Consider the following 130,673-nt stretch of genomic DNA (forward strand, 5'->3'; position numbering starts at 1 on the left):
GATAAAGCACCGGCCCTGGAGTCAGGAGTACCTGGGTTCAAATCCGGTTTCAGACACTTAATAATTACCTAGCTGTGTGGTCTTGGGCAAGCCACTTAACCCCATTTGCTTTGCAAAAATAAAAGTTCTTGGTGGGGAGCACTAGGGTGGTACAGTGGTTAGAGGACTGGCCCTGGAATCAGAAGGACCTGAGTGCAAATTTTTTTTGCAATAGTCTGCTAGTTGGTCTACCTACCACAAAACTCTTTCACTCTGGTCTAACCTCCATTCAGCTACAAAAGTGATTTTTCTAGAGCATAGACAGATCTGACCAATTTATCCATCCTCATAATCATTACTAACTAAAATCCCACCTTTAATAAGAAGTCTTTTTCAATCTCTTAATTTTAGGGACTTCACTAATTATTTCCTATTGATCCTGGGCATAACTTATTTGTACATATTTGCTTTTCGACTTCTTTATTAAATTGAGAATTCCTCATGAGCAGGGACTATCTTCTACCTTTAGAAAAACATCTCGAATTCTAAGACAATTCTGATGCACACTCCAAGTTACAACGCACACCAAGTCCAGCCAAATTGGTTGCTGAATTCTTCCCCATACCAGACATTTCAGCTTTCATTTCTGTACATTTATACTTGTTTTATCTTGTCAAAACTAAATTATTTGGGCTAAAATAAAACAATAGAAATTTGGGTTAAAAATGAAGTTTATTTTCTAAGATTTACCATAAAACTTTGGGTAGTAGTCATCATTAGAAAAGGCTACCAAGAGCTAAGTTTGTGAGGCATATTTATACAGAAAGGACAAAGAACCATGAAACTGAGTTAGGCAACCAATGAGATTTCATAAAGATGCCCAAGTTATACATTGTGACCCTCTCATAAGTTATAATATTTGCTTCAAATTTCTACTGATAAGAATCCCTCTTAGCCGGAGAAGAAATATTTGCAAACAAACAGGATTTTCCCTCTGCTCTTATCTTGTGATTTGTTTGTTGTCCCAAATAAAATGATTTATTGATGCTATTACAAGGTGGACAGATAATATTGACCCAGGAAGAGTCAGCATTCATGGAGAAGGGCAGGCCTCCCATGGCAAATTGATATTTGTACAACATTCAGATTTATAACTCTTAGAGATTGAAAAATAAGTTTTTAATCAGAAATATAAGATTTAGAAACTTAACTTTCCCCACATCATACCTGGAATGAACTTTCTCATCCCACCTGCCTAGTGGAAATCCAATTTTCCTGCAAAGTTAAGCTGAAGTACTGACGCCTTTCCTTCTCCCCTCATCTATTAGTGTTGTTTCCTCCCTGATAATATCTTTGTATTTTGTCATACACACACACACACACACACACACACACACACACACACACACACACACATATATTATGTGTATATATATGTGTGTGTGTGTGTGTGTGTATATATATATATATATATATATATATATATATATATTTATTTATTTATTTTCATGTCTTCCTTAACTAGATTAAAACTCCTTTAAGGCAGGGGCTGTTCCTGAAATCTGGAAGACTTGAATTCAAATCCTGCCTCAGACACTTCCCTGGAAAAATCATTTAAACTCTTTGCTTCAGTTTCTTCAACTATAAAATAGCCCCTACCTCCCAGGGCTATTGTGGGGATAAATGAGATCATTTTTGTTAAACCCTTAGCATGGTGCCTGCACAGAGTTAATGCTATGCCAATGTTTATTCCCTTCTGCTTCCTTTTTTCTTTTCTAATGTCCTGAGCACCTAGCACAAAAATTAGCAGAGGCAGAAGATCAAGAATTTTAGTTTAACTACTGACCAAAGGCTTTAGTTTGTTTTTTTTTTTTTTGCAAGGCAATGGGGTTAAGTGGCTTGCCCAAGGTCACACAGCTAGGTAATTAAGTGTCTGAGACTGGATTTGAACCCAGGTCCTCCTGACTCCAGGGCTGGTGCTCTATCCACTGAGCCACCTAGCTGCCCCTGACCAAAGGCTTTAATCACTCCTCTATGGTGCTGAAGTTTTAGTTTTCCCTCCAGATTATGACATTCCCCAACTGGTCCTTTACAACACTGCAGTGTTCTATTTGCCAAACTAGATCAATCTTGTCAAAGATCTCTTTTAGAGTCATGCCAATCAGTGTAAATGCCAATTTATTCATTGGGCACTGAGTCAAATTTACAAGAATGGGAGTCATTCCCTAACTGATACGTGGTCAAGGGATATGAATGGGAAGTTTTCAGAGAATAGAATGAAAACTATCCATAGTTTTATGAAGAAAAATGCTCCAAATCACTTATAATTAGGGAAAATAAATTAAAACAACTCTGAAGTGTTACCTCACTCCTATGAGATTGAGAAAAAAGGAAAATTTTATTGTCATTCTGTTATATCCAATTCTTTGTTTGGGGTTCTTGGCAAAGATACTGGAAGACTTTGTCATTTCCCTCTCTAGCTCATTTTCCAGAAGAGGAAACTGAGCCAAACAGGGTAAAATGACTTGCCCAAAGTCATACTACACACTGTTCCTGCCTGAGGCCAGATATGAACTCAAGTGCTCCTAACTCCAAGCCTAGTGCTCTATCCACTGCACTACCAGCTGCCCTGTTCTAATTATAATAACCACCAGAAACTGTAGAAAGGTTACCTCAAACTTAGGGATCTTCTAAGATGATAGAGGAGAAGGAATCTGAGCAGCCTCACTACTACACAATTAACTCTCAACAATCAGAAGACGTAGCCCCCCAAGAGAGGCGGCTCGGATGCTGACCCTTGGTGAGGAGCCGCCAATCCCAGGAGAAAGGGAACTCTTTGACTAGCTTCAGGCAAGAAGCAGAGCCCAAGCACAGTCCTGATCCTGGCCACTGATAAAGAGGTAGCTGAGGGGGGGGGCGGAGCCAAGATGGAGACATGAAGGGATCCAGTCTTAGGAGCTCTCTGATAAAAACTCATAAACTAAGGATTCTAACTAAACCTTCGAGAGACAGAACCCACAAAGGGAACCAGTGAGGCAGTTCTCCTACTCAAGGTAACCTGGAAAAGAGCAGAGAGGCTCCGCTCCCCGGGGTCGGAGAGGCGGCCGGCCAGAGGGGTGGCCCACCAGAGCGAAAGAACTTCAGCCTCCAGGAGGCAGCCCCAGGGCACTGGGAGCCGTGGCTCACAGCAGCGAGGGAGTCTCCTGAGCTGCACCCCGGGGAGCACCAGGCACAAAGTGGGGGAACAGCGGGGACCTCTGCCAGAGCGAGCACTTGGAGCCCAGCCCTCAGGGCACACAGCAAGCAGTGGTCTTTCCCCAGCCCTGATCCAGGAAACAGAAGCAGGTGGAGCCAGTAAGCAGGAGGCCCCAGAGCATGAGCCCACTGAGCTGAGGGAGGGGAGTGAAGAGAGACTGCAGAGCTCTATCCTCTGCCCCTGGAACAGGACTCTGGGGCTCTGACCACATTCAGATCCTGCTCGCAGTCTAGGCCCCCCCATAGAACAGCAGGGCCCCCCCCACCTCAGCCCCATGGCAGAGGGGGGCGCTTATGGTCATTCACAGACCAGGAGGGAGGACAGAGCCTCACACGCTGAGACCCTTGTGGGAGTGTCCCAAAAGCTCAAGAAGCACCCCAAAAAACAGGCTTAGGCTGGGAAAATGAACAAGCAAAGAAATAAGAGGAAGACCATTGAGAAATATTTTGCAAATGAGCCCAAGAAGGATCAAAATACTCAGTCTGAAGATGAGGAAGCACAAGCTCCTGCATCTAAAGACTCCAAGAAAAACAGAAATTGGGCTCAGGCTATGGTAGAGCTCAAAAAAGACTTTGAAAATCAAGTGAGGGAGTTGGAAGAAGAAATGGGAAAAGAAAGGAGAGAGATGCAGGAAAAACATGAAAATGAAGTCAGCAGCCTAGTCAAGGAAATCCAAAAAAATGCTGAAGAAAATAGCATGCTAAAATGGATAAAACAGTTCAAAAAGTTATTGAGGAGAAGAATGCTTTAAAAAGCAAAATTGGCCAGATGGAAAAAGAGATAAGAAAACTCTCTGAGGAGAACAAATCCTTCAGACAAAGAATAGAATTCAGGGAGATTGATGAATTTACCAGAAATCAGGAATCAATACTTCAAAAGCAAAAAAAATGAAAAATTAGAAGAAAATGTGAAATATCTCATTGAAAAAACAACTAATATGGAAAACAGACTTAGGAAAGATAATTTGACAATTATTGGAATACCTGAAAGTCATGATCAGGAAAAGAGCCTTGACATCATTTTCAAAGAATTACTACAGAAAAATTGCCCTGATATTCTAGAAGCAGAGGGCAAAATAGAAATGGAGAGAATCCACCGATCCCCCCCGAGAAAGAGATCCCAAAAAAACAACCCCTAGGAATATTATAGCCAAGTTCCAGAACTCCCAAGTCAAAGAGAAAATATTACAAGCAGCCAAAAGGACACAGTTCAAATATCGTGGAGTTGCAGTCAGGATCACACAGGACTTAGCAGCAACTACATTGGAAGCTCATAGGGCTTGGAATACAATATACCGGAAGGCAAAAGAGCTTAGAATGCAGCCAGGAATGAACTACCCAGCAAGGCTGAATGTCCTCTTCCAGGGAAAAAGATGGACTTTCAATGAACCAGGGGAATTTCAAAGGGTCCTTTTGGAATGGCCAGAGCTTAACAGAAGGTTTGATCTTTAGATACAGGACTCAGGTGAAGCATGGAGACTGGAGGAGAGGGGGTGAAATATGAGGGACTTAATGAGGATGAACTGCATGTATTCCTGCATAGAAAAATGATACTGATAATATTCATATGAACCATCTCAGTTAATAGAGCAGGTAGAGGGAGCTTTTATAGTTGAAGCACAGGAGAAACCTGAATTCGAAGATAAAATATGGTGTAAAATGGAGTCAATAGGAAAAAAAGGGAAATGGAAAGGGAGAAAGAAAAAGGAGAGGGGGAATAGTCCAAGATATTTCACATAATAAGATTTTTTATTACAATGAGCTATTGCAATGATATGGAAGGGGGGAGGCAAGGGGGAATGAAGGAACCTTTGCTCTCATCAGAGATGGCTAGGAGAGGAAATAGCAAATATACTCAATGGGTTATAGACAACTGGAGTAAGAAGGAGGGGGGAGCAGGGGGAAGGGGTGGGGATGTGAATAAAGGAGGAGAGGATGGACCATGGGGGGAGAGTGGTCAGATATAACACATTTTCTTTTTTACTTCTTGCAAGGGGCTGGGATTGGAAGGCCTGCCCAGGACCATAGGGCCAGGTGGATTCTGGGCCTAAGGGGGCTCAGGGCTTCTTGGCCCCAGGACTGTCTGCTGCGCCACTCAGCGACCCTACAGCAGAGTCAGAGTGAAAAGAGAGAGAAAATATAGTACATGGTAGTGGAGAAATAAGAAAGGAGGGAGTTGCGATCAGCAATGGCAACGTTGGAAAAATATGGAAGTAACTTTTGTGATGGACTTATCATAAAGAATGTGATCCACTCACGACAGAGTTGATGGTGTTGGAACAAAGACTGAAGCACATTTTTTGTTATTATTATTTTGGGGAGGGTGCAGGGCAAGTGGGGCTGGGTGGCCTGCCTGGGGCCATATAGCAGAACGATCTTTGGATGTCTGGGGCTGGATTCAGACCCAGGTGCTCCTGGCTCAAGGTCCAATGCTCTGTCTGCCACCCAGCCACCCCTACTATTATTACTATTTTATTTTATTTTATTTTGGGTCTTTTTTCTTTCTTCTTTTTGGTTTTTGCAGGGCAGTGGGGATCGGGTGGCTTGCATGTCACACGGCTGGGTGATTATTGGGTTTACGAGGCTGGATATGGACTCGGGTGCTCGTGGCTCCAGGGCTGGTGCTTCGTCCATTGCGCCACCTGGCCATACCTACAATTATTACTATTATTTTTTTTTATTTTAATTTTTTTCTCTCCCCTTTACTTTTTCACCCAAGCAAGTCTATCTATATTCATGGGGGGAGGAGTATTTTGTTTACTTGTAAACAAGTATATTTTATTAATGTAAAAAAACATTTGTATGAAATGAGAATAAAAAATAAATTTTAAAAAAAACTCTAAAAAAAAGAGGCAGCTGAGACTCAAAAACAAGTTACAAAGTCCCAGCACAATTACTTTGATCCCCAAGAATGAGCAAACAAAAAACATTTTGTGATGCTAGGTATAACCAAGACATAAATGCAAAAGAGAACAATCAGAGAAAAACACAACATGCCCACAAAATCAATTAGAATTTCTAGAAGAAATTATGCAAGAGGTAAAAAAAAAGTTTAAAAATTACATAAATGAAATGAGAGCAGTAGAAGGAAAAACTAGAAAAGGAATGAGCGTTATGGAGACGAGAATTGATGGCTTAGCAAAAGATCTACAATATCTTATAACAAGCAAAAAGAAGTTAATGACTCCATCACAAGATATATTAAAACAAAACAAAAAGATTGAAAAAAATTAAAGAAAAGGTATGATACTTCATTAAAGAAAATTGATCTGGAAAAACAATTCAAGGAGAGATACTTTTAGAATCATTGGACTGGGTGGCTAGGTGGTGCAGTGGATAGAGCACCAGCCCTGGAGTCAGGAGGATCTGAGTTCAAATCCAACCTCAGACACTTAATAATTACCTAGATGTGTGGCCTTGGGCAAGTCACTTCCCCATTGCCTTGCAAAAATCTAAAAACAAAACAAAAAGAATCATTGGACTACTTGAAAACCAGATCCAAAAGAGTGTATAAATATGTATCTATATTTGTATATACATATATGCATACACATAATTATATATATATATATATATTATATTTGTATGTATGTGTGTATGTGAGTTGTGAAGCAGAAAACACCATATTAACTATTCCTCAGCCCTTTCGGAAACTACACTGGCTTTCAGGAAGATGACCATCTTCCAGGTGAAGGATCAGCCTATTATGGAGGGCTCTGGCAAGAATCTTGCCAGTGGTGACGTCAGGAGAAATACCCTGTGATTGTCACAGGACAATGTATTATTCCTTTTCCCTTTATAGAGACAGATGATGGAGCATCCTTGAATTTTTGGGGGATAACCTCTTCATGCTTTATAACATGGAAAATCTCAGTCAGTTTTGGGATGAGCAATGGATCCCCCATCTTGCAGATCTCAGCTGGAAAAGAATCAGCACCAGGTGCTTTGCCACATGAAAGAAACCTCATGGCACAAAACCTCTTCTTCAGTTGGAACCTCAGCTAGGGACTGACTGGCTTCAACTTGAGGTGAATGGCTCCTGCATTGATTGGTGATGATCTCTCCAGAACACTTATGGAAGTATCAAGACCTTCTCTCTGGGATCATGTATCTATCATATATGTATACAAACACAAATATATGTATATAATATTTCAAGAAATCATGAAAGAAAATTGACAAGACAGGTGAGCAAAATTAGAAATAAAAAGATTCACTAATCATTTCCTGAAAGAAATCTCAAAAAGAAACAGAAGCTAAAGTAAAAAAAAAAACACAGAACTAACATTCATGATTTCAACAAAGAATAGCAAAATAGACAATTTAAAAAGATAAAAAGAGAAATACAGTTTGCTGAAAGATAGCACAGACAATGCTATTTCAACAGTTAACATACTGGAACCAAATGGTATCTTAATACTTAAAGGAAAACTTAAATGAATTACAGGAGGTCAGCTAGGTGGAGCAGTGGATAGAGCACGGGCCCTGGAGTCAGGAGGACCTGAGTTCAAATTCAACCTCAGACACTTAATTACTTAGCTGTGTGACCTTGGGCAAGTCACTTAATCCATTGCCTTAAATAAATAAAAAAAAAGAACTGGTGGAGCAAAGAACAAATCATAGAAATGATAGAGTAATTCCATTAAAGATAATAATAACAGGGAGACAACATACCAAAATTTGGGCGAGAGAAAGAACATAACAATGAATTTGGGAATGTCAACACATTTTAAATCAACAAATTTTTAAAAATCAAACACCAAAATAGAAATCTAAACAAATTTTAAAAAGTCAAACACCAAAATAGAAAACTCAAAAATCAAGAGGCACATTTAACAAAACTGAAAGAAGAAAACTACTAAGTTCATAAACAAAACTAGGAACTCATTAAAAACCAATAAATCAGCTATTAGGTAATTTGACTAAAAAGAAGAGAGAGAAAAAACTTAAATACCAATATACAAAATGAAAAAATTCACAAAAATAAAGAAATAGTATTTTTTCCAAGTTATATGACAATAAAACTGATAACTTAAATGAAATAGATGAATATTTATTTCAAAAATGAAATATTCAGATTGGTATAACAAGAAATAGAGATTTAAACAAACTGAACAAACCATGAACTCTCTGAGAAAAATCCACAGGACCAGGATGATCAACAAGTTATTTCTATCAAACATTTAAAGTACAATGAATTCCAATATCAAACCAATTGTTTGCAAAAATATCAAAGGAAAGAATCCCATCAAATTCCTTCTATAATTCAAATATAGTCTTGACATCTAACACAAAGTGAGTCAAAATAGAAAAAGGAAATAATAGGCCATTATCCCTAATGAATATTGATGTAAAAATTTTAAATATTATCAAAGAAGCTAAACTACCATATAACAAAAATTTTGCACTATAACCAAGTTGGCTTTATATCAGGAATGCAGAACTGGTTTAATATTAAGAAAACCTTAAATGTAACTACCATATTAATTATCAGAACATTATATCAATGGACATAGAACATATTTTGGACAAAATACAGAATCCATTTCAGTTTAAAACACAAGAAAACAGGAATAAAATGACCTTTATTCAACATAATACATAGTATATACCTAAAACAAAAAGCCAGAATTACATAAAAATGGGATAAACTTTAATCCTTTCCAATAAGATCATAGAAGAAGCAAAGCTATGTACTCTCTCCACTCCTTTTTAATATAGAAATACTAGCTTATTACAATAAGAAAAGAATAAGAAATTGAAGGAATAATCATAGGCAAATAAAAATAATATTGTCAACTTTTTATCAAAGAAATGAATATGTATAGAGAGTGAATTTTAAAAAATTGAAATAATAATTTCACTAGAGTTGCAGGAAAGATAAAAAAGACAAATTCCATTCAATATAATTACAGAATGCATGAATTATTTGGACATCTACCGACTAAAATATACATTGAAACTATAATGATACAACTATAAAACAATCTTTATGGAATTCAAGACAGAGAGAAGTAATAGGAGAAATATTCCAAAATTGCTCATGGGTAAGCTAAGTCAACAGAATAATAATTTGAACACTACTTATATTATTCTACATAATATCGACCAATCAAATTATCAAGAAATTACTTTACTGAACTAGAAAAAATAATTATGAACTTTTCTGAAGAAAAAAACATCAAACTTCTCAAGGAAAATGTTTGAAAAAGACATGGGAAGAAAAACAGCTTAGAAATCGAACTTCAAAACTAGACTACAAAGTAAGAATCATCAGAACAATTTGGTACTTGTTTAAAAAAAAAGCCAATCAGTGGAACAGATTAGGTATACAGTATAGAGAAGCAAATGATGTTAGAAGCCTAGTGTTTGATAAATCCAAGGACCCAGCTACTAAGGTAAGGATTCTCTATTTGAAAAAAAGAAGTTCCAAAAACTGTTAGTAGTCTGACAGAAATTCTAATTGGCTAATATCATATATTGTATATCAATATTAAGTTCCAAATGGATAAATGACATGGATATAAAAGAACACATCATTTACAAACTAGAGGAACAAGGAAGAGAGTATCTTTCAGATCTGTGGATTTGTTTTGTTTTGTTTTTTTTTACAAATATCTCATTTGATCCTCACAACAACATTTTGAGATTTATAATATAATTATCCCCATTTTATAGTTGAAGAAAGCAAGGCAGGGAGCAGCTAGGTGGTGCAGTGGATAGAGCACCGGCCCAGGAGTCAGGAGTACCTGAGTTCAAATCCCACCTCAGACACTTAATAATTACCTAGCTGTGTGGCCTTGGGCAAGTCACTTAACCCCATTGCCTTGCAAAAACCTTAAAAAAAAAAGAAAGCAAGGCAAACAGAAGAATCACACAGCTAGTAAGTACCTGAATCCATATTTGAACCCAGGTTTTCCTGACTCCAGGCCCAGCATTATGGTACAATTACATTACTAGCTGCCTCAGGAGTCAGGGGACAGGGGATAGGATAATAGGAGATAAAATGGATAACTGTGATTTTAGAACTTTTAAAAGATTTTGCACAAAGAAATCCAATGAGTCAAGATTAGAAGAGAAATAGTTAACCGGAGAAAAATACTCTTTACAGAGTAAAATATTACTCTTTAAGAGTCTCATTTCCAACATATATGAGAATTTATTTATAGAATAAAAGCCATTCCCCAATTGATAAATGGTCAAAGGATAAGAATGAGTAAATAGTTCTCAAGGAATGAAATTTAGGTTTGTTTTTTTTTTGTTGTTGTTGTTTTTTGCAAGGCAATGGGGTGAAGTGGCTTGCCCAAGGCCACACAGCTAGGTCATTATTAAGTGTCTGAGACTGAATTTGAACCCAGATACTCTTGACTCCAGGGCCGGTGCTTTATCCACTATGCCACCTAGCCACCTCAAGAAATGAAATTTAAACTATATCTAATCATATTTTTTGAATGCTCCAAACCACTAATGATTAGGCAAATACAAATCAAAACCAATCTGAAGTTCTACCTCACACTCATAAAATCAGCAAAACTCACCAAAAAAGGAAAGTGACAAATTTTGGAGGGGCAATGTAAAAACAGAGACATTGATTCATAGCTGAATTGGCACAGTCAATCTGGGAAGCAATTTGGAACTGTATCCCCCAAACTTATTAAAGTGTAGATGAGTTTTGAACCAGGAATATCACTATTTGTTTTATTCACCCAAAGAAATCATAGACAGGAAAAAAAGGCCCATGTGGGCAAAAATATAACAGCTCTTTCTGTAGTGACAAATAACTGAAAATTAAGGGGGCTATGCACCAACTATGGAATAGCTCAACAAATTGACAAATGAATATAGTGAAATATTACAATTATAAGAAATGAAAAAAGATGGCTTCAAAGAAACCTGGGAAGACTTTTATACAATGATAGAATGAAGTGAGTAGAATTGGGAGAATAATTTATACAGTAACATCAATATTGTAAAAATGAAAGATTCTTGGAAATTGAGTGAATGTCTATTAATTGGGGAATGGCTGAACAAATTGTGGTATATGTGTATTAGGGAACACTATTGTTCTATTAGAAACCAGGTCACGGGGATTGGAATTCAGAAATGCCTGGAAGGATTTGCATGAACTGATGCTTAGTGAGATGGGCAGAACCAAAAAAGCATTATACACCCTAACAGCAACATGGAGGTGATGATCAACCTTAATGGACTTGCTCATTATGTCAGTGCAACAATCAGGGATAATTTTGGAATATCTGTGATGGAGAATGCCATCTGTATTCAGAGAAAGAATTGTGGAGTTTGACAAAGACAAAAACTATTAGTTTTAATTTAAAAAAAAAACATTATTGTGTTATGTAATCTTGCTATTTCTTATATTTTTTTCTTAATGATATTATTTCTCTCTCAACATATTCAGTTTTGATCAATGTATAGCATGGAAACAATGTAAAGACTGACAAATTGCCTTCTGTGGGTTGTGGGGGGAGGAAGTGAGATAGGGGGGAAAATTGTAAAATTCAACTACAAAAAAAATTATATTAAATAAATTTAAAATTTTAAAACTTAAGAACTCTGATTAATACAATGATCAACAATTTTCAGATAATCAATAATGGATAATGCTGTCTATTCATGACAGATAGTGGACTATATGCAGAATGACAGATTTTGGGACATAATGATTTGACTGATTTACTTACAAATTGTTTACTTACTTTTACTTATTTATTTACAAATTGTTTGTTTTGTTGGGTTGTTTTTTTCCAGTGGCAGGAGAGGGTCAAATTGGGAGGGAAAACATAAATGCTTGCTAATCAAAAAAAAAAATAAGACAGATATAGTTCAATGTTATTCAAGACATGGAAGAAATTGTGCAACACACCATTGTAGGTTGCAAAAATTTGTTGTTCAGTCAGATAGCCATGTCTGACTCTTTGTAACCCCATGGAAATTTTTTCCATGGAGTTTTCTTGGCAAAGATTCTGGAGTGGTTTGCCAATTCATTCTCCAGTGTGTCGTCATTTTACAGATGAGGAACTGAGGCAAACGGGATAAGTAAAATAAATACCTAGAAAGACATTTTCAGGTGACTAATATATATCAGGAGTTCAATGTCCCTCTTAAACTAAAGGTGATAGCCACCCATACTTAAAAGCCACAAACTATGCAGAATGAATGTTTTATGGTTTTGAAGTTTTTAATATATAGAAGCCTAGCAGAAAAAAAAATTAAAACCATGTGGGAACAGTACATAATATCCCTGTCATCTGCTCAGCTACCAGAGTCAACCTGAAGATGCTTTCAGGGAGACTATGAAAAGAGGAACTTATATGAATTACACTATAGGGGTAGTAGGAAATAAACTTGAAAATTGAGTGGGAAAATGATCTATTTCCTCTTCATCAGAAACTTCCTAACAGAAGAAAATGACCATTTTGAGACTATTGAGAACCTGTTGGACATTGAGAAAGCAGGGACTAGAAACAGACTACAGGTGAATGTTTCTGGTAGATAATAGTCCTCATGATGTCCTACCCTCTGCTGTCAGAGATTCCCTTTGAGTAAAATCCATTTTGCACTCACAGTCTGGGGTTGTTAGTCATTCTCCTTCAAAGCTTCAAGTGCTAAAGACTAAATGATTCCCTTCAGACCAGAAGATAAGTGACCCTTTGGTAAAGAACTCTGGTCTCATCATTACACCCATTCTAGAATTTTTTTTTCCTTTTTGCTACAGCAGTACTGGGATGCCTCTCAAACAATGAGCATGCAAAAAGTTATTTTTATTGCACTAGTTCCCTTACTAAATGAGAGGACATGAACAAGAATAATTACCTTGTTAAGTCTTTTTTTTTTAAAAAAAACCCAAAATCATCATGAAGGACTGCAAATCTTTATTGAGAGTACCCGAACAAATAAAACATGATAACGCCAAAGTAACAAAGTACTGTTCTGTGGGGTGTAAATTGAAACAGGATTAAAAGGAATGAAATATATGTGTGTGTGTGTGTGTATGTATAAAATATGTGTGTATTTAAGTGAATATATATTTAATAGAAATGTTTTAGATATATTTAAATATATAAAAATATATATTTAAGTGAATACTACAATACTGTGATGGGGAGAGGGGAGTTCAAAGAGGACAGGCAACTCTGCCTCACTTAAATCCAATCTAATTCAATGAAAAAATCACTCCTAGATGTCACTGGTCCTCTTTAAAAATGAAGGATAAACAATTATATACCAGATGCTGTTCTGGATGTTACAAATAGTATCTCATTTCAGATTGAAGATTTAAGGATTATATTAGGAGATAAAGTCGGGCACCAACAAGAGCAGTAATCCAAAAGAGGAACTCTGAGACATTCATGTAAAGCAAAAACAACATGCTTTTTATCATGGTAGTAAAGAAATAAAGTTATGCCGGGAAGTCTCTCCCCTGCCATCCCCCCAGTCCCTCGGCCATAAACATTTCAAGCAGTAGACGCATATTGAGTTGTATCTTATCACAGGATTTGGTGGAGGTTGAAGAGATTCCACCCCACGTGGATTAATGGGGAATTTTCCACTTCCAGAGTTTCTTGAAAACCCTCTACTAAACTGGAGAGATCAGTTTGTTATGAAGGAAACTAATGAAAATAAAATTGCATCCCGTTTCTCACCACCTAGATGCTCTCTGCCTGGATGCTCCATTTCTTGGATTTCTTCGTGAAGTAATCTTGATAAACCATGTTACCCCCATCCCCTTTTATCTATCAGCCCTTGGCTCTGCGATCTACCAGAGTGAGGTCAACAGCCCCTCACGGAGGGCCTGGCACCCAGCAGGTGTTTTAATAAATAATTGGAAGCTGCAGCTTCTCTGAACAGGTATTATAAAACTGTCATCGCTGCACATCCAGATGAAGAGAGCCTGTGATTGAATCTGATTTTTCACTGGGTCACATTGGATCAGTTGGGTCCTGCCCTTCCCCAGAATTTACTCCCAGGGATTGGAAACCTCCTTAATTCAACCTGTGATGCCACTTATGCTTGTACTAGGGAAAGTCAGAAGACCTTCGAAATAAGTGTCCCTTGATATCGGCACTCCAAACAAGACAAAGTTCATTAGAAACTCCACCCTTAACAATCTCCCTGAGCTAATAATGGTGTAATGGGTGCTAGGCTTTACAACTACAGCCCACACAGCTTAGCAATGTATCTTCAAAATACCAAGGCTGGCAGAACAAGAAATAAAAGCTTTGCTTGGGTGGTCTTAGTTTTAGGACTCAAAACAACTTGGAGCTGAACTCCATACCAACTTTTAGCAAGTTCTTTAAATCTTCAACACAATTTGAGGTACCAGCTCTGCCTGGGTAGGCAGCTATTTGAAGCCCTCCAGTTTCCTCACTTGGGGAAGTCAAAGTCCTACCAACTAATCTAGCTGTATTTTAATTCAACTAGCAAATGCTTTAACTTTTGTAATTTTTTTTCAGTAACTGTTGTTACCAGGCTGTTTTTTAAACTCTCTCTTGCCAAGATTGGGGAGTGGCTTACAAGGCTTCCTCATTTTTGCACCATGGGGTCCCTGAAGGGAACATTAGATTCATAATCCCGTTTCTGATACTAACTACTCTGACTTTAATTCAAATCCTTTCTTTGCTCAAATACAAAATAAGTCTGAACTACATTAGCCACTTAACTGTTAAATAAATGGTCTGGTCTTATTACAACTTTTAACTCTTCTCCTACCCAGATATGGGTATGTGATGCCTTCTTTCTACCTCTCGAAGTTTTAAAGTACTATCTATAACACCCCAACTTCCAGTCCTTTTCTTCATCTTCTTAGCTTTCTTTTTGAACATCCAAATTCAGAGAACTTATTTGACAGAGTATAATATCCCTCCGAATAATTTTTTTCCATATCAGATCATTAGCATTGGATCATTTTTCAGCACCATTGCAATTAAGACTATCCAACTGTCCATTTCTTCCCCTGCAAAAAAAAAAAAAAACCAAATATGGGTATCTAACCTTTTAGCTCTTCTGGGCTGCATTGTCCAACAAAAACTTGTCAAGGGTGAATATAGAATTTCATATCCCTACAATGTAACCAATATTACCAATGAATAAAATAATAAAATGTAATAATGCCATGTGAATGGGGTTTGAAGGTGGCATGTGTGCCCCAGGCTGCAGGTTTAACACACATGCCCTAAAGGGATGCTTACAAATGATCAACTGTTAAGATTTCTTCATTCTCCATTCATAGAAACAAGCATAATCTTGATTTTTTTTTATGCAAACTGCTTTTCTCTACATAATCAGTATCTTACCCTGACTTTCTCATTGATGAGTACTCTTGTTTAAAGGTAACTACTTAGTATGTGGGCTCTTAACCATTTGCAATAATTTATTTGATTCAAAGTGGCTATCAGGCTGCATGAGTAAAAGCAGGTTTTCACTCTTTAATCACACTTTTTGATTTATTATCATTCCCTGGGAGACAGATTTTTTTTTAACTTCAAGACTAATTATCCAGGGCAATTGGTTCTTCTGGTAAAGCTCAAGACTTTAGTTTTGTTCCTTTGGCTTTGCTAATTCTTGTAGTACCATTGACTTCTTATACACCAGCAGTTCCCTCTAATTTTATTTTCTTGGCAAAACAATGGTGTTAAGTAGGTAATCATTAAGTGTCTGAGGTTTGAACTCAGGTCCCCGACTCCATGGTCAGTGCTCTATTCGCTTTGCCACCTAGTGCCCTTTTTTTTTATCACTGTTTTACCAAGATTTTACAGCTATCTAAAAAACCCCAAAGCTCTAGTTTTTAGCTCTTCTTTCAATTCTAATATTAAGTCCTCCAATAATTCTGGAGTTTCCATTCTTTTGTTAGTGACTGCAAGAATATTTTCTTCTGAAGATTTCTCCCACAATTATATCAGCCCAGAGTATTTCTTCATTTTATTAGCAGTTTTGCATAATCATCATTAAGTCAGTCTCTGCTGCAATTTGTTTTCCTTTTTTTAAAAGAAGTTTCCGAACTTCATAAATGCACCATTTTGGGGTGGATATTTAGCTGCTTGGACATAGGGAGTAAGAAGGCTTTCACATTGGCTATTATGCCACAATTTCCTGAAGAACCAGTTTTCAATCAAATTCAGAGCATCGTTGGCTGAACCAGGTTATCACAAGAAAAAGACATGGTTCAAAACAAAGTAATTTTACTTAAAATAGCAATAATAAAGAAGTTCGCAAAGGACATTAATAGCTTTCACTGAACACAATCAACACAGAGCTCCTACTGAATCCTGGTATCTCTTTTCTTGGGATACAGGACCTTTATTTTTCTGGGTTTCTCCCATTTTACACAAAACCTGAAAAGTCCAAAATAAAAAGGGGAAAGAGTACCTTCTATTCTCTAGGTGTTCTTACCCTAGGTTCTATATACTTAAACAAAAATTAAGGGTCTATGTTCTTAAAAAAAATTTTATAATTATTTCAAAAAATAATGCATTTACTTTGTAATACCTGGCATTTAACATTAAAAAATATCATTCGGAGGCTAACTATAGGTTTCACCAGGCTGCCAATATAATCCATGATATAAAAAAAAGATTACCTGCTCTAGGATAAAGCTGGTTGTCATCCAACTAAGCACTCTATAGTGGTGAGATAGCAACTCCACACAGCTGATATTCAAAGTTATTAAAGGTTTTCCAACTCAGGACATAACTTGTATGCAGGCAGTTTGAGTCCAACTTTATATCTTTTCCTGTGTATCTTTTTTCCAAAGAGGTTTCTTTTTTTTCCCTTAAGGTTTTGTTTTGCAAGGCAAATGGGGTTAAGTGGCTTGCCCAAGGCCACACAGCTAGGTAATTATTAGTGTCTGAGACCGGATTTGAACCCAGGTACTCCTGACTCCAAGGCTGGTGCTTCATCCACTATGCCACCTAGCTGCCCCTCCAAAGATGTTTCTTAAGAAGATCCCAAGTTGTTCCACTTACTTTACATCATTTCATAATTTTAATCCAATACAATTCATCCCTTAGTGTTTTTTTCTCTATCTCAATCCAGGATTTAAATATTTCAAGTTTAAATAATATAACAGAAATTAACATAATCTGTTCATTAAAGAGTTCTTTGCAGGCACTCAAGACCAGAACAGTGCACTAGAAATATGGGAGAAAGGGACAAATGTAGTGTCATTATTTATATTCTGCTATTTGAGTCTAGAAATAATATCCTGATTTTGTGCAAATCTTCCAAACCTCTTTCCTTTTAATCATGTTTTTAATATTGAGTAAAATTTAGTTTTGGCGTTCATACACTATTTCTCCATATTAACTAAAAGGGTACGACAATCAAATTGATAATCAACAAGATGATCAAGCAAGGGAAATCACTGAATCTTCAAAAGTCCTGCCTCCAGTCTGCCACTGTCTCATGCCCTCCTGGAATAATTCAAGACCTGATGTGCCATTCAGAACCATGACTGCAGTTTCATTCATTGATGACCACTTCAGTATGAAACCTGCTCAGAGCCTCCCTTTATTAGTCATATTTCTCTTTAATAGAGCATTTGAAAGATTATGTTCACTTAAACATTCTAACAGATTGTTCTTGAAAAGTTATAAAAATATTAAGCTTATTTACTGAACATATAGTTAAGACACATTTTGATTCACAACAAAGTATGCAAATCATGGTTCATGAAACAGAGAATTGGTTCACTGAATAACTACTTTTTATGAGAAACTTAGTTTTAATAATAACTTCCAATAGTAAGCAATACTGATAGAATACCAGAGATAACTAGTTGTTGCCATTTGAAATTCCTAAAATAGCATAAGGCTGAATAATAAAAATACTTTCTTGGGTTCCAGCTGGATGACTTTTGCTGAAGAGAGCTTTAGAATTCCTGTTTAGACAGGAAAAGGAGTGTCTGTTCTCAGCTAACAGAAACATGGCCACACATGGGGAAATAAACCTTTATAACTTCTGAATCTACAGTTCCAATTGACTTGACTTTCTGGAAATTTTCTTTCAGCAAAAGTAATCAACTCTCTTCCCTCTTCATATGTAGAGTTAGAAGTATTTCTAGGTATTTTGCATTTGGTAGTAGCTTGGTAAAGACAAAAGAATAAATCCTAAACTAAATTAATTCTTAATACATTGACTCAAACATACATTTAAACTAAAAATTCAGATGCATGTGTCACAACACAACACACACAGAATAGGTTTAATGCAGAATCATATAAGTACCCACAACAATCATTTCCCAGGAGGCAGATACCCAGGTGTCTCTTAGAAAAATATCCTTAATACTTGTTTTGTTAATAGAATGTTCCGGCTAGTTTTTTCAAATCTGCATCAAAATTCCAGTATCTGTGAAACTTAAGTTTTAAAGTGATTAGGAGTCAACCAGATTCTTTTTGAAAGAGCCATATATCCATGGGGGAAGATCTTTGGATTGTTGAAGTTCAGCTATCATTTCCTGTTACCAAAGAAAAAAATGCTATTCTAGATTCTCTCCAATCATTCTTAACATAAGACATTTCTCCAGGGAAAGTTCATGGCGCTGAACTCCCTACAAGTCCAATTTCACGGGCATCTATTTTTCAATGGAAAAAAAAAGGATAAAAGCTTTTTAAAACCCATGTTGCTATTATCTGCCATATCGCTTGCTGTTCTAACCCTCTCATTGGTTCTGAGTCCCTGAGAGATACTCTTTCATTACATGATTCTATAGCTGGAGTGAAAATAAGGACTTTGGCTGCTAGAATCCAGTTTTCAAGCAAATAATTCAGTCAATTTTTCAGACATACCGTGTAGTAGATTCTTGCTTAGGCATTCAATAAATGCTTGTTGAACACCTACCACATGCTAGATTTTTGTGCTAGGTAACAGAGGCCCACCCTCTCCAACTCCTGCAAAAAAAATAAAATAAAAAAACAAAACAATCCTTGTCCTCAGGTATTGTATGTTCTATTGGTATAAGATAGACTATGATTCCTAAGTTCTCTTAACACTATGTTTTTTGATTCAGTTAAATTCTCTGAGGTCTCTTGAAGTACTTGCTATTGCTGATAAAGATCCCACAGATTACACCTTCACTTGATGTCTCTAAAGCATGAATTTTCTGAAGGTACAAAAAGGAAGGAGCTGTTCACTAGAGGTTTCCCATATTTGTTTCATACATAGTTATTCTTTAATATGACATTTCTTATGATTCCTAAATGAAGAGCTGTGACTGAAGGTTTTCCCACATTCGTTACATTCTAAAGGTTTCTCTCCAGTATGAATTCTCTTATGTTCAGTAAGACTTGTTGGATAACTGAAGGCTTTCCCACATTCATTACATTCAAAAGGCTTCTCTCCAGTATGAATTCTCTTATGTAGAGTAAGTTGCCTCTTCTCTCTGAAGGCTTTCCCACACTGATTGCAATCAAAGGGTTTCTCTCCAGTATGAAGCCTTTGATGTGTTCTAAGGTTTGAGCTATTGCTAAAGGCTTTTCCACATTCATTACATTTAAAGGGCTTCTCTCCTGTATGAAGTCTCCAATGCATCATAAGATTGGAGCTGTTACTGAAGGCTTTCCCACATTCTTTACATTCAAAAGGCTTTTCTTCTGTATGGATTCTCTTATGAGCTGTGAGACCTATCCTGTGGCGGAAGGCTTTTCCACACACATTACATTCAAGAGGCTTCTCTCCGGTATGAATTCTCTTGTGTTCAGTAAGACTTGCTATGTAGCTAAAGGCTTTTCCACACTCATGACATTCAAAGGGTTTTTCTCCTGTATGAATTCTCATATGTTCATTAAGTCTTCCTCGCTCTATAAAGGCTTTCCCACATTCACTACATGCAAATGGTTTTTCTCCAGTGTGAATCCTTTGATGCTTCATAAGTGAGGAGCTTCGAATAAAGGATTTCCCACATTCACTACATTCAAACTTTTTCTCTCCAGTATGAATTCTCCAATGAAGCTTCAAGGATGATCGGCTACTGAAGGCTTTCTTACATTCATTACATTCAAAGGACTTCTCTCCAGTATGTGTTAACTGATGTGTCCTAAGTGTTGAGCTTTGGCTGAAGGCTTTTCCACATTCACTACATTCAAAAGGTTTCTCTCCTGTATGGATTCTCTGATGCTCAGTAAGACTAGTAGTATAGCTAAAGGCCTTTCCACATTCATTACACTCAAAAGGTTTCTCTCCAGTATGAATTCTCATATGTTCTGTAAGTCTCCCTCGCTCTATGAAGGCTTTCCCACACTCAGTACAGGAAAAAGGTTTCTCTCCAGTATGAGTTCTCTGATGCTTTCTTAGTGTTGAACTTGCACTGAAGCATTTCCCACACTCATTGCATTTGTATCGTTTTTCTCCAGTATGAAGTCTCCGATGATATCTAAGGGATGAACTGTGGCTGAAGGCTTTTCCACATTCATTGCATTCAAAAGGTTTCTCTCCAGTATGAATTCTTTTATGTTCTGTAAGTCTTACTTTCTCTATGAAAGCTTTTCCACACTCATTGCACACATAGGGTTTCTCACCTGTATGAATTTTTTGGTGGCCTTTAAGTGATGTGCTTCTACTGAAAGATTTCCCACATTCGTTACATTCATGTCGGTTTTCTCCAGTATGAAATCTACAATGATCTCTAAGGGATGAGATGTAGCTAAAAGTCTTCCCACATTCTTTACACTGAAAGGGCTTCTCACCTGTGTGAATTCTTTTATGTGCAGTAAGTTTTCCACTCTCTATGAAGGCTTTTCCACACAGATTACACACAAAGGGTTTCTCCCCAGTATGAATTATCTGATGTCTCCTAAGTGCTGAGCTCTGCCTGAAGGTTTTTCCACATTCTTTACATTCAAAAGGTTTCTCTCCTGTGTGAATTCTCTTATGTTCAGTAAGACTTATTGAGTATCTGAAAGCTTTTCCACACTCATGACAAGCAAAGGGTTTCTCTCCAGTATGAATTCTCTTATGGACATTCAGTTTTGCCCTCTGAATGAAGGCTTTCCCACACTCACTGCACACAAAGGGTCTCTCTCCAGTATGAAGTCTCAGATGTCCTTTAAGTGATGACCTGGTGCTAAAGGCTTTCCCACACTCACTACATTCACATGTTTTTTTCCCAGTAAGTTTTCTATGATATTGAATAAGATCTGAATGGTAACGAAAGGATTTCCTGTATTTATTGGACTTAGAAAGTTTTTTGCCAGAGATTTTCTGACACTTGAGAATGCTCGAATACTGTTTGGAGGTCTTTGCACTTCCTCCATACCCACGGAGCCTTTTTCCTGGGGCAGCTCTCTGCTGTGGAACAGGTAATGAACCTGAACTGAAACTTTTTCCAACTATATTGTTTTCATGGGTAACTGTCATTTTCTTTGTCTTTCTTTGCTGATTACCCTTCTGTCTCTGAAACTTGACATCACAATCCCAGTCATCTCCCAATGTGGCATTATAAGATCTATCCTTTGTGATTATTTCTTTGGATGCTTCTCCCAGAGAAACAGCATACTTCAGAACTGATTCCGTGGTTTTACACCTAGTATTCTGAATAAGAGAATCTAAAGAAAACAACAATAAAAAAAGTTACTGAAGTCTTTTCCACATTCTTTACATTGAAATGACTTATGTACAGAAAGACCTAGTCTGTGATAGAAGGTTCTTCCACTAACATTACATTCAAGGACTTCCTGCTCCTGAAAGGCAAACCAAAATTGCTTTCCATGAAGGAAAAAGAACACTGATATTCAAACTACTGAACAAATATCATTATAAGATAAATAAGGTTCAACCAGCTACCTTCTTTAAACAAAGATTAATTCTACAAAGCTAAATGAATGTCATTCACCTATTCTTTTCCTCTTGTTTTGTCATTTTTCCTAATCATATATGACATTCACAGTCTTTCATCTCCTTAGAATTGCTATTGGAGATTGGCCATAAAAACAAAAAAAATAAATTTTCAGAAAGTGGGGGGAAAAGGTTGATCTACAGATTATGGACTGGCAAACCTGGTGCCAATTTCTCATAAAATCCTATTCTTGGGGTGGGTAGGTGGCACAGTGGATAGAGCACCAGCCCTGGAGTCAGGAGTACGTGAGTTCAAATATGGCCTCAGACAATAATTGCTATGTGGCCTTGGCCAAGCCACTTAACCCCATTTGCCTTGCAAAAAAACCTTTAAAAAAATCCTATTCTTAAACAGACGAATGGTTTTGTGGATACTGATAAGTAAAATGGTGTCCACTATGAACTCAGCAAAAGTTCAATAAAAAGCAAGATTGCCAAAAAACCCAAATCTCTCATTTCCCTTTAGAAACAAAATTTTATATTGATTAAGAGAAAGCAGATACTTTGGGCTTTTAGATTTTGGCAACATTTTCATCTAAGTCTTTCAAGATATCACTGTGGCAATGTGGACAAAATGGAAATCTGTCTGTCAACCTATGATCCAACAAAGTTACTGAGGACAATGTTATAAGTTGATCAAAAGACGTAGCATCCGGGCAGCTAGGTGGCCCAGTGGATAGAGCACTGGCCCTGGAGTCAGGAGTACCTGAGTTCAAATCCAGACTCATACACTTAATAATTAATTACCTAGCTGTGTGGCTTTGGGCAAGCCACTTAACCCCATTTGCCTTGCAAGGTAAAAAAACCTAAAAAAAAAAGACAGGGCATCCAACTCACACTAAGTAACAATCTCACGTACACTGTACAGTCACACTTCACTGCAAGTTATGAAGTCAGTTCTGGCCATCACCCAGGGAGGGGAATGCTAATCAGCTGGAATGGGTAAAGAGGAATTTACCAGAATGGTGAAGAACTAGAAATAGTATCACCAGGGGAAGGGTAAATGAACTAGGAATGTATAGTCAGGAGAACAGAAGACTCAGGCAAGAGCATGGCTACAGGAAAGGCTCTCACGAGGATTAAATATTGTCTATTTTGATAAAGGACAAACCAAAACCAAAGTCATAGGCAGGAAGAATTTTATTTTCACATAAGGGAAGTCCATCATAATAATAAATGTTGTGCAAGATGGAATCTCAGGTGCTAAAAATTTGGTATCTTTTCTCTATTTAAGTTTCCAAATAGAAGTTGGATATCTACATGGCAGAAGTTAGACTGAAGTCTTGCTTTAAATGAAAATTTGAAGTAGATGATTTCCAAGACCCTTTCTTACTGAGATTCCAATCCTTCACAATTATGGAAGAGACAGATAGGTAGAGTAGTAGTAGATACATGGCCCTGGAGTCAGGAAGGCCTGAGTTCAAATTTGACTTCAAATACTTACTAGCTATGGGATCCCAAGAAAGTTCCTTAATCTATCTATCCCAGTTTCCTTAACTGTAAAATGGGGTTTTTATCCCTGGGGTAACTGTGAGGATCAAATGAGATTATATAATTTGTAAAGCACTCAGCATAGTGTCTGGCACAGTAAGAGGCATTTAATGAATATATTCCCATCCCTCCCTTTTTTCCATCATTGAAGCATATCTGAAGATTAGGAAAGAAACATAAAAATGGCGGCATATTAGATTAGTACTGAATTTGAGATTGGAAGCTCTAGATTTAAGTCCTAATTCTGATACTTATGAGCAATGTGACTGTCGAAAAGAATTTAATAATTTTAGCAATTTTTTTGTAGTAGCAAATGGATAGAAACAAAGAATAACCATCAATTGGGGGATGGCTGAACAACTTTGGGACATGAATGAAATGGATTCTTTTTACATTAAATATATCTCACTTTTTAAAATAAAATGTCTGTTCTTGGGGGAAGCTAGGTGGTGCAGTGGATAGAGCACTGGCCCTGGAGTCAGGAGTACCTGAGTTCAAATCTGGTCTCAGACACTTAATAATTGCCTAGCTGTGTGGCCTTGGGCAAGCCACTTAACTCCATTGCCTTGCAAAAACCTAAAAAAAAAATTTTTTTAATGTCTGTTCTTACCCCACCAAAATGTCATAGACTAAACAGAACAGAAAAACATGACTGCATATGAAATAGCAAGTCCCTACTACACACACCTTACACACAGTAACTTTAACATGCTATTTTCAAAGCTATCTTGCTTGTCTAGGCTTCTTTCTGAATTTCTGATGTTCATTTGTGTATTTTTCTCTTAAATACTACAATGACTTCCTTTTTTTTGCTTAAGAATTATTGTGCAGAAAGAAACAATGGCTTTGAAAAATTTAAGAACACTTGGGGAGGACTTCAAGAAAGTGCAGACATGAGTAGAATCAGAGAACAAACTACAAAATGATCACCAAAATGTAAAATAGAAAACAACACTGCAAGATATATCAGAGAAAATACAAGAACATAAGACCAAGAGTCACTCTCCAGTATATATAGAATTGAACTGAACTTAGCATTCAAGAAAAGGAAATCATCAGAGGGACAATGAAGGATATAGTGAAAGAGGTAAAATCACAAAGGATAATGACTTCATTTTAGGGGACCTGGTATGAAATAAGAAGTTACAGAGATATCAAGAAAATAATTTACTGAAATAAAAAATTAAGGCATGTCAGAGATCTCATGCATTTCTTGGGTGGAGAGAGGGTATTTATTCACTCACCTAGACAAGTGCTTCTGGGTACTTCTCCCTCTGGCATCCATGGCACTTCACCTTTCTCCAGCTGGGAGATGACATCTGGTTGAGAACCCAAAAGCCCTATTCACAAAGAAATAAATGGGAAAAAATGATGAGGCCAGAGAAATATTTCATATTTCAATTTCACAACTTTTTCTCCTTAAGTAAAAGTAGTCTGTACATTGGAAGAGTTAAGAGTGGAGGTAAGACCTCTATAGAATACTATATATTGCAGTTAAGGAAATATTGGGGGGGGGGGGAAATGGAAGAGGCCACAGGGGCTGGGGTACAATTTGATTTAGATTCACAAAGAAAATTGGTTCATTTGACTTACTTGTTAAGTTAATGGGAATCTTTTACATCGTAAGATATCTACCTTGTTTGGGATTTTAACAGGAGAAATAAGACCTAGAGCAAACTAGAGAATGGGGAAAATGTTGCCTTGGGGTATACACTATGGAGACGCAAGTTTTCTAGTCTTCTTTTTTAAAAAATCTTCACTAGGCAATAGTCTACCTACCAAAGCAAAACCCAGGAACTATATGAACACAATTATAAAACACTTTTTTGTTGTGTTTTTGCAAGGCAATGGGGTTAAGTGCCTTGCCCAAGGTCACACAGCTAGTTAAATTTTTAAGTGTCTGAAGCCAAATTTGAACTCAAGTCCTCCTGACTCCAGGGTCAGTGCTCTATCCACTGTGCCACCTAGCTGTCCCATTATAAAATATTCTTCACACAAATAAACTCAGATCTCAACAATTGGAAAAATATCAATTGCTCATGGGTAGGCTGAGCCAACATATTAAAAATGTCAATTGTACCTAAGATAATCACTTATTCAGTACTATACTACTCAAACTATGAACAAACTATTTGAAAGAGCTAGAAAATATAACAACAAATAAGAACAAAAGGTCAAGGATATCAAGGGAATTAGTCTATATCTATCTATCTATCTATCTATCTATCTATCTATCTATCTATCTATCTATCTATCTATCAAAGCTGGTCTAGAAATACCAGACCTCAAACTATGTTATATAGCAATAATCATCAAAATTGGTACTAGCCAAGAAACAGAGGAGTGGATCAGTGGGATAGATTAGGTACCCAAGACACAGAATTACCACAGGAACCTAGCATTTGATAAACCCAGACACTTCAGCTTTTGGGTTAAGATTTCACTATTTGTCAAAAACTGCTGGAAAAACTAGAAAACAATAGGTATAGGTAGACAAACACCTCACACCATGTGCAAGATAAGGTTAAAATGGGTGTGTGATTTAGACATAAAGAGTGATGCCATAAGCAAATTAGAAGGGCAAGGAATAGTTTACCTGTCAGATCTATGGGGAGAAGAATTCATGACCATACAAAAGATAACAATATAATATATAAAATATAATCATTTAGATTATATTAAATTTTGTATTTATTTCTGTACAAAAAAAAAAACCTCAACACAATCAAGATCTGAAGGAATACAGAAAGTGGGAAACAATCTTTAAGTCAAGTATATTTCTCAAATATACAGAAAACTGAGTTGAATTCATAAGAATACAAACCATTCCCCCTAATCGATAAAGGATAGAAACAGACAGCTTTCAGATAAAGAAATCAAAGCTACCTATAGATATATGAAGTGCTCTATATCAATTTTGATGAGAGAAATACAAATTAAACAACTGACTGTATCACCTTGCACCTATCAAATCAGTTATGATAAAAAAAAGAAAAGGATAGATGTTGGGAGAGGATGTGAGAAAATCAGGACACTAATGCACAATTGGTAGAGCTATGAATTATCTGAAACTACGTCCAAAGAGCAATAAAATTGTGCAAAGCCTTTGATTCAGCAATAACACTACTGAGTCTGCATCTAAAAGAGATCATAAAAAAGGGGAGAGATGCACATTACAACAATATTTATAATGACCCTTTTCATGGTAGCAAAATATTAGAAATTGTGAAGGAAGCTATCAATTGAGGAATGGTTGGGTAGTAGTTTTCCATTTGTAATGGAATACTATTGTACAATAAAAAAATGATAAACAGGCAGATTTCAGAAAAAAACTGGGAAAATTTGCATGAACTGATGCAAAGTGAAATGAGCAGAACCAGGAAAAAAGATGTAAACAGTATCACTAGTATTGTGTAATGATCAATTATGGAAGACCCATCTCTCCTCAGTCACACAACAATCCAAGACAAGTTCAAAGGACTTAAGGAAAATGATAGCCACATCCAGATAAAGAACAGAATGGAGATCAAAGCATATTTTTCCAATTATTGCATTTTTAACTCATTTTTTCCCCTTTGATCTGTTTGTTCTTCTACAAAGATTAATATGTAAATATGTTTTGCATGATAGCTCATGTATACAGATGTATAAACTATATCAAATTGTCTACCATTTTCAGAAGAGGTGAATGGAGGGAGAAAAAAACAGAATTCAAAATCTTGTTAAAAATGAATACCAAGGGGCAGCTAGGTGGCACAGTGGATAGAGCACTAGCCTTGGAGTCAGGAGTACCTGAGTTCAAATTTGGCCTCAGACACTTAATTTCCTAGCTGTGTGACCTTGAGCAAAGCCACTTAACTCCACTGCCTTGCAAAAAAAAAAAAAAAAATGAATGCTAAGAGGCAGCTAGGTGGCACCATAGACTCCACCAGCTCTGGAGTCAGGAGGACCTGAGTTCAAACTTGACCTCAGACACTTAATAATTACCTAGCTATGTGACCTTGGGCAAGTCATTTAACTCCATTTCTTGTTAAAAATTTTTATTGATATGTAACTGGGAAAAAGCAATAAAAATAAAAGATAAAAATCTTCACTAGGGAAGAAAACAGAAATGACCTAAAGAATCCAAGCAGCTTCCTCTTTGACATGGGTTTTTTTAATTTGGGTTTTGCAAGGCAATGGGGTTAGGTGACTTGCCCAAGGTCACTCAGCTAGGTAACTATTAAGTGTTTGAGGCTGGATTTGAACTCAGGTCCTCCTGACTCCAGGGCCAATGCTCTATCCATTGTACTACCTCACTGCCCCTGTCATGGGCTCTTAAATCACCCTGAAATCCAAACTAGAACTCAGTTGACTGATTCAGACATTCTACAGCCTATGCACAGACACCCCAGGGACAGATTCCCTGGGGAACACTTTCTCACCCAGGAAGACCAGATTCTTGTAGTTCTCCAGCATCACATCCCTGTACATGTCTCTTTGAGAAGGGTTCAGGTGCCTCCACTCCTCCTTGGTGAAATCCACAGCCACATCCTTGAAGGTCAATGATTTCTGAAACACAAACATTTCTACTCATCCAGGGACAATCGTATCATAGGGACCACAGCAGAGACATGAAACTGGCAGCTGTGCACAATGAGTGATTGAGCAGGCACAAAGAGAACCCTTCATGTCCACTACTGACTGGAGCCTCTCCCCAGAGCCAAGGTCTCACTTCAGATGATGCCCTCCATCACGCAGACTATTCTATGTAACTGCCCCAATTCATCCCTACCAATTGGCTTCCAAGCTTTCTTCCTCAATTCCCCCAAAATGGCACATTCACACCTCTATCTATGTAATTGGGCATGCGTCACTGACAACAATGATCACATCACACATAACTAATTTCCAAGACACTACATCAGAGCAATCCCTCTTCACAATGTTCCACAAGCTTTGGGTAAAATGAGAAAGTAGAGAATAAGCTCCATTAAAGTGTGGGGGGTAGAGGGCAGATTCCCCCCTTCTTTAGCCAGTAAAGGGTTCTCTCTCTCCCAAATCACTGGTTTTCTCAGTCAAGGTCCCCGGGCCAAAGTGCAGATAATGCACCTCAGCAGTAACAAGAATATAAAGAAAAGGATTCCCATGACAAGCAACAGAAGCACAGGGCATGACTGGGCTACCATGATTATTTTTTTTAAAGAATAATTCTAAATGAACAAATTTCAGGGAAGCATAAAATTGAGGAGCTTAAAAAGGACCCCAAAGCCATGGAGTTTATAAAGAAAGGTCCCACCCGGAACACACACACAGCCGGGGTCCTCTAGCCTGGGGGAAGGTTTACCCTGAGGGAAGATCCTTCCCATCTTCAAGCAGTCCATTCCACTGTTGGACGGCTTGTTGTCAGAAACAGGGCAGAGAGCGCCAGGTCTGGAGTCAGAAAGGTTCAAAACCAGCCTCAGAAGAGTCCTAGCTGGGTAAGCCTGGGCAAGTCATTTACCTCTTTGCCTTAGTTTCCTCATCCATAAAATGAGCTGGAGAAGGAAATGGAGAACCATTCAGTGTCTTTGCCAAGAAGACCCCAAGTAGGATCACAAAGAGTAGGAAACAACTGAAAAATGACTAAACAACAAAAATTGTTAAGTCCTCAAACTAAAATTGTCTTTTTTTTTTTGTCTTTCATTCACTGATCCTAGTTCTTTCTCTGGGTCCAAACAGAGGAAGTCGAATCAATGTGATAGTTGTGGAAGCTATTTGAAGTCCACTGTCACCTCCATCCAACCCCCAACACACACACACACACACACACACACACACACACACACACACACACAAGCATACATGCATATGTACACACACATGCACACATCTTCCTTTCTCCTGGCTAACTACCCATCCTCAGCTCCTTCAGCCCATTATCATGGAACCTGAACTCAAGCCTTTCACCACTGGTGGGCTCTCAAGCATATTGACCACTCCTGCAATCTATTTACAGTTAGACAAAATCACATTTGGACAAATATACTGAAAGTAGTAGAAGAATGGGGCTTGGCCCCATCTTAAACTACTACACAAAGCAGTAATCACCAAAAACTACCTGGCATGGGCAAAGCATCAAAAAGCCCATCAGTTCATCAGTTCTACAAACTTGAGAAGCAGAAGGCTCTGCAATGATGACTGGGAGAAGGCACTTTGTGCTCAGAAGACCAGCTAGGAAACTCAGCTAGCAGAGTAAGAACTCACCATTAAAAAACCCTCTGGGAAAAGTGGACAGCAGCCTGGAAGACATGGGGTGGGAGCAACACGGCACACCACAGAGTAACAGCAGTGCCTCTGATAGTGCTTGCTATGGGCCAGGTAAGTGCTAATGCACTACAAATTATAATCTTATTCGACCCTCAGAAGGACCCTGAGAAGCAGGTGCTGTCATTAGCCTCACTTTAGAGAGGAGGTGATGCCCCAAGGTAAACTCCACAAGTCAATAATTTAGACTGCAGGGTGGCATTGTGAACAAATCTGATAGAAGACTAAGGAAAAATTACCTGTAGGATGTATGGATAAGGGAAGAGTTTGTGACCAAAGACTAGAGATGATCACGGAAAGATAAAATGGGCTGATTTTGATCCCATAAAATTAAAAAGGGTTTTGTATTAACAAATCCAATACAATTAAAATTAGAAGAGAAACAGGTAAATGGGGGGGGGGGGGATCCTTTGAATTATTCTCTGATAAGGGTCTCCTTTCCAAGATACATTGATAAAAGCCATTCCCCAATGGATAAAATGGTCAAAGGCAGTTTTCAGAGGAAGAAATCCAAACAATAAACAGGCATGTGAAATAATGCTCTGAATAATTACTAGTTAGAGAAACGGAAATTAAAATGACTCTGAGATTTCTACCTCATACACATCAGATTGGCAGGTTGACAAAAAAGGAAAAATAACAAATGCCAAAGGAGTTGGGGGGAAACAGCTCATCAACATACTGTTGGTGGAACAGTAAGTGGACCATTCATTCCAGAAAGCAATTTGGAACTCTGACTCAAAAATTAGTAAAATGTCCATGCCCTTTGAGCCAACAATACCACTACTAAGTCTTTACCTCAAAGAGATAAAAAGAAATAAAAATACTTATTGCACCTCTTTTCATAACAGAAAAAGAACTCAGAACTCAGGGGAAATGCCCAACAACTGACAACTAAACAAATTATACTATAGGAATGTGGTGGCTATTTTGTGCTGTGGTGGCAGTAGAGACACCTGGGAAAATTTATGTGAACTGATGCAAAAATGAAGTAAGCAGAATCATAAGACCAATGTCTACGAGAACTAATGTAAAAACAAGCTCTCGGTCAGGCAGTCTCTGCTACCCGGCAGGATTCTTGAGCGTTCTGTGGAAGGCACCTGTTTCAGCAATGGCATGGAGCCCACCACAGTTCAGCATGCCCGTGGGGGATCAGGGCCCTACTCTGAGGTACTTCCTGTGTCTGTTACTTTGCAAACAGCATTCTTGCTCACCAGCAGGATGGACCAGAGCCTGAATGCCTTCCCAGCTCCGGGATCCTGTGAGGACCCAGCAAGGGAACATTGCAGAGCCTGGGATCTGCTTGAGCTCTTGGAGGCTGGATTCCCTTTGAATAACAACTCTATTAATGTCAAGTCCACCATCAGAACCACCCTAGCTTTCTGGGGCTCCAATTCGGGGTTGAGTCATGACAGAGTCAAGGACAAGAGAAACAAGATGAGATGAGACAGGTGTCAGTGAAGAGACCCCGACTCACCCGGGGTCTGGCTGGCAGGAGCAGCGAAGCCATCCTCTCTCCTCCGGCGCTGTGCTCAAGGAAAGCCCACGTGTGGAGGACACCAAGCTGGGAGATAAAGGAGAAGTCACCAAAAGCAGTCTGCTCTGCAGGCTCCATATTCTCCAGGATAGAATTCCCTCCAGACTATTGGGGTGTCAACACTCCCAAGGGAGTTGAGACAACCCTCCTCACACACTCCCATCCTCAGACCAGTGTTCTCTGGCCCCTGAGTCACAGCAGCTGCCAAGGGACCAGACTTAAAGCTGGGAACCTGGAATGGCTGAGTTTATCTTCCTGCCTCAGCCCATGTCTCCTTGTCTGCATCCCCCCTTTACAGCACACACATCTCCAAGCGTCCCCCCTCCACTTGCCGGCACCTTCAGAGAAGACCCTCACATGGTTAGCCTCTATTTTGGAGTGGTGTTGGTGTGAGGGGGACAGGCCTGAAGCTGTGACCTTAGGACCCAGAGAACTGGAGAGGAGGCAAGGGAATTGCCCCTGGCTATCAGCTAAAAGAGCAGCCCTGGGAAAAGAGAAGCTGAGCCACTTGTCCAGAGTAACCAATGCAGGAGACATCAGACGTGGGACTTGACTGGGCTACTATGGTACAATGGAAAGCCTTCTGGGCCTGGGGTTGGCAAGAGAGGCTCTTAATCTGCCTGCCTCAGTTTCCCCATCTGTAAAATGGGAATAATAGTGGCAACTTCTCAGGAATGTTATGAGGATCAAATGAAATAAATTTTTTAAATCTTTTGAAAATACTGAAGTTATGTATATGTTACCTACTGTTATCATCATTACTGAATTTTCAGATCCTCCTGACTGTCCAAGGCTAGAGCCTCTAGGGTTATTGCACTTCACAGATATTGCATTTTTTTTTTTTGCAAGGCAGTGGGGTTAGTGACTCACTCAAGGCCACAAGGCTAGATAATAATTAAGTGTCTGATTTGAACTCAGGCTGGATTTGAACTCAGGTTGTCCTGACTCCAGGGCTGGCGCTCCATCCACTGCACCACCTTGCTGTCCCCAGAAATTGCATTTTTACACAGACTGAAGATTTATGGCCACCATTTATGGTCAAGCAAGTCTATCGGTGCCATCTGTCCAACTGTATGTGCTCACACTGTATCTGTGTCATAGTTGGGTAATTCCTGTACAGTTTCAAAATAAATTATCATTATGATATTTGTAATGTTGACCTGGGATCAATAACCTTTGATGATCCTCTTGGGGTTGTCTTGCAGCACCACAAACTATGCCCATATAAGGCTTCAAGCTAAATTAATGTTACATGTTCTGCTTGTTCCCCCAACTGACTGTTCTCCTATCTCTTTATCTCTTTCCCTGTTCCCTGAATTACTGCTGGTTGATTGGGGGTAGCAACAGTTGAAAAGTTGGGGTGTCTGTGGAAATTTTTTTTTTAGCTTTTGCAAGGCAATGGGGTTAGGTGACTTGCCCAAGGCCACACAGCTAGGTAATTGTTAAGTGTCTGAGGCCAGATTTAAACTCGGGCACTCCTGACTCTGGGGCCGGTGCTCTATCCACTGCACCACCTAGCCACCCCTGGCAATTTCTTAATAAGACAGAGAGGAAGGTTGCCACATGGATTGACTCTATTGGTCAGCCTAATTTCAATACTGTCATGGCTCAGAGAACAGAAAAAGAGAAGAGGGAACGGCTAGTTGGTTGGCAGCCAGAACACACAGACTGTTTATTGATTAAGTTCAACGCTTTGGATGGCCATGGTTCATTGGCACCCCAAAATAAGGACAATAAGTAACATCAAAGACCCCTCATCACAGATTGCCATCACAGATATAATCATTATGAGTTCAAAATATTATAAGAATTACCCAAATGTAGGAGCAGCCAGGTGGTGCAGTGGATAGAGCACGGGCCCCAGAGTCTGGGAGATCTGAGTTCAAATTCAGCCTCAGACACTTAATAATTACCCAGCTGTGTGGCCTTGGGCAAGTCACTTAACCCCCATTATCTTGCAAAAACTAAAAAATAGAAAAAAGAATTATACAAATGTGAGAGACAACCCTGAGCAAATGCTTTGGCAAAATGGTGCCAACAGACTGAATCAACTCAAGGCTGCCACAAATCTTCGACTTGTTTTTCAAACATGTGATAAAGACAGGTACGTTAAAATGAGGCCGGCCTGTCTGGCTTCGGGCACCTCTTTCACCAGTGTCAGCGCTGTCATCAGGATGGGTGCTCCCGAGCTCTCTGCCACCACAGGTGAGGGGCAGCTGGGACCACGTCCCCCCAGAACCTGGAGGATGAACTCTACCCTCCTCTCCTCTCCCACCTGGATCCCCCTGCCCACAGCTCGTGCTGGCCTCACACCTCCAGCCCTTCCCCAGCTCTCGGGCCCTCCCAGTGGGAGCCAGCGCTCCCCAGCCCTTCCTGCCCCGCGCCTCATATCTGGCTTGGGCAGACCGCTGGGCCCGTGGCTGGGAGTCAGGGCAGAGGGGGCACTTATTGGCTGCCAGGCCCCGGGCGAGCCCCTTCGCCCCGGATGCCTCAGTTTCCCCCTCTGTAAAGGAAGCCAGAGAAGGAAACGACAAACCGCTCCAGCATCTTTGTCAAGAGAACTCCAAAGGGCCAGAGAGTCTGAGAGACTGGAAAATGACAGAGCGGCCCGGAGGGCAGCGTCCGGCCGGGGTGAGGATGGCAGGTCTGGCAGGCCCCAGGGACAGATGGCGAGCAAGGTGGCATCCTACAGCCAGGTGGGCGTCTGCCATCCCCCTCGAGGGCAGCCGCGGCTTCTGTGCCCCCTCGGGGCCCGGCTGGCCCACCTCCCTGGGCAGGGCCGGCCCCGGGCCTCAGCTGTCCGACACCGGCGCAGTCTGGCCCAGGCCCGGGGGCTCTCGGGGCAGCTCTGGGGGGGACCTGGGCATTCAACGCAAATGGGGGGGCTCGGCACAAAAGATGGGGAGGAAGGAAAGGGGAAACTGAGGAAGAGACCACAAAGGCTGGGCAGAACTCCTGGGGTGGGCTTGCCATTTCCTCATGTGACGAATGTGGAAACTGAGGCACAGGCACACAGCGCTTCCCGCCGCCGCTGCCCAGGTACAGCTCACCTGTCCCCTCCCCCACACGGAGCCCCCCCCACCACGGAAGGCGGAGCCGAGCATTAGCAGAGCCCCGCCCCGCGGAGGAGGCCCCGCCCCGCGGAGGAGGCCCCGCCCCGCGGAGGAGGCCCCGCCCCGCGGAGGAGGCCCCGCCCCGCGGAGGAGGCCCCGCCCCGCGGACGCCGCGGGCGCGCGCACGTAGAGGCCGGCGGCGTCCGGCTGCGGCTGCAGGAACGCGCGTCTGCGGGCTCCGGCGCGGCCGCGGGTCGAGGTCCCGCCCCCGGGCCCCCCCGGAACGCAGGCCTGCGCCTCACGGAGCCCCCTCGCCCCCCAGTCCACGCATCTACGCACACGCAAAACACCGCGGGCCCGGCCCCAGCCGAGGCCGCGTGTCCGCGCCTGCGCACTGACCCGCTCACGCGTTCGCTCCTTCCGAGCCACCGCACGCACGGGGCCCGGCCGAGCCGCGACTTCACGGCGCCCCCGAACTGCGCCCGGCCCCGAAGCGCTCTGTCCGCACTGGGCTGCTTGGCGCCGAGGGGCGCGGACGGCGCCGGCACGTTCCCGGGGACTCTGGGAAACGGAGTCTAGTGGCTGCGGTGGCTTCTGGGAAATGTAGTCCTCGGCCTCTCTCCGCGCAGGCGCCTGGGCCAAGAATTACCATGGGGGGGATGTACTTCATGGCATCCGGTTCGCTGCCCACCTTTCCCCAAACCACAACCCATCCCAGGCGGCTCAGAGTCGCTTTTCCTTCCCTCTCAGCGTCTCAGGAGTAAAATTCCTGGCCCAGGTTGTGATTGTGCATTGAGTAAATCTGGCAACGAGCATTTATGAAGCGCCTACTACATGCAGACACTGTTCGAAGGGCTGCATGGGTCTCTGTGTGGGCAGGGTGACTTGGGCAGAGCCCTCAGCAGCCCCTAGGCCCTAGTGTGCCCATAGTCATAGGCCTGCCCTGGGTCCCCCTTGTGGGCAGCGAGGGAACCCAGCCTGGGGACCCTGTTTGGGAGCCCAAGAGTTGAAAGATCTGGGGGGGGGGGGGGGCGGGCAAAGACCATCCCCTCCATCCCCAAGCTCAGAGCCCAGGGAAGCTCCCAGGAGAGGAGGGCAGCAGCCAAAACACTCAGTTAAATTTGATAGGCAATTATTAAGTGCCTTCTGTATACAGGTTAGGATACTAGTAGGCACTAGGTGAGATACACTCTAAGATGGGGATAGGATAGACTAAAATATCTGTAGTGTGCTTCCTGCGTGTTTGAAAGAGATCTGCAAACTAATAGGGAAGGTGGCACGTCCATAGACACACGCATGACGCAGCTGTTCCTGACAGAGGCAATAAGCCAGGCCTCATGAAGAAAATGGCACCAGAGTTGGCCTTTAAAAATTTTGTGGGGCAGCTAGGTGGTGCAGTGGATGGAGCACCAACCCTGGAGTCAGGAGGACCTGAGTTCACATCTGACCTCAGACACTTCATAATGACCTAGCTGTGTGGCCTCGGGCAAGCCACGTAACCCCATTGCCTTGCAAAAGCATAAAAAAAAAAAGAAAAAAATTTGTGGAAGAAGTAGCTCCTTCTACTTCATGTGGACTTCCAAATAAATCTACTGCCACAAGGCAATGAGGAAATTTTTATTGTATTGTTTGAACCTTAGCTTAGCATAACTGAGAGACCAGTTTTGTTGCTTAGAGATCAGATTTGTTTAATGTTTACTTAACTCAGGACTGCAGATTATGGTGATCCAGATCCAAAAACTGATGTAAGGAATTTTCTTCCCCAAATACTTCTCAAGCAATCCATCTGTCCTATATGATTTGCCCTATTGGCAAATCAGTTTTTGTTTCTTAGTTTGAAGTCTATACATAACATATATATATATATATATAGGTATAATATATATATTATATATATATATATTATATATATCAACTGAGATTGGGGAGAGCAGCTCCCCTTTGTGCTGGACAATTTAATAAAACTTCTTTAAAAACATTTTCAGTTTGAGTCAGCAGAAGTTATAGCAGTAAAAACCTAGGTTTTAAAAGAATTAAGTCCATGTTTAGGATTCAGAAAAATAACCCTGACCCCAAACTAGAATTTCCAATAAATTTTTATAGGGAAAATCAAACAGAAATAAATTCTTTTACATATTACAATCTCAAAATTCTTTTTACATTGTAAAAGTTAAGAAGACAGTCATTGTCCCATGCTTCCTTCATTGTCATAAAACTTGAACAGACTCAAACAGAATCATAACTTCTTATGTCCCCTAAGGAAACAAATATAGTTAAACTCCATAGGCAAACTACATCTAGAGGGTTCACAATGGGCTGATTGAAGGGGGAAGATGTGCATGTTAGCTGGTTGTTCAATCATGTCTTACTCTTTGTGAGTCCATTTAGTGTTTTCTTGGTAAAAGCATTGTAACGGCTTGCCATTCCTTCCTTCAGCTCATTTTGCAGATAAGGAAACCGAGGCAAACATGGTTAAGTGATTTGCCCAAGGTCACATTCAGATTTTAACTCAGAAAAGGAGTCTTCCTGACTCCAAGCCCAACACTCTAGCCCCTATACCACCTAGCTTTCCACACCTGTACAGCCAGAATCCTTCCACAAATAGCTAAATCCCTTTGGTAAACTCAATCTCCTCTTATCTGAGTAATGTCAAAAAGTCTTCCTTAATTCTGTTATTCCATGATCTAGGTTTTAGCTAAGTGAGATTAACATTAACAAGAAACAAATATCGATGAGAAACGGCATAATAAAATGTAATAAAAGGAAAATGAAAGATTGCCATCACAAAAAAAAGGTTAGAAATTCAAATGGGAGGAAAGAGAATTGTTTTACAGATCATAAGTCTAAAACTGAAAGGGACCCGATGGTTATGTGGTTTAACTTCTTTGTTTTACAGAAAAGGAAATTGAGACCTATTGAGGTGAAGTAATTTGGCCAGCAATGGCAGGAGCTGAAGCCAGTCCCTCTGAGTTCTCTTTCCTACTCTATCACATCTCCACTAATTGTCTAGTCCTGCTACTAAGTGGTAAACACCAAAGACTTGGAGGGAACCTACATCTTATTATAACCCAGCACTGAAATGACAAACCACAGGTAAACAAAAAGTGTTAGAAAATAATAAGGATCCCCAATATGGAAATAATCAGTATATAAACAGGCAGTTCGCAAAGGAAGGAATCCAAGCTACTTACCATCATATAAAAAATGTTTCAGATCACTAATAAAAAAAGAAATTTCAATAAAGCAGCTCTAAAAATATGCCCCATGCCAGTCATAGTAACAACGATAATTAAAAAAGAGAGAGGAGGATAATTGGAAGGGTTGTCCAAGGAGAGTCACAAATTGAATTGCTACTGAGCTGGGAAGTGATCTTACCATCTTGGAAATTAATTTGAATCATACCCAAAAAGTCCCTAAATTGAACTGATCCTTGGTTCCAGTGCTACCACTAAGAGCCCTATGGCCCAAAGAGCTTAAAAGTAGGAGGGTTGTCACAGTAAAAAACTAGAAACAAAGTGAGTGCCCTTTATTTGGGAAATGAATGAAGAATAACATTATTTATTAAGCAGATTAAATGCTTTCAAATAGCGGATACAAATAGGAAAAGCAAGCAGTACCATTAAGAAAATGTTGACAGGGAGGCTAGATGTTGCAGTGGATAGAGCACCAGCCCTGGAGTCAGGAGTACCTGAGTTCAAATGCGGCCTAGACACTTAATAATCACCCAGCTGTGTGGCCTTGGGCAAGTCACTTAACCCCATTGCCTTGAAAAAAATCTAAAAAAAAAGAAAGAAAAAAAGAAAAGAAAATGTTGACTAGAAATATAGGGGCCAAGTGTATTGATCGTGTCCAAAAGATTCAAGGTAAATTGATTATGAGAATTAAAGGAGATAATTGTAAAGGGTTTTTTTTTTAACACAGTGCCTCATAGTAAGAGTTATATAAAAGTCAATGATTGTTCATTATTATTGTTGTTAATGAGTCATTTCAATCATTTCCAAATCTTTGAAACCATTTGGAGTTTCTTGGCAAAGATCCGAGAGTAGTTTGGTATCTCCTTCTCAGCTCATTTTACAGATGAGGAAACAGAAGCAAACAGAATTGTGACTTGCCCAGAGACACGCAGCCAGGACATGTCTGAGGAGAGATTTGAACTCTTCCTGACTGCAGGTCTAGTCCTTTAGTCATTGTACCACCTAGCTGACACAATAATTATTATTACATTCCAATTCCAAAGAATCTTTATACTTTTGTGGCTTTTTACTTTTGATTTTACTTTGCTAAACTATCACTTTTTAAATCACCTTACTTATTAAGTAAATCACAAGGTGATTAATAAGTAAAGTGTATGCTCAGTTGCTTATCACCTCTCACCTGGACTATTGCAATACATAGTCTCCTAATTGGTGTCCCTGCCTCGTTTCACCTCACTCCAGTCCATCATCTTATTTGAAGCCAGGTTGTAAAGGTCATAGTTGGGTGAAGGTCAAACAGAGGAGTTGATATTTGATACCAGAGGCCATGGGGAGTCCATTTACTGAACTGGGGCAGGAGGGATGACATAGTCAGATCTATACTTTAGAAAATTACCTTGGCAGTGGTAGAAGCTGGAATGGAAAGGAGTAAAACTGGAAGCAGTGAGACCAATCGGAGGCTCTGGAACTCACTGAAGTGATGAGGGCCTGACCAAGAATGATGGCTGTGGGAGGAAAGGAGGAGAGAGAAAAAAAGAAACATGGCAATAGAAATGATTAGACTAGGAAAATGTTGGGGCACTTGAGGTGAAGGAGGACCCCAAAACTGCAAATCCAGGTGACTGATGGGTGAGAGTGGAGCCCTCAACTGAAATAGAAAATTTGGAAAGAGGGCTGGATTTGGGGGGAAAAATAATGAATTCTATTTTGGACATGTTGAGTTTGAAAGACTCCAGATTTTCCAGGTCAAAATGTCCAAAGGCCAGTAGGTAAAACATAGTAACTAGAGCTAAAAATCTAGGGCTTAGATATGTAGACCCGGGCATCTATGTATAGAGATGATGTTAAACCCCTAAGAGATGATGTTGCCAGATGTGAAAGGATGGAAAAGAAAGGAGGACTTGGCCACGACCTTGGGGCCACCTGGTTTAGGGGGATCTAGCAAAGGAGACCAAAAGAGAATGGTCAATCAGGAGGGGGAGAACCAAGGGAGAGCGATGTCATGAACATTCAGAAAGGAGAGCACATTCAAGGGTTATCAACAGTGGGTAAAATCTTACAGTGAGCCTCCTGGCTGGTTAATTAGTTCCACAGCAACCTGTTATTCTCTGTGGATGGCAGAAAAAGGGACAGATCAGGTGAGTAACTCTAGTAGCAGTATTTTAGGTACCCTTTGTACCTAGCCCATTCTACTGTCCCAAAAGGGGAATCTTGATGCCCAAAAACAGAAATGAAAAGAGATTGCTTATGGGACTGTTCACCAATGTTAAGCTTCTAGAGGCAAGAACTCCAAGGTCTTTTTTTCATAGAATCTCCAAGCTCAGCCATCTATTATGATGGGTGTAGAAGCTGGAATCTCAACAACCATCTAGTTCAACCCATTCCTGAATGGAATTCCCCTTGTAACATACTCACAAAAGTGGTCATTTATCCTTTGCTTAAAAACCTCCAATGAGGGGAAACCCATCACTCCTGAGTGAACTCATTCTGCTTTTGGACACGTACTAATAGTTTGGGGATTTTTCCACACTTTAAGACTAAATTTACCACCTCACTCACTTCACCCATGTTTGTCCTCTAACCTCATCCAGAACCCCAGTAAGACCTTCCTATATCCATCTTCACTCATCACTCCTTTGTTTTATATGTCCCTTAAAAAAAGTTTGCTTATTTGTTTCAAGGAAATTAAAAAGATACAATTTTAATGTAATCAATCTGAAATTTCAGGAGGAAGTAAAATATTATTCATCCTTTCTCTGGATTTGCAGTGCAGAATTTGTTGTGAAGGAAATAATGGATTTTAGCCACCTCCTCCCTGAGCCCCTTGCAATTTAATCCCATGCAATCAGCATTGGAATAAAAGAATTTTTCTGTATGTCTTATGACCACTATTTCCTCAAGGCAGTCACATAACTAGCTGAAGTTTGTAGAATTTGGTTGATATCAAATTTTTGCTCTGGTGATTAACTGGTGATAAGATTTCTGACTCAGTTTCATTACCTGTCTTGATTTAAATTGAGCATATCAAGTAATTAGGTATAGCTCCTGTGTTAACTTGGCAAATTCAAAGTTTATTCCCTGTGTTAACTAGTTTATTATTTTACCTACTGTAGATCTTCTTCTTACATCTTTCCTTTTATATGTAAATCTTTACCTTCTTCCTTGAGGGATTATGCCATTGAATCTTCCTGTCTTCTAACTAAAACCTAAAAAGGTTGTTGAAATTGCCATTTGTATACTGTAGCGCTATCTATAATCAACCTGGTTATTAAAGTATGCTTGTGTGTTGATAAGTGTCTCTGGACAAATTCTTGGGATAGTCATTATGGTAGTACTGAATCATCTCCTACTCCCTGCAATATGTTTATGTGGAAGCATATTTAAGACAAAAATTGATAAACTACCTTTTTTGGCTTTCTGGAAATATTACTCCTTCATCCTGAAACTCTTTCCATACTCTTCCCTTTAAGAAAATGGAAAGAACAACTAATGCCATCCTTTGAAATGAAAGAAGGAAGATAACCAAACAATTCTTGCCTTAATAAGTTCATTGCCTCCATATCTACCAAAGGCCCCTTTCATATTCAAGGTTAAGACAGACATCACAAGAAATTCTGTGGTCTTTAAAGACAAATCAGTAGTCCAAGAAAGAACTTCTGCCTTGTTACTGTATTTTCAACATTTTATGATCTTTTCCTTGCTCAAGATTCCTCCAAAATCATCTTGAGGAGTCATTTTTGGAGAGCACAGGGAATGTGTCAGTGTGGATAACTCTCTAACCAGTTACAAATGATATGTTAGTGTTACAATGAATAGAATGTTTTTTTCCATTCACTACCATAATATTTTAGAGAATGACTCTAGGGGTTATTACAAATGAATCCAAATACTGTTCATTCAAAAATTTAGCAGCAAATGGTCAGTTGAGTGTATTAGGGACTGCTGGCACCTTGCAGGTATGATTTCACAATGCAAAACTGCACTATATACAGCTTAGCCTGTGTCACATTCCTTTCCTGGGCTTTCCAGGCCACTTATTTGCCCTCGTTGCCATGTAGATGGAGGACAGAAAAAAGGAAAAAGGAAATCTTTCAATAAGGGTTAGCAAGATCTGGGACCAACAAGGAGAGGCTGGACATCACTTCTCTGCCTTGAATTTTTAGTGCATTGGCAAACAAAACATTACTACTAATTGGCTGGCAGATGAAATATTGGTAAGATATACTATGGGCAGGGAAAATTGCATACATTCCCATGAGAAAGTATGTTGTTTCTAGGGAAAACAATGAAGACCACCTGTTTACCTTACCAAACATCCCCAGAATGGTCTAATCACAATATGGTCCCAAGGCCCACTATCTATACCTTTTTCAATCTCATAACGTTGCACATTGCTCAACACATCACCCTTTTGTTTTTCATCTTTCTTCTACCCTCAATTCTATCCTCTCTTCCTAATTCAGTTGAAACATGACAAAATAGTTAACCATACTCAACTTGGGGGAAAATATTGTCTAATTCTTCCTTTGTGTCCATAAGTGATAAAAATTGCTTTACAACAGAAAAAATGCAAAGTGTAGAACCAATTCTTCAACATTGGTGCCCTTCAATAGTTTTTCTATGGGTCAGAAGAATGGTTGGATAGGGATAATGGTCCTCCTCTGCCTCTTATATTAGTTTTCCAGTTCTGGTAAGAGAGGAATGAATATTGCTGCTTTCAAGAAAGTTTACAATTATCCAAGTTTTGTTTCTAGCACTTTTGAGCTTCCTTTTTCCCTCCCTTACCCACCATGAGTAGTTTGGAAAAGAGACTGCAAACCTGGAGGGAAGACATGACACTGTATTGATGAGGGACTTAAATTATCTGCACTTCTGAAGGAGCCCTCCACAAAAAAATATAATAATCTTTTATTTATCTTTGAGTTCATCTTTTCAAAAGAAAAGGAGGCATCCATCAATAAGGGGAAATGGTCCCTCTAAGAATCACGAGAGAGGACTGGAAAGCTGGACATAGTCTGCCATGTATCTAAGATATTCAAAGAGTGACTTTTAAATGGTTCAGAGAAAACATAGGTAGATTTCTCAAGGACTACAGGGGAAGTTGGCTCAGGAGGTGGGAAAGCATCCAAGAATGAAATTCTGAAGACATAAAGCTAAATACAAGTATTATTTGATAAGGGAAAGATTGTCTAAAAGAGATTAATACAGAGATTTTTTTTTTTAGATAGTGGAGCAATTAAAAAAAAGTAAGGGGAAAACAGTTATCTAAATTCATCAATTTAGAAATGCTGCTCAATCCTCTCTAAGTTGAGAGAAATAATAATGTTTAATATGAAATTAAAGTTCAAAGTAAATAAGAAAAGAACTAGTCAGAAAGCACCAAGACTTGACTTCAAGTCCCCAATCCCAAATGATATACTCCTCAGAGTAATAAGGGTCCAGTGGATGTGACTGCAGACTCACTGTCAGTGAATTCTGAAAGACACTAGGAGACAGAAAGCTTGCCACAGGACGGGACAATGCAAATCCTGCAAAAACAAAAATTAAACTAAACAAGAATAATTATGATTCTCTGATGTTGTATGATTCTACAATATAAAAGAATTCTTTCAGCATCCTGGCATAGTGAGTCTCTGCCTGTTCTAACTTTGAGTTTCAATTCGCTAGAAGTCATTTTGTTTGGTTCTTTCCAATTACAAGATTATTTTCTTTTTTAGGGAAAAAATACAAAATAAAGACTTAAGCAATTTTACCTTTTCTTCTATGGCCACCCATTTGTCCTGAATAAGAGTCCTTTCTCTTTTTTAGCTCATCTGTTATTGGCACTAGTTTGTAGACAAACTAATGATACATACTGGAGAAAGAAATAGTCACACTATTAGATCTCTATGTAGATGAACATACAAATTCAATTCTCTGCAAAAAAGAAAAAAGCTTTCAAAACACCAAGATCAAGCCATTCTGACCAATAGCAGTATTTGTGACACTCTCTTTAACAGGACTTTGCCGTACTTTGATTTTCATCCTTCATAACTGTTCTAGTTTCCTTTTGTCTACATTCAAAATATGGGTGATAACGTCCACATTTATCTCAGTAAAAGGGTGTCTACTCATAGGTGCAGATTTGTTGCCAATAGCCTGTGAATTATTTGGTAAATAAATCAGCGGACAGTAAGTTTCTCACTGTTTGGCCCAATATGCTTCATACATTTGCTTGTAGACTAAAAAAATCATTACTTTGTTATAAACTTAATATTAAAATAAAAATCAACTAGATTTACTTTGCAATTCTCTACATGTAAATAAATGCCATAACTTTCCAGTCACTCGCCCCTAATTTTTTTTTTAGATTTTTGCAAGGCAAATGGGGTAAAGTGGCTTGCCCAAGGCCACACAGCCTTGCAAAAACCTAAAAAAAAAAATCACAGAAGTCTTTACATCTTTTTTTATCACCTTACCCTCGCTGAATATCAATAATTAATAAAAAACAAACAATATTTTTAGAGATGTGAGGGAACAAATCTATTCATAAACTTGGAGTGTTATGTATCTTTTAGACAAGCATTCTGGTCATCTGATCTAAGTAACACAAGACTGTAATATCTTCCAATTTAGAAATTCAATTATAGGGCAAATATTTGAAAGGAATAGTTAAACTGAGGAGGGATAGAGTTGAAAGACAAAGAATGAAGATTCACATGTTTAAAGAATATTAGAAAACAAACCAGAAAACAATAGCATATTAGATAAATTCTGGAATTTTGATGTTTTAGTATTTAACAGATGACAAGTTTGAATAAAACCTACTTGCTCCAGAAGCAAAACATTAAATAATTGGTAGAACTCAAGTAAATTTTCACTCATTTAAAGGAAAAACTTGCAATTAAAAAAAAAAGAGGGATGTTTGGCCTAAACTGTAGGTTATCACTTACAGGAGATTTTCAAAATTAAGACTACATGACCATTTTTCAGGTATAATGGAGGGGCAGTCTTAAATGAGATGGGCTTGGTCTGGAGGTTTTGTCCAACTCTGAAATTCTGTAAATTCTCTAAAAGATGAGATGCTTTTGAAGATATTCCCATATTCATTACACATATGGTAGCTCTCCAACATGAAATTACTTTTGTTTCATAAGGCAGTCGTTGTTAAAGTATTTTCCATAATCATTTGACTGATATTATTTTTATGTAGTAAGCTTCTTATGCTTCCTGAGGGAGGAGTTATGACTGAAGGTTTCCATATTTATTACCTGGTCTATATGAATTCTCTTATGTTCAATCAAGACATTATTATTAGATAGGCAAAGACTCTACCATATTCATTTCATTGAACAGTTTTCTCACCAATATGAATTTTCTTATGTAATTTTTATCTTCTCTTTGAAGACTTTCCCACACTCTTTGCAAAAGGTTTTTTGACAGCATGAAGTCTTGCATGTTTCCCAAGGTTTGAGCTACTGCTGAAGGCTTTTCCACATTCATTACATTCAAAGGGGATTTTCTCCTGTATGACATCTCCAATGCAATATAAAGTTTGATCTATTACTGAAAGTTTTCCCACATTTATCACATTCAAAAGGCTTTTCTTTTGTATGAGTTCTCTTATGAGCAGTAAGACCTTTTCTCTGCCTAAAGGTTTTTCCACATTCATCACAATCAAATGGTTTCTCTCCAGTATGAATTCACATATGTTCAAAAAAGCATAGCTAGATCTTTCCACATTCATTACATTCAAAGGGTTTTTCTCCAGTATGGATTCTCTGATGAGCCATAAGATTTCCTTCATTTAGGAAGGCTTTTCCACACTCATTGCACATGAGGGGTCCTTCTCCTGTATGATTCTCTGATGTTTCCTAAATGATAAGCTTTTACTGAAAGCCTTCCCACATTCATTACATGTATCTTTCTCTCCAGGATGATGTTTCCAGTGAACCCTAAGGGATGAGCTGCTGCTGAAGGTCTTCCCACATTCATGACATTTGCATTGTTTTTCTCCAGTATGAAGTTTCCAGGGATGCCTAAGAGAGGAATTGTGGCTGAAAGGATTCAGTAACTGTGGGATAAAGGGGATCTAAGACATTGATAAGTTGAGAGGATAAAAGCGCCACTACCAGAAAGGAAGAAAGTGGGAATATAAATTTGTGGGCATTGCAGGAAAAATGGCAACTTAAGCTTGGGAAATAGTGAATTTGGAATGGATGCAATCTACCATGTATGTATGAATTATAAATATTGCACTGAAGAAACGTTAAAACTGAAAGTATAATCAAAGGTTTTGAGGATGGGAAACATGTCTAAAGAGATAGAACAAAAAGAACTAAAAGATTTAGAATCATTAGAAAGGACAGTCATGAGTTAGTGGATAAGGATTTGAGACCCAAAGGAGCCAAGTAAAATAACCCATGAAAAAGTTTGATCCATAAATCTCAGTCAAGGAGGAAGTGGATTCATAGGTTTCTCGAATCCAAAAGCTATATTGACAAATGCTGATGAAAGCAAAGCTTTGTGAAAAAATAAACAAGAAACTTTGAATTTCTTCAAAAAGGAAAGAGAAAATATGGAGTGGTGGAAAAGTCTCAAGAATTTTTAAATTTTTAAATTTTAAATTTTAAATTTTTTAAAAATGGGCTTTCATTTCTGCCACTTATGATCCAAGAGACATCAGAACTGGGCAAAGACCTTTCATTGTTATCTTAAAAATAAAGTCTGGACTCCTGGATTTGAAAGCAGAAGGAAGCTAACTTGTGAAGAGGGAGCAGAATTCTGTAGGAGAGGCTCTTAACAAATAGTTGCTGAATTAAGGATTCAAGATAAGAGGCAAAAGATTATGCCAACAGGCACAAAAGGATAGGATTTGCAATACAAGTTAAAGGCTAACCTCAGAACCCCCAAATTCCAGATCCAAGAAGGGATCAACTATCCAGACACAAAAAGCCCCTTTCCTTCTTGCTCCAGAAATGGCCCTCTGGTTTTTGTCTAAGATTCTCCAGAGACAGACTGCGCAGTTCCTGAACAATTCTCATTATTAGGAAATTGTCCTTGCCAGCAAGCCTGAACTTTCTTCTTTTCACCTTTCCCCTATTGCCATCAGTTCATCACCACCCTTTGAACAGAACATCTTTTAAAATAATTGAAGATAACTATGTTCCCTGTGTCTTATTCTGGTGAAGTGTGCATACTCCCTTCAGTTGATTCTAGTAAAGTACAAACGCATAGATCCTCATTAAAATATATTTTTTAAAGACAAAAGTGAAAAATAAAGCGAGAAATAGCAAAAAGTGAGAAAAGAGGGCGTATCATGAAGCATTCTCCACCCTCTTCCACAGACCTGGGAGAGACCCTGCCAAGACCGTTCCATGGCCAGTGTCCAAGGTACCAGACCTGCACTGGAGAGCTGCACCACACAAGGAAACCTGTCTGCCTGGCTGTCACTAACTCACCTGGGCAAGGGCCTCTTGGAATGTCTCCCTCAGGTAGCCAATGGACCTCACCTCTCTGCAATCTGGAGAGCACATCTTCTTGGAAAACCAGAAGTCCTATTCAAAGAAAAAGAAATGGCAAAAAGAAACTTCTTGGAATTCCATCCAGGACATTTGTTCTTCAGAGAGAAGGAGTTATCTCAAGTCAGTGTGGCTACAAAGAACACCTGAAGCATATTTCCAATTGTATTTCCAAGAAGGAAATGGGCAGGAAAGAGAGGACAGAATTGATTTGGGATCTGAAAAAAAAATTAGTTCCCTTGACAAGAAACTTCTGGTTTCTTTACTGGGGCTTTTGAGGGAAAAGTTTTGAGCATGGAGAAATGGAGATTGGAGGAGCAAGGGCCAGTCCAGTCCAGAAAAGCTGCAGCTTTCCAGTTTGAGAAGCAGAGAATTCCCTTTGGAAGGGAGCAGAAACGTCTGATCTCTTCATCTTATGTGACTGAGGAATCTCTCTCTATTGTATGTATTCTTGTCCATCCCTGGAAAACATTCCAAAAATACCCACAAAGGTCAGATCCCTGGTCTCAGGGAGACCAGGTTTTGATAGTTCTCCAGCATCACATCCCTATCCAGATCTCTCTGAGCTGGGCTCAACTGCCTCCACTGGTCGGGGGGTGAGGTCCACTGCCACATCCTTGAATGACACCAACTGCTGCAAGAAGAAACACCTGCCGATAACTCCGTCCTTCATCATGAGGCACACAGACAGTTGGGTAGCATAGACAAACTTTTGAGAAGTCTACATCAAATGCTCATTGAGCCTGAACAAATGAATGAATGAATGAATGAAAAAGCATTTGTAAGTGCCTACTGTGGGCCAAACACTATGCCAAGGAAAGGGATAGAAACAGGAAAGGCCAGGTGGTCTCTACTCTTGAGAAGATAATCCAGTCCTCAGGAAAGACAACAACTGGCAGGCCTGGGAGTGCTAGGGGAGTAGCAGTGGGGGGGGTCCAGGGTCCAGAGACCCTTGAGTTGCTGAAGAAGAAGAGGGTGCTAGGAGACTGTAAGCATAGAGGCAGGACTCACAGTAAGGCCTAGAGGTCTGTAGAGGGCAAGACCAGGGCAGACAGTAAATTCTGGGGGTCTTCCATCTCATTGGAAGGGAGGGATTGACTTCATTTCATTCTTTGTTTTTTTAGGTTTTTTTGCAAGGCAGTGAGGTTAAGTGACTTTCCCAAGGCCACACAGCTAGGTCATTAAGTGTCTGAGACTGGATTTGAACCCAGGTACTCCTGACTCTAGGGCTGGTGCTCTATCCACTGTGCCACCTAACTGCCCCTAAAGGATACTATTATTCCAAAACAAACAGGAAAAAAAAAAGACAGCTTCAGAGAAACCTGAAGAGATTTGATGCTTAACTAGCAAGTCAACAAGCTGCCCCCAAGGCTGCCTGGGCCTCGGAGCAGGAAGACCTGAGTTCAGATCCCATCATAGACCTTACCAGCAGCTGTGTGACTTTGGGTAAGTCATTGAACCTCTGCTTGCCTCAGTTTCTGCATCTGTATAGTGGGGATAATACTCACCCTTCCCTCCAAGGGGTATAAGGATCAAATGCCACAATCTCACCCGCTTGGCACAGTGCTAGCTCTCTTATTTTTAAGTTATCATCCATAGGATAATGTTACTCTACTAACTAATTATTATCATCATAACCAGCAAGCATTTTTCAGTGCCTCTGATGTGTTCGCTAAGCATGGGAGACACAAAGAAAGGTAAAAACCCATTAGTCCCTGCTCTCCGAGAACTCACAAATGACATACCCACAAAATCTGGACCGCAGATGGGAGCTCATCAGAGGAGGGGTACCAGCCCTAACAGGGCAGGAAAGGCTTCTGGTAGAATGTGGGTCTAGAAAAGAAAGAGAGAGAGAGAGAGAGAGAGAGAGAGAGAGAGAGAGAGAGAGAGAGAGAGAGAGAGAGAGAGAGAGAGAGAGAGTTCTAAGCTTGGGGGACAGCCTGGGGAACCACCGGGAGGCAGGAGATGGAAGGCAGCATCTTAGACAAGACACAAGAAGCAAAAGTCAAGGGGAAAGGTCTTAAGGGACCAGGGCAGAAAACGCCTTAAAAGTCAGAGGATTTGGGATTTGCTACTGGAGGGGACAGGGAATCACTGAGGCTGATAGGATAGGGAGTGTCACGGCCAGACCTGAGTTGATAGTGGGCCAGAATGGGGAGAGACACAAATTAAGGAGGGTGGCCAGCAGGTCAGGGCAACAGTGGTGAGGTGACCAGCGCCTGGACCAGGGGGTGATGGTGTCAGAGGAGAGGAGAGGAGCAAGTCAAAATGACAAGAGCTGCCTCTTCCTCCTCCTCTTGGCTCCTGGAGAAGAAGGGCAGAGTCTTGGAAAAGCAGAGCTGGGGGACAAAGAAGGAATCATTCAGCATCATCATGCTTTGCAGCATTCGCTCACCGGGGTACAGTTCCCCCACTGCTGCTCCCTAGGGAGCAGAGATTCTTAAGCTTTTAGAGATGAGAGGGAGATCATGGGGAGAGGAGGAAGCAGGAGAGAGAGAGGGGAGAGACAGAGAGAGAATGGGAGGAAGACAGAGATAGAGAAGGAGGGGGAGAGAGAGAGACAGAGAGAGGGGAAGATGGAGACGAACAGACACAGGGGAGGGAAGGAGGGGGAGAGACAGAGAAAGAGAAGGAGGACTATTATACCTCTAAGGTCTCTTTCCTCTCTAGATCGATGATTGTATGATACTATTTTCATGTAATAAAGTGATCAAGGGGAATGAACACACACACACACACCCTTTCCCTGCTCAACCTCACAGGTGTATGAGGAATCAATCTGAAGCTATTTTAGAGTAAAAGCAGCTTTGTCATCCCATAGATTCATAGTCTTTGAGCTGTTCTAAAAAACACAATTAGGGTAAAGACTAGAGTTCAGTCTGGACTCAGTTATTAAGGAGCTTTAAGCCATTTGGTTTCCTACTTCCCTCAGGGTCTAAATTTACCCCTGAAGTTACCCTGGCATCACCAGAATCAGGTTCTGTTCCTTCCCTTCGGCTTGGGTCCTGATCCCAAGGAAAGGTAGGTAGATCATCTTCTTGGATCCTTTTCAGTACCCTGGAGTCTAAAAGCAAGGTCCTCTGGTCCTTAGGGTCTCTACCAAAGGGGGCATTTATCACACAATTCAACCCATTGGAATGATAGGGGAAATAGTTCAAGGACCCCTGCCTATATGAATTTAGGTGTTTCTTTAAACCATCAGGTACTTTTTTAAAATTGTTTTTTTAATTGATATTTTCTTTTCTTTTTCCTTTTTTTTTTTCATTTTTGCAAGGCAATGGGGTTAAGTGACTTGCCCAAGGCCACACAGCTAGGTCATTATTAAGTGTCTGTCTGAGGCCTGATTTGAACTCAGGTGCTCCTGACTCCAGGGCCGGTGCTCTATCCACTGCGCCACCTAGCCGCCCCACCCCTTATTTTTCCAATTACATGTTATGAAAGCTTTTCAACATTCATCCACTTGCACATGGATATTTTAAGTTCCATAATTTCCTTCCACCCCTCCTTCCCACCACCCTCCCCTCACATCAGGTACTTCTTAAAACAAACCTGAGTACGGACAGGAGATGAGGACAAGATTGGCACACCAGTGCAAATGTCAGTAAGAAAAGTCTCAGGTGAGCTCCCTACACACACAGAGATGAAACTGGACTAGCGCCATAGGTTATGGCACGTGGACCAGACACCTCACTAAACGCTGGGGAGAGGGAGAGGCAAAAAAGGCCTTCCCTTGAGTTCTGCCCTGGCTTGGCAGCTAATAGCAGCAGAGCTTTAGGGGCAGCAGATGTGTGTTATACGGTGTCACCTCATGCAACTGCTGTCCAGGCTTCTGCTCGTGAACCTGTCTATGCTTCCTGGGGAGGTGGATCCTCAGACAACAGACAGACCAGGCCTTTTGGGGAAATCTTTCCAGCTAGAGACGAGGTCACCTCCACCCCCATTGAGATGGGGGAGAAGGTTTCAGAAGGGGGAATGCACAGAGAACTCAGAAGCAAACAGCTCCGCGCTCAAGACCTGCCCTCGACACCCATCATCACTCACCACAGCTTCCCAGGGCTGGCGGCCAGATTCAGGCCCAGATCTCTACGGTCTCCCACTCTACATAGCTGCCTCTGGGTCTATGTTTGTATGCCAGGCCTTCAGTACTTGGAGGATGACCCCCAACTTGGGCAGCATGACTGCCCCTCCCGAGCTCACGGATCACAACCCCTCTGTGACTTTGGTGGAGGCATGCGGTGCCCAAAACAGTCATTACCCGTGCCCTGGTGGGCAGCTTCAGGGTCATCATTGCCAAGGTTGGCCAGGCGGGTGCTCCGAGCCATCTGGCCACAGGTCAGGACTAGCTGGATAGCATACACCGAAGGGCCTCAAGAGGGGCATCAGAGAAGAGTGTCCTAGCCTGCACGAGGCGGGCGTGACCTGGCACGGCGGGCCGGCCTGGGCATCAGATCGTGTTGGAGCCCTGTACAAGTATAATACAAGGGGGCTCTGTGTGTGTGTGGGGGGCCTCTGAGCCTCATTACTTAGGCACCTGCATACACCTGGGAGGGTCTCCTAGCTGGAAGCGGTCCCCCCCAATCAAACCCAGTCTGAACCCTCTGCCCAGCCTGTCCCAAAAGTCTCAGTTCAGTTTTGGGGTAAAATTTCATTTATTTAAGGCAATGGGGTGAAGTGACTTGCCCAAGGCCACACAGCTAGGCCATTAGTAAGGGTCTGAGGTCGCATTTGAACTCAGGTCCTGCCGGCTCCAGGGCCGGGGCTCTGCACCCCTTAGTCCGCGTGGATGGGGGTGGGCGGGGCGGAGGCGCGGCGGGGGCGGGGCTCCGCGTCAGGCCCCGCCCCCTCCCACGCCCAGCCAAGGCCGGGGGCGGGGCTGCGGCTCCCGCGGGGCCCGGCCCCGCGACGCGCGTTCTGCGCAGACTCGCCCTGCGCCCCCCTTCCGCCCCGCGCACCAGAGGCCCCAGCGCCCGCGGCGCCCTCGACGTCACGGCTCTAGAGTCCGGGCCAGGAGCGTGGAACTACGACTCCCAGAAGCTCTGTGGTCTGGTGGGCCCTCGCGAGGCCATCTGGGAAATGAAGTCCGGTCACCAGAGAAAGACGATTCTTGGAGCATTCTGGGAACTGTAGTCCAGAGGTCTCCGGCTGCCCAAGCTCTCAGAAGTCTGTAACCCGACAGTCAGGCTGACAGTTTGTAGTCAATCCACCAGCATCCCATTTGTTTTTAATATTGACTGGTTTTTCTGTAGTGCCCCACCTTCTGCGACCCCTTTGGGGGTTTTCTTTGCAAAGATAACCAAAAATGTGTCAGAGATCTAACCACCAGTCCACTTCACCAAAAAAATGCCACACTGAGCTTTAGGGACAAATGCTCACCAAATTGTGAGAATCCCCCCCCCCAAAAGGTAAAACTCCCAAAAGAACTTCAAAGAAAAACAAGAGTTTAAAACTAAAGCAATTTGAATGGAAAAGTAACAAACTCCCCTTCAGACAAGACACTCCATTGTGTCAGGCTCAAAATCTGTCCCTTCTTGTGGTGGGGTCCGGAGGAAAAGGCTATCCCATTTCCAAGTCAAAACTGTCTAAACACACAGCTGTCAACTTAAAACACTGGTTCAGAAGAGACTTGGATTTTAAAAATGACAGACCTCTTTTCTCCCAAGGAGAACAGCCAACTCCAGACCTGTTTTACTACTTGTTTTGCAGATCTCTTTCCTTCCAAGTCAGTATGTCTGAGTTCAAATAGAGGCCTGGCCCTCCTCAAAATTCCCATCCATCCGAGTCTACAACTATTATTGTTGAACCATAATTTTCTTTTTTTTCTTTTCTTTTCTTTTCTTTTTTTTTTTTTTTTAGGATTTTGCAAGGCAAATGGGGTTAAGTGGCTTGCCCAAGGCCACATAGCTAGGTAATTATTAAGTGTCTGAGGCCGAATTTGAACTCAGGTACTCCTGACTCTAGGTGCTTTTTCCACTGTGCCACCTAGCTGCCCCACATGAACCATAATTTTCTTAGGCTAAAAGTGAAATAACAAAATAATTAATTTTATCCATGAAATTTGATTCTCTAGGATCTTATTGAACCCCTGTGTAAATGGTCTTATTAAAGGTACCAATCCTAATACAAAATTGAGGGGGTATTTTATTCAGAAATGACAAAGAATCATAAAACTGAGTTAGGTGACTAATGAGATTTCATATAGATGACATAGTTGTACTTTATTATTCTCTCATAAGTTAAAATATTTGCTTCAAATTCCTCTTGATAAGGATCCCCATAGGCTGGAGAGGGAATATTTACAAACAACCATAGGATTTCTTCTCCTCAATCAAGACATCTCCTATCTTATGACCTGATGACCCAGGTAAAGGAATTTATTGGAGCTATTACAGAACTGACCCAGTGGTATTGACACAGAACAAGTCAACATTCAGGTGTAGGAGAAGACAGGCTTGACCTGGCAAGTTGGCATTTTACTTACAGAGACAACATTCAGATTTATAACTATTAGAAATGATGTAGAGAATTATGAATGTGGTAGAAAAAAATCTGTAATCTTTTCATCTGTTAAAAACTGGGAAACTTGTTAAGGGTGTAGAAAATCCTTTGAGCTTGAGATAGAAATTGACTCCTATTGTTTCATTGTTTAATGCAAAATTTGTAGCAGTCTCCTCATTTCCAATCCTCAGTCTTCAACCCTCTACCTGGTTTCCATCATATAAGGGGGGAGGGATTTTCCCTTTTGTCTGCAGTGCCCAGATAAGGGGCAAGGCTATAAAATCTGAGCTGGAACTCTCTCTCTCTCTCTCTCTCTCTCTCTCTCTCTCTCTCTCTCTCACCCGGTCAGCTCTCTGTCTTTCCTTATCTCCCTCTCACTATCTCAGTCTCTGTCTCTGTCTATCAAGCAACTGAGCCTAGCCTTTTGTTATTCACCTATCCTCAAGAGCTTGTTGACCTTTCTTTTTTTTAAATTTAATATTTATTCTCATTTTGTACAATGGTTTTTAATACAATAATAAAATATTCTTGTTTGAGAGTAAACAAAGTACCCCTCCCCCCAAAAAATATAGACTCACTTGAGCGATACAGTAAAGGGGAGAGTAAAAAATTAAAATTAAAATTAAAAAAATAATAGTAATAATTGTAGGTATGGCCAAGTGATGCAGTAGACGGACACCAGCCCTGGAGCCAGAAGCACCCAAGCCCATATCCAGCCCCATACACCCAACAATTACCCAGCTGTGTGACATGCAAGCCACCCCAACCCCACTGCCCTGCATAAACCAAAAAAAGAAAAAAAAAGACCTAAAATAAAATAGTAATAATAGTAGGGGTGGCTGGGTGGTGGACAGAGCATTGGCCCTTGAGTCAGGAGCACTCGGGTCCAAATCAGGCCTCAAACACCCAGCGCTCACCCTGCTTTGCAGCCCCAGGCAGGCCACCCAGCCCCATTTGCCCTGCACCCCCCCCAAATAAAAATAAAAAATGTGCTTCAGTCTTTGTTCCAACACCACCAACTCTGTCATGGGTGGAACACATTCTTTATGATAAGTCCATCGCAAAAGTTACTTCCATATTTTTCCACCGTTGCCATTGCTGATCGCAACTCCCTCCTTTCATATTTCTCCACTACCATGAACTATATTTTCTCTCTCCTTTCACTCTGACTCTGCTGTAGGGTAGCTGAGTGGCACAGCAGACAGACCTCTGGCCCTGGGGCCAAGAGGCCCTGAGCCCCCATACCACCCCTTAGGCCCAGCATCCACCTGGCCCTGTGGTCCCGGACAGGCCATCCAATCCCAGCCCTTTGCAAGAAATAAAAAAAGAAAATGTGTTATATCTGACCACTCTCCCCCCATGGTCCATCCTCTCCTCCATCACTCACATCCCCACCCCTTCCCCCTGTCCCCTGCCCTCTGCTTGTTGACCTTCCAGGAGAAGTTTTTAACCTGTTCATGTTGTGATATTTCATAGTAAAAATCCTGAGAAGTTTTAACATCTCAGAGAAAGCATGCAAATAAATTTGTCTTTCATTGTTCTCCTCAAATTCCTATGTTTATGTGGTTCCCTCACATCCCATTGACATCAGTTAGAAACTGAGAAACCAATTTTTAAACTTGGAAATATAGCATAAGACTTAGATATCTCCTAGTCTTAAAATCAAGGTTAATGGATATATAATACAACAGTATAACAATATAATAAAGGAATGAGTAACTATTTACAATGTATGCAATGAGTAACTATTTACAATTATGAGAAAGATAACATCCAGCAATTTCTACCCATCTCTGCTCTTGCTGATTCAATTTTGTAAATAATTCAACTTTTCAGCTCCTTCAGAATAGCAGCCAAAAGATCTCTCCAGAATTCCTTTCATGTTTTTTCACTATGTAAAAGTTAAATTCAGTTGGCAGCAAAGTTCTCTTGGGTCTTGCTGTATCCCATTTCATCTCTCTGTAGCTATCAAAGTTAATAGTACAAGTCTCTCAAGAGTTTAGTGTCAGGACTTCTGGAGCCAAGATGATGGCGTGAAGCTAACAAGCTCCCAGAACCTTTTCCTACCAAAGATACATGAAGCCTCTATTCTGACACTAACACTACAGGTCCCACCAAGAAAAAGAGAAGATTCAAAGAAGTTTTCAACTGCAGACATCGTGAAGGATCTTTATTGAGGGTCTGTCTCTTTGGGGGAAAGGGGGAAGAAAAGTCCAGGAAGAGGGATAATAGGGAAAGTCAGCAAGAACTTTTAGCTACAGTGCAATCCAGGTCTCAATAGCTCAATAATAACAGAGGTCCCAGGAGCTGGATAGCAAGCCAGCAGGGAGGATCCCAACCCTAAACAAAGTCTGAACCCAGAAACACCAGGATAGAAGACAGGACAGGGTCAAGTCAGAATCTAGACATGGGGGGGGGGGGATCTCTGCAAAGGCAAGGCCTGACTGCATAAGGCAACATCTTGGCCAATAACAAACCAGGGATCAGACCACAGCCCCAGCAAAATAAAAACTTTTGATCTAGACTCCATAAATCCCAGAAGCAGAACTACAACCACAAAGATGGGCAAAAAAGCTAAAAAAGCACTCACTATAGAAAAATACTTCACAGATAAAGATGACAGCAATGCCATGTCTGAAGAAGAAAGCTATGAAACATCACTTACAGGAGAAGTATCAAAATAGAATACAAAAGCTCATTAGAGGGCTTAAAAAAGAATGAAAAAACCACAGAAGAGAGGAAGAAGAAAAATGGAAAAAAAGAAATGAAAGCCATGTAGGAAAATTGTGAAAAGTTGACCAGAGAATTCAACACCTTTAAAAAAGGAAACACAAAAAGAAATCGAAGAAAATAAAATCCTATAAACTAGAATTGAACAGTTAGGAAACAATGAATCTACAAGACTATAAGATTTCATCAAACAAAATGAAGACTGAAAAAGTGGAAGAAAATGTAAAGTATCTTTTGGGGAAAAAGAATGACCTGGAAAACAGATGCAGGAGAGACGATCTATGAATCACTGGACAACTAGAAAGCCCAGACCAATAGAAGAACCTGGAAAACATGCAGGAAATTATAAGGGAAAACTCCCCCAATCTACTAGAACAAGATAACAATATGTCAGTTGAAAGAATCCACAGAACCCCTCCAGAAAAAAGATCCCAGGATAAAAACTCCAAAGGCAGTAATAGTCAAATTCCAGAACCCTCAAATAAAGAGAAAATATTGCAAACAGCAAAAATAAAACAATTTAAATAAAAAGGAAACACAATCAGACTAATATAGGACCTATCAGCCTCAACACTGAAGGATCAGAAGAACTGGAATAACATATTTTGGCGAGCTAAGGATTTGATATTACAACCCAGAATGAACTACCCTGCAAAATTCGGCATATATTGTCAGGGAAAAAGTTGGATGTTCAACGAAATATAGGACTTCCAGAATTTGCTTACCCAAAGACCAGAACTGAACAGAGAATTCAATCGCCAAATACACCGAAGAGTTACACAAAAAAGGTAAATAAATGAAAAAGGGAACTGAAAAAACAAAACTGCTTTAAACAAATGTTGGTCCCTAAAAGGGAAGATATAACAATTTTACCTCATTAGAACTTTACTTCTCTAAGGATAATTAGAGGGTAGAATATAATTGAAGAGAATGAACCTAAGGGATATTGGTCTTGTCTCTTAATTGAAGAGGTCCAGGATCATATCATTATGATTGAGATGAAAAGCCCTGAGGAAACAAAAAAGCAGGAGGGTTAACTTCAATTTAAGCATCTCATTACACTCCCACTGGCTTTAATCACAAGGTGCAAAGCACCTTGTCTAATGAGGGCATCATAAAATGCAAACACCTGAGACAGTGTCTCTATTACTTTACAAATCATTTGTGAAATTCTCAGTGAGACCTCAGAGCCTCCCAGCACTTAGAGATCTTCAAGATACTTTCAGTTAATTAGATCAGGATGCTTCACTTAACAAGAGATTAAGTACCCTGGGTAGGTGGGTAGGTAGGGGGTAAAATGGGAGAGACAAAGGGCCTTGGCTCACTTAACAAGGTATTAAGTACCTTAAGTGGGAGGTGGAGAGGTAAAGTGGGAAAGAAAATAGGTGGGGAGGGGGGAGGAGGAAGGGTATTTAATAGATTTAGCCCAGTGAGGGAATAAAATATATTCCCACTTAGGTTTAAAAATCTAACAATCTGCAGGGAAGGGGGGGCCTGGGAAAGGGGAAGATAGAAAAGAAGGGACTGATTAAAGGGAAGAGAAAGTATAAATGAAAATAAACTGAAATTTAAATTTGAAAAGATAAATCAAAGGGGAAAGGTAGCAAAATTTTGGTGAAGAGGAATAAGAGAAAAGGAAAGAGATAAATATAAATGGAGAAAGATAGCATAGAGGGAAATACAGAATTAATAATCTTAACTGTAAATGTGAATGTGATGAACTATCCCATAAAACAGAAGTAGATAGCAGAATGGATTAAAAACCAGAATCCTACAACATGTTGTTTACAAGAAACACATTTGAAGCAGAAAGATACACACAGGGTAAAGGTAAAAGGTTGGAGCAAAATATCTTATGCCTCAGCTGAAGTAAAAAAAAAAAATTCTGGGGTAGGGATTCTAATTCAGAAAAGGAAAAGCAAAAATCAACCTCATTTAAAGGGATATGGAAGGAAACTACATCTTCTTAAAAGACACCATTGGAAATGAAGCTATATCATTACTAAACATGTATGTACCTAGTGGGAGAGCTTCCAAATTTTTACAAGAAAAGTTGAGTGAATTACAAGGAGAAATAGATAGCAAAACTTTAATAATGGGGGACCTCAACCTCCCTCTCTCAGAACTAGATAAATCTAACAAAATAAACAAGAAGTAAGAAGGTGGATGAAATCTTAGAAAACAGATATGCTAGACCTCTGAAGAAAATTTAATGGGGACAGAAAAGAATATACCATTTCCTCTGCAGTACATGGTACCTTTACCAAAATTGACCATGTATTAGGGTACTTAAAATCAAATGTAGAAAGGCAGAAATAATAAATATGCACTACTCAGTTAAATGCAATAAAAATTACATGTCATAAAGGGTCAGGAAAAGACAAACCAAGAACTAATTGGAAATTAAATAACTTTATCTTAAATAATGGGTGGATCAAACAGCAAATAATAGAAATAATAACTATATCCAAGAAAATGATAATAATGAGACATCATACTAAAATGTATGTGATGCAGCCAAGGCAGTTTTGAGGGGAAACTTTATATCTCTAACTGCCCATGTGAATAAAATAGAGAAAGAGGAGATCAATGAATCGGATATGCAACTAAAACAGCTAGAAAAAGGACAAATTAAAGATCTCTAATTAAATAGCAAACTAGAAATTCTGAAAAGCAAGGGAGAGATTAATAAAAATAGAAAGCAAAAAACTCATTCATTTCATAAATAAATCTAAGAGCTGGTTTTATGAAAAAGCCAATAAAATAGACAAACCTCTGGTTAATCTGATTTAAAAAAAGAGAAAGAAGATAACCAAATAACCAGTATCAAAAATGCAAGGGTATATTAACCACCAATGAAGAGGAAATTAAAGAGATAATTCTGAGCTACTTTGCCAAACTATATGCCAATAAATTAGAAAACTTGAGTGAAATAGATGCATAATTACAAAAATACAAACTGCCCAGATTAACAGAAATAACTCCATTTCAGAAAAAGAACTCCCTAAGAAAAAGTCTCCAGATCCAGATGGATTTATAAGTGAATTCTACCAAATATTTAAGGAACAATTAATTCCTATTCTACATAAACTTTTTTTTTAAAAAATAGGAGAGTAGGGAGTTCTACCAAACTCCTTTTATGATACCAACATGGTGCTGATAACTAAACTAGGAAAAACCAAAATAGACAAAGAAAGTTATAGACCAATCTCCCTAATGAATATTGATGCAAAAAATCCAAATAAAATTTTAGCAATGAGACTATAACAAGTTATTACTAAGTTAACACACCATGATCAAGTTGGATTTATATTAGGCAGGCAGGGATGGTTCAACATTAGGAAAACACTCACATAATTAATCATATCAATAGTAAAACCAACAGAAACCATATGATTATCTCAGTAGATGCTGAAAAAAATCTTTGACAAAATACAACATCCATTCCTATTAAAATAATTAGAAAGTATAGGAATAAATGGAGTTTTTCTTGAAATAATAAATAGTATCTATCTAAAACCATCAACAAATATTATATTTAATGGGAATAAACTCAGAGTATTTCCAATAAATTCAGGGGTGAAACAAGGAGCTCACTATCACCATTACTATTCAATATAGTATTAGAAATGCTAGCAATAGTTATTAGAGAAGAAAAAGAAATTGAAGGAATCAGAACAGGCAGCAAATATGAAGCAAAACTTTCACTCTTTTCAGATGATATGATGGTACACCTAGAGAACCCAAGAAAAATCATCTAAAAAACTCCTTGAAACAAATTCACATAAATCATCAGCATATATGTGTATGTGTATACATATATATATATATATATATATGTATACACAAAACCCAAGAACAAGAGATAGAAAGAGAAATTCCATTTAAAATAACTAGATAACATTAAATACTTGGGAATCTACCTCTGAAGATAAATCCAGAAATTGTATAAACACAATTATAAAACTCTCCTCACCCAAATAAAGTCAGTTCTAAATAATTGGAAAAATTTCAATTGCTCATGGTTGGTTGGAGCTAATTATAATAAAAATGACAATTCTACCTAAATTAAATTACTTATTTAATACCATACCAATCAAACTACCAAATGAATACTTTATTGAGCTAGAAAAAATGGTAACAAAATCCATGTGGAATAACAAAAGGGCAGAAATAGCAAGGGAACTGATGAAAAAAAATGTAAAGGAAGGTGGCCTAGCTGTACCAGATCTAAAACTATACTATAAAGCAGCGGTCATCAAAACTGCCTGGTACTGGCTAAAAAAATAGAGTAATGGATCAGTGGATTTGGATAGGTTCAAAAGAAAACTCAGTAAATGACTACAGAAATCTACGATTGGACAAACCCAAAGACATCAGCCTCTGGGGTAAGAACTCATTATATGGCAAAAATTGTTGAGAAAACTGAAAAATAGTATGGCAAAAATTAGGCATAGATCCACATCTCACACCCTGTACCAAAATAAGATCAAAATGGATACAGGATTTAGACATAAAGAGTGATACCATAGATAAATTAATAAGCCAAAAAATAGTCTATCTGATCTATGGAAAAGGGATAAATTTGTGACCAAACAAGAATTAGAGCACATTATAAACTGCAAAGTGAATGATTTTGACTCTATTAAATTAAAAAAGTTTTGGACTAATAAAATCAATGCTATCAAAATTAGAAGAAAAGCAGAAAGTTGTGAAACAATTTTCACAACCAGGAGTTCTTATAAAAGTCTCATTTCTAAAATATATAGAGAATTGCATAAAATTTATAAGGTCACAAGTCATTCCTGAATTGATAAATGGTCAAAGGATATGAACATACAGTTTTCAAATGAAGAAATTAAAGCCATATAAAAGCATATGGAAAAATGCTCCAAAATCACTATTGATTAGAGAAATGCAAATTAAAACAACAATGAAGTATCATCTCACACTTATTACATTAGCCCAGATGAGAAAAAGAGAAGATGATCAGTGTTGGAGAGATTGTGGGAAGATTGGGACATTGATGCATTGCTGGTGGAGTTGTGAATGGATCCAACCTTTCTAGAGAGCAATATGGAACTATGCCCAAAGAACAATAAAACTGTTCATACCCTTTGACCCAGCAATTCTAATTCTAGGATTATCCAGAAGAAATTGTAAAAAAAAAAAAAATGGAAAAAGTCCTACATGTTCCAAAATATTTAGAGCAGGCCTTTTTGGAGTGGACAAGAATTGGAAATTGAGGGGATGCCCATCAATTGGGAACAGCTAAACAAATTATGGTACATGAATACTATGAAATGTCATTGTTCTATAAGAAACAATAAATGGTTGGACTTTAGAGAAGCATGGAATGACTAATGGGATTTGATGCTGAGCAAAGGGAGTAGAGCCAAGAGAACAATGAACATATCAACAGCATATCAGATTACTCACTGGCATGGGGAAAGGGGAAGTAAGGAAGGGAGGTAGAAAATGTGGAACTCAAAAACTTACAAAAAAATGAATGTTGAAAATTAACTTTGCATGAAATTGGAAAAAATAAACTAACATTTAAATAAATAAATAAATATATACTTGTTTCCTCCTTGCCTTCCTTCTGAATCAGAGGGAGAAATGAGGAGTACTGCATTAAGCAAGCATTGATTGACGAAAGTTTTCCTATCTTGAGGGCAGGAGAGGTAGAAGAGCAGGAGAGGAGAGGAGAGAAGAGATGAAGAGGCCTGTCATAGCAGCCCTTCTCTGCCATCACCTCTGAATCTAAATAACTTCAATCACAGGGGTGACCATGGCTGGGTAGCCAAGAATTTCACTGAGGGCAACTGAAAGAGGTAGCAAGATCTCATGGGAATCAGTTTGAATACTGCTCCTGCTGCCACCACATCAGATGGGCTAAATTATATAAGATCATTGAAAGCCCTGTCCTTTTTTGCTGTTATCTGTCAATGATGAGGGGAGCTTTCCTATGTTTGTGTATGTGTGTGTGTATGTGTGTGTGCACATGTATGAGAGAGTGTGTGTGTGTGTATGAGAGAAAGACAGAGAGACAAACAGACCAACAGAAAGACAGACTTTCTCAGGTTATCCAACTTATAAGTATGTAGGGGTGAATTTGTTCTCTGGTATTTCTAGCTCCAGTCCAAGTGTTGTCTTATTCACTACAACACTTATAGAGAAAACAAGAATTTTAAACATCAGATATTTTTATTGAAAGCATATTATTAAACTGCTTCAAAACAAATATAAAACTGAATCCAAACCATTCATGAATCTCACTGCTAATGATATTATAAAATAATAATTGTCCTTCAGTTTTCAAAGGCCACATCGATCAAATTAATCATGACATGATTTGTACATTATATTTATTATAGAGAGAGATATGTTGTACAAAGATATCCTTCTCACTTGCCTTTTTCAGAACCTATCACCCTATGTTCTCATTTGATAGGAAACAGGTATTATGGTGATGGTCTGGATACCGTGTGAGTCCTTTGCCTTGAGTATGATTTCTCCTCCCATATCAGTTAGCCACCTCAGTGTTCTAGCAAAGTCTCAGGATGTGATGTCTGTCAACAAAACTGTGACACATGGTATATGAGGCACCAAGATGGTTGAGAAGAATGACAGGCAGGCAAATTCTGCTGGGAACCACAGGCTCAGCCTGCTGGGAACCACAAAAGAAGCTTGGCTAGTAAGAAGTTGGATTTAGTCCCCTCAGATGAAGTTGTCTTAATGGACCCTAGGAGTCAGGTTCAATAAAACCTTTGCCCTTAGGAGTCAAACCTAAAAGGTGGGATAATAATTTTTCATTTTCTTTTTTTTTTCAATTTTCAATTTTTCAATTTTTCAATTTTATGCCTGGAGCATTTGACTAGCTTAAGCCTGCTACTTGTTAATATTAACTTCACTTAACTAAAACCTGACTCATGGGATGAGAGTATTAAGGAAATCCCTGAGACTCTTAGTGGGTCCACAAAATCAAAATTATTTTCATAATAATACTATGACATGATTTGCCTATTAAAACATTCCTCCCCTTTTCAACTACATATCTGTGTGAGGCCAGATTTTCTTCATAAACTTCAACCAAAATAACATATAACAACTAATTGAAATAGATGAGAATCTAACTGGGGTCCATTAGGAAAAAGAGTTGAACATGGAGTCTGGAAGGTTTGAGTTTAAATTTGGTCTCAAGACACTTACTAGCTATATGACCCTAAGCAATTCACTTAACTGCTGTCTGCCTTAGTTTCCTCAACTATAAAGTGAGGATAATGAACATAACAACAGCATCGACCTCTCAGGATTGTTGTGAGGATCAATGAGAAAATATTTATAATGTGGTTAGCAGAATGCACTTAATTAATACTTGTTTCCTTCTTTCCTTCCAAGTGATACATTAAAGAGATTTGAAAAAAAACCTATGTAAAATATGTTCTTCTCAGTAATTTTTTTTGTTTTGGAAAATAAGTAATTTTCCATTAAAAATGTTGTGTTAGTGTGCAATATGTTTACTGCTCTTTCTAATGAATTAATGATTTTAATTTCTAATATAACAAACTGATAAATATTCATGTAAACTCTTTGGGATCCAAAAATTTTAAATGTAAAGAACTGTGACCCCTCCCCCCAAAGCTGGACTGTTGCTCTAAGTCACTTTCTGATTTCTTCTTTAGCTGAGATGTCTGATAATCACCTTTATCTGTGTAGTTTTTATCAAGTTTTTATTTAGTTTGCTTCACATACCTCCAAAATGTTCTGAATATCAAAGATTTTCAGTAGAACATTGCTTCAGGGGGCGGCTAGGTGGCGTAGTGGATAAAGCACTGGCCTTGGAGTCAGGAGTACCTGGGTTCAAATCCGGCCTCAGACACTTAATAATTACCTAGCTGTGTGGCCTTGGGCAAACCACTTAACCCCATCTGCCTTGCAAAAACCTAAAACAAAAAACAAAATAAAATAAAAACAGAACATTGCTTCAGCTCTTGATAAATGTGGGTCTAATTCTGTTATTTATTTTGTAATGCTGGGCAACTGCAACCTTAGAACTAAATGGTAATTTTCTGCACCATTTCTAAACTTGTAGCAGGAGAGGGGAGTTTCCACATGGGAGAGGAGAGGGATGGCAGAGAAAGTCCAGAGAGTCAAAAATGCAGACTGGGGAGGAATGAAGACAGGGAGAAAATGGAAGTACTGGGAATAACCAGACAATCAGAAGCTACCGGGTGGAAGGGCAGAGGATACTTTCAGTGTGGAAAGTATAGGGGCAATATAAACTTACTTTACTATAGCAGACAAAATCTGTAGAGCCAAAAGTGTACCCTGGAGTAGAATGAAGACATGTTGGGCTGCATGTACTCCTTAAAAAAATGGAGGTTCTAAGATCTTTTAGATATATTCAAAATGTATGTATGTGAACATACATATAGTATGTATTTCTGTATAAATTTATACATGTATAAATAGTGTGTGTGCATATGTGGATATATATATAATATTTACATATACATATTTTTGGAGAGATAATTGGATGTGACAGCTTGTTTTGCAACTTGTAATGGGTTTGTTCTTTGTTTTTTCTTCTTTCTCAATGTGGAAGACAGGGAAATGGGAGGGAGAGAATTCAGAGTAAAATTAAATAAATTTATTTTAAAAAAGAAAACAGACATGGGGGAAAAAAAGAGTTACTTGAAAACTGAGTTTTCCAGGATTGAATTCTAGTAAATACAAGTCAAATAATGTATTCTGCAATATAGTATTTGCAGAATGCACCTTTTGCTCATATCATTCTTGTGGTTCTGACTATGTTTGCTTTTTTGGGTTGGACCTTTCCTTTTTCTACTAACATTATTAACAGGCTATCCACTTGGCATCATATATTTGGATGAAGATTATCTGCTGTTCTGAATAGCATTGCTGAATATGAAAAATACTATTTCAGCACTCAGGGCAGATCCCATAGTGCCACATCAGCTTTTTTCAAGTATTCTTGATACATAATTTGGGGGTTTTGCTTTTGTTTTTGCTTTCAGAGACTTTACAAGTTTAAAGGCATGGCCTATGAAAGCTTCCACTAAATTACAATTACTGTGTAGCTTTATTGCCTGCCAATCTATTAGTCATTTTGTAGATTACCCAGAATCCACTGATTCTTTCCTGAGAAGGATCCTGCATGGAGAAGATTCCTGAAATTAGTCTATGATATTTTTGTGATATAGGAAATCTATGCTACATATATGTGTAATATCTCTGATTTAAGCATGGTTCTAAGTTATCTACTGGTAATCTTTATCCTTTCAAAAAATTTACACATTTTAAAAATTAACTGTTCAGAGGGTTAAGAGATCAGTTTTCAGACACTTTTCTCTATCTTCACTCTCAAGAAATTTTGAATGATCAATCAATTCTAGTAATTCTCATGGAATTGATTATTTTCTCGCAGAAGAAAGTGGGCAACAGTGTCTCATGCAGCTGATAGGTCAAAAAGAGTGATTGAGAGAAGGCAGTCAGAAGGTGACTACATCACTGGAAACTTTGGAGAGAATTTTTTAGGTTAAGTGTTGAAGCTGGAAGTCAGATTCTAAAGGGCTGAGGAGAGGAAATGGAGGCAAAATATATAAACTGTGAAAGGGAAAGTTTTTGTTTATTTTTCAGAACAGGAGGGCATATTTGAAGTCAGCAAGGAAGAAGCCATTAGAAAAGGAGAAATTCAGGATTAGAGAGTAGACAACCCTGCTGTAGAACACTGAAAAGGAGGTCAGTGTGAAGGGGCGTTTGACTTTTTGCAAGAAAAGCCACCTCATTATCAACATTTTTCCTTTGATGAGGGAACTCTGGATTTTGACCATGATATCATGAGGATTTTTTCCCTTTTCATATTTCTTTCATGAGGAAAGCAGTGATTATATCTTAAACCTATCCTCTGGCTCCTTTAGAGCCCTATGGAAGCTATGGGCAGGTGTCACCCAAGGAATACAAAGTGAATATCAGGTTATACATATGGGCAAGAACAGTTCAGGCTTGGGACTGACTAAGAGGTATAGGAGCACACAAATCAAAGCCAACCTAACCCTGCTGTTCCTTCTTTCCCCCTTCATATTTATTGATATCTTTTTAATTTAACTAACCTTCCTTTCCTAATACATTCTTCCCAAGAGAATCATTCCTTGTTCAAGAGAGAAATTGGTTCAACTAAACTAGCCTGCTTACCTATCATCAATGGAAGCTAAGATAAGGAATATCCCCCTTCTTTGTGAAGACTGCGGTAGTATGCCATTATAGTTAGCCTGGTTCCAACTAGGCCCTAGTTGTCACCCTCTTGTAGCCCCTAGGAACACTCTGAAGCACTCTTTTCCCCTTTCCAGCTCTGAAATCACAAGTAAATCAAGAGTTGCCATTGTGACTGGAAGAACTGTGTCAGTCTCTGCAGTCTCCCCTCACTATCCCTTACCTGCACTGTCCTGTCCAAGTCTCCCCACTGGACTCGGGTGGCCTGAGGCTGACCACTTGGCACAACCCTGCCTCTTTTAAATTCAATTCACTCGCAAGTCAAGATATTCCCTTCCTGAAGTCATTGGTCCTCCTTGAGAATGAAGGACAAACAGTGATCCCTGCGATTCCGCAAGTTAAAACACTTGCTGTCTCTCCCCATTAGAACGTAACCTCTTTGAGGGCAGGAATTGTCTTGCTCAGCATCCCCACGGATTAATTACAACCTTTACAGTCTCCAAGATTGAGGTTTTTGTCTTTCCTTCCCAAAGACCGGGACAAGAACATGAACTGGATTCTGAGGGAGGGGGTGCTCTGCCGTCCCCGGCCTCACTTTCTCTCCCAGGGACATCTGGGTCCAGTGGCCAGATATGAATCAGGAGGACTGGAGTCGGCCCTGGATGCCAGGCAGTCAAGGGTGAACCCAACTCCAAGGTCAGTGATCTAAACACTGAACCACCCGGCTGCCCTTCTCCAAGATGATATATCACACAGAAGATGTAGCCATGGTTTTAAAGCTTCTATCCCTAGAATTGAGTATTTAAAAGTTTTTTTTTTTGCAAGGCAATTGGGGTTAAGCGCCGTGCCCAAAGTCACACAGGGATTTGAACTCAGATCCTGAGCCACTTAGTTGCCCCTGTTAAAAAGCTTTTTCATCCATTCCAGTAAATTGAGGCCCCTGTCTGTGAAAAAGAGACATAAGGCACGGGCTCCATGCTCAAGTAAGTCAGAGGCTGGGCGTGGCAGCCCAGGGGCTCCGCCTAGGGGGACCCCCTGAGCCCCTCTCCCTGCGCATGCTCACACGCAAACCTCCGGCTAAGACTCCATTTCCCAGAAGGCCCTTGGAACCCGCCCGCGCCGCTCCACGCGCTTGAGTGTTGTCAGAGGATTCTGGGAGTCGTAGTCCGACAGCCTGGTGTAGCGGGATTGTCCTCCCCTTGCAGTGAGTAGTCTGACAGGTGAGTGGGGAGGCCCGGGCCGGAGCGGGAGGCGGCCGGGGTTCCCCCTTCCTCGCGCCTGCGCCCCGCGGGGACGGGGCCTCGCTGGGGCCGCTGCGCCGCGGAGCGCCCTCGGCCGGGCCGGCAGGTGGCGGGTGGAGGTGCCCGGGGGCGCCCCGCGGCCCGGCCTGCCCAGCCCTCCTCGGCCCCCGGGCGCCCGGGCGGGCTCGGCCGAGGCCCCGCCCCCTCCCCGCCTCCGGGCCCTCATTGGCTGAACGAGGCCGAGCGCCGCAGCGCCCCCTGGGGGCCGTGGCGGGGAGGAGAGGAGGCCGCGAAGGCCCCGGCTGCGGGCCCCACGCAGGCCTGGGAAGGCCGCTCCCGCGCCGGCCCCACAGGCGCCTTTTCGGGTGTTCTTCCCCTTTTTCCTGGTTCCAAAGCAGTGGCCAGGGCTCGGATGATTACAAAAAAATTTAATTGATTTGTTTTTCAAACCTACATGCAATGACGATCATTTTTACCCAATTTTTTGCAAAGTTTGGAGTTTTTCAATTTTCCTCGCTCCCTCCCTTCCCTCCCCCCATGGAAAACAACCAGGTAGAGGCTCGGTATTCAAAGCCTTGAGAAACACAGTTTGGTATCGAGCCTGTCCCAGAGAAGAACCCGACTGGATGGCATTTCTTCATTGGTTCGGGGCAGCCTGATTCCTTGGGCATGCTCCCTGGTCACCCCACTTTCTGAAGTTCTGGCCTGCTTCTCCCTCATGATTTCTTTCCCATCCCTTAGCTCTATGTTGGCATGACTCTGCCCTCCATCAGGAAAGGTGACTAGAAGAGGACAAAGCAATGACTTCATTGTTTCTGAAGGCCAAGGGCCAGGTGAGTTATTCTTCCCTCTGTCCTCAAAGGCCGCCTTTCCTGCAAGCACAGTCTTTGCTTCTGATTAATAGTATTTTATTCAGTGACCTGAGCATCGATTAGTCTCCTCAGAGACTATTTTTTAAATATTAGTTTATTTTTTCAATTACATGCAAAGAACGTTTTCAACATTTATCATTTTGTAAGCTTTTAATTCAACATTTGCCTTTAAAATTTTTGATTTTAGTTTAATGCCTCATTTATATGCAAAGATAGTTTTCAACATTTTGTCATTTTGTAAGCTTCTGAGTTCTACATTTTCTTTAAAAATTTTTTTTTTTTAGTTTTTGCAAGGCAATGGGGTTAAGTGGCTTGCCCAAGGCCACACAGCTAAGTTATTATTAAGTGTCTGAGGCTGGATTTGAACTCAGGTACTCCTGAGTTCCAGGGCTGGTGCTGTATCCACTGCACCACCCAGCCACCCCTCTTTTAAAATTTTTGATGTAATTTTATTTTTTCTATACGTGCAAAGACAGTTTTCAACATTCATCATTTTGTAAGCTTTTGAGTTCTACATTTTCCTTTAAAATTTTTGATGTTATTTTATTTTATTTTTTCAACATTCATCATTTTGTATGCTTTTGAATTCCACATTTTCCCACCTTCCTCCTTTACCTCCCTCCACCCCATGACAGTGAGTAATCTGATATAGGTTATACATCTACAATCATGTTTAACATAATTCCATATTCTTCATGTTCTGAAAGAAGAATTAGTAATAAAGGAAAAAATGAGAAAAAGATAAAATTAAAACAAATTTTAAAAAAGTGAATATAGAAAGCTTTGGTCTGCATTCAGATTCCATAGTTCTTTTTTTCTGGATCACAAGTTTTTAAATTGTCTTTTTATTATTGTATTGCTGAGAAGAGCTAAGTCCTTCATAGGTGATCATCACACACCATCTTGCTGTTAATGTGTACAATATTCTTCTAGTACTGCTCTCTTCACTCAGTATTAGTTCATGTAAGTCTTTCCAGGTTTTTCTGACATCTGCCCAGTCCTGATTTCTTATAGAATAATGGACAGCTCCTTAATTTCCAATTTTTTGCCACTACATAAAGAGCTGCTAAAAATATTTTTGAACATGTGGAACTTCTTCCATTTTTTATAATCTCTTTGGGATATAGACCTGATAGTGGTATTGCTGGGTCAAAGGTCATGCCCAGTTTTATTGCCCTTTGGGCAAAATTCTAAATTGTTCTCTGGAATAGTTGGGATCAGTTCACAAAACCACCAACAATGCATTAGTGTCACAGTTTTTTCACATCTCCTCCAACATTGATCATTTTCCTTTTTTTTTGTAATTTTGCCCAATTTGATAGGTGTGAGTTGGTAGAGAAGTCACATTTCTCTAATCAAAAATGATTGAGAACATTTTTTTGTTTAAGTATAGATAGCTTTAATTTCTTCATCTAAAACCTGCCTATTTATATCATTTGACCATTTATCAATTGGGGAATGAATGACTTGTATTTTTATAAATTTGACTCAGTTCTCTATATATTTTAGAAATTAGTCCTTTATCAGAAATATTAGCTGTGAATATTGTTTCCCAGTTTTCTGCATTCCTTCTAATCTTGGTTGCAAAGCCTTTTAAATTTATTTGTGCAAAACCTTTCAAATTTAACATAATCAAAATTATCCATTTGCATTTTATAATGTTCTCCGTCTCTTATTTGGTCACAAACTTCTTCTTTCACCATAGATCTGACAAACTTCCTTGTTCTCCTAATTGAGTTATGGTGTCTTTATGTCTTTATGCCTAAATCCCATATTCATTTTGATCTTATCTTGGTATAGGTTGTGAGAGTTTCTGTTGTATTATTTTCTAGTTTTCCCAGCAATTTTAAGATTGACCATTTTGATGAATGAATTAAAGTTCAGAAAGTTTATAGGTCAACAGAATTCAAAGGAATTTTACAGTCTAACTCCCTTATTTGATGCATAAGGAAACTGATGTACATGAGAATGAATTTATTCCCCATACTTTTCCGGTGTTTCTAAAGGCAGCTCTCTCCTGACCTGATGTCTTCATTGAAAGAAGCTCAGAATTTCATATGTTCAATGGAACATCAGAGCTAACTAGTTCATATAGTACATCAATAAGAATCCCATTTACGATATATTATCCAATGCTTTTTCAATGTATTCTCTTTTTTTACTATCATTGCTATCTTTATCTCTCAACATTCCAGTTCCTCATCAAATATTACTTTTCCTCATGCCTTCTATTATCAACCGCTATTGCCTCTTTAATATTCCTTGTATTCAACAGTCTCTACCATCTCTTTACCTCTGCACAGGTTGTTTCTGTTCCCTGTAATATACTTTCCTTCACTTCCATATCCCCAGATCCCTGGCATTCTTCAAAGTATAGTGCAAGAGCCAGCCACTACCTACAGTTGTTGGTACTATCCTGTTGTGTCACCCCCATCCATCAGGGAGAGTGATACGACTCAGGAGAGAAATAAAACATGTGTACACTTGGGTGGAGTTGCTAGCAGGACAACTAGCAGAGCTGTTTATTCACAGTATCAGACAGTTTTTTTTAATAGAAGAAACCACAGCATTAGCATACAAGAAAAACAAGTAATGATATTTTTTAGACTTTTGCAGGATGTAACCTTGTTCAGGAAGTTTAGGTACAAGGCCTATCATGCAAGTGAAGTCATGCATTGATGCAGCTGTGTTATCACAGCAGACTTCCCTGGAAAGCCTTTACTGGTATCTTCTCCAGACTCCTCATGTGGCTCTCAATACTATCCTACCAAAAATATTTTCATATTTATTTAGTATGAGATATATATATATATATATATGTTTCCATCTCCCATTTTTTCCATATCTTTCTGTCTATCTACCTACATATATATAGTGTTTTCCCTTACTACTTTGTAAACTCCATAAGGGAAAACACCATTTGATTTTTGTCTTTATAATGCCCAGTGGTTTGCATATAATAAGTACATGATAAGGTAACATAGGGGATATATTGCCCAACCTGAAGATTATGGTGAGAAGTTATGGCCACTTCGATTTTTTCTTTCTGACTGGCTGCACTACTTTTAATTCAACTTGGAAACCCTCAATTTTGGCTATGATATCCTGAGAGTTTTGATTTTGGGGTTTCTTTCAGAACTGGAGAGGGAAATGGCAGTGTAATCCATTATCTTTGCCAAGAAAACCCCAAATGAAATCATGAAGAATCAGACCTAATTGTAAATGATTGAATAACAATGTTGATTATATTTTTATTTGAATAGGGAATAATGTCTGGCTTAGGGCACACTTTGGGAAACAGTTTCAAAGGGTGAAATGGAACCACTAAATAAAACTTTAGGAGCAGCTAGGTGGTGTAGTGGATAAAGCACCGGCCTTGGAGTCAGGAGTACCTGGGTTCAAATCTGGTCTCAAACACTTAATAATTACCTAGCTGTGTGGCCTTGGGCCAGCCACTTAACCCCATTTGCCTTGCAAAAACCTAAAAAAAAAATAAAACTTTATGTGTTGCTGAAACACAAAGTAAATGAAATATTTTAAATATTTCGTGTAGAACATTGAACATGCTCACAAGGACCAGTTCTGATACCTCTTGTCAACTTCACACCTTAACAGTCCAGGTCTTGGTTTGACTTTGGTTGAAAAAAAATGTATTTGTTTCAGAAACGACTGACATTCAAAGATGTGGCTGTTGACTTCACCCGGGAGGAGTGGAAGCAGCTGAATCCTGCTCAGAGGGATCTGTACAGAGATGTGATGCTGGAGAACTACAGGAATCTAGTCTTACTCGGTAAGGAAGGCTTTCCCTTATAAATCAGAATCTGTCCATTGGTGTATCTACATTTTAATTTGTTAAAGATTGTGGGGTGAATTATTTACAGGTTTGTCTTAGTTTTTCAAGTTATTCAGTATGGGTAGTATAAGGAGATTCCAAATCCTTTGAGGTCAAGAGATAGGACATTTCTTCTTTCTGATCCCAAGTGACAAGTTTTCTCTTTCCTAAAATGGAAACCTACAACTTTATTCTGCTGATCCTCAGTTAGCACTTTCCCATTTACCCCAGATGTAAGCTTTCTCTGTAATGTTCCAGTGCATGTGCCCTGAAAATAAGAAAGTTGCTGTCTCCTTCCCAGATCAAGTGACCTGAAAATAAGAAAGTTGCTGTTTCCTTCCCAGATCAAGTGACCTGTTTTTTGGGGGCTAAATCAACTTTGATCTCCACCCCTCTTCTGCCATGTTTCCTGTGAGCACAGTTGAGAGCATATCTTAGAGGTCCTTACATTTTTGTCTCTTCCTAAAATGCCATCTTTTATTTGACAAAGAAAAGATGCTAGGATTGGGTAATGAGATAGTTCAACCCTAAACTGTCTTCCATTTCTTTCCCCATGAGCAGGACTCCTTGTTTTTCAGCCAGATGTAATCCACCAGTTGGAGAATGGTGAAGTGCCGTGGATGGCAGAGGGAGAGGTTTCAAGAAGGTCTTGTCCAGGTGAGTTTATGACAACCAAGCAGACAAGAGGCATTGAACAAAACAGTCCTTCTGTCCTGGAGAGCACCTTCTAGAGACAGCAGAGCAACAGTGTCACTCAAAAGGAAAGGGAGATCCCTGATCCCTTCCTAAGGATCCCTGCAAACCCCATACTGACTCAATTTTAAGATGTATACTCAGTTTTATTATATTTTTATTTTCTTGGATAACTATTTCCCAATTATATATTTATCTAGTTCAGGTCACACTTGGAATTGTTGCAGGCTGACCCTCCATTGTAGCTGATCCTGCCTCCTTAGGATTTCCCTTGGGACTTTGAAAAAAGGATGAAATAGGTGAATGTGACCTCATTAATATATTTTCATATTTCTTTTTTTAGTAAAACTCTTTCTTAATATCTCTCACCATTTTTCACCATTTTCCAACCTTCCACTTTGCATGATTATTTTCTTCTTTGATTTCCTTCTTTCCTTTAGTCTTTCATTCAATTTAAATTTAGCAGCATTTATTTTATTCCTACTCTGTTTCCTATCTTTCCCTCTCCTCAGGCTCCTTTTCTTCTCCTTTCAAATACAGGTTGCTTTCTTTTGTTTTGTTTTCCAAAAGAAACACCTTTGCCTCCCCCTGTTCTCATATGGTTGGTAAGTGCCAGAATTGAGAATCCCATCCAGGTATTCTGACTTCTTAGAGACTTTCCTCAAAGTCACATAGGAAATAAGTAGAAGAGCTAAGATTTGATCAGGTCTTCTCATCTCATGACCTTTTCATATTAGTATGCAAATTTTTATTCTTCATGACATTGTTTCCTTTCCATTTGAAACACTTCCCTTTTGTTCTTTCCTCTTGAACTGCTTCATTCTTACTTGTAAAAATCATCTCTATCTCTGAAAACTTCACTCCCAAGTTCTGCCCATTCCTGTGACCAGGTCTTCACCCCTTTGTTCTTAACTCTGTGCTTCTTCCGACAAGCCATCTATCCTCAAGTCTTTTACTTTCCCTTCTATGCTAAGGATTCCCATGTTCATATTTTTAGCCTTGACTTCATTCATTAACATTTAGTTCTTTGTTTGCATTTTCTTACAAGGCATGTCTAAATGGATGACTTCCTTTTTCTACAAACATGGTATTTCCTAGAGGTAACCTGTGAGGTCTCACATTCATCAGTGAGTTAGAGAGGTATTTACCCCAAGCATTAGAAAACTTCTCCATTGGAATGGGCAGATGAATTTGTTCCAGTGGCCATGAAGACACCTGAAGTAGGTGCTGTGGAGCATCTAGAACTTGGTCAGACATCAGAGAGACCAAGGTCATCTACTGCATCTCTGGCCATTTCCAATCATCTTGATTTTTGTCTTTACCACCAGACTTTGATGACTCTGGAAGAGAGAGTGAGGCTGAAGACTGTGCAATTCTGTCTCACTTAAATCCATATTGCCCAACATTAAAGATACCACCCACAATGTCATTGATCTTTTTTGAAAAAGAAGGACAAACATTTCTCAAAGCAAACTTACCTGCCCCAAACATGTCTGCCTTCTGAATTTCTTCATTTCTCATCAAAGGACTATTATTCTTCCAGGCTAGAAAACTTGTTCATCCCCCTTTTCCCGTTAATTATTGAATTCATTTCTTTATTCCTTTGCTATGCTTCTTGAACTTACTTATAATCTATTCCTGTGGCATTCGTTTCTCCAAACCCCCATCTTCTTGTATCCCATATTCAGTATGGCACAAACCCTCATTTTTCCCTCTTTCAGCTAGTTCAGATCACCCTAGCAGTACTCACTGTGGCAAGTCAGTATTTTCCCAAATGAAAGTAGCCATGCTATTAAAATTCACTCTCAGGATCCCAGAGGGTAACTCCTCCTACCCATAACCATAATGCCTATGCTTCTTGATCCTATTCTTCCTATTTAAAAAAATCTGGCGAAAGATCATTGTTAACTCTTCATCAGAAATATTTACTAGATGAAAGGTAAATCAAGAAAAGTAAACAACTTTCTATCCATTAACTTGGGCCACTTTCTCATAACAGTGTGCTTAGCGACTCTGGGGAAGGGGAGGCACAAACATATAGAATCATAGGTAGTGGCATGTAAAGGAGACATGTGGCCAGATCAGCTTCTAATTCTGAATCCCTTGGTTCAGGGCGTTGCTGTCCTTTTTCTCTTTTTTATCCTTTCTGCAGTTCACTTATGGGTAGATCTGTTCCTCAGCTCTCAGGCTAGTTAGTACTCTTCTTCTTGGTTGCCAAAGCAATGTTCAACTATCTCAGCTAAACAGAAACCCTAAACTTGGGATCTCCAGACCCTTTCTTGGTCGGCTCCCTTACCTAGGCTCTGAGGCATTTTTATCTATGACATGTAGATGGAGGAGCAAAAAAAAGGTAGAAACTTGCTTCTCTACACAGCAAAAACTTCCCCAATAAGTCATTCTAAGCACCCAATGACAATGCAGAGGCTAAGGTCTTCCTTCTCAGACCCACTCAGAGATCAGCCTTTGACCAACCGTACTTAAAAGCAGTCTCTCTCTCTCTTGTGAAATGTCTCCCTATCTTATGATGAATGGCCAAAATCCATATTTCTCTCAGCCAAGTCACAAAATTATCATTTAATAAATAATTTTATTTATCCACCATTTTCCTTTTTTTCTTAATGTTTAAGCTCCTATCAGTCATATAAATTAGATATTAGGAACAAAGGTATTTCACCATCTTGATTTTGAGTGAGTGTCCTTTCTTTAGAGGCTGTTTTTTCAATGTCTCTCATGTAACAGATTGTAAGAACATAAGATTTTTTTCAAGAGACAGACTATCTTTCCAACTACACCAATTCTGAGACCAAATAAAAGGGTGCTGATCTGTTTTCTTTTGCTATTTCCATTAACACAAGGTAGTTTACATTCTTTTGTGTAGTTATAAGCTCACAGTGATTTTACTGACTCTGCAAAAGGCAACATTTACATGCTTGGAGAAGTCATTTATTTCAACGAACACCAACTGTGTATAGCCTCTGGGAAATGTGATTTCCTTATTACTGGTGATCTTAAAGCAAAAATGGAATGGTTATTTGTTGTTGTTTTTCAGTCCTCTTCAACTCTCCATGACTCCATCTTCATGGCAGAAGTACTGGCGTCATTTGCCATTTGCTTCTCCAGCTCATTTTACAGATGAGGACACTGAAGCAACCAGAGTGAAGTGACTTTCCCAGGGTCACATAGCTTATAAACGTCTGAGGGTAGATTTGAACTCAGGAAGATGAGTCTTCTCAACTCCAAGCCCCAGACTCTATCCACTATGTCACTTATCTTCTGTCAATCATTTGTTGAGTATCTTGTAAAAGGGTTTCTAAGATCCCTTTAAGTTTAGAGATTCTGTCATAATCTGCCAAGCTACTGTCCCTAATTATATTAATTGCTGATAGTTATATAGTACTTTAAGATATGATTTAAAAATATTCTTTCTTTACAACAGTACTATAAAATAAGTGTCAGTATTATTCCCGTTTACAGATGATGAAACTGAGGCTGACAGAGGTTAATTGACTTATTCATGGTCACTTAAATGAAATAGTAGAGGCAGGATTCAAACTTAAGTCTTCCTGTCTCTGAATTTAAAGAACTCTTTTAGTTTTAGAATTATATTTTATTTTCCCAATTACATGTAAAAATAATTTTAAACTCATTTAAAAAGTTTTGATTTGCAGATTTTTTCTTCTCTCCCTTACCACTCCCTCCCTGAGACAGCAAACAAATTGATGTGCAAGACATATTTCCATATTAGTTATGTTGTGAAGGAAGATACAAACCAAAAGGGGAAAAAAGTTTTATTTAGATTTTCTTTTTTCAGCATCATTGTCATGTCCCAATAAATTCCCTTTACCCTCAGTCCCCATTAGCATCCTCCATTGTGATAAATACAGTCAAGTAACAAACCAACACATTGGTGACATCTGAAAAGCATTAGCCTTATTCTTTTTTTTTAGGTTTTTTTTTTTTTGGCAAGGCAGTGGGGTTAAGTGGCTTGCCCAAGGCCACACAGCTAGGTAATTAAGTGTCTGAGGGCAGATTTGAACTCAGGTCCTCCTGACTCCAGGGCCAGTGCTCTGTCTACTGTGTCACCTAGCTGTCCCTACATCAGCCTTATTCTATACCCATTGCCATTTTAACAGTAGGAGGACAGTATGGTTCTTGGAAGTCATCACTGATCACTAAATGATCAGAATTGTGAATTCTCTGTGTTGTTTTCCTTTACAGTATTGTATCTATATTACAGTAATTTCCTGAACTATTTTTTGGTTCTACTTGCTTTGTTCTTTAAGAGAAGACATAATGAAATATTTCTGAATTCTTCATAATCATCAGTTTTTCATGGCGCATACAATTCCATTACATTCATTTAATACACTTTGTTCAGGTGTTCTCCCCAAACTGAGAACCCACTTTCCTTCTTTACTATTACAAAATATGCTGTCATAAATATTCTGTTTATACAATATCTTTTCCTCTCTGACCACCATGTAAAATTTACTTAATAGAGCTATCAGCCAATAAATATTTCTTAAGTGCCTCCTATTTGCCAGACACTAGAGTTAGCATCATAGAAGCATTAAAGAGTATGAAGTGTTTAGTGACCTTTTTAGTGCAATTTCAAATTGTTTTCAGAATCCTCTAAAATCCTTTTCCTAAATCTTCAGGTAGCTCTTTTTGTCTACTGTTTCTAGTCTAAATGAGTTTGTTTCACTTTCAGGTTTCCTTTCTATACTTTTTTCCCCAATATTTTGAATTCTGCTCCAGCCATATTTTTGCTTTTTATGCCCACCCATACTTATCATCATTTTTCCTTTCTATGCTGCTGCCCCCTCTTGAAATGGCATCAACTTGTTTTCTCTGTGCATCTTTTCTACTCTCTTTTGATTTTATAACTTTAATTGGTGGTTCACAAAGATCTCTTAACTATGCTCCAATAGCAGCAATAACAGCTGTACTTCCTACTATTAACACCTCAGACACACAGCTTTTTCCTTGTCCCAATTCAGAATAAATAATTTACTGGACTGGAAAGCTCCCGTGGCTGAAGTAAATGTAGCCCTCTTTTGTGAGAAGAAAGGTGTTGGGGGCAGCTAGGTGGTGTAGTGGATAAAGCACCAGCCTTGGAGTCAGGAGTACCTGGGTTCAAATCTGGTCTCAGACACTTAATAATTACCTAGCTGTGTAGCCTTGGGCAAGCCACTTAACCCCATTTTTCCTTGCAAAAAACCTAAAAAAAAAAAAAGAGGTTTTGGGAATTAATCTGGTATATTTTAATATCAGTTAATTTTTAATAATTTATTAGCCTATTTAAGTATAATTAAATGAATTTATTATTTTATTCACAATTCATTTTATTTACTTTATTATTTTATTTATTAATCAAAGTTATCCATAGTTTCATGGTGATTAAGGTTTGTAAAGCACTCTCCTCAAAACAACCCCATGAACCCCATAGTGTAAACTCTTCTTCCTCCCTGTTTTCTTTTTTGGCTTTTGCAAGGCAATGGGGTTAAATCATTTGCCCACAGTCACACAGCTAGTTAATTATTAAGTGTCTGAGGCCAGATTTGAACTCAGGTACTCCTGAGTCCAGGGCTGGTGCTCTATTTACTGTGCCACCTCACTGCCCTCCTCCCTGTTTTCTTGACAGTGAAACTAAAGCTTAATCTAAGTCAAATGATTTCTCTTGGAAATACATCTAGTAAATTGGAGCCTATATCAAGATTTCATGACTTAGTGATCCATACTGATTCACTATGCCAACTTCTTTGGCCATCTTCTTCCCATTCAAGCAGCCATCTTGGAAGAAATTTATCCTTGGTCATTATCATTTCACAGTATTTAATTTCAGTTGTTTTGATGTTCTTTCTGTCTATATTGTTTCCATCTATATTGTTTTCCTTGTTTTGTTTACTTCACTTTGCATCCTTTCATGTAAATCTTCTCATGGTTCTCTATATTCATTATATCCATCATTATAGAACATTGTGATATTATATTATATCTACACCATGACTTGCTTAGCCAATCCCCAGGCAGTGGGAATCTGACTTTTTACATTTTTTTTTGGTGATTACAAAAAGTGTTGCCATGTGTATTTTGCTGTATAATATTTGCTTTCTCTCAAGACCACCTTAGGGTTTATGCCCATCATTGTGATCTAGGGCAGTTTAATTTTCTCCTAACTTTCAGAAATGATGCCATAATGAATAAGAAGTATTTATTGTTAGAAAATTTAAGTAGGAAAGTCCCTAAAGCCATGTTCTTGTCCAGTCCAATCCATGCAAGGATCTTCTCTATGATATTGGCTATCTTGCCTCTGTTTGAATACCTTAAGTTCTAGAGCCATCCCTATTTTGAGAAGTAACCAATTCATGTTTTTAACTACTGTTAAATATTAGAATGTTCTTGCTTTATATTGATGCAAAAATCCATCTCTACTCCTAATGTTTGGTCCTACTACAACTTGTGGACCCTAGAGTAATTAGAATGATTAGCAGTGACCCTTCCCATTGAGGTCCTTTTGATGCAAGCAGAAATGAAAGGAACAAGCTCCATGGCCATTGCATATTAGCAGTGGTCAGATCCTTGCATGGATTTGGTGGAGAACTTACTGAAGTCAAGAGTTTGGAAAAAATCGGAATTCACTGATTTTTAGAAGAACTTGAAGGGTAACAACTATTATCTTAGAATATGAAGGGTCACCCAGACTGAGGAAACAAAATGTTGGGTTGAATCAGCTCTTTCTAGACTTTGTTACACTACATTGTAAGACACTCTCACTTCAATTCCCTGATACTCTTGGAATGTATTCTCTTCATCTTTGCTATTCAATAGCCTAAGTTTTCTTCAAGGTTCAACTTCAGTATCATCTCTTACTTGAAATGTTCTTTAGAAAATCAGTCAGTAAACATGTTTCTGCTGTGGGTACCATATTGAGTTTCGGGACTACAAAAAGAAGTAAAAGGCAGTTCCTGCCCTCAAGGAGTTCACAAGCTTATGAGATGTTCACAGTTTAATGAGAGACCTTAGGTTTTAGTGATCTTCCCCTCCTCTAATATTCCTAGAAGTTCAGGGACCTTCTGTTCTCTTAAGAGCTTGTGCTTCCATGGCTGACTTGAATATCCTCGCAGTCATTCTTTCTTTCCTTTTCATCATAGTTTATGCCAATCTTTAGCATTTTGTGAACTATTCTCACTGGACCATTATATTCATTCCCTGTTACCTGCATTTTTTTCTATCTACTATACTAGTTGTTTTAAATTTTAAATTGGTTGGTGAGTTCCCTAGGCAGACAAAAAATAGTTCCTTTAGACAACTTCCCATTTACATCCTTATTGAAATTACTTCTTTTTCCTTCAGAATTTAATTCTTGAAAGTTTTATATCTTTCACGACTTGTTTTTCCTTGTAGAATTTTAAACAGAAGAATCCTACTATCTCTATTTTGAACTCTTTGAATTATGGTTTTCCAAAATCTGTTGTGTGTCAGGCTTTTGAGATTCTTCCTCTCTTTTGATTGGAGAAGTTGCTTACCCCTAAGATTCCTATAATTCCCACCCTATCAGTAAATTTCTCCCTGTTATTGAGAATCAGATCCAGAATAGATATATCTTTGGCTTTTTTTCCACTTTTTCAAAATTACCATTAAGTAATGTCAAGAAATGATTTAGATTAACTTCTCTGTTTTTAGGAGGTGGTGGTGGGGGCTCCAGCATCTTAGATGTCTGGATGATAGTGTTCCCTATCACTATATCCTGCTTGTCTCTGTGTCATTCTTGGGATCTGTTTCCCACAGTCTTTATCTATCTCATTGTTATTTCAAATTGATCTGTAGTATACTCTGATGACAGTTTCTCTTCTGTTTCTGCTTCCGTAGATCTTTACCTACATGATTTCTACTGTGCTTCCTACCATTTCTATTTGTGTATCTTCTTAACCTATGTTGCTACTCTTTCTTCTTTGAGCTATTCTTTTGAATTCAAGTGAGGAATATCTTTAAGTAGCCATTTTCAGTGCTTTTACAGGTATGGAGCTCAATGGAACCTTAAAACTTATTTTGTCCAACCCCTCATTTTACAAAAAAAGGAAACTGAGACCCAAAATGGTCCTGGTGATGACTATTTTCCCAATAATTTTTGTGATGCTTAATTGGTCAAATTCATTGCCTTCTAAAATCTTAAGTTTTCACTTTGCTCTTTACTTATTACATTCTACATTTATATGCAAACATCCAAATCCACGGGTCTTATTGCCACTATTATATTGAGAGACTTGAACAAATATGTTATTGAAATCTCAAAATATGATTTGTCCAGCATCCCCTGATCAACTGACCAAGAAATGTTATCAATGAAGAGAAAGAAATTTTGCTTTGAAGGACTTGTTCTCCTTGACTTCATTCTGGGTCTTTATCAGTACTGCCTCATGCTATGATTGATGATAAGTTCAATAATTTTGCCAATAAATGACATCAGGCTTCAGACATCTTATCTGCAGCCTATAAAATTCATTTCCCCTCTTTTCTGAGAATTTCTATTTTGCCCATTACAATGACTCCAGGGTGACAAAACACTGGGAATATAATGGTATCAGATAAATAGGTCAGCCAATTTAGAGAATCTTCATAAATGACAACAAGTTAATCCTGGAAATTGTTATTTAAGGCAGCATGGTGATTTGCTGATTCCTATCTAACTTATTCCTACCCAAGTTATCCATTAGTTCATTTTTTTAGTATAATTACTTTATTTTTAAAAAAATTATTTAAGGCAATGGGGTTAAGTGACTTGCCCAAGGTCACACAACTGGGCACTTATTAAGTGTCTGAGGCCGAATTTGAACTCAAATCCTCCTGACTCCAGGGCTGGTGCTCTATCCACAGCATCACCTAGCTGCCTCCCATCAGTTCATTTTTAACAGTGTTTGCTCTATAATTGCAAGATCAGCAATTACTCTTTATGGAGGTCTGTCCAGAAAGTAGTGATAAGTAGTTTCTTTTTTCCTTGCCCGCAACTTCAAAAAACAGTAGGTTAATACTTTTTTGTTTCCTTCAGATTCTCTCATTCAAAAGATGTTGTATGAAACGAAGTCAGTTCCAAAACAGGGAATATCTATGGAAGAATCATCCAAGGAAGAACTTGCAAAGGATAATCCTAGGGATTGCAAGTTGTTAGGAGACTGGGAATGTGATATCAGGTTACAAAGACAGAAGGAAAATAAGCAGAAAAAATCCAGAAAAATGACCACTTATGGTGGTAATAGACTTGAAAGAAATTTCATTCTGAATTCAAACTTCCTACAACAGAAAATTTCAAAAGGAAAAAGCATTCGTAACCATGGTGTCCGTGCCAAGAGTGCCAAGCAGTTTTCCAATCTCCTTAAGTGTTATAAAATCTCAAATAAGAACTATAGTAGATATAATACAAGCAGGAAGTCCTTCAGTTACCACTCAGACCTTGGGCAGTATCATCAACCAGTCACTGGAGAAAAACTATTTGGGAAATTTTTCAGGAAAACCTTACTTTGGAAGAATGACAATATCCTTAAAGAGAAATCTTTTGTATGCAATGAGTGTGGGAAGACCTTCATAGAAAAAGGAAGACTTACAGAACATAAGAAAATCCACACAGGAGAGAAACCCTTTGAATGCAATGAGTGTGGGAAGACCTTCTGCTACCCATCAAAACTTACTCTCCATAAGAGGATTCATACTGGAGAGAAACCTTTTAAATGTAATGAGTGTGGCAAAGCCTTCATAGACAAAGGAAGACTTACTGGACATAAGAAAATTCACACAGGAGAGAAACCCTTTGAATGTAATGAGTGTGGGAAAGCTTTCTGTTACCGATCAAGTCTTATTGGACACAAGAGAATTCACACTGGAGAGAAACCATTTGAATGTAATGAGTGTGGCAAGGCCTTCTGCTACCCATCAAGTCTTACTCTCCATAAGAGAATTCACACTAGAGAGAAACTCTTTGAATGTAATGAGTGTGGGAAAGCTTTCTGCTACCCATCAAAGCTTATTTTCCATAAGAGAATTCATACTGGAGAGAAACCCTTTGAATGTAATGAGTGTGGAAAAGCCTTTATAGACAAGGGAAGACTTACCAAACATAAGAAAATTCATGTAGGAGAAAAACCTTTTGAATGTAATGAATGTGGGAAGGCTTTCTCCTATCCGTCGAAACTTGCTCTCCATATGAGAATTCACACTGGAGAGAAACCCTTTGAATGTAATGAGTGTGGGAAGGCCTTCAATTGCAAAGCAAGTCTTATTAAACACAAGTTAATTCATAGTGGAGAAAAGCCCTTTGAATGCAATGAGTGTGGAAGAAACTTTAGGCAAAGCTCAGCACTTAGGAAGCATCGGAAACTTCACAATGGAGTTACTCTACACAAGATATTTAATACTGGAGAGAAGCCCTTTGAGTGTAATGAGTGTGAGAAGGCCTTTAAACACAAAGCAAATCTTATTGAACACAAGTTAATTCATACTGGAGAAAAGCCCTTTGAATGTAATGAGTGTGGGAGAGGCTTTCGGCGACATTCATTGCTTAGGAGGCATCAGAGACTTCATACTAAAGAAACTGTATTATGTTAGTGAAAATGGGAAAGCAAAGGCAACTTCATACACCAGGAAACCCTTTGAATGTAATGACTGTGGGGAAAGCTTGTAGCATCAACTATTCCCCTGGTAACTATTAGAATTCACCATAAGAGTAATCTCTTAAATGCAATAAATGTGGGAGAACTTTCTACAGGGCTAATTTCTGACCACCTGTTGCCATGCTTTTGCCACCACTCCACCCTCTGCTTTGGTCTACTCCTCCATCTTCCACCCTAGAGCTGTGCTTCTGATTTGTGAGAATTCACCTAATGTAGTTTCACTTAGATTTAGCACCACACAGTTCTCTGGGCTTCTGCCAAATCTCTGTCTCTTCTCCTCCCTTCCACTTTCCACCTCTAACCTTGAATAGTCATCATTTGCACACCACAGTTCCTGAAGAGGCCACATAATTTCCTAGATCACAGCACCTCTCCCTGGTTATTGTCCCCTATATATCTGGTCTTTCCTTATTAGAAGTAAGCTCCTGGAGCATAGACTATCTTGCTTTTTGCACTAGCACTTTGCAAGAACTTGGCACAATGTCTTGTTTGTTCACTCATTCCTTTAGGAATCACAAGAAACATCCTATCAATAGAAACAGTATCAAGGGAATGAATGTAGGAAAGTCATTAGGAATCAAGAAAAACCACTCTAGCTAGGAACAATGTCAATAAATTAATGTGAGAAAGTTTTTTACCAACAACTCATGCCTTAGAAGACATTAGAAGATTGATGTTGGAGAAATCACATGAAAATCATAGGAAGACTTTGAGAAATCACTCCTTAAGAGAGTCATCAAGGGGTTTTACAGAGTTTCAGGATTGAAAGGAACCTCAGGGACCATCTCTAGGGCAAACCTCTACCTAAACAAGAATCCTACACATACCTGACTTGTACTCATCTGGCCTTTGCTCAGAAACCTATAGTGATGCAGCTTATTTATTGGAAGTTTATTTTGGCATGTCGTGTAAGGCCATTGGTCAAAACCTAACTTCTGCCAAACTGCTTTCCAGTAGAAGGTCATATTTAAGTAGAATAGTAAGAGAACCTTGTCTAAGAAAAAAAAATCTCATTAATTCACTTAAAAAAAGTCTACTATCCAAGACACATAGGGATTAGTACAAATGTATAAGATCCAGAGTTATTTCCCAAGAGATAAATGTTCACAGGCTATGCAGTTTTCCAAAGAAGAAATGCAAATAACAACAATATAAAATTATTAATAATTTCATATTGTCCAGATATGATTTCATCGGTGTGGGATATTCCTTTCAAAGATGCAGATTGATGTTTCTCTAATTTATAGTCTCATATATAATCTTAGTTTCCAGGAACACCAAAATGACTAACATGGTTTCACAGAATCAGAGGCAAGATTTGAACCCAAGGTCTTCTTGACTAAGTAGAACTACGTTTTTTTTTATTTTTGCAAGGCAAATGGGGTTAAGTGACTTGCCCAAGGCCACACATCTAGGTAATTATTAAGTGTTCCAGGTCAGATTTGAACTCAGGGACTCCTGGCTCTAGGGCCGGTGCTCTATCCACTGTACCACTAGCCGCCCCTACTACATAGTTTTAACCCTCAGTCATTTTTATTAAATTTCTAAGTACCAAGCATTTGTGGTTACAGAAAAGGCAAAAGATATTTCTTGTGATTCACAAGTTAATCTAATAGGGGAACCATCATGTAAACTTCTGTGTAAAAACACAGGATAAATATGAGGTAATCAACAGAAGCCAAGGCACTAGCATTAAGCGGGATTGGGAAAGTTTTCTTGCACTTGGTAGGACTTTAGTTGAGATCTGAAGGAAATTTGGGAGATCAAGGGACAGAGATGAGAAGAGAGAAAGTTCCAGATGTGAAAGGCAGCTAGTGAAAGTGCCCAGAGTCTGGAAAGACAGTGTATTTGCAAGGAACAGCAAGGAGGCCTGGATTGAAAAGCATCCATGTGTTGTTGAAGGGAGAGAGGGAAAGAAAGGGGTATGAGCTGGTATAAGCTGTAAGAAGATTTTCATATGAAAAATACTCCTCATTTCTACTAGTAAGAGAAATTCAGTTAAAATTACTATGAGGCTTCACCTTACACCCTTCAGATTGACAAGGATGATTAAATATGAAAATAGTTGTGTTGGAGGACCCATAAGAAGACAGGGACAATATTACACTATTTGCCTTCTCACACATTACATTAATTTAACCCTTCTGGAAAACAACTTGGATATATGTTATAAAACAGTTGAAGTACAATTAATTGTTCATACCCTTTGACTCAGTGATTCTATCTCAGGGGAAATACAGAAAATATCAAAATGTTCATATCATTTTTGTGTGTAGCAAAAAACTAGAAACAAAATGGGTAGGCATCGGGGGAATAATTCAGATCACCTTTCATTTATATTGTATTTATCTTATATATATAGTTATTTCTATGTTGTCTCCAATATTGTAATGTGAGAGCTCTTTAAGGACTGTGCTTTGCCTTTATACAAAAACTAAAAATTTTTTTGACCTGTATTGTGAAATAAGAAATGATGAATATGGAAGAATTTGGAGATTGTTGAGATTTGTATGAATTTAGGAAGACTAAAGTAGGTAGAACTAAGAAAACAATATCTAAAATGTAAAGGAAAACATCTCTTCAAAGATATCAGAACTCAGTCCAATGAAATAGCCAACTGAAGTATTGATACAGAAACATCTTTCTCCTCATTAGAAGGAGGTCAATGGGAAGTGTGAACTAGAAAATCAATAAAAATTTATTAAGTGCCTACTATGTGTAAGGCAATGTCTTGCTATCCATATGATTAATGAATCTTTGTTACCAAAGGGTTCAATTCGGGGAAAGGTGGTTATTGGGAAAAGACAGTGATTCTTCTAGTTAGGGATTTCTCACAACCCCCTGAAGCAACCCATTCTACTTTTGGATAATTCTGATTATTTGGACTTTATTTTTTAAATTTTTTTAAATTTAAATTTTTTTTAATTTGGACTTTCAACCAAAATTTTACTTGTTGCAACTTCTGTCCATGACTACTTGCATTTTTGACCCAACTGAGAGTGATATTCCTAAGGCAAAGACTTTATGGCAATCTACTTCCAGTGACTCCCTTTTACTACGAGGATCAAATACAAATTCCTATTTGTCATCCAAAGTCCTTTACAGACTGGGGTCACAACTTTGCTTTCCAAATTTATTTTTGTAATGCTCATTCATACATTCAGAGTTTCAGCTAAACTAATCTTTTGACTCTTCAAATAAGTCCATTTCCCATTTCCTTTCCTAGAAAGGATTCTTTTATCCCCTTTTGGGATCCCTGGTCTCTTTCAAAACTCAGTTCAAAAACTACATTTCACATGAATCTTTTCTAATTCCCATAACTGCTATTCCCCTCCCCCAGCCCACCCCACTGTCTTATTGTTATTTTCATATACTTACAAATGTATGTGTCTCTCCCATTAGTATTTTAACATCCTTGAAAAGGATTCATTTTTGCCTTTATAGCTCCATGGACAAAGTAGGCCCTTTATTGCTTTCTGATGAATAGCTTCATTGCCCTGAGTTCTGCTACCTAAAACAAAGTTAAACAAGTGCATAAAGACAACTATTCTACTCCCTCCCTCTAAATATTCTTTAGGCCAGAAATAATCTTTATATCAACCAACTCTCATGGCATGAGGTTGGATGAGGTTTGAATGTGATGGAGGTGAAAGAACCTTTAGTCACTGGGAACAATGTGACTAAATGGAAATTCATATAGGGCAGAGGCCCTTTGAAAAATTATAATAGAAATGAGAAAAAACTTCAGCTATACACACTTTTGAAGAGGGACAGAGTAAAAGGAGAGAGAGACTATAATAAATGGGAGTGGGGAGGAATGAATGGGTGGAATTACTATCAGCAATAGCAGCAGCAACTGTGGAAAAATAAGTAAACTCCTCTGATGGACTTATGATAAAGAATGTGATCCATCCCAGAAACAGAGCCATTAACAAATCTGTCTATCTGTATTCCCCTAATTGTGTGGCTGTGGCCCTTGCATTAGTTCTGAAGCTCTTGTATCCACTTCAGGTCCTGACAATGAAGTATGTGGATGGAGAATTAATGATACTCATCATATGTCCAATTGCAAAGGCAGAGGCTTTGACATACTCTTCATGATTGGTCCCAAGTGGCTTTATGTGATGAGGCTGTGGAGCCTGCTGAAAAAACCCAGAGATTCAATTGATTTAAGCATCAATGTGAAAGTCCCAGCTAAAGTGGTCTGACTTTTGAACCCCAAAGTCAGAGCTTTCAAAAAAAAAGGTGAAGTCTTCAAAGAACAGCTCTGGTATATGAGTTGATCTGAGCCATTCCTGACCCAATAACTTTCAATGAACAGAAAAACTGAAGGGAATGAGTGAACTCCAAAGTTATTGGATCTGGAACAATTTCTGACACCAGCCTAGGGGACTAGACTTAGATAAATGTAACATCATGGAAATACTAAAGCAGAGATGACTCTCAATATGGAAGACACACCATTAATCCTTGAGAAGGGAGGAGGGAATGACATGTCAGGGCGGGCATGAGCTCAAAGTGAAGGTAAAATTTGTCCATTGCAATACAAGAGAAGAAAATGGAGAGATGTGGATGGGATATATACTCTTATCTCCCTTTTATGACTGAATGCACCTATTTTCTCCCTTCAGCTGCATAGATTGGCAACTAAGCCATCTGTGATCAATCCAGATCATGGGTAAAACTGTGGAACAGAAACTGAATCTTATGGTTCTACTATGAACATCTCCTTCCAGGGTAGATCATCACCATTTATCAAAAACTTTCATATACATTATCATGGTTTGCCCTCACAAAAGTCTATGAATAATAAGATGAAAAAAATATTCTTCTTCATTTGGCAAATATGAAGGTTTAATGGGAAATCATCACTCAAAGCCAAAAAAGAAAAAAAAAACAATGCTTTCTCTCAAAGACATTCTTTCCATGAAGACAACAAATAAAATACATTTAGAAGTATATTCAGAATAAATATATATAAAATAAATACAAGGGAATTAGATATAAGATTTTAGGGAGGGATAGTTCTAGAGTAGTAGAGGTAAGAAGAGAGTACCTCCCAGGCACGAGAGATGGCCAACACAAAGGGATGGAGACTGGAGGAAGGGATCTCAGTGAAGAAGTAGAGAAGTTCATTTGGTCTGGAAGAGGATAATTTCCTTCAAAGCTAAAAAGAAAATTAGACAGCCAAGCAGAGCTAGTACCAGAACTCAGGAACCTATTATAAAATTGTTTTTGTCAGTCAATGCAGTCTCTGAAGTACTCAGCTAGTGGCCTATATCTTACTCCAAATGGTTCAGCAAATCCTTGGAGCTAGGGAGGAAAATGGGAATATTTTTTCCTTTTTAAATGAAGGTGTGGGCAGAGCCAAAGTGTGGTGTGAAGGCAGGAATTCCCAGAAAATTGTTCCCCAACAAACTCCAAAAGCCATCAAATTATGACCCTAGCCAAAATTTAAAGGGGAAGAACCCACAGAAAGACTGCATGATACAATTTCCCAGTCCAAGACAACTTAGAAGTTCTATAGAAAGGTCTGTTTCACCAGAACCGGGGATTGGAAAAAAGCTGCAACTGCAGCATAGTGCAGCTGGGCCAGGTACCTAGATCCCTGGGGGAGCCGGAGTTGTGGTAGAGGGTCAGTTTCCAGACCTCCTGACCCAGGGATCACCAGGAACATCTTGAAGGGGTGGTGAGAAAACTCTGCTGCACCAGAGTGAGTGCGGAGCAGTCATTGCCCTCAGAGCAGCCCTGTGGTGAGAACTTGCAGTGGGAATCAGGGAAACCAGCCTGCAACTCCAGTGCACAGCCAACAGATGGTAAGGGGGTAGGGGGAGACAACAGAGGTCTCTCTACTCTCCCTGGGGCAGGACTCTGCTGTTTGCCCACACTCAGACCCAGGTTGCTGTTTGGGCATCTATATTACCATAGTCAAACAAAGACTCCCCATAGGGAGTACCTGTGGTCATCCACATACCAAAGCACAGGCAAGAAAGCAGTGACAGCCTGTCATAAGACCTTGGAGGAATTAAAGTCCCAGTGGGGTGTCCCAACCCCCCCCCCCAAAGCCTTGGAAGTGAGGTAAATCATTCATAGGCAAAGAAAATGAGCAAACAAAAGAAAAAGAAGAATCTGATCATAGAAAATTACTTTGGTCCCACAGAAGATTCAGAAGACAAAAATCAAAGCTTCTGTGTCCAAAAACCTCCAAGAGAAACAGAAAATGGGCTTAAGATTATGGATGAGCTAAAAAAACTTTGAAAAGCAATTAAGGGAGGTAGAGGAAAAATTGGGAGAAGAAATGAAAGCAATGCAGAAATATCATGAAAACCAAATCAGCAGCTTGTTGAAAGAAATACAAAAAATAGTGAAGAAAATAATATGTTAAAAATCAGTTTAGACCAAAAGGAAAAAAGCAACACAAAAGGCAAAAGAGAAGAATACCTTAAAAAAACAGAATTGGCCAGCTGGAAAAGGAGATCAAAAAGCTCTCTGAAGAAAATAACTCCTTCAAATGCAGAATGGAAGTAAAGGAAGCCAATGACTTTGCAAGAAATCAGGAAGAAATAAGACTATTCCAAAAAAAACCCCCCCAAATTAGAAGAAAATGTGAAATGTCTCATTGGGAAAATAACTGGCCTAGAAAACAGATTCAGAAGAGATAATTTAAAAATTGTTGGACTACCTGAGGGTCACAACCAAGAAAAGAGCATAGACTTCATTTTTCAAAAAATAATATGACAAAATTGCACTGAGATCCTAGAAGCAGAGGATAAAATAGAAATTGAAGGAATTCACTGATCACTTCCTAAAAGAGATCCCAAAAGATAAATTCCAGGAATATTATAGTCAAATTCCAAAACTTCCAAGTCAAAGAGAAAATATTAAAAGCTGCCAGAAACAAACAATTCAATTACTGTGTCTATAGTCGGGATTACACAGTATCTGGCAGCATTTACATTGAGGACTCATAGGGCTTGGAATATGATATTCCAGAAGGCAAAGGATCTTGCTTTACAACCAAGAATCGACTACCCAGCAAAAGTGAACATCCTTTTACAGGGGAAAAGATGGATTTTCAATGAAACAAGGGATTTTCAAACTTTCCTATTGAAACAACCAGAGTTGAACAGAAAGTTTGATCTCCAAGTACAGGACTCGGGGAAACCATAGATAGGGTGGACGAGAAGGACTAACTATGAGGAACTTAATGATGCTGAACTGTTTGTATTCCTGCATGGGAAGAAGATACTGATAATTTATACGAACTTTCTCATTTATAAAAGCAGTTAGAAGGAGCATATATAGAGAAGGCACAGGAAGGAATTGAATATAATGGGATAATATAATAACAAGATAGAGTCAATGGGTGACAAAGGAAAGTACTCGGAAGAAGAGAAAGGAGAAGAAGAAGGGGCTTTGCAATGGAGTGGAATTGGAGAAGGAGAGGGAGAATGAGTGAGCCTTCATTCTCATCAGAAATGGCTCAGAGAGGAAATAACATACACACTTAATAGGATAGTAAAGGGTTGGGATGAGGGGGAGTAGGGGGAGGGAAGGGGGAAATAGAGGATAGAAGAGAGGGAAGATTGTGGGAAAGGGTATTCAGATATAGCACACTTTTGAACAGGGACAGGGTGAAAGGAGAGAGAGAATAGAATAAATGAGAGTGGGAAGGAACAGACTGAAGGGAAATACAGTTAGTAATATAGCAACTGTGGGAAAAAATATTGAAGCAACTTCTTTGGTGGATTTATGATAAAGAAAACAACTCATCCCAGAGACCGGGCCATTGGAATCCAAAACACAGACTGAAGTACATTTTTTTCTCTCTCTATTCTTGAGGTTTATCATCTTGGGGGAGAAAGTGGTTTATGTTTTACTCTCATAACAAGATTATTGTTTTTTTTCTTTTCTTTCTTTTTTTAAATTTTTTTATTCTCATTTTGTACAAATTTTTTTTCACATTAATGATATATTCTTGTTTAAGAGTAAACAAAATACCCCCTTCCCCCCATGAATATAGACTTGCTTGAGTGATAAAGTAAAAGGGAGAGAAAAAAATTAAAATAAAAAAATAGTAATAATTGTGGGTATGGTGCAATGGATGTAGCACCAGCCCTGGAGCCACAAGCACCCAAGCCCACATCCAGCCCCGTAGACCCAACAATCACCCAGCCGTGTGACATTCAAGCCATATGATCCCCACTGCCCTGCAAAAACCAAAAAGAAGAAAAAAAAGACCCCAAATAAACTAAAATAGTAATAATAGTAGGGGTGGCTGGGTGGCAGACAGAGCATTGGCCCTTGAGCCAGGAGCACCCGGGTCCAAATCCAGCCTCAGACAACCAAAGATCACCCTGCTATGCATCTCCAGGCAGGCCACCCAGATTCATTTGCCCTGCACCACCCCCAAAAGAATAATAATAAAAAATGTGCTTCAGTCTGTGTTCCAACACCAACAACTCTGTCATGGGTGGATCACATTCTTTATGGTAAGTCCATCGCAAAAGTTACTTCCATATTTTTCCAATGTTGCCATTGCTGATCGCAACTCCCTCCTTTCTTATTTCTCCACTACCATGCACTATATTTTCTCTCTCCTTTCACTCTGACTCTGCTGTAGGGTAGCTGAGTGGCGCAGCAGACAGATCCTTGGTCCTGGGGCCAAGAAGCCCTGAGCCCCCATACCACCCCTTAGGCCCAGAATCCACCTGGCCCCATGGTCCTGGACAGGCCTTCCAATCCCAGCCCCTTGCAAGAAATATAAAAGAAAATGTGTTATATCTGACCACTCTCTCCCCATGGTCCATCCTCTTCTCCTTTATTCACATCTCCACCTTCCCCCTGCTCCCCCCTCCTTCTTACTCCAGTTTGTCTATACCCCATTGAGTATATATGCTGTTTCCTCTCCTAGCCACCTCTGATGAGAGCAAAGGTTCCCTCATTCCCCCTTGCCTCCCCCTCTTCCATATCATTGCAATAGCTCATTGTAATAAAGAAAAATCTTATTATATGAAATATCTTGGCCTATTCCCCCCTCCTTTTTCTTTCTCCCATTATATTTCCCTTTTTTTTCTATTGACTCCATTTTTACACCATATTTTATCTTCAAATTCAGGTTTCTCCTGTGCTTCAACTATAAAAGCTCCCTCTACCTGCTCTATTAACTGAGGAGGTTCATATGAGTATTATCAGTGTCATTTTTCTATGCAGGAATACATGCAGTTCATCATCATTAACTCCCTCATATTTTCCCCCTCTCCTCCAATCTCCATGCTTCACCTGAGTCCTGTATCTGAAGATCAAACCTTCTGTTCAGCTCTGGCCATTCCAAAAGGAACATTTGAAATTCCCCTGGTTCATTGAAAGCCCATCTTTTTCCCTGGAAGAGGACATTCAGCCTTCCTGGGTAGTTCATTTTTGGCTGCATTCTAAGCTCTTTTGTCTTCCGGTATATTGTATTCCAAGCCCTATGAGCTTCCAATGTAGTTGCTGCTAAGTCCTGTGTGATCCTGACTGCAGCTCCATGATATTTGAACTGTGTCCTTCTGGCTGCTTGTAATATTTTCTCTTTGACTTGGGAGTTCTGGAACTTGGCTATAACATTCCTGGGGGTTGGTTTTTTTGGGGGATCTCTTTCTTATTGGGGGGATCTGTGGATTCTCTCCACTTCTATTTTGCCCTCTGCTTCTAGGATATCAGGGCAATTTTCCTGTAGTAATTCTCTGAAAATGATGTCAAGGCTCTTTTCCTGATCATGACTTTCAGGTATTTCAATAATTTTTAAATTATCTTTCCTAAGTCTGTTTTCCATTTCAGTTGTTTTTTCAATGAGATATTTCACATTTTCTTCTAATTTTTCATTTTTTTGGTTTTGAAGTATTGATTCCTGATTTCTGGTAAATTCATCAATCTCCCTGAATTCTATTCTTTGTCTGAAGGATTTGTTCTCCTCAGAGAGTTTTCTTATCTCTTTTTCCATCTGGCCAATTTTGCTTTTTAAAGCAGTCTTCTCCTCAATAACTGTTTGAATTGTTTTATCCATTTGACCTAAGCTGGTTTTTAGCATGCTATTTTCTTCAGCCTTTTTTTGGATTTCCTTGACTAAGCTGCTGACTTCATTTTCATGTTTTTCCTGCATCTCTCTCCTTTCTTTTCCCAGTTTTTCTTCTAACACCCTCATTTGATTTTCAAAGTCTTTTTTGAGCTCTGTCATAGCCTGAGCTAAGTTTCTGTTTTTCTGGGAGTCTTTAGATGCAGGAGCTTGTGTTTCCTCATCTTCAGACTGATTATATCCATCCTTCTTGGGATCATAGATAATATATTTCTGAATGATGTTCCTCTTTTTTTCTCTGCTTGCTCATTTTCCCAGCCTCTGTTTGGGGGGGGTGCTTCCTGAGCTTCGGGGGCCCTCCCAGGAGGGTCTCAGTGTGTGAGGCTCTGTCCTCCCTCCTGGTCTGTGAATAACCATATGCGGTCCCTTCTGCCACGGGCCTGAGGTGGATGGGGCCCTGCTGTTCTATGGGGGGGCCTAGACTGTGATCAGTATCTGAATGTGGTCAGAGCCCCAGAGTCCTGTTCCAGGGGCAGAGGACAGAGCTCTGCAGTCTCTCTCTCTTCACTCCCCTCCCTCAGCTCAATGGGCTCATGCCCTGGATGCTCCTGCTTACTGGCTCCGCCTGCTTCTGTTCCTGGATCTGGTCATGTGCCCGCTCTGGCAGAGGTCCCCCGCTGTTCTCCCACTTTGTGCCCAGTGCTCCCTGGGGTGTAGCTCAGGAGACTCCCCCACTGCTGTGAGCTGGGGCTCCCAGCGCCCTGGGGCTGCCTCCGGGAGGCTGAAGTTCTTTCCCTCTGGCAGGCCGCCCCTCTGACCCTGGGGAGCAGAGCCTTTCTGCTCTTTTCCAGGTTATCTTGAGTAGGAGAACTGCCTCTCTGGGTCCCTCTGTGGGTTCTGTCTTGAAAGTTTAGTTATAGTCCTTAGCTTATGAGTTTTTTCAGAGAGCGCCTAAGACTCGATCCTTTCTTGTCACCATCTTGGCTCTGCCTCCCCAAGATTATTGTAATAATATAAAATAAATAAGCCAAAAAAATTTCTCAAAAAAAATAAAATAAATGAAGGTGTGACTGAGTCACAGAATGATGAGCTGTATGTACCGTGTATTACAAAGAACACAGGAGATAAAGCTTTGAATTGAACCCATGTTTCCTACTACTAAGATCAGATCTTCATCCCTTGGAATCTGCTGTGAACCCTGTAGTCCAGTCAATGTTCCAGACACTGATGTTTTATGACTTTTTTCTCTGAATCTGGGAGGTGGGGAAGCAGAAGATACTCTTGGGCTCCTTTTGACCCCATGTGGTATAGCAGACATGACACAAATGTGTGGATATTTCCACCCTGGTGAGTTGGGAAGTTATAAGAAAAGATTACTCTTCATGATTGCGCTGCTTTCCCAAGATTCTGCCCTTCCTTAGGAGAAGAACATCAAGGAAGAGGAGGAAGAAGTAGTTTCTGTGCACTTGGTCATCAGGTTCCAGGTGACTTAGGTCTTCCTCTCTCAGTTGAAATGCCATCTCTTTTTCTTATAGTATGGACCCTTTTCTTTCCTTGATCTTTTTTGGCCAATCATGCCTTATCTGGGTACATGATCTTTAATTTTTCTTTCCAAAAGACTGACTATTCTCATGGATATAAATAATAAAATCTGGAAATCAATTTACAAGTAATATGGTCTAAGCCTCTTATTCAATGCATGAAGAAGTAGAGCCTTAAACAAGTAAATAATATATTAGATGGTGTAGAAGAAATATTTTCCCTCTGTCTGCTACACTTCCAAAATCATTGAATCTCAGAATTCACAGGGAGATTATTACTCAAGTCACAAACAAATACAAATGTTATCTGCAACATAATGTTGTTTTGCTTTGTGTTTTACGTCTCTTGGAATCGTCCTTTGACCACTGCATTACTGAGAAGAGCTAAGTCTCTCATAGTTGGTCATCAGACAATGTTGCTATTTTTCTGTAAAATATTCAGGTTTTTCTGAAACCTGCCTTTTCATCCTTTCTCATAGAAAAATAGTATTACAGGCGTAAACAAAAACTTGTTCAGATAGGCCCCAATAGAGGGTTAGTCCCTCAATTTCTTTGTCACCACAAAACAATTTGCCTTAGTTTTGTAGAAATGGGTCCTTTTCCCTTTTTTATGATCTCTTTGGGATACAGACCTAGTAATGATATTGCTGTATCGACAGATATGCACAATTTGATGAACCTTTGGGTATAGTTCCAAATTGTTCTTCTTAATGGTTGAAAAGTTCACAATTCTACCAACAGTCCCTTAATTTTCCCATATCCCCTACAACCCTTCTCCTTTTCCTTTTCTTTAATGTTATCTCTCAGAGAATAGCTCTTCTAAAGTTGACAGTCTTGGAGATTTACTTATCTGGGATAGTCTGGGGATTTAGTATTGAGATGTTATGACTCACTTTGAGTCATGTAGTATGTGTCAGAAGCCTAATCATTCTTATATTGAGGCTAGATGGTAAATGATGTCTTTTTGGAAGGAAGAGAGGGAGGAAAGAAGGAAGCAAGAAAAAGAAAGGAAACAAAAATACTATTAAAATGCATAAAAAATTAGAAAAGGATGAAAAATGATAATTTTTTCTATATTATTAAGTTTAATATATAGTGTGAAAATTATATTCAAGTTCTTCGGTCATTTTATCAAATTTCTCCTCCACAATCAGAGCCCAAAGGAATAAAAAATGAATGTTTAACCTAAAAGACAAGCAGAGAAAGATGAGGCAAAGGTCCAAGATTTTTGACTGTTCTGACTACAGAAGCTACATGAATAGAGATGAAACAGCATGTCTTTGTTCTTAACCAGATAAAACTTGCAAAAGCTAGCATCCTATATAAGTGCACTCTGCTAAATGTTTAACAACTAAGTCGCCAGAAAATAAATAAAAATGTGCATGACCCTCTACCTTTATTATTTAAATTTCCTCTATTACTTTTTTAAGACTAAACAATCACTAAAATAATAAATCAATGTGAACTGAAATGTTGGCTAACTGCTGATAAAAAAACACTTACATGGAATAACCAGTTCTCATATGCCAGTATAGATTGAATCCAGTAGACCCTGAACCCATGGAGTATATTACTGGGTCTCCTGCCCCATTAAGAACACTTACCTCTGCTATCTGATAAGGAATACTCACCACCTTTTGGATGCTTCCTGATAAATGATGCTCAGTCCTTTAACACAAGGTCCACCTGTCTGAAATCAGTTCACTTTGCTGGGGGGATGGAACTTCTTGTCACCTTGAGTGGATTTTTTTTGTTTGACTAAAAGCAGTATTTAAATAATAAATCACGTATTGATGTTTGTCAGTCATTTTCTTCAGTCTCGTCTGATTCTTCATGATGTTAGCATATTGACAGAGATGCTGGTGTGGTTTGCCTTTCCTTCTCCACTTATTTTACAGAAGAGAAAACTGACACAAACAGGGTAAAGTGACTTGCCCAGGATCACACGGCTGGAAGCATCTTGGGTCAGATTTAAACCCAGAAAGTACACCAGACCAGCACTCTGTCCATTATGTCACCTTTGTGCCCCAAATCATCTCTATTTTTGCTGTTGATGAAAAAATTGCATAACAGAATTTTAAAATTTTATACAGGCTTACTTTAAAAATTATTTGTTTAAAAAAGTATTCCTGTGTTCATTTTAAGGTCACTTTTTTAATGATAGAATCAGGGTTTCAGAAAATGATGAATATGTCTTATTCTATTCCAAAGTTCATGTCCCAGTGAAAAGGCTCAACTGACATCTAAGGAAAATTGTAGCATTAATGTAGGGATTTATAAATTTAGGAATAAATGATAAAATCACAACAGCTGCTTCCTTTTCTTAAGGGATATAACCAATTTAAATCAATTGAGAGCAAATAGAAATCACTTTTACAAGCACATATACAATTTCTTTAAAAGACAAGTAGATTCAGGAGCATTAATCTATTTTGTTCTCCCTTTGTCCCATTTTTTTAGAATTAAATTCAAGGATTCCCCCTTTTGTCATAAAAGAATGGTTTTAAATTTTTGTTTACACCATATTTTTACTTATTTAAGATTATGATGTGTCTCTAATAAACTGAATTTTTACATTTGTTAAAATGTCCATGGTTGTCTACATATGTCAATCTATAACTATATTTATCTACATTCATCTAAAACCTATATCTACTTAACCCAGTTCTCAACATCTTTCCCTTTCAAATTTATTTCATATTTATTTCTAGAGATTATTTTAAATTTATTTACTTATTTAAATACAAGTTCCTTGAGGGGAAATCTTGTTTCATTTTTAGTTTATTTCCAACACTAGATTTAATCATTTACAATAGCAAACTTTAAAATATGTTATTAAATTGAATTCCTTCTCAAAGACATTTCACTCTTAATGCAGAAGACCCTCTGATAAGTTTTATAACTCCAAAAATTTGGCCCTGCTTTCTTATCCTCTTTCTATTCTTTTTGATACATCCCCACCCCCACTCCCCCAACATCCCATGAGAGACCATGTTTCTCTTCAGGTCTTTGGAGATTTTTTTTTTAGGTTTTTGCAAGGCAATGGGGTTAAGTGGCTTACCCAAGGCCACACAGTTAGGTAATTATTAAGTGTCTAAGTGAACCCAGGTACTCCTGACTCCAGGGCCGGTGCTCTTATCCACTCTGCCACATAGCTGCACCTTGGAGATCTTTTTTTTAAAAAAATTGTCTGACATTCTAGTAACATAAATTACTAAAATTATTGACTGAAAAAATACTCAGTGCTCATATTATCAAATGCACACATGAAAAATATTCTCCATTACAATATAACTGATAGGAGCTCATGCAAATTCCATTCAAAGATTTCCAATGATGGAAAGTCTACTGGCTTCTAGGATAGACCATTCCTCTTTAGGAAACTGATTTTTAGGAGAGTTTTCTTCCCTCAAGTAAAAATTTTCAGATTCGAGATGTATTACATCATTTTGTTCACTTATTAAACTTGGGAATTTGTGTTTTCTCCTATATTATTTTACTTTGTGCCTTTTCCATTGTTCATAATATTTCAAATAACTTTGACTATGACTCAGGAATCTCATTTGCTGGCACTTGCAGGACCCAAGGATTTGGTTCATCTAATACAGATGACTTGAATTCACCAACGGCAACCATTTTCATTGATTTTTCTAATCTCTAGACTAGAATATCATCTCTAAATTAGTATTTTCTGTTCAGTTCATGCCAGTCCTAATTTCTCTTTACTTGGAAGAGAAAACAGTAAATTGATGATGATGTACAAAAATTCTGTTTTATTTCTAATAATAGCTAGAATTTGTATAGAATTTACTATTCTCCAGGTACTGTGCTAAGTATATTACAAATATTATCTCATTTATCCTTTGCAAGACCCTGGGAGGATGGTGCTGTTATTATCTTTATATTACAATTCAGGAAACTGAGTCAAATGGTATTTAAGTGACTTGTTCAAAGTTACACAACTAGCAACTGAGGTCCCAACATTCTAGCATCTTCACTCCCAGCTTCTACAAGTTTTACTGTTAGCTCTCATTGACCTAGCCATCTCAAACAACAGTTAAATCTCTTCTTAGAGGATCCTTTCCTCTAAGTTATTAGTTATTAGTTTCACAAAACAAGCACACCAAACACCAAAATAAACAAATCTCTGCTGTGGTCAGCTCTTGTTGCAAATCCTGAACATTCCATGCCTGTCACTGTCCTAGAATGATGGTGCTGTTTGTGTTCTGTTGTCTTTTACCTTGATTTAATGTTCAGTTTTTTATGTAGAAGTCTTTCTATATTTAAAGGTATATTCCCTAGCCCCTGAAAACCTAAAGAATGAAGTTACTTTCCTTGAGTATTTTCATCTTTGTTTGAGGTCTGCAATAACTTTGAGGATTGATAACAAACCTTCCTATAGCATTTTGGGGAAGATAGGTGTCATAGTGGACAGAGTGCTGGGCCTAGTTTTAGGAAGACTCACTTTCCTGAGTTCAAATCTAACCTTAGACGCCTACTGACTTTGTTACCCTGGGCAAGTTACAACTATTTTGCCTCAGTTTCCTCTTCTGTGATGTTAATCCTTTGTTTTTGAAGATTATGAAATCAGGGAGGTGATGTCATGATAAGCACATGAATAGAATTTGAGTAAGGGGCTGCTCTGCTAAGTCTCCAGTCTAACTTTCTCCTCTAGAATCACATGGGTCCAAGGGCCAGATATGAATCAGGATGACTGGAGATGGCCCTAGATACGAGGCAATCAGTGTTAGTGACTTGCCCTCAAGTGTCTGAGATTGGATCTGAACTCTCTTTGCCTTGAATATTGCCCCTTTTCACGTCTAATATTTGAAATCCCTCAGTTCCTTCAAGGTTCATCTGAAATCAACCTTAAATGACCTCTAAGAGTCACCTGGACTTCTCTGATTAATCACTCAATCACTCAATCACAAATGGGACCTAAATATGAATGAGACCCAGGTGATCTTACTTAAACAAATATCATGAAAAGGAATGTCATTTGGGTGTAATAGGAAGAATCACGTAATTGGTTGAAGGGGAAAAAATGTTCCTGACCTATGGGTTTTATATAAAAGAGCAAGTCACTTTGGAAACCTCATTCTATTTCTTGGCTGCATAGACACAAGAGCAGTTCTAGAGAATCCCCTGAAAAAAAACTATATTGGTGTGGACTGGAGAGTCTCTACCTCCCTCTGCCCAACAGAGGATGACTTGTGAGCTTTGAAGGCTCCAATGACTCAAAGCTCTCTGACAACCCAGCAGACTTCTCAAGACTGGACTACTGATAGTATTATAAACCAAGTTAATGTCGATGTATTAGGGAAAGACAACTTCAGGTCTCCCTGGGAAGATCAGAAGAAAGCCACCCTTTACTATGGAATAACACCTTGAGGGTTCCAGAGAAATGAACTCACAGGAGGATCTGTGAGTTATCCCCTCTTCTACTTATGCACTCTCAATTTGAGGTTACTTTCACTTGGATGACATGTGTGTCTACTTGTGGAGAAAGTATCATGATCTTCTATGTGTTTTGGACCACACTATATCACCTTAAAAGGTAATTGCTTCTAACTTAATAACTTACCTTGGCTAAAGATCAAAGGAGAGGCACCATGATAAAGGCAAACGAATTCTAGCTCTAGAAAATATCTCAGCTTCCTTCTCCTTATTGAGGAGCCTGAGGGGAGAAGGAGCATGTGACTTCTGGAGACCCAATTTGCCATTACTGGGTAAGTGAGTCTATGCTATAAATACCTTTGATTCAGATCATATACACTTTTGTATCAAATAAAGGTTTTTCAATCTTAGAGGACTGAAGGAGGCATTTTTGACCAAGAAAATAATCAAAGTGGCTCTTCTGAAATATGATTTGATTGCTATGTGGAAGATAGACTGGCCAAGGAAGAGACTTGAGTTCAGAAAACTAATCAAGAGCACATTGAAATAATGATTGAAATTGTGCAGTTGAGATTTTAAAGAAAGCATATGTTATGATGAAGGTTCTGGGAGGATAGAAACCAAGAAGCAGGGGAGGGAGAGTGTTCAAACTGATAATTCCTGAAAACTGAGTTGATTGGGGAAGAGGGTGAGAGTGGAGCTAACGATCACTTGGAGTTTGAGAACTTGAGGGACAGGAGGTCTAGTGGCTTCAGTTCAGAAGTGAAGAAACTGGAAAGCTTTAGGTGGGGAACATTAGAGTTCTTTCTTGGATGTGATGGGTTTGCTGTAGGAAATCTCCACGGGATAATCAGAAATGTTCAACATGGAGAATCAGTTATGATATATTGCTCCTAAAGTCATAGATTTAGGGGTCCTTCTTCATTACTGTGTCACTGACTCTGGAGCAGTTTGGGGATATTCATCAACCCCACCTCAGAATCATGTTTTCAGCGGGAAAAAATCCCTGTGATTCAAATCAGTCAAGTAATGTAAGGGCTGAAACACTAGAGCTGGTGTGGGGAAGAACTGGGTTCTAAACCCAACTAAATCGCCTCCTAATTACCCTATTTATGTGACCCATGCCAATTCAGTCATCTTGTCTCCCTGAGTTTCTTCACTTTTAAAAGTAAAAGGGGCAGCTAGGTGGTGCAGTAGATAGAGTAGCAGCCCTGGAGTCAGAAGGACCTGAGTTCAAATGTGACCTCAGACACTTAATAATTGCCCAGCTGTGTGACCTTAGGCAAGTCACTTAACCCCATTGACTAAAATAAATAAAAATTAAAAAAAAGAAAATAATGGGACTTGACTTCCCTGCTTATTATGAGGCTCAGATGAAATTTTGTCAGTGCTATCTATTATTCTCCAAATGATTTGCAACACTTAAAGTGTTATAAATGCTATTTGATAACATTATTGTCTTTAATATCATGTATTAGAATAATAGTATATGGCATGTGTTAATAACATCTTACAGATGAAGGAACTGAGGCTAACAGGTTAAGTGAATTGCCTTGGGTTGTCATGTCAGGGATGGCATAGGAACTGCAGTTCCTGCACAATATCACAGACACACCCAATTAGGCTCTATAGAGGACTTTCTGTTTTAATGGAAACAGGATTTTTCTCAGTTTGAATGAAACTTGGGCTCATAGAAACTAAATATCTTTTAGTAGTTGGCTTTGAAGAGTGGCATAATCATAGAGGGAAGTTTTTCCTCCCTTACATGAAGCAGATCCTTGCACATCTTTCCCGCCCTCCAGAGATGAAAGGAAGTGAGACTAAGATTGCCTTACTTAGACTAGCTAGCAGATGAGATGCTGCAGGAGTTACAATCATCTCTATTTTACTCCCCATGATTTTGGTGATTGAAAAATGAAATCATCATAAAGATTTGCAGCCTGGGATCATATTGCAAATGGTCTATGTACTAGGGATATTTCCCTGCAGTCTGTCTTTGTAAAGATAATTCATCTTCATTATTGTAGACAAGCTACCTGAAGTCCCCATGCATATCCTTTTCCCATTCCAGCCTGCTTTTCTTATTTTCTTTGTTAAACTTATTTCTTTACATCCATATGCACATGTATATTTTTAAGTTAGAAAATTTCCTTCCACCCTCCCTTCCCACCCCACTGCCCTCAAGGGTAAACAGTCAGCTTAGCATTGTACATATGAATTTTGATAAACGTTTATGAATTAGTGAGGTATTAGTAAGATACAAATTAGCGACACATAAGAGCTAATTGAATTCATCAGATTTAGAAAGATTTTATGTGTGTGTGTGTGTGTGTGTGTGTGTGTATGTTTTTCCTTTTCAGGATGGGGATAATACAGTCCATAGCTAGCTAAATATAGTTGTTCTAGCTGTCTGCATTATTGAGAGGAGTTGCTTCCAGCATGGTTGTGCTTCCAGAAAGGTTGTTCATCTCACAATATTGTCATTGGGCACATGGTTCTCTTGATGACACTCCTTTCACACAGCATCAGATCCTGTAAGTTGTTCCATGCTTCTCTAGAATCTAACCACTTATTTTGATGAATGTTTGAGTTAGTGATTTTTCAGTCCAGGAAACAGGATTAAGGGAAGGAGATGCATAAGTGCTGATTTGGAAAGGTTGTTTTTGTGTATGTGTTTTTGATTTTCCTTTTCAGGATGAGAATATCCTTTTTCAGGACAGTCCATAGCCAGTTAAAAATAATTGTCCTAGCTGTATGGATTATTGAGAGGAGCTGCTTGCAGAAAGGTTGTTTATCTTGCAATGTGGTCTATGTGTACGCTGTTCTCTTCTCTCTACTCCTTGTACAGATGTACAGAACTTCTCACAACTGCTTCAACATTGATCATCTTGCCTTTATCTAATCCTGGCCAGTTTTACAGGTGTGGAAAGATACCTCAACATCATCAATCATCTGTACATCATCAATCACCTGTACATCATCATCATCCATCATCTGTTGTACATCATCATCGTCATCCATCATCTGTTGTACTACATCATCATCATCCATCATCTGTTGTACTACATCATCATCATAACCCATCATCTGTAGTACATCATTATCATCATCATCATCATCATCACCATCTGTAGTACATCATTATCATCATCATCATCTGTAGTACACCATCATCATCTACATCATCATCATCATCTGTAGTACATCATCATCATCATCTGTAGTGAATCATCAACATCATCTGTAGTGCATCATCTGTAGTGTCAACATCATCTGTAGTGCATCATCAGCATCAGCAGCATCATCATCTGTAGTGCATCATCATCAGCAGCAACATCATCATCATCATCTGTAGTGCATCATCATCATGATCATCATCATCATCATCATGTGTAGTGCATCAGCATCAGCAGCATCATCAGCATCATCATCATGTGTAGTGCATCAGCATCAGCAGCATCATCTGTAGTGCATCATCATCATCATCATCATCATCATCTGTAGTGCATCATCAACAGTAGTGCATCATCATCATGTGCAGTGCAGCAGCATCAGCAGCAGCAGCAGCAGCAGCAGCAGCAGCAGCAGCAGCAGCAGCATGTGCAGTGCATCAGCAGTAGCAGCATCATCATCTGTAGTGCATCATCATCAGCATCATCAGTATCATCATGTGTAGTGTATCAGCAGCAGCAGCAGCAGCAGCATCATGTGTAGTGCATCAGCAGCAGCAGCAGCATCATGTGCAGTGCATCAGCAGCAGCATCATCATCATCATTTGTAGTGCATCAACAGCATCATCATGTGTAGTGCATCAGCATCATCATCATCATCATCATGTGTAGTGCATCAGCATCATCATCATCATCATCATGTGTAGTGCATCAGCAGCAGCATCATCATCATCATCATGTGTAGTGCATCATCAGCAGCAGCAGCAGCAGCAGCATCATGTGTAGTGCATCAGCAGCAGCAGCAGCAGCAGCAGCATCATGTGTAGTGCATCAGCATCATCATCATCATCATCATGTGTAGTGCAGCAGCAGCAGCATCATCATCATCATGTGTAGTGCATCATCATCAGCAGCAGCAGCAGCATCATGTGTAGTGCATCAGCAGCAGCAGCAGCATCATGTGTAGTGCATCAGCAGCAGCAGCAGCATCATGTGTAGTGCATCAGCAGCAGCAGCAGCAGCAGCATCATGTGTAGTGCAGCAGCAGCAGCAGCAGCATCATGTGTAGTGCATCAGCAGCAGCAGCAGCAGCCTGTGTAGTGCATCATCATCATCATCATCATGTGTAGTGCATCATCATCATCATCATCATGTGTAGTGCATCAGCAGCAGCAGCAGCAGCATATGTAGTGCATCAGCAGCAGCATCATCATCATCATCATCTGTAGTGCATCAGCAGCATCAGCATCATCAGCAGCATCATTATCATCATCATCTGTAGTGCATCATCATCATCAGCATCATCAGCATCAGCATCATCATGTGTAGTGCATCATCATCATCAGCATCATCATCATTATCATCATCATGTGTAGTGCATCATCATCATCAGCATCAGCATCATCATCATCATCATCTGTAGTGCATCATCATCATCAGCATCAGCATCATCATCATCATGTGTAGTGCATCATCATCATCATCCTCATCTGTAGTGCATCAGCAGTAGCAGCAGCATCATCAGCATCATCAGCATCATCTGTAGTGCATCAGAAGCAGCAGCAGCAGTATCATCCTCATCATGTGTAGTGCATCATCATCATCATCATCATCATCATCATCATGTGTAGTGCATCAGCAGCAGCAGCATCATCATCATGTGTAGTGCAGCAGCAGCATCATCATCATCATGTGTAGTGCATCAGCAGCAGCAGCATGTATAGTGTAGCAGCATCATCATCATCATCATCATGTGTAGTGCATCATCATCAGCAGCATCATCACCACCATGTGTAGTGCATCATCAGCATCAGCATCATCATCACCATGTGTAGTGCATCATCAGCAGCAGCATCATCATCATCATGTGTAGTGCATCATCATCAGCAGCATCATCAGCATCATCTGTAGTGCATCATCATCATCTGTAGTCCAAGATCATCATCAGCATCATCAGCATCTGTAGTGCATCATCATCATCTGTAGTCCAAGATCATCATCAGCATCATCAGCATCTGTAGTGCATCATCATCATCAGCATCATCATTATCATCTGTAGTGCATCATCATCATCAGCATCATCAGCATCATGTGTAGTGCAGCAGCAGCAGCAGCATCATGTGTAGTGCAGCAGCAGCAGCATCATCATGTGTAGTGCATCATCATCAGCATCATCATCCTGTGTAGTGCATCATCATCATCATGTGTAGTGCATCATCATCAGCATCATCATCCTGTGTAGTGCATCATCATCATCATGTGTAGTGCATCATCATCAGCATCATCATCAGCATCATCTGTAGTGCATCATCATCATCTGTAGTCCATCAGCATCATCAGCATCATCAGCATCTGTAGTGCATCATCATCATCAGCATCATCATCATTATCATCTGTAGTGCATCATCATCATCAGCATCATCATCATTATCATCTGTAGTGCATCATCATCATCAGCATCATCAGCATCATGTGTAGTGCAGCAGCAGCAGCATCATGTGTAGTGCATCATCATCAGCATCATCATCATCATCTGTAGTGCAGCAGCAGCAGCAGCAGCATCATGTGTAGTGCAGCAGCAGCATCATGTGTAGTGCAGCAGCAGCAGCAGCAGCATCATCATCATGTGTAGTGCATCATCATAATCATCAGCGTCATCATCATCATGTGTAGTGCATCATCATCAGCATCATCATCATCATCATGTGTAGTGCATCATCGTCATCATCATGTGTAGTGCATCATCATCATCTGTGCATCATCATCATCTATACATCCCGGGGGTGGGGATGGGGGGCAATAAATGCTCTGAGTTGTATCTCTGCCAAATTCCAGCATTCCAGATAAAGGAGAAAATGTTGCATGCACTCAACAAAAATGCCACTTAGGTTCAAGGGGAGTGCAATCAGGACTGCAAAGGGGCCTATCACTTTTAGAATTATGGGTTTGGAGGGTAGAGAACCTTGGATTGCAGCCAAGAATTTGCTGACCTGCAGTATTTGGTCTATTCTGATGGTACGAACATTTGATGTTCATTGATATAAAGGACTTGAAAGATTTCTTTATTAAAAAGTGTAGAATTGAATATTTGAATACAAGACCCAAGAGATACCTAAAAGGATAAAGAAGAAGAAGTAGAAAACAAGGGAGTCAGTGACGTTAACTTGCCTACCACCTTTCACGGTGCCTCTTAAGGAATGTATTTCTCTAAGGATCATTAATGCATTGAATATAGTTGAGGAGATTGTTCTAGAAGAAATGGGTGTGATTGGTTCTTGTCCTTCATCATCAAAATGTTATCAAGAGCAATGCTGCTCATCAGTCAGTCATTTTCTGAGAATAGTACATCAATCAGGTCAGAGAAAAGGTGTGTATTTTGACTAAGGGAATGTGAGTATAACATAGGGTAAAAATAAAGAAACAAACAGGAGGATTCGAGGAGTAGGCTAGGCATTAGTGGAGCAATGAAAGCTGGTGAAGAGGATGACAGACCTACTTCAGGACACAGGGGGAAGTGAGGGTGTGAGCACGGAATCAATCCGACTCTACAGATTTGGCCACAGAGGGAATGATATACATTTCTAATATAGTTGAGGACATTGTACTTAGAAGAAATGGGTGTGGCTGGTTCTTGTCTTTCATCATCAAATTATTATCAAGATCAATGCTGCTTCTCAGTCAGTCAGCCTTTGAGAAAAGTACTTCGACCAGGTCAGAGAAAAGGAGTGTATTTTGACTAAGGGAATGCGAGTGTAACATGGGGTCAAATAAAGAAACAAAGTGGAGTATACTAGGAGAAGACTGGCATTAGTGGAGGAATGAAAGCTGGTGAAGAGGATGACAGACCTACTTCAGGACACAGGGGGAAGTGAGGGTGTGAGCACGGAATCAATACTACTCTACAGATTTGGCCCACATAGGGAATAATGTATATTTGTAATTGGATTTAAAAATCTATTCTACCCTAAAGGGGAAGGGGAGGAAGAGGGAAAGAAAGGGGAAGAAGGGACTGATAAAAAGGAAGACAACGGTGCAAGTAAAAGTGCATTTAAAGTTAATTTAAAAGAAAAGTTAAAGGGGAAAGGAAGCAAATCATTGGTGAAGAGAAATAAAAGGAAAGGTCAGAGAAAATACAAATGGGGGAAATAATGGGGGGGGGGAAGAGTTGGTCATCTTAACTATCAATGTGAATAGGATGAACTCTGCCATAAAATGGAAGCAAAAAGAAAGGATTAAAAACCATAATTCTGCAATATGTTGTTTAAAGGAAACAGGTTTGGAGCTGGGTGATACATAGGGGTCAAAGTGAAAGAGTGGAGCAAAATACATTAAGCTTCAGCAGAAGCAGAAAATGTGGAGCAGTAGTGATCCTGATCTCAGACAAAGGAAAAGCAAAAATAGATTTCATTAAAAGGTACAAGGTAGGAAACTACATCTTCCTAAAAGGCACCAGAGGCAATGAAATTATAACATTATCAAGTGTGTAGCATCCAAATTCTCATAGGAGAATCTGAGTGGCATACAAGGAAACAAGCAGAGAAACTATAATAGTGGGAGAGCACAACCTCCCTCTCTTAGTTTAATCATAAAATAAACACAGAAGTTAAGGTGAATAATCTTTTTTCCCCCACTGGAGCATTTTATTTGTATATATGTTTTACACTCTTAGAAAAAGAATCCCAGGATTTTTCCTCCCGTGTGTTTTCGTCTTGCTTCCTCATGGTCCATGATGCCAGCTGAGGTTGTAAGCACAATGAACCCAAACTGACGGGATGGTAGCAGATTATTCTGCCACTTTTCCACATCTTTCAATTGAACATCAAATCTGGGGCTGATTACGCCACACTTGTTTAATCTGCCCATGAGGTTCACAACAATTTTTCCTGCTCTATGATCATCAATAATCTCAAATTTGCCAATGTAACCATGCTTCATCATCACAGTTAAGAACTGGACTATTACTTTAGAGCATGGCCTAATGAGAACCTGGCATTTTCCTCGCTTTTCTACCTTGTTGATGCTTTTGAAAGCATCTGCCAGGACATTCATGTACACCATGGTGGTGGTGCTGCAAGATAGCAGAAAGAGAAGATGAATGATAGCTTGTAAAACTTATGAAAAAAATTAGATAAACCTTTGGATAAGTTCACTGAAAAAAAAGAAAGAATACCAAATTACTAGTATCAAAAATGAGAAGGGTAAACTCACCACCAATGAGGAGGAAATTAAAAAGAATTCAGAGCTATTTTGCCCAACTGTATGTCAATGAATTTGATAATCTGGGGAGTTTGCATTTTTGTAAATATTCATCCATTTCACTCAGGTCAACAAAAAGGAAAATAAAATACTCAACCCCATTTCAGAAAAAGAAATTGAAGAAACCATCAATAAGGAAAACATCTCCAAGTTCAGATGAATTTAGTGTGTTTTGCCAAACATTTAAGGAACAATGCATTCCACTTCTTTTTTTTAATATTTATTCTCATTTTGTACAAATGTTTTTTACAATAATAAAATATTCTTGTTTAAAAGTAAATGAAATACCCCCTCCCCCCATAAATATAGACTTGCTTGAGTGATAAAGTAAAGGGGAGAGAAAAAAATTGAAATTAAAAAAAAACAATAGTAATAATTGTAGGTATGGCCAGGTGGTGCAATGGAAAAAGCACCAGACCTGGAGCCACGAGCACCCAAGCCCACATCCAGCCTGTAGACCCAACAATCACCCAGCCGTGTGACATGCAAGCCATCCGAACCCCACTGCCCTGCAAAAATCAAAAGAAAAAAAGAAAAAAAAAGACCCAAAATAAAATAAAATAGTAATAATAATAATAGGGGTGGCTGGGTGGTGGACAGAGTATTGGCCCTTGAGCCAGGAGCACCCGGGTCCAAATTCACCCTCAGACAACCAAAGATCACCCTGCTATGCGTCTCCACCCAGGCCCATTTGCCCTGCGCCCTCCCCCAAAAATAATAATAATAAAAAATGTGCTTCAGTCTGTGTTCCAACACCAACAACTCTGTCATGGGTGGATCACATTCTTTATGGTAAGTCCATCGCAAAAGTTACTTCCATATTTTTCCACCTTTGCCATTGCTGATCACAACTCCCTCCTTTTGTATTTCTCCACTACCATGTACTATATTTTCTCTCTCCTTTCATTCTGACTCTGCTGTAGGGTAGTTGAGTGGCACAGCAGACAGATCTCTGGTCCTGGGGCCAAGAAGCCCTGAGCCCCCATACCACCCCTTAGGCCCAGCATCCACCTGGCCTTATGGTCCTGGACAGGCCTTCCAATCCCAGCCCCTTGCAAGAAGTAAAAAAGAAAATGTGTTATATCTGACCACTCTCCCCCCATGGTCCATCCTCTCCTCCATCACTCACATCCCCCCCTTCCCCCTGTCCCCCTTCTCTCCTTCTTACTCCAGATGTCTATACTCCATTGAGTATATATGCTGTTTCCTCTCCTAGCCACCTCTGATGAGAGCAAAGATTCCCTCATTCCCCCTTGCCTCCCCCCCTTCCATATCATTGCAATAGCTCATTGTAATAAAGAAAAATCTTATTATATGAAATATCTTGGCCTATTCCCCCTCTCCTTTTTCTTTCTCCCATTATATTTCCTTTTTTTTCTATTGACTCCATTTTTACACCATATTTTATCTTCGAATTCAGGTTTCTCCTGTGCTTCAACTATAAAATCTCTCTCTACCTGCTCTATTAACTGAGAAGGTTCATATGAGTATTATCAGTGTCATTTTTCTATGCAGGAATGCATGCAGTTCATCCTCATTAAGTCCCTCCTATTTCCCCCCTCTCCTCCAATCTCCATGCTTCACCTGAGTCCTGTATCTGAAGATCAAAGCTTCTGTTCAGCTCTGGCCATTCCAAAAGGAACATTTGAAATTCCCCTGGTTCATTGAAAGTCCATCTTTTTCCCTGGAAGAGGACATTCAGCCTTGCTGGGTAGTTCATTCCTGGCTGCATTCTAAGCTCTTTTGCCTTCCGGTATATTGTATTCCAAGCCCTATGAGCTTCCAATGTAGTTGCTGCTAAGTCCTGTGTGATCCTGACTGCCACTCCATAATATTTGAATTGTGTCCTTCTGGTTGCTTGTAATATTTTCTCTTTGACTTGGGAGTTCTGGACCTTGGCTATAATATTCCTAGGGGTTGGTTTTTTGGGATCTCTTTATCGGGGGGATTGGTGGATTCCTTCCATTTCTATTTTGTCCTCTGCTTCTAGAATATCAGGGCAATTTTCCTGTAGTAATTCTTTGAAAATGATGTCAAGGCTCTTTTCCTGATCATGACTTTCAGGTATTCCAATAATTTTTAAATTATTTTTCCTAAGTCTATTTTCCATATTAGTTGTTTTTTCAATGAGATATTTCACATTTTCTCCTAATTTTTCATTTTTTTTGGTTTTGAAGTATTGATTCCTGATTTCTGGTAAATTCATCAATCTCCCTGAATTCTATTCTTTGTCTGAAGGATTTGTTCTCCTCAGAGAGTTTTCTTATCTCTTTTTCCATCTGGCCAATTTTGCTTTTTAAAGCATTCTTCTCCTCAATAACTTTTTGAACTGTTTTATCCATCTGACCTAAGCTGGTTTTTAGCATGCTATTTTCTTCAGCCTTTTTTTGGATTTCCTTGACTAAGTTGCTGACTTCATTTTTATGTTTTTCCTGCATCACTCTCCTTTCTTTTCCCAGTTTTTCTTCTAACTCCCTCATTTGATTTTCAAAGTCTTTTTTTGAGCTCTGTCATAGTCTGAGCCCAATTTCTGTTTTTCTTGGAGACTTTAGATGCAGGAGTTTGTGCTTCTTCATCTTCAGACTGAGTTTTTTGATCCTTCTTGGGCTCATTTGTAAAATATTTCTCAATGGTGCTCCTCTTATTTCTCTGCTTGCTCATTTTCCCAGCCTGGGCCTGGTTTTGGGGTGCTTCCTGAGCTTTTGGGACACTCCCACAAGGGTCTCAGTGTGTGAGTCTCTGTCCTCCCTCCTGGTCTGTGAATGACCATACGCGCCCCCCTCTGCTATGGGGCTGAAGTGGAGGGGGCCCTGCTGTTCTATGGGGGGGCCTAGACGGCGATCAGGATCTGAATGTGGTCATAACCCCAGAGTCCTGTTCCAGGGGCAGAGGACAGAGCTCTGTAGTCTCTCTTCACTCCCCTCCCTAGGTTCAATGGACTCATGCCCTGGGGGCTCCTGCTTACCAGCTTTTCTGTCTGCTTCTGTTCCTGGATCTGGGCTGCAGAAAGACCATGTTGCTCATCTTGTGCCCTGAGGGCTGGCATTCACGGCTTGTTCTGGCAGAGGTCCCCCGCTGTTCCCCCACTTTGTGCTTGGTGCTCCCCAGGGTGTAGCTCAGGAAACTCCCCCACTGCTGTGAGCGGGCTCCAGTGCCCTGGGGCTGCCTCCAGGAGGCTGAAGTTCTTTCGCTCTGGCAGGCCACCCCTCTGGTGGGCTACCCCTCTGACCCCTGGGGAGCGGAGCCTTTCTGCTCTTTTCCAGGTTACCTTGAGTAGGAGAAATGCCTCATTGGGTCCCTCTGTGGGTTCTGTCTCTTGAAAGTTTAGTTAGAGTCCTTAGCTTATGAGTTTTATGAGAGAACGCCTAAGACATGATCCTTTCTTGTCGCCATCTTGGCTCCGCCCCCTGCATCCTATTTCTACGTGAATTGTTTTTAAAACTAGGGCTAGGAGTTCTGCCAAATTCCTTTATTATACCAATATGTGCCAATTCCTAAACCAAGAAGAGTCTAAACAAAAAATCATAGGCTATTCTCTCATGAATATTGTTGCAAAAATCTTCACTAAAATTTTAGCAAAGAGATTATAGCAAGTGATTACTAAGATAATACATCATGATCTTATAGGATTTATACCAGGTAGGCAGAGGTGGTTTAATATTGGGAATACCCTCAACATGATTGAGCAAATCAATAACAAAACCAACAGAAATCATAGGAATATCTCAATAGATTCTGAAAAAGCCTTTGACAAAAAATACAATATCCATTCCTATTAAAAATATTGGAGAATAGAGGAATAAATGGAGTTTTCCTTAAAATAGTAAGCAGTGTTTATCTAAAACCATCAACAAATGCTACATGTAGTTGGGATAAACTAGGAACAGGTCCAATAAGATCAGCGGTAGTAAGGATGCCCATTATCACCACTATTGTTTCAATTTTGTTAATATTGTCTCATCAGGACTCCCACTATTCCATATAACTGCTTGCTTGTCTATAGAATTGCTTGGCTTTCTAAATTGGTTAATCTCTATGATGAGAAACTCTGCCCAGTGTGTGTTGAATAATGATTACAATTCATTCAATTCAATTGCCTACTGGGGTGGTAGGCAGAATGCTGGACCTGCAGTCAGAAAGACCAGGGTTCAAATCTAACTACTAGCTGTGTTACTATGAGGAAGTCCACATTTACTGCTTTCTCTCTTGGTTTCTTCAGCAATACAATGGGGATAAAATGTAGCCCCTAACTCATAGGTTTGTTGTAAGAATCAAATGAGATTATGTTTGGAAAGTTCTTAGTCCAGTTCCTGAACACAGTCAGTGGTTCATAGATGCTTATTCCCTCTTCCTACCCTTAAGGAGACTATTTTTCCTCTCTAGGAAATTCACATAAACCCAGAAACTTTAATGAATACTCTCCTAATATCTTCTTACCAATAACCCCATCTCTCATTCTTCTGTTAAGGATCATGCAGCCTTTGTGTGAAACATGTCATTCAGAAGGAGCTTACTGTCAAAGAGTCTCCTATTGGAAAATTTCAATTGTGAGCAAAGGTGTCCTTCCATGACACCTAAATGCTTCTTCCTGAAATGCCTACCCATTGATCTTGATCTCACTGCTAAGGACCGAACTGGAGAAATAGAATCACTTGTCCTAAGGTCTCCTCAAATACTTGTAGGTAGTGATCATATCCTGCCCCTTCCCTCCCCATCTCAAATCCTCTCTTCTTCAGGCTAAAATTCCACATTTGCTACAACCAGTCCTCAAATTCCATCACCTCAAATTTCCACTTACCTAGCCACTGTCTCCTGGATGCTTTTTTGTTGGGAGCCAGGGTCTCTAAGCTGTTTGACACAGTTGCAGCAAGAAGACTCAAGGCAGTCACACTGCCTGATAGAACAACATCTCCTTCTTCTATATATATATATATATATATATATATATATATATATATATATATATATATGTGTGTGTGTGTGTGTGTGTGTGTGTGTGTGTGTGTGTGTATATATATATATATGGATTTCATGCATACCAATATTTATAGGTTTATTATTGATTACAATATTTACTCACCCTAATACTGGAATGACTATAAAGGAAGGATTTCAGAAAAATTCCTTGAATAAAACAGATTGTAAACTCTGTCCAAATTTAACAGGACTGCTTCTCCCTGAGGCATACAAGAGGCTTCAACATTATGAAATCTCTGGAAAACGCAGCACTGGGAATTCCAAGGAGATGCCAGAATATATATATATATATATACAAGGAATATATATATATACAGGGAATATATATATATATATATATACAGGGAATATATATATATATATATATATATATATATATATATACATACAGGGAAACAGACACAAGATGGGTCAGATAAAATTCTAGGGAAATTAATAGTTTTTCCCCCCTTACCATACACAGGAATATATGAAAAAGATGGTGAGAAAATAGTTAGTACAGGTGACCGATATGTGAACTCCAGCAGCCTTAGTTTCATGGGAAAGAATAAAAATGTCGCAGAAACTTTGGCTTCTACCAACAAGGCCAGAAAGAAAAATTGGTTATTGTAAGAGTTAATGGATGGGTGGACAAGCATAAAGACCCTCACTACAGACTGTTAAGGAAGTGTATCAAAAAACATTACCTACACAAAAAATATAAAAAACTTTCCATTAAAAGAATTGCTTAATTAATAACTCTAAATGAATTAACAATTATACAATGTAGTAATAAATAAGGTAACAGACAGGTTAAGGTCATCATGTTCTGAGTAGGGATAAGAAATCAATTAACTATATGATTATTACTTAAACTTGTAATCACATGATTAAAACTTGTAACCATAATGAACTATATGATTGATGATGAAAATTGTACACTCCTGTAACCAAGGAAATGATCTCAGCTTGCTTGAAACATACATGATTCTGAAACTATAAAAATAAATCCAAGCAGCTGACAGTCAGTCAACCTGCTCCTGCCTATACCCACTTGTTGACTCAACTCATTTTGCCGACTCTCTCCCTCCTGTCAGGTTCCAAGAACCCCATGGAGGCTGGACCCCCACACTTTTTTAGCTTGTGATGGTCTTTAAAAAAATCTGAATACAGCTGTGAGTACTAATCTTCAAATGTATTTATTTTTATAACTTGTATGTAATTGTGCATTTTGTAATCTGATAGAAAATAAGCCTGAGAACAGGAAGGTTTTGTTGTCTTTATGTAGAAGGTGTAGACTATTCTGAATCATGACATGATACAGAACCTTGATTGATATATATATATATGTATATATATGTGTATGTATATATATTTCCTGAATGCATTAAAATACAATGTTATGGAGAAAAAGCAACTATGAGATCTAATGAATGACGCATTGGTGCTCCATTCCTTAAGTTCAATATGTTTTTAAAATTGTTGGCCTTTTGTTTACTGAATCAAATACTGTGACTCACAAGCAACAATCATTACAAAGGATGCTTTTCCAACCATAGGTCTGAGAGAACTCAAAGGGATTAAGAGTGTTTGTCTATGGGGCAGCTAGTTGGCACAGTGGATAGAGCACTGGCTCTGGAGTCAGGAGGACCTGAGTTCAAATTCGACCTCAAACACTCAATTGCCTAGCTGTGTGGCCCTGAGGAAGTCATTTAACTCCAGTGCCTTAAATCAAAAAAATTAAAAAAAATTGTCTAATACTAGAGTTTATGAATTCCCATGGAATTCATTTACTCCTGATTAGCAATTGATATTGGTCATACTTTGTCATTTTTTCTATTTAATAAGGTGTTTTGAATTTTAAAAATTATATAAATCCCACCTCTGGTAAAAATAAACAGAAACACACTGCAACACATATACATAAAGATCCCAACAAAATTTATCCCAATTTAGAGCCCATGGTATGATAAATAGATTCCTAGAATCTTTTTGGTGGAGATCCTTTGCTCTCTTCCCTGGCAGCTCATGAAACTCCTCTAAGGATGGTTGCTCTTTCCGCTAGGGCCTTGGTAAAGTCCTGAAACTGGTTTTTCTCAGTGTGTTTCATTTTCCCTTGTCTCCCAGCACCAATTTTTCCATCAGCTGTTTCAAGGATACAATCAGGATGCTCATAGGAAGTAGAAAACAAAACCCTTCTGCACGTTGTAGTTTGCATTGTCATCTTCTGGTAAAAGTGAACACTGACAGCAATTCTGCTTCCATCCCCCAGAAGACTGATTCTGAACATGCTCTACTGGAACTGTCTGTTCCAATGTCACTGTTATGTTTTCGATGTGTATTTGAACTGGCCAAACTGTCACTGAACTGGCCAGACATGAGTGTCTAGGTTACAAATAGATTGACTATACAAACTGCACAAAGTAAAACTTTATCTCCTCAATAAATACCAATGAACTTCCTCTCTGCTATCTCTGCATTTCATCCAAAAGCTAACATTTCTTTCAAATTAAGATGTTTTTGCAAAAAAAATGTCTTTGGTGATTGCTTCAGTGGGTTTGGGAGGCATTCACAGCCATGTTCAGATTTTTTTAAGACCATGGATGAACTAAAATGCATCTAGGAGAGTAGGTGTTTTTGAGGTTATGAAATTTGAGGATTGGTTGTAGTGATTGTGAATTTTAGCCTGACCTGCTAGCTAGTGCTCAAACATGCCACTCTGTCTCTATCTAGACTCTGTGAATTTACACTGGTTATTTCCTCATACTTGGAATGCACTTTCCTGAGGCCTGACCCCAACTATCCATGATTTTCTTTCTTTTATTTTTGAGGGAGGCATTGCCTGGGTTTAAGGGACTTGCCCAAGGTCACACAGCTAGGTAATTATTAGTGTCTGAGGCCTGATTTGAGCTCAGGTCCTCCTGACTCCAGGGCCAGTGCTCTATCTATGGCATCCATGACTTTCTTTTAAGGTACAATCCAAATTCTTCTTTCTGCCAAAGATCATATCTAATGTCTTCCATTTCTAGCCTCTTTCCTCATTGATTTCCCCAAATAGGTATGAAATAATATATTTCAAAAGCCTTAAGTCTTAATTATTCAAAAACGTGCTAAGATGAGGTTTTGGGGGCACTTTCCCCCTTAAATTTCTGGAATTATTTCATTGTCTTCTCCATTAAGATGTTAACCCCTTAAGAGCAAGAACTGAGTTTTTCACTAATTTTCACTAATCATATTTAAGGATTGCTTCTTGACTAAGTGACTAAAGTTTAAAATTTTACCATAATATATCTCATTGATTCCATAGGAGACGCGTGTTACTTCCAATTTTTTTTCTAGAATTTGAAAGGATATTCTAATATTTGCTAGATGCATTCAATGAACAAAAAAAGCAGACTGCGATGATACCAGGGAGACACAATTCAGGTTTATGGGGAAGTCATTTGCTTAACATGTGCCAATTTGCTTTATTGAATTTTTTTTTATGATTTGCAATCATTTACTTTCTTTCCCCCCTTTCTTCCCCACTTGGAAAGAAGAAAAGTGAGACTGTTTAAAAACTACTGTGCTGATTTCATCGGCTACATGTGCAAGTTTGTGAACGTAATATTCTACTGAGATGTGGGAGATAGTCAGTTGAAAAATGTGATAAAGTACTGACTAGAGATATTGGGAAACCAAAGAAGAGAATTGTGCTCTTGGAGAGGCATTGAGAGGATATTGTTGGGGCAGTTCAGTGATACAATGAGTAGAGCACTGGTTTTGGCATCAGGAGGACCCAAGTTCAGATCTGATCATAGATACTTGATACTAGTTATGTGACTTTGGGCAAGTCACTTGACCCCCATGCCCCCCCCAAGGGAGAATATTGTTACTTGTTGCCTTTCAAACTATATCATGTGATTCCTGCTATAGTAAGGATTTTTTTCATGTTGTGGCTTGCTTCACCTTGGGGCCCACAGCGACGACCTCCCTCCCGGAGGGGAGCTGAGAATAAAGAGTCAAGCCACACTGCCTTATGCCTCCAGCTCAATTTTATTACTGCTTAGCTTCTACATATATACTGTTAGGTCTTCCAGGGTAGAACAAAGAATAATGAGGGAATGGGGGTCCACAAGCAGGGTATGTGCAGAATCTTGTGTTACAGGATAAGGGGGTACGTTAGGGAGGAGGTGATAAAACACAGCTGTGTCTAGTGCCCTTGGTCTGTGGGGCGGAATGTCCAGCTCCCAAGGACTCCAGTGCACCTTATCTTTCAGGGCAGCTTGCCAGCTCCTGAGACTGTCCAGGTGGTGGTTTACTTGGAAATGATTTGTGTCATGGCTTTTAGAATAGCACTGTGTTCCCATACTTTCATTCCTACCCCAAGGTGCTATATATCTCCATTGTCATTTTTTCCTTTATTGATTTGACATAATAATTTGTCCTTTGTATCTCAACAGAGTACCTAGAACACATTATTTAGTTAACAAATTCTTATTTTTCCTGTCTTTGATTCCATGAGATGCAACCATAGAGAAGTGGATATAGAGGAAGTCTCAGAGTCAAGGAGAATGGACTTTACTTCCCTCCTCTGACACAAGCATATTAAGTGACCTGGGCAAGTCACATCACTTCTCTTCACTGTTCTCTAAAGTTATAAACTATAGAGACTTTACAATAATAAAAGGAATTTTCTCATCTTGAAGCTCCTTAGAAGGACATGACAGTTCTAGTCTCAGTGTCTATAGCTTGCATACTTAATGAACACATGTATTTCATATATAGACTGGATAAACTCATGTAGGACCATGTTTTCTCTTGAAATTGGATTATGGTTGTGAAGCCAGGAATCGTTTCAGGCGATATACCATCACTTAGTTAACTACCTACCCTTTGTCACACAGTGTACTAAGCTCTGAGGATATAGAAAAGGTGGGAGGGCAGGTCCCTTCCTTCATAGAGATATCATTTTCATGAGGGGAGATGATATGGAAATGGCTTTGTATGTAAATAAAGAGAAGCATAAATAGATGAAACTGGAAATAATCCAAGAGGTCAAAGCAGCAGCAGGTGAGAGATGGGCATAAGAAAATCAGATTTTAAGAAAACCAGGGGAATTTGGAGGAAGAATTGGAAAAAAACATTCCAGGTATGGAGACTATAACAGTTGAATGGAAAAAGGCACCAGTTTCACTTTGTGCCTTGATCCCCAACTTACCTCAGGGCATGATGTATGGTAGGCAATTAATGGCTACTATTCTCAAAGTTAATTTAATTTTTTAATATAATTATTAAATCTGGTAATTTAATTGAAGGACAAATTCAGTCATGCTACATATATCTAAATAGACATTCTGAAATAAATTTTTTTCCAACTTAAATGAGGGGTCAAGTCTGAGAAGTTGGTATATCTATATACCGCTTTCTTTTACAAGTTTGATCAAAGCATTTGATTTTTTCTTTTTGTATATAACTTTATTTATTTTCATCTATATGCACATATGTTTAAGTTACAAAATTTCCTTCTATCCTCCCTTACTACTCCCTTCCCTCAGCGATGAACAGTCAGGTTAGCATTGTACATACATGTTTTGATAAACATGTTTGCAAATTAGTAATTTTTGGTATAAGGAATTAGGACTAAGGGAAAGATATGCATAAGAGAATTTTTACAAAGTGTTCATCAGATTTGGAAAGGGTGTGTGTGTGTGTGTGTGTGTGTGTGTGTGTGTGTGTGTGTGTGTGTGTTGTTTTTCTTTCTCTGGATGGGGATGATCCATAGCCAGTCAGATACAGTTGGCCTAGCTTTCTAGACTGCTAAGAGCAATTTCTTCCATCAAGGTTGATCAACTCACAGTGTTATTGATATGTACATTGTTCTCTTGGTTCTACTCCCTTCAGTCAGCATCAGATCCTGTAAGTCTTCCCATGATTCTCTAGAGTCTGACCATTTATGGGTTCTTATACAACAACAGTATTCCACAGTATTCATGTACCTTAATTTGTTCAGCCTTTCCCCAATTGATGGTCATCCCTTCAAGTTTCAATTCTTTGCCTCTACACAAAGAGCTGCTATGAATATTTTGGAACATGTGGGACACTTTCCTTTTTTATAATTTCAAAGAAACTATTTCATAGAGAACTCAAACAGGGCAAGCACACACAAGGAGGTCAGAAGAAGAGATCCTGAGACACCCTGAATGTCTGTGTGGACAGCTTTAGAATTGATTATATAGCATGGGAAACACTGGCAAGGGACTGCCCAGCATGGCAAGTTATCATCAGTGAGAGTGCTGCACTCTATGAGGAAGGCAGAATTGAAGCAGCTCAAAGGAAATGTGACATCCATAAGTTTAGAGTACCCATCCCATGGACTACTTGTGCCCAACCTGTGGTAGAACATTTGAAGCTCATATTGGTATGATCAGTCACTGTAGGTCCCCCTGTAATTTGTCTCAAACATAGTGATGCCATTTTGGTCTTCTTCAGTGTTGAATGACAAGAACCAACCAACTTGAATATTGTTTAAGTTGGCAAGGCAATGGGGTTAAATGACTTGCCCAAGGCCACACAGATAGGTCATTGTCTGAGGCTGGATTTAAATTCTGGTCCTCCTTACTCCAGGGCCAGTGCTCTATTTACTGCACTGCCTAACTGACCTGGACATAATTTTCTTGAACCTTTCCCCCACCTCCCCAAGCAGTGACAATCTAATGAACATTGTACATATACATTTGTGTTTAATATGCTCCCATTTCTTTTCTCATTTTTTTCTTCCTCTCAGGTCTTTAAAATCCTTTCTGATTTCTTGCAAGCAGTTTTGTTTTGAGACCATTTCACAAACTCCTTTGAGACTTCACAAGAAGTCAATTGCTTTTCTCTTCTGAGATAGTACCTTTCTTTCATTAGCATTCTTCTTGCTTATTTTTGATCATTTAGATAGGTAAGCTCTATTTCCCAGGTATAAAATGTTTAGTACAAGTTTTTTTGTGCTGGGGCCAGGATCAGGTCCTTGGCTTATTGCTTGCCAAAATGTTGCCTATGACTCCCAGGCATTGCCTATGCAGAAGTTGGTTTCTCCTTTATTCCAAGACTTTGCCTATGCAGATATTCATTCCCAATCCAGTCCCATTTACACAGCATTCCCAGGGCTCAGACATTGTCTTCTACTCTGGTATAGGAACCTCAGTGCTGGCCTGCTGCACCACTAACTTGCTGAGTGGGGACCTGAGCTGTGCTGTGACTAAGAGCCTCCCTTTGCCTTTCCAGCAGACCTGCCTTCCCTAGGCCATATTTCCCCTTTCCTCAGAAGAGACAGACACTTATGGAAGACTCTCCATTATCTCTTGACTTGAGAAGTTGTTTTGCCCCTTTTCAGTTGGAATTTAAATCTAAAAATAGTTTTTAAAATAGTTTCTTTAAAAAAAATATTTATTTTGAATTTTACAATTTTCCCCTAATCTCGCTTCCCCTCCCCCACCCGCCACAAGAAGGCAGTCTGTTAGTCTTTACATTGTTTCTATGCTATACATTGATCTCAGTTGAATGTGATAAGAGAGAAATCATATCCTTAAGGAAGAAAAGTATAAGAGATATCAAAATTACATAGTAAGATAACAGGTTTTTGGTTTTTTTTTACATTGAAGGTAATAGTCTTTGGTCTTTGTTAAATTCTACAATTCTTTCTTTGGTTACAGATGGTATTCTCCATTGCAGACAGCCCCAAAACTGTTCCTGCTTGTTGCACTGAAGGAATGAGAAAGTCCAAGGTTGATCATCACCCCCATGATGCTGTTAGGGTGTACAATGTTCTTCTGGTTCTGCTCATCTCACTCATTTCAGTTCTTGCAAATCCCTCCAGGTTTCCATGAATTCCCATCCCTCTGGGTTTCTAATAGAACAATAGTGTTCCATGACATACATAGACTGCAGTTTATTAAGCCATTCCCCACTTGAAGGGCTTTTACTTGATATCCATTTTTTTTTGCCACCACAAACAGAGCTGCTATGAACATTTTTTGTACAAGTGATGTTTTTTTCTCTTTTTCATGATGTCTTCAGGGTATAGACCCAGTAGTGGTACTGCTGGATCAAAGGGTATACACAATTTTGCTGCACTTTGGGTGCAATTCCAAATTGCTCTCCAGAAAGGTTGGATGAATTCATAGCTACATTTACAATGTATTAGTATCCCAGATTTCCCATATCCCTTCCAACATTGATCATTGTCCTTTCTGGTCATATTAGCCAGTCTGAGAGGAGTGAAGTGGTACCTCAGAGATATTTAAATTTGCATTTCTCTATTAAGTAGTGATTTAGAGCAATTTTTCATATGACTGTGGGTTGCTTTGATTTCTTCATCTGTAAATTGCCTTTCGGGGCGGCTAGGTGGCGTAGTGGATAAAGCACTGGCCTTGGAGTCAGGAGTACCTGGATTCAAATCCAGTCTCAGACACTTAATAATCACCTAGCTGTGTGGCCTTGGGCAAGCCACTTAACCCCATTTAATAATTACCTAGCTGTGTGGCCTTGGGCAAGCCACTTAACCCCACTTGCCTTGCCAAAAACCTAAAAAATAAAAATAAAAAAAAATAAATTGCCTTTGTACATCCTGTGACCATTTGTCAATTAAGGAATGGCTTGTTTTAAAAAGAGTTTTGTATGATAGTGCCAAATAACCTCTTTTATATTAGTGTCTTTGACATTATGTATTAGTGATATCATTGTTGTTTGTAATAGAATATATTAATATGACTTTATATAGAATTATCTTGCATTAAACCAGGAGCTTTTTATGGCAATATAAACACTCCTCACTCCCATGAGTCATTATCATTGCTACCTTTTAGTATTTCCTCTTGATCACCATTTTCTTAACTCCTAGGATATTGCTGACCAAATCAACAGATCATTGACTTCTAAGAAAGCCTCTATTGAGGTGGTAAGTGGAATTCTTTTTTCTTTTTGGTCTTCAGAAAACCTGATTTTAGAATTAATGACTTAAAAGGATATGGAAACTGATTACTGGTGAACATGTGCTCAAACATAGTTTCCCTATTTCTAATCTCAATCAATCATGGACTTGTACTGCCTCACCCTATTTTTAGTGCTCTCCCAAAGGCATGAAAGTTGTTTTCACCCAAGGAGAAGCATCACTAATTCTGAGAAAGATCTTGGACCCAATCAGTGAGAGAATTCAGAATCCTTAATAAATAGCAAAGACTTGAAGAGCCTTAGTGTCTTTTTGTTGCTTACTGGATTGAAACTTTGGAATGACAAGCACCTCTGTTTTATTCATCTGTACAATTTAGTCATGATTACTGCTTTCAAGTATTATTTGAGATATTAGGAGTTAGGCTCCCTCTTTACTACAGTTTTTCATAAAGAAAAGATGTCTCATTCTTGCTCTAATAAAAACAAAACTTGTAAAGATCTGAAGTAACCAGAAAAAAATTTTCAAGGCTCACTTGGGTCACTAAGAAAAGGATGGGAGAAGGTGGGAGCATCAGGACCACTAGGTTGGTGAGATGGCCTTCAAATATTTATCTTCAAGTAATTGTATCCTGGAGGATTCTTTAAAATTTCCTATTACAAAAATAATTCCCATTACAACTTTTTGGGGGCAGATGTTTTTAATGGTTATTTATGGTATTTAAGGGAATAACTATTGGAATTATCTATTACTCTGTCATCTTCCCAGAATAATGTTCTCGGTTTCTAAATTAAAATAATTTAAAAATGAAAATTTAAAAACTTGCAGCAATTTGAAAATTCTGAAGAATGTCATTTACATATACAATTGGCCTGAGTAGAACAGCAAATGTGTAAATGTAATCCATTCTGACATCTCCTTGGAAATATTTATCATCCTCCTAGCTACCAGTCATGATTCTCTGCTTATGGCTGAGCAGAGATAGATTGAAAGATCCTCCTCTGGCATGGAACTAGATTCCAGAGCCAGTTATTCGGAAAAGTTGGAATCATGAGTTGCGGTGTGGGCAAGGATGAGTGAACACATTCCCAGTAAGTACTGAAGCAGAAAGAAGAGAGCAAAACCCTTCTGGCTGTGGTCACTTGCAGGAGAGTAGACTCCCTGCTTTTGTTTCCAGAGAAGAGTGAAGTTTGCAGCCAGAGGGTTTGCAGTGATAGCATGATTGTAGGCTCTAGTCATGCTCAGAGATAGGAATGGACAAGATTCTTACCTCGGACAGAGCTCAGAAAGAAACAATGAGAAATTTAGAGCCTGAGAAATCACTTCCCACACCTGGGGAAAGAAGTTGACTTCAACAACAATATAAAATTAATCATAATGAGTAAACAAAGGAGAAGGAATCTGTCCAAAGTTAGACCAATTGGGATAGAGATCTGGGTTCATACTCCAAAGAAGTTAATAAAGTTAATAAAGAAATCACTGAGCTGAAATAAAACTGTCAATGTCCAGAAGAAATGTTGAAGAGCTTAAAAGGGACTTTAAGAATGAAATGAGAGGCTGAGAAAAATAAACCTATGAAGAGAGAGTCAATAGAATGAGAGAAGAGATTCCAGAAGTTCAGCATTATCTGCTTATAAACTCAGTTTGGAAAAGGGGAAGCTAATGATGTTAAAACACAAGAAATAATAAAGCAAAGTCAATAGATAGCGGCTTCCGCTCATCCAAGTATAATGAGAAAGGCCCATTCATGCCATCTGTCAATTTGACCTCTTTCTAAGAAAGGCATCCTTTGGAACAGTCTATGTGTGATGGTGGGCAAACTTTAAAAAGGCCCCTCTATTAGATCTGGATTGAGGAGAGGACTTCACAGGTGAAGACTTCCATGCTTCCTGGTGCAACAACGTGTGAAGCATGGGCTGAGTACAATCTTCCACTTTGTCATTGATATTCTGACTTTGTCACCTCACACTGACTTCTATCTGATGCAACCTCTATCAACTCCACAATCATAGGAATATTAATTGTTGGCCTAGGGTCACATTGTCCTGAACACAAGCACAACTCAAGAGAAATCCCTTGGCAGCCTTCCCTCCTTCTCTAATCTACTCCGCTGAGAATACCTGAGTAGGGAAAGAGAAAATACCAAAATATGTTTATCACTGAGACGTGGGACCTCAGGTGTGGTTGCAAGCCCCAAAGAGAGGTGGTCTCAGAGCACCCATTGACTTGACACATTCTGATTCCATTTGGGGTGGCAGGGGAAAGGTGGTAAGGATCCTTAAAATAAATATGCCTATAGCAATAATTAAGCAATAGCAAATGCTTATAAATGTCCCCTGATTCTCCCTCATTACCCTTGTTTAAGGCAAGGGTTTGAATCATTTTCCATTTGTCTTCACAGGTGTAAGGAAGAAAAGTGGAATTCAGATTTTGCAGCAGAAATCACCATTTGCCTGCAGAACAGTTTCACCTTAGATGTCCTTCACAATCCTAGTTTGACTGTGACCAGGTCTGATTTTCAGTGTACCCCTACTTTTCTCTTGCTGTTATTTGTACATGTGTTAAAAAATTCAGAGAGATGTTACTTATGTTCTTACATCTTTTCCTCTTTCTGATGCCGAACCTTCTCCAGTCTGTGGAGCATAAAGAAACTCCTCTTTGCTTCCTCAAAAGAAGTTTTGGTCCCACCCATTATAGAGATGGGGATCTTATTGTGGGAGGATTTTTCCCTTTAATTATATATGAAATGACCATTACACATTTGTGGAAATATTTCCACACTCATCCTGAGGAATATCTGAGTGACTTAGAGTAAGTTTTCATTTCATTTTCTTTTTAAGAAGTAATTTTTTTGGGGGAAGGGTCTGATTAAAGAGTCAGTTTTAACACATTTGCCCAGACAGAATATAATTTCTTGTCCTTTCCCCCTATATTTGCCTTTAATGTCTCTATATTTCTCTCAAAATCTTATATAAGAAGTAACCTCTCTCCAACCAACTATACATATAAATGCACTCTGAACCCCTGAGCATTCAAACAAGTTTCTTTCTTACTTTTTTGGTTAATGAAAAGGTTTTGAAAGAAGATCAGGCGTAGTCCTCTGAATATATCATTTAACTCTATTTCAGCCCCATATGGACCCTTTTGTGGAAGGCATCAGATATGACTTTCCTTACTGCTGCATCATTATGTCTGATCTCCATAATATATACATAGAGAGCCACTTACAAGTTTTATGTATATGCATTTGATCTTATGAGTATATGCATAAATAAAATGATACAGCTCACATGTAGCTGTTTTATATCACATATATGATTGGTACAATACACATGCAACTGTTATACAATAGTTGTGAAACATTTTATATATCATTATTATGAATATATGGCTTTTAGTGTTTATAACTCTATGATATAATAACATGTAACTAAATCCATGTCTCAGAAAAAAATACATGTCTCTCTTAGCATAATAGTAGCTTAATCTCTTAGAATGTTGCCTGGTGAACTAAGAGAATAAATGACTTGCTGATGATATTTAATTTAAGACTTTTAGCTCAGATTAGCCTTATTCTCTGTTCAGGCTGCTCTCTATGTCTCTCTGTCTCTTTTTATATCCATATTATCTATATTCATATATATCCATGTCATACACATAACTGTATATGTGTATATATGTATATATACATATATATGTATATATATATATATATATATTCCCTCTTTCTCACTCATGTTTCCATTAGGAGGGCTAAGGCCAATAGTTGTTTGATATAATTATTTTGTTAGATTGAATTCATTCTCAATATTTAATGTTTTTAACACTATTATTTTAACATAAAATATGAGAGAATTTTCTCATAATCTACCTGGATCAGGTTTATGAATTACTTTATATAGTTTATTTTGGTTGATCTTCATAACATTTCATGGCAGAAATGTTATTATACCCCATCTTATAGAGATGAGGAAACAGAGGCAGAAAACATTTGGGAAATTTGCTTTATTTCATAAAAACTAATGTCTGAGATGATATTTTAATTCTAGTTCTGTGTTTGAGTTCCATAACGTATCCTTTGTGCCACTGAACTTCCCTAATCTCTGCTGATCATTCTTTTTTAAAATTCATTCTCATTTGGTTGTAAATTAACAAGTCATTTTATATTTTATTTGTCCACCTTCTTTATAATTAGATTTAATGAAAGTTTCTAAAGGTAGTCTCTCTCCTGTTCTGGTAAATCCTCCTCTCAGTTCCTAAAATGATCATTCTAAGTCATTTATAAGTCACACAACCATTGCAGGATTTCCTATGCCTCCATCTTAAAGTCCAGGTTCAAATATAAAATACTTCATCTGCATTGAAAAGCCCATCACCACTCATCACCTTTATAGTCTTCTCATACCTTACTCTCTTATAGATGCTAGGACCCCAGCTCCCCCAGCCCACTTGACGTTCCTCATAAGACTTTCCACTTTACTAGTCCTCTCTTTTCACTGATTGCTTCTCATCCTTAGAAAGCAGCTCTCCCTTCTCATTCCAATGTTTTCAATTCACTAAGTTTCTTTCTGCACCACCTAAAATCTAATCTGCAGCAAGAATATTTTTTTGCTAGCCAACTTAATGATAGTGATATTCCTAAGGGATTATTTTATAATAATCTTACACATGTTTTGTACTTGATATTTTTCTTATTATATTTCCCATTATGTGGTGAATTCCTTGGATTCAGAACCTGACTTTTTTTTTATCTTTATTTTGTTTTAGAATTGAGTTTGCCACAATCCTTGGCCCATAGGAAGTACTTTGGCCCATAGGAAAGCCTTTTTTGTTTAAAAGATTGGCTCTTAGTCTCTCTCAAAATATTTATATTTTTGTAGTCTTTTCTTTATATTGTAGACCAATTTCTGTGTTTTCTCTATTTGAAAGAGAGATTCAATCTTTTGTGCTTTCTATTTTTCAAAATTTCTCTATAGTTCACCTTGACAAGTCAAGCCATTTTATAGATTTCACTTTCTCCTTATATTAATGTTGATGTAGATAAACTTTTAGGTACTGGTATCAAATACACATTTTTGCTTAATTTTATTTACAATGACAACATATTATATTTAATATATTGATTACCTGTTTGGAAAGCTATTGATTTTGATTCAACCTATATCCGTACTGAGGCAGTTGGGTGATATATCAGATGGTTTACTGAATCTAAAGTCAGGATGATTCATCTTCCTGAGTTCACTTCCGTTCCTGGATAATTATGGACATGCGAGCTTGGGCAAGGAACTTAACCCAGTGAGCTTCATTTTATAGTTAAGGAACAATTAGCTTCAGTTCCTCAACTATAAAATAATCTGGAGGAAGAAATGGCAAACCTTGCCAGTATCTATGTCAAGAAAAGATCATCTGGGTGCAAATGAAACAGACACAACTGAAATGAGTGAACAACACCATAATTATGTTTCTATAGAGAGACAATGAGAAGCAGAGATAAAAGGATGAAAGAAAAACCTAAGAAGCATAATAAAGAGAAAAGGAAGGGGTGAGAGAAAGTGAGCAAGAGAGGGAAAGGAGGAAGGGAGGGAGGGAGGGAGAGAGAGAGAGAGAGAGAGAGAGAGAGAGAGAGAGAGAGAGAGAGAGAGAGAGAGAGAGAGAGAGAGAGAGTAGCTATGACATAGTATTAGTTCTACCACTGATAGGTTATGACATAGTATTAGTTCTACCACTGTTAGGTACTAACTCACTTTATAGCAATGGTCAAATCACTTAATTTTTTTTGTGCCCTGGAAACTGTCTGGATCCATAACATGAAGAAATTTATAAAATAAGTAAGAATTACCAATCCCAAAGAAATCAAAGAACTGAAAATAAACATCAATGAAATTATCTGATGAGATTTAGAGATTAGATGATAATGAAATAAATCACTCATTTGATTTTTTTTCTGTTATCCCAGTTATGGTTTCATATTTCACACCAAATTTACTCTATATTAGTAGGAATAAGGACAAAATCTTTGATTTAAATTAGCGGTATTGTTGCACTGTCTGTATGTTAAGAATTGACTGAATAATGACTACTTAATTTTATTTTACCCACTACACACAATAGTAGTTTTCAACAATGTATTTTCAAAGCTTTGAGGTTTACCTTTGTTTCCTCCCTCTCTCTCTTCCTTCCCCCTCCCCATGACAGAAAGCAATAGGTTATACATATATTGCCCTGCTAAATAAATATATATATATATATATATATATATATATATGAATCATGCTGTGAAAAAAAGATACTTATTGAAATGGGGGAAAAAGCATCAGAGAGGAAAAAATAATACTTAAGACAGCTTTTAAAAATTGAAGACAGTAAGCTTTCATTGGCATTTGAACTCCACAATTCCTTCTCTGGTTATGGATGATATTTTCCATCACAAGTGTTTCAGAAATGTTGTTAATTAAGGTACTCCTGAAAAGAACAAGTCCATCATAGTTGATCAATCCTTACCCAAAGTTAGTGTATATAATGTTAGTGTATATAATGTTTTTAAGTTTTTGCCCTTTTCACTCAGCATTAGTTCATACAAGTCTTTCCAGACTATTATGAAGTCCCATCCATCATGCTTCCTTTTACAACAATAGAATTCCATCACATTCATATACCAAAATTTGTTCCCTAATTTCCCAAGTGATGCACATTCCCTCACTTGACAATTCTTTACCACTATGGAAAGAGTTGCTGTAAATATTGTACATATATTTTTTAAACTCTTTTTTGTTATCTCTTTGGGATTCAGAGCAAGAAGTGCTTTTTCTGTATCAAAACTTTTAATGCCCTGTGGGAATAATTCCAAATTGCTTTCTAGACAGGTTGGATCAGTTCACAGAACCAACAAGAATCCATCCAGGTTTCCCACATTCCCTCAAACATTGACCATTTTCCTTTTTAGTCATATTGACCGATCTGACAAAAATGAGGTGGTACCTCAGAGTTATGTAAATTTGCCTTTCTTGAATCAATAATAATATAGAGCATTTTTTCATAGTCCTCTTGATAGCTTTAATTTCATCATCTGAGAATTGCCTGTTCATATCCTTGGATCATTTATCAGTTGGGGAATGCTTTCTTATAAATCAGACTCAGATCTCTCTCTACTTGAAAAATTTGTCCTTTGTCAAAAACACTAGTTGTAAAAATTGTTTCCCAACTTGCTCCCTTCCTTTCAATCTTGGCTGCACTGGTTTTTTGGTGCAAAAACCTTTTCAATTAAATATAATCAAAATCATCCATTATTCATTTTATAATATTCTCTACATCATTTTTGTTCAGAAAAAAACTTCTTCTTTTCATAGATTTGATAGGTAAAGTATTCCATGTTCTTCTAATTAGCTTATGATGTCACTTTATATGTCTAAACCTTGGATTCATTTCAACCATATCTCTATATGTGAGATACTGATCTTTGTCTAGTTTCTGTCATGCTAT

General features: G+C 39.0%; 3 protein-coding genes and 1 long non-coding RNA gene across 8 annotated transcripts; 1 reads left to right on the plus strand and 3 right to left on the minus strand.

Moving 5' to 3' along the window:
* Positions 1-15,214: 15,214 nt before the first annotated feature.
* Positions 15,215-34,942, minus strand: LOC141509763 (uncharacterized). 5 transcript variants are annotated; one of them, XM_074219537.1, is made up of 5 exons: positions 34,849-34,942; positions 31,337-31,423; positions 27,999-28,125; positions 24,819-24,914; positions 15,215-21,794 (listed from the first exon to the last, which is right to left on the minus strand). In XM_074219537.1, the coding sequence occupies exons 2-5, from the start codon at positions 31,367-31,369 to the stop codon at positions 19,417-19,419; spliced, it is 2,634 nt and encodes an 877-aa protein (XP_074075638.1). In that variant the 5' UTR covers positions 31,370-31,423; positions 34,849-34,942; the 3' UTR covers positions 15,215-19,416. The 5 variants fall into 5 exon arrangements, with proteins under 5 accessions (XP_074075638.1, XP_074075635.1, XP_074075637.1 ...); XM_074219534.1 differs by lacking the exon at positions 34,849-34,942 and adding an exon at positions 33,211-33,733; XM_074219536.1 differs by lacking the exon at positions 34,849-34,942 and adding an exon at positions 29,057-29,090 and having other exon boundaries at positions 31,337-31,424.
* Positions 34,943-62,653: 27,711 nt separating this feature from the next.
* Positions 62,654-67,857, minus strand: LOC141509798 (uncharacterized). Its single transcript, XR_012474703.1, has 3 exons — positions 66,828-67,857; positions 64,124-64,314; positions 62,654-63,157 (listed from the first exon to the last, which is right to left on the minus strand). It is a non-coding gene; the product is annotated as an uncharacterized LOC141509798 (long non-coding RNA).
* A 258-nt stretch (positions 67,858-68,115) lies between these two features.
* Positions 68,116-87,832, plus strand: LOC141509777 (uncharacterized). Its single transcript, XM_074219566.1, is given in 5 exon segments — positions 68,116-68,678; positions 72,381-72,507; positions 73,111-73,206; positions 82,292-83,817; positions 83,819-87,832. Coding segments are annotated over 5 exon segments (1,881 nt in total). The 5' UTR covers positions 68,116-68,645; the 3' UTR covers positions 83,918-87,832.
* A 20,868-nt stretch (positions 87,833-108,700) lies between these two features.
* Positions 108,701-109,126, minus strand: LOC141509790 (small ribosomal subunit protein uS8-like). Its single transcript, XM_074219581.1, has one exon. The coding sequence runs from the start codon at positions 109,124-109,126 to the stop codon at positions 108,734-108,736; it is 393 nt and encodes a 130-aa protein (XP_074075682.1). The 3' UTR covers positions 108,701-108,733.
* Between the last annotated feature and the right edge of the window lie 21,547 nt (positions 109,127-130,673).

This window comes from Macrotis lagotis, chromosome 1, assembly GCF_037893015.1.
Source record: "Macrotis lagotis isolate mMagLag1 chromosome 1, bilby.v1.9.chrom.fasta, whole genome shotgun sequence".
Classification (NCBI taxonomy): domain Eukaryota; kingdom Metazoa; phylum Chordata; class Mammalia; order Peramelemorphia; family Peramelidae; genus Macrotis; species Macrotis lagotis.

What these genes read in the sequence shown, in the direction of transcription:
- LOC141509790 (XM_074219581.1), bottom strand. Translation starts at nt 109,126, where the DNA reads ATGGTGTACATGAATGTCCTGGCAGATGCTTTCAAAAGCATCAACAAG.
- LOC141509763 (XM_074219533.1), bottom strand. Translation starts at nt 31,474, where the DNA reads ATGGAGCCTGCAGAGCAGACTGCTTTTGGTGACTTCTCCTTTATCTCC. An exon ending in TCCTGCCAGCCAGACCCCGG is followed by an intron (nt 28,126 to 31,336) that starts GTGAGTCGGGGT and finishes TTTGTGTTTCAG; the next exon opens with AAATCATTGACCTTCAAGGA. An exon ending in ACCCAGAAGCACTTGTCTAG is followed by an intron (nt 21,795 to 24,818) that starts GTGAGTGAATAA and finishes TGTTTTCTTTAG; the next exon opens with ATTCTCTTATTCAGAATACT.